Raw genomic sequence first — 126,449 nt, forward strand, 5'->3', positions numbered from 1 at the left:
TTCTTCCTGCATTCCGATTTTCTTCTTAAGTTCTTCTTTAGCATTTTCAATCTCTTTATTAATAACAACTTTAGACTTGAAGCTCTCCTCCATCGCTAAGTTAAATCTACTTCCAGCAGAAGATAAATTTTTTTTTAAAGAACTGGTTGGGATAGTGCTGTCAGTTTTTTGCAAGGGCTCAAGAACTTGAGTGATTAGTGTTGCTAAGCTTAGCAGAGCTTCTTGATGTATTACAGCAAACAGCATAGCAATTTTAACATCAATAATCTGTTGTGTGGACTGGAATTCATCTCTATATTGAAGTGCCCGAAGCTGTGCTTCCTGAGAATAAAAATAACTTGGTCCAAGTGTTAAAGATTGGTCAAATTCACATCTGCGGTAAGATAATTTTAACATATTTGCATCTTTTGGTGTATAAAATAGTTCTAAAGGTTGCCCTTGTTTACCCCATGTCATCTCACGTAGAGTAAACTGACCAACAGTTGCATTAACAAACATATCCCAACGTCTTAACAGTACTTCTGCTGAAATGTTATGGATATACATCTCAACACATTCTTTTTCTTTTTGGGTTATTTTGTCAGTGAGCGAAACTGAAAGCTTTATCTTCTGAACCACAAAATTTACTTCTATCATGACTTGATTGGCTATGCCAGATGAGAACTGTGGAACAGCACCACTAAAAACAGTTAAAGTGAAAAAAAATAAGCACTAACATTTGTTAATTGTAAAACATTTTCTTTTCATAACCTTTATTAAATGTATACTGACAGCATGCATTAACAACAGCACAAAAGAGAAAAATCAAATTGAAAAAATAGTCCAAAAACGTTCTTAGAAACCTAGGACTATTAAATGGTGTTCATCAAAAAATGTCAAATGTTACAACAAAAAAAAGTAACTTTACAGCCAGTTCATCAAAAAGATATTCCACAATTATTTTTACTCCTTTAGCAAAATAATACTTTGGAAAACACATTAAAATGTTAAAAAAGCATTTGAAAAAACTTTAAACTAAAAGATTAAAAAAATTTTTTGCATACGGTTCATTTAAAGATAAAATTGAAGAATCAGGTGGTGTGTGATACAGTGTGTCACTCTCATCATCTTCGGTCAATTTACTTGGGGAAATAGGAATTCCAATGATGTTATCAGTAGATACAGAAAGTTTGGTGTATGATGAGGTCTCAAAAGAAAAAGGTGGTTACAAAAATTTATAATATTTTAGATAGCAGAAAGGTTGCCACAGATTTAAACAACATTGTTGGTTAAAAAGTAATATCTTACAACATTTTGAATATTTAAATAAACAAACATTTTGCCAATTGCAATAATAAGAAAATGTACTTACAGTCTTCAACTCAACAGGACTATTAGTTTCTGTTGTTATCTCTTTTGGTTTTGGGAGGCTATCAATTAACTAAAACAAAAAGTATTATGATAATAGACAACAAAAACGAAAAATAATCCCTCGAAAGACATTTAACAACTCTCACCTTAACAGCACGACTGATTTTATTGTCTGAGACAGAAAGTTCAATACTTGACAACTCACCACAAATAGTTATTCTAAGATAAAAATTAACTTCATAGCTGTGACAATATTAAAATAGAATAATAGCCTTAATTTAACTAAAACACATCGGTTGAAAAGGTTTATAGTATACCCTAACAAAATTAATTATGGGTTGGATTAAGTAATTTGTTACTACAAACTAGTTATTTAGCTTACTGTTTAAGCCGTGGATCATTTGGAATTATAGATTTAGCAATATTTCCTTCGAAAGAAAGTGGGTACAGAACATGGTGTATGGAAGATGAGTCCTGTCTTGCACTGTGAAAGTCCTCTCCTATGATGTAAGAAAAGAAACATAAGAAAAATATTAAATTAATTATATTTTTTAACAATATATTAAAATATTAATAAAAACAAACAAACAAAAAAAAGCAATCCTAAATAACTTACCTTCTCTACATAATAACAGCTGAAGGTCATTAAGTTTTAAATGAAAACGGTCATATGCCTTTTCTTGAACTTCACTTATATTATCAATGTCCTTAAGTAAAAGTCCGATAACATTTGGATATAAATTTAACTTTGCATATAAACTTGCATTTTATTATCTTACACTCACATGTGATGCTTTACAACTTTTTAGTAGATTAAAAAAAACAGCTTTATTATAAGTTAAAAAAGATATCAAATTCTATAGCTTAATATTAATGGAAAATTCCAGAAATGCTCTTAAAACTCTATTTTTATATTTCTGATTAAAAAAAAAATTAAAATTTAAACCTAGATCAGGTAGGTACCATTACCTTTGGATTTATGTTTCTAATTTGACTAGGGTCACTTTTAAGATGAAAACTTCCAAAGTCAATAACTGCCATATCCTTACACCTATAATAAAAACAAATTTTAATTAAATTTAGACCCTAGCAATCTAGCAAATATTTTAATCAAAAATTGCAATCCTAATTATATAAAATAGTTAAAGAAAATTCAAAAATAGATATACCCAGCCTTCACTCCATTCTCAGGAATAATTAAATATGAAGCATCAATATTTATGTTAACATCCAAGATCTATTGTGAAAGAAAACAAAAGATCTATTGTGAAAGAAAACAAAAGATTTATTCTTGATGACAATAAAACAACAGTATTACAGGGATGAAATAAAATTTTAAAGTTTTGTTAGAAAAAATGATTTGAATGTGAAAATCTGAACTTTTAAAGAAACTTCTCTGTGAACTTACTTTCTAATACTTCACCAAGTGATAAAAATCACAAATAAACTTAGGTAACTTGCTAATAAATCTAATAATTTAAAAAAAGTAACAGATACCTTTTAAAGAAGTCATCTATTATGAAACAAAATTCTAAACTTAGCAACAACATAGTTCAACACTTAAAATGTCAAAAAATACTTTCTCAAATAATTTACAAAATAATTCCACCATTTCTTAGATGACACCTCTAAACCTAGTTGTATCTTCGTTTTTAAAACACATTTATATATATGCACGCACACACACGTATATGTATATGTATATATATATATATTTGACATGTTTAAAAAGTCTTAGGAATATACTCATACTTTTTATTACATAATGATAACATAAAAAAACATTTTATTTTCATATAATAAAGTCTCCACCACACCTTTACAAAGGTTTTAGCTCATTTTAATTGACCAACTTAGCATCATACAAAGGTTTTAGCTCATTTTAAATTGACCAACTGGTAGTGACTTTGTTTTAAACTGGTTACTTTGCTGATTTCTCACATTAAATAGTGTTTTTTAAAGCAGTTAACTAACAACATGTAACCATGTAACTAAAGCATTTAGCCATGTAAAATCATAAAAAATCTTAAAATAGTGGTTATCATACTGATCAGTCAATCGGCTAACAGGTCTAAGCTAAACCAATGTGACAGGTAGGTGTTTAAATATTTGAAGAAGTCCCTCTAATAATATGATTTTATGCATGCAGAGGTAATTGAGGAGGCAGCGCTGCAGTGGTTAAGGTCACTACAGGCTGATCAATTTGAAATGGAACTAAGACATTTGTATGACTTTTGTAAAGATGCCATCAGGTGTGGAGACAACAGTAAATGGAGATAACACCCTTGCTTATTTTATTATTATGTAATACAAAATATTGGTAAATTCCAAAGACTTTTTAAACATGCCAAATATAAAATGTGTTTTCACCTATAATTAAAATGACACCTATAAACTTTTGAAATGTTATTTACCTTTCTTTTTTCAATTGCATGTAATATACCAGCTGTGCTTGATACCTTGAATTCTTCAAATGTAGAATATGCTTTATTTTGAAGGCTGACCAAAAAAAATTACAGGATAAGAATTACAAAATTATTTTTTTAATTTTTTTTAATTTTTTTTAATTTTTTTTAATTTTTTTTAATTTTTTTTATTTTTTTTTATTTTTTTTATTTAGCAAAAAGTATAATAAAAATTTATATATAGAAATTTTACATTCAAAATAGATGAAAAACATGAAAATAGTTCAAAAAAAAAAAAGAAAAACTAATGTCATTGAATCGTACTCTTGCAATATAACATCCTGTGGAGGCTCGAAGAAAGAAATTGCTTTGTTAATTGAATTCTAAAGAGATTTTTAATGAAAAAAATTGTATCTTTTCATTTTGTACATTATAAAAAGCTAACAGTTGCTTTAAGACTCAATTGTATTAAATTCACAGCATTAAATTAGTAATTAACGCACTGCATCATAAATAATTTCAAGTGGCTGGCAGTCTAACGTTAGCATTTGATCAATATTTTCTTTTTCCAATGGATTAGTTTCAAACAACATATCAACCATGTTAGATTCATCATCAAATTCTATTATACAAACATAAAGAACTAGAATTAATAGTAAAATAAAAAAGATTTTGGCACAAGAATTTAAATCACTGTCATAATAACCATAAATGTAATTTTTGAAAAATTACCACCCTTATACATTAAATAAAGCCATACTTTTTGAAATATTTCTGATCATGAGTGGAACCTCTTGTGTAGTGGGGGTACCATACAACTTCATTGATTGCATTTGAGCACAAACTCTATGCAAATACAGTAGTCACTTTCTTTCATTCGACAACACAAATTTGCATAATGCTATACCATTAAATTTACATATAATAAAACAAAACTCAAAATTTAAACCTCAAGGCATTAGCAGATGGTCTTTGCTGGATGTTGGAATGAATTCCGTTAAGAGAGAAACGAACAACTTCAATGTCCCTGTAGTTAAATTAAAATTTATATTAATAAAAAATTTTAAATAGATATTAACAGCTATATTACTATATTTCTATTTGGAGCCTGACACAAATAAACAAATTACTTATCAAATATCACCAATACTAACATTATAATGTTCACCAATGTTTATATATAATAATTATGAAGGAAAAACCAATATTTATATGTAATAACTACCAAGTATTGATAGTATTAAGTAATATGAAAAAAAAAAAACCTTTTTTCTGTGTCATCTTTTAAAGTAATTGAAATACTTTTTAATTGAAACTTGAAAACCATCGCAATGTACTAAAGTAATGTAGGAACTTTTTAAAATTACTACTTCAAGAGAACATTAAGTTTACAAACAAGACCAAAAAACACTTTAAAAATCATTTTTTTAAAAATAGCTACATTAGGAGGAAATGCTGTGATGACTTCATTTTCACTATAGCCAATAGCTTCATATAACTTTGCCATCTCTTTCTCTTTGTCTAGTCCCATCAATTCTACAAAAAGTGATGGGTAAGAATTTCATACATTAAAAAAAACAACACTTAAATTATTAGTCTTCAAAATTAGCTGCTTGCATTTTACTTAAAAACTTGATGTTTTCTATGATGAAAGTACACCTTCGAGCTTGCTTGAAGTTTTCTGTTCAATTGTTTCTTTTTTTTTTGGTCCAAAGAAACTAAAAAACGATTTCTCTTGTTTTGTTTTTTTATCTCGAACAAACTAAAACAGAAGAAATTGGATTTTAAAAGTGAAAAAAAAAATTAACCCCATTTCAAGACTACAGTTAAAGAGATAAAATTTGAATAAAAATTTTTTAAAAATTACAGTAATTAACTTTCTTTGCTCAAAATTTAACGCTTCCTTTAGAGGTGTTAAAATTTTGATGAAAGATAATTATCCAAATATAAACAAAGTTTTCAGAGTAATAAATAACAATTTTAAGCAGTAATTCAAGGTATTTTTTTATCAAATACAGTGAATGATGTGACGGCTAATTATCAACTGATACTTTTTAAAGCTACTTGACTTTCATTGACTTAAAACCAAGGAATGGTTACAAGCTTAGTGCTACTTAGATATTGAGTTGTTCAAGCAAAGTAAAACATTCAGATTGATACTAGAAATGACTGGAATGGTATTAGGAACCACCAGCAACTTGATTAAAAACTACAAAACTCTTGGATATGTGGAAAATCATTAAAAATCAGGAGCAAAACAATATATTTAGAATTGATCAACAAAATTGTCAAGATGGTGCAGGAAAACCGATTTCTATCACCATCAAAATTGCACCAGACACAACAATGAAGTTAGTTGAATCAATGCTAAATAAACTTTCAGAAGTCAATAAAGCCAATGGTGGAACAACTTGATACCAAAAAGTCACAAAAATTAATTACTTGCAGAAAATTTTGATTTAAAAAATCTTGTTTGGACACTTATTTAACATTGAAAACTTGTTTGAAAGTTTGAATGTTTTGTTAACATTAGAACAAAAAAAGTTAATGTAATTTTTTTTTCTTATCTGAAATTTTAAGATTTTTTTTAGAATAATCATAAAAGTTTACATTAAAAACTTATTTTTTTCTGAAATAACAAAATAAAAATAGAAATTTTATTTTTCACAATAAAATTTTTTGTTCAGATACTTATCTCAATAACTATATATCCGGTATACTACATATAATGCAAATTGTTACCTCACTCTCAGCAAGCTGTTGGAATGCATTATATTACATATAAATTGTTACCTCACTCTCCGCAAGCTGTCGGAATATTGTAATGCTCACAATATTTAAATCATTTTCCATTTTCTAATAACAAACCATGCTTTTTTAAATATGTAAAAAACTAATTTTACATTTCTGCACAAAAATATGGCTCCACTTAAGTAAAGAAATAGTAAAAGTTTAAGCAACAGTTTTCAAAAATACTCAAAACTTTTTAAAATAAAACATCTTTTTAAACTAGTTAAAAATGTAAATGAGTATTAGCAAATGAATAAAAGCATAAAGATGAAAATAAAGATTTTCAAATGTATTGGAAATAAAATCTGAAACCTCCTTACTTCTAGGTCTCCAAGAAGACTTTTTGATGGATTTTTCTGATCTAGTTTTTGTAAGTACTTTTTCTTGTATGCTTTGCAGAGTGTCCTTAAAAAAAAGATACGCTTTTTATGTGACAATTATAAAGTTGGTTTTAATATAGTATTAAAGAGAACCCTTAAGACAAAAGACAGTGCACTATTAATGAAAACATTTTGGCACCATTATTTTATTGACTGCACTTTATCACTACTGACATTATTTTTCCATTTCACCACTTGCTATTGTTCTTATTTGTTCTTAATGTTATTTACCACTTAACAAGATTTTTTGACTTAATAAAATATTACTTTAAACCATATTTAATTAATATACATAACTTAATAATTTCATGCTTTCCCACAGAAATATAATTGAGTGCCTTAAAGAACATTTTGTTAACAAAAAAAAAAAACTGTATATTTTTTCATCAACTTTTTTTACTTATAAGAAGATCTTTTTTAATTTAACTAGGTCTTTTTTAATTTAATTATTTCATTTTTTTGTTTTAACAATGGCATTTTTAAAACCTTTAAGAATTCTTCACTAATTCTGCACATTAAGTAATTTCTATCTTGTTTGCTTTAAGTCTGCAGATTCATGATCATATCCTTCAGTTTCTGCAAGTGCTAAATGGTTTTGTAACAAAAGGTCAAACTTTCCAAGCAATTGTATTAGGCCTAAAAATTTAGTGTTTTAAGGTGTAAACAGCTTACATGAGTTCCCTCTGAATCTAGCTGCAAACAATATGGATATATTGTTTGCAGCTAGGTACAGTGACTTTTATCAGTCAAAGAAGAACAATTTATCACCATGAACTCTCTTTTTCTATAATTATTTATAGTTTCTTGTTCATACTACTGCTGATAACATTTCATATGGGAGCCACTATCCTCATGAACTCCCAATTTTTCAGACAAACATATCCACTTATCGGATATCTTTGATTGAAAGTCCACTGATGGATATCAGAGGCTAGTTTTGACTTTGATTGAAAATATGAAGTCTTTAGTATTGGTATAAACCATCCATCTATTGCAAAAGGTTTTTTTGTTTGCAAGTTTTCTATTTAATAAACACTAGAAAAATGCTGACAATTGCTATTTTCAAGGTATTTATCTTATAATTGATAATTTAAATGGAATCAACTTCAACTAAATGATCTGCAATGTTCTTATTAATTATTATCTTATTGATTGTTCATTATTATCGTACATTATTATCTTATTATTTTATTCATTGTTCTACCTTCAAGCTATTTTGATAACTGAACTAACTTTAACTAAATAATCTACAATGTTGTTACCTCAAGTGATTAAAGAGTTACATTACATCTACAATGCTTTTTAATTTTTTTAACTTTTTCATATTTTGATCTTCTTTCAATCTATTGCTTTTTTTCACTACTAGAAAATCTTTCTCTTGAATTTGAAGTTTTATCAGACAGTGATTGTTTATTATTCTTAAGATAGTTTTAAACATTAGATTTAAATTATACATTGGCAGTAAATGTTAACAAATGCACAAAGAGTCACTGCTACTAAAGTTAAGTTGAAGATTATTATTTTTTATTTAGTAGTTGTAAAAATTTTCCAGATTTAAACTCATACTTGTATTTGTACAAAAAATTATAATTTATGGCATTATTACATTTACAATAAAAAAAAAAAAAAATCATGCTGGTTTTTTTATTTTCTATAAAAGGTTGTATAAAATGTGAATGATAACAATTTTAGTCACAGTTAACCAGTAATAGTTAACTTATTAGACTACTTTAAGTTTAATGAGAAATTTTACAATTTTAACAAGTTACAAAGTGATTGGGTTTTAGATAGCAAGAATGCTATCTTCATCCTATTGGAAACATAAAACAGAATTTATATATCATTTTGAGAAAAAAAATTCTTCAATTACAACGCACTACCTTTAATTTGAACAACGTAAAATCCAAAGGAAAAATTTATTTTCATTAATTCATTAAATTTTAATGATTGATTTGTCAAATGTGCAATGTTCAGAGAGAACTACACAATTCTATCAGCAGATTTTGCAAGAATAATGTAGGAGCATTGGTATTTGAGGCTGCCTTAATTTTAAAAAAATTCAGATTTTGTAATTGTCAAAACTCCTTACTAATACAAAAACTGAATTTGTAATTTTGATAATAGAGCCTCTCCCCTGCATAATGGATTCTATTTCCCTTTACTTATGCCACTAAACACAATTTAAATGTGATTAGAAACTGCTGTGATATAAAACTTTCTTATCCAATCAAAACTTTAATATAAACTGTGATATAAAACTTTCTTATCCAATCAAAACTGCTGTGATATAAAACTTTCTTATCCAATCAAAACTGCTGTGATATAAAACTTTCTTATTAATCCAATCAAATCTTTGTTTTTGCATACATTTGAAAAAAACAATTTGAAAGAAAAGCTAGAAAACATTTAGAACTTTAGATGTTAACTTTTTTAAAAACACTTTTTGAGCAAATAACTCAAGAAAAACGATATCAGTGGTGCATATTTAAATATTTATTCTACCATAGTTACCAAATATAGTTGTTATAGAACAAATGTTGGTAAGCAGTATTTACCAATGATAGTGAAGCAGTATTTACCAGTGATAGTGAAGTGAAAGTGAAGTGGTGAAAGGTAAAAGTTAGAAAAAAGTCTGTTCCATAACTTTTTTACTTGATTTAAAGGAATAAATTGAAAAACCTGTGTGCTTTAATGTGTTCCCAGCTCCACATTTTGAACCTTCTTTTAACATTTTCTTCTAAAACACTTGTTATACAATAATTCCACCTATAAAAATCTTAATGAACTATAATTAATAAAAAACTTGCCTAAAATTCAAAAACAGTCATTACATACACTAATCATATTTTCCACAGGTAGTGTATACTGCTAAATTTGCATAAAATGTTTTCACAAAATGTATAAATACAGTAATGGCTATATAGTTATTAGCCTTATTACTACCATCAATCATCATCAATCATCATCAATCATCATCAATCATCATCAATCATCATCAATCATCATCATCAATCATTATCAATCATCATCAATCATCATTCATCATTATCAATCATCATCATTATCATCATCAATCATCAATCATCAATCATCAATCATCAATCATCATCATCAATCATTATCAATCATCATCAATCATCATCATTATCATCATCATCATCATCATCAAAATCATCATCATCATCATCATCATCATCATCATCATCATCATCATCATCATCATCATCATCATCATCATCATCATCATCATCATCATCATCATCATCATCATCATCATCATCATCATCATTATCACCATCATCATCATCATCATCAATTACTATTATCATTAAAAATATTTTTTGTGTCAAACTAACCATGCTTGGACATTTTGTTTTGGAGAAATAAATGGTCGATACTTTCGAAACGGTGCATTTCTACTCATGCGCTCAAAGGATTCTAGCAACTTCATAAGGCCATGATATTGAGAGCGAAATAAAATTAATCCAAGATCTTCCATTATTAAACTGAAGAATATCTAACAGATACAAAAAAAAATGTAGAAAATTGTTTAAATCACTTAATAGGTGCATCATATAGAAATAACCAGTTTTTTTTTACCAAATTTTAAAAGTTGCAATCTTGAATCACATTAGTTCTACTTTTAGTCTATTTGATTTTGGGATATTTATTTATTTTTTGCAAAATACATGATTATCAATTTTTTATTTAGCATATCTTTAGTAATTATACCCTTAATCTTAATGTATTTATCTTTCATCCAATTTTTAAGTGCAATAATTAAATCCAAAAACCATTTTAGAATATTTAACTTGTTTAAGAAAAGAAAAAAAAAAGATCTTTTTTGTTGAAATTTAACTCGTGTTTATTATTTCACTTATGCACTGTAAAAAAAAAATTAACAACAAAAATTACCTTAGGAATATTCATGTCAAGGCCAGGCTTTGTATTGATCTTTAACTTTTTTGAAGCAACAATGGGTTTTAATACTGAAATGAAAAACATTTTCTGAGCTTGTAAACAGAATTATAAGAAAGACAGAGCAGCACTTTTCATAAATGCTACACCACCAGTAGTATCTTTCTGTTTTTATTTATTGTTAAACATTCTTACGCCATATTCATGATGCAAAGTTTGTTTTGTTTGTTTTTTTTATAGTGAATTTTTGTATAGTAAACGTTAGCTTCTGGGCAGTTTAATCACATACAACAGAGCATTTTTCAACAACAAGCTTTCTGAAAATTGCTGGACAACTAGAATCACTAAAAACCTTAAATTATTTTTGACTGCATTTAACTTATAATTTGAAAACCAGTAAAATGATAAAGCTTTACTTTAATATAGCAAGATGAAGGTTAAACAAAAAAACTTAAATCCCTTATATTATCAATTATTGTTAATCACATAGGATAAACATGCATAATAGCAGAGAAAAATATCAACAATTTAGATTTAAAAAAAAACAAAACAGAAAAGTTAAATGGGATGAAATTTCTAGATGGCTAATTTTTTATGGTTTCGTAAATAAATTGATAATGCTGGTAAAACTTCATTATTGATATAGATTAGTGTTTAATAGTAATGATGGTTCATCGGTGACAATGATAATAGCAGAAAATAATACCAATGGTGGTGAAATAATACCATTGTGGTGAATTAATACAAATGGTGGTGAAATAAAGCACACCGAGTAACACATTTTAAAATGATAAAAATTTAACAAAAGTTTGAAGAAATTTAAGTTTAGATATTTTTAAAAAATTAGATGGTTTCATAGGTTTCTGATTTTAAACATCCAATTACCTACATTAATAATCATGCTTGAGGCTTCAAATATAATAATGATAATTAAATTTAAATCTTCATAAGAAGCGAATTTAACTTTTTATGCTATAGATAATCTGTTTATAGGAGGCAATAAACACTAACGTTTTTGAAATTTAAAATGACTATTTTAGCACAAGAGTTAGTTACATAATTTACTTACAAACCTTTTTGTTACTTACTATATTTTATAGCTTTAGGCTGGTGTAAACTGGTTGCTATTTGTGATCTAGAAAATTCCTATAAAAAAATAGTTTTTTTCCCCCTTAAACACACACAAAAAAAAAAAAGAAAGAAAGGAAAAATCTTAGCAACAACAACATATATCCTACATACCAACCATTCCTCCTTTTTATCATGGTCAAAAATTCTTTCAGAATTCCAATATAACGCTAAATGCTCAAGCTTTAATAACTGGAACAAAATAATTCATGATTTAAAAATAGGTGCAATAAAAATATTACCTCTAATACATTTAATCTTAAATAGAGTAACTATCAAAATTTCAATGATCCAAAAACATTTTTTCCTAAGAATAAGTAAGCAGTCACCTTGTTAATAATGGTCACAGACTCTTTAATCACTTGAGGTACAAAATCTCCATCAGTGGTCTAAATATTTTAAACACTTATTGTTATTAGCAAAGAATATTAAAAAAAAAGGGGGGGGGAAGCATGTTAAAAAAAGAAAAACATGGAACTCACATTGAACAAAATTTGGTAAATAAACAGCTGGGATTTTATGAAAAGTATGAAGTTTTTAAATTTGAATAAAATATTCATTGATTCAACTTATAAAAGTAAAAATTTATGAAATTATTCTAAAAATAATTGTAATAAAAGCAATTAAAAAATCAAGAATTTTTACAAAATAAAAACTTTGCTTTACAGATTTTTAAGTCTTTTTAAACTAACAATAATATCAAAATATACGAAATAACTTTAGTGCTAAAATAGGTTATATATATATATATATATATATATATATATATATATATATATATATATATATATATATATATATATATATATATGAATGAAATAACAAAAACCATTCTTTTCTCATAATGATTTTTTTTATTTCATTCACGGCTTTTAAATTTGGCAACATACTGGTAGTTTTTTAAAATCTATAATCCGAGCTGTAAAATTACCTGAGCTGTAAGACTTCCGAGAGTGACACCAACTGCAAAAGGAGCTGTAGGTTCACTTATCTATTTTAAATAAATAAATTTAAAAAATATACACAAAGGTGGTGTCATTAGTGAATTTTGCAGAAAAATGTTCACTTACTGAGTCTTCATATCTGACATGAATATTTTTGATAGTTACCTATAAATATATTTTTTTACATAAGCATACCAATGTTTTCACATTTTTAGTGCAAATTAATACAAAATCCAGTGACTATTTCAAATATATTTCCTAACAACATTAATTAATACCATCTTATATATAAAAACTCAGATTTTGAAAAAACTTACTTGCAAGTTTTTAATGATATTTGTGGCAAGTTTTTCAACAAAAGTATCCTGATCTTCTTTATCTTCGCTCTTTTCTGAGAGGAATTAGAATTTTAACAATTTAACTTTCATGTGTACATTAGGATGGCTTGTTTTTAATTTTAGGAATTGAAAAGAAATTTTTTTTTCTCTTATGTTGAAGGATGGAACATTAACATTTTTTTCTTTTTAAATTTGTGTAAAAGGACCTTCAAAAGAAGGAAATTTTAAACAAAAATCACTTATCATTTTTATATTTTTACTTATTGAGTTATGAAAAATAAAAGAGAAAAGAAATATTAGATATAATGTAGACATTAAATCAAAATACTATAAAATACACTTAACTGCAAAACTAACACACCAGTTACAAATTCCAAATTAATTTGAAAAATATTGTGTATTTCCCAACTTATCAATTACAAAGATGATAATGTTTATTGTTATAACTTTTGTAGGTTTTAGTCTATTTTATTTAATTTTGAAATTATAGCACCTTTTCATAAGTAGCATGTTTTTGCTGTAATTAAACCTTACTTCTAAAAGAAAAGTATGTATTATTTTTGAATTGTTTTAAAAGTAGAAAAGACAACTGTCATCTGAGTAACACATCTGTTCACAATGCAACATGCTAAACGAACTTTTAATTGTGATGTGTTGCAATTGTTGCTTTGTCCAATGAAGGATTTACAAATTGCAAACTTGATAGAAGAGTTGGAGTATCTCTTACAACAGTTGGTAGGGTTCTACAAAGGTTTGTAGAGACCAATGATCATGCTAGACAACTTTGTCAAGGCAGACCACAAGTTACCAATGCCGTGGAGCACTGATTTTTAATGCTTCAAACACTGAAAGAATGGCTTACTACTGCATGAAATCTCCAAATGCAACTTGCTAAGGTTCATTGAACTGCAGTTAGTCAAGATACGATAAGAAGAAGACTTTGTGGTTTAAATTTACAACCTCTGTAGACCACCGAAGAAACAGACTGTCTTTTGCAAGGAGGCATATGAATTGGGAAATACATGATTGAGATAGGTCTTATTTACAGATGAGTCAAGGTGTTGCCTTGTAAGTTCTGATCGCTGCCAAATAGTGTACAGAAGACTGAATGAAAGATATTTTGATTGTAACATTTGAGAAACCACTTTATATGGAGACAGCTCAGTGATGACATGGGGTGAAAGATTTTTAACAATTCGCACAGAGTTTTTTATTGTTGATGGTGGACGTCTGACTTCTCAATAAACCTTTGTGGTACTTTTTGTACCATATATTGGAGATAGATTTTTCTTTATACAGGATAATGCTAGACCACATACGCCACATTGTTACTGAATAATTAAATAATGTTAATATTCAAGTTTTGGAATGGCCAGCTTGCAGTCTAGATATCTACTCATAGAGCATGTTTGGGACATAATGAGATGCCGTGTTAGAAACCAAAATCCACCCCCTAACAGTTTAGATGAACTGCAATAAAGTCTTATCCACATGTGGGAAGATATTCCTTAAGAAATAATTAAAAATGCCACAGCATTGTCAGGCTGTAATAACATCAAAAGGTGGTAACTCTAGTTATTGATAAGTCAAAAATATTTTAAATGAAGCTGTATTTATGTGTATAACAATAATAATCATTTTAATTTATTTTGCTAAATAGACCATATTTTTAGTTTTAGTCTTTTTTCACCATCATCAAAGTCAATTTTATTATTATCATCAAAATAATTCTGTTTATGTGTTCTATTCTTACTATGTTTTTCAAAATGTATGATAATATTGACAACAGTTAAAATAAATCAGAATATATAAGTGGTACGTTAGTTTTGCTGTTGCACTGTACTTGCATTTAAGTAGGGCTTTCAACTGACATTAAAAATTGGTAAATAAATACAGATTTCACAAAATTTCTTGAAACAAATTGAAAACAATCCAATTTTGTCAATCATTTGAAACTGTAGTCTTATTAGAATGTAATTACTGGATCTTCTTTTATTGTTCATTAAATGTAATATGTTGTTAATGCTATTAACAATACATTACAGTTACTGAAAAAAAGGTATAGTTTAAGTTTTAGAAAATTATTCAGATACTACCAAGGTTTCTGTTTTAGGTATGAGGGATAGAGTATCTAACATAGCAGCAGCCATCACTACTGCCATGTTAGCTTCTGCAAGAGGTGCTAGCCTTTTAAAAAATTGGGGGACTTCAAATTTTAACACTGGTTGAAAAGGAAGCAATATAGGAACACAAATCAGGAAAGCAGCTCATTCAGGGGAAAAGAAATTAGTCTCATTCACATGCAATATGGGACAACTTGTGCAGATTATGTTTACTTTGGTGTTCAGATTACCAATTGAAAGAAATAAATATTTAACTTTTGGAGAAGTTCATCGTTGGAATTTATGAACCATTTAGGTTTGATATCAAAGTAAAACTGAAGTGGAGTGAAGGCTCAAATCACATTCAAAAGCAGCTATAAGTTGTTTGACATTGGAGACATGAAGTAAAAAACAATGTAATCTCATATATCCACTAATTAGCATGGAATGCTAACAGTGAGACTGTTCTTCAAGTGTTATTTTATAGTTCAGAAAGCATAGACAGACATTTCGTAGTTCAAACTATTTTAAAGAATAAATTGAAAACACTAAAATAAGATTTAGAAGGAAGCTGATACCCTTTTAGATTTGATTAACTAGACTTTCAATGTATACAAGCCAACATTTTACAAAATTATATGTTTATTGTCAAGGTAGAACCTGTGCAAATTTAAGATTACTCTAAGATTGCACCTTGCTCATGTTGATTCAAAGATCAATTCATGAAGTAACAAAAGCTTCTCAAATGATATTTGGTGATTGGGTTGGGCTGTATTTATTAGAGCAAGAGTTGCACATAGAGACATCATGCCAATGAACCAGTCAAATCTTTCTTTGATTGGTTTTTTAATTTTTTTATTCAGAGGTTATTCATACTAATAATCATAATTCTGTATTCATAGACCATTTTTCTATTGCCTATTTAAAGCCTTAAGAAGAAATTTACTCTTTAAGACCGTTAATTTTTGTAAGCTGTATAACAATAATGTCTGATAAAGCATTCTACTAAGACATAGATTTTTTTTGAAATTTACATTCCATCAATAATACAAAATAATACAATAACACAAAAAAAATACCTAAGACACTTTAAATTTTTAAAAAGAATGTGCATTACCAACACATAGTTTTGGTAATGCACATGACTTTAGACATCAGTTTAACACATTTTGAACAATGTGCTAAACTGATGTCTAAAGTCATGCTTTTTAAAAAAAATTATAAGGAACCTTTCTTTTTTTGCTCTTCAAGACGCCGGACTTCTTCTATTTTTTCAATTTGTCTTTTTTTCTTTTCAAACTCTTCTTTTTCTTCCTTTTCTTTATTGTATTTGATATCTTAATAATAGATTGTAAAAATTACTAGGTTTATTTTATACCCTCCACCAGTACCTTTGGCACTATTTTTTCTTGGTGATAAGTAAAACAATATATTTCTGAGGTTTAATGCTAAAAGTACCTGTCTTATTTTGATCATAAGTTAGGCATCAGAAAGCACTTCTAAATAATCACTCTTTTATTGCTATAAGTGCCCAAGTCAGCCACTTTAATAAACTTTTCTTTAAGTAGATGGTCATGATATATAAGAAAGTTATTTAAACTTCTTTTTTTTTTTAAAAAAAAAAAAAAAATCTTGTCACCTAAAAAATTCACTTTCTTGAATCAAGGCACTTTTAGCAGTAACCTCCGGATTTAAATTAGAATTACCAAAATTTGGTTTACTGACAATATGAAGGTCATCAATTTCAATTATTGTCGCCTCATGATAAAGATTTTTCCAAGGAATTGCTAACACCAACTTTCCTAAATAACAACTAATCATCTCAATTATTTGCTGACACTTTAGCAATTATATATTTTGTAGACTTAAAAACAAAAGAATCAGATTTTTTTTTAGAAAAATTACTATCAACATTATAAATTGCAAAACTATTATAACTTAATAAGTAGGAAACACATCAGGATTCATTTTCAGTCCTAAAAATGTGCTTCATGCTTATTTCACACTTTTAGTGTTTTATAAAGATTTTTTGTTATTTGTACAAGAATGAAAAAAAAATCAAAATAATAAATGATAAAAAAACATTAAAAAATAAGTATACACAGATCTGTTTCATTTATATATCTAATCTGCTTACCTATTTTATATCTTAACTGAATCTTTAAATCAAAAACATATTATTATACCTAAGTATAAATTCATACCTAAGTATCCACGGACCACTTTTATAGGCAAGTCCAAATCATCCTAATAAGAAAATTTAAAACGCTCTTATAATGAATAAATAAATGAATAAAAATATTTTATATGTATATATATATATATATATATATATATATATATATATATATATATATATATATATATATATATATATATATATATATATATATATATATATATATATAATACAATATATATGATACAGAATTATAACATGTATCAAATTACTAAGCAATATAGACCTTTTTTTTTTATAAAACCTGACAATATCTTAATTATAATCCCTTCAAAGATACATACCAAAGCTGTGTCTTTTAATTCAAGATTCTCTAAGACAACATTTCCTGTAAAAAATGTTTTTGAAATGCATGTTTAAGAGAGAAAAAAAATTATCTTTAGAAATTAAAATTTTTACGCAATAAAATTTTTCTTAAAAAATAGTGAGTGATTAGATATAAATAAATCTAGAAACCTGGATTTTGGTTGTTAAACTGCTTTTTTTAAAGCAGTTTAGCAATTACTTATAAATATCTTGTGCTTATTCATTATCCCTATCATTTAAATTTCACTTAGATGATAGGGATAAAAAATAAGCACAAGATATTTTATATAACTGATGTAACTAATAAGAAAAAAAATATTAACATACCTCCCCAAATGCCTATCTTTAGCTGAGAGGCATCTAGATTTTTTACATATTGACCAAGATATTTGTTTAGTAAATCTGCAACAATTGATTCAAATACCATTGCAGAAGCCTTGGACTTTACTTGGCATTTGGATTATGCTTTTCCTTATACTTTTAGTTGTGAAAAAATATATATGTTTATACATACATACATACATACATACATACATACATACATACATACATACATACATACATACATACATACATACATACATACATACATACATACATACATACATACATACATACATACATACATACATACATACATACATACATACATACATACATACATACATACATACATACATACATATACATACATACATACCTACGTGTGTGTGTGTGTGTGTGTGTGTGTGTGTGTGTGTGTGTGTGTGTGTGTGTGTGTGTGTGTGTGTGTGTGTGTGTGTGTGTGTGTGTGTGTGTGTGTGTGTGTGTGTGTGTGTGTGTGTGTGTATTATAGCTATATTGTATCGTATGTATAACACATGCTATACGATATAGCTATAGTACACAAACTATGCATTATTTTTATTACAGTATCATAATCATATAGAAAAATTGCTATACTGCATGTTAAAAACAAAATAAAAAATAATCGTTTTTCACTAGTAAAAACAAGGTATAATAAGCTTATTACTAAACAAAACACTGAGGAAATACTGATTAACGAAAAGCAAATAATAAATAAAACTATTCTGATACTAATTATAAAAAAGAAAATAAAATAGTAAATAAAATAAATTCAAAATATATTCACAAAATTTAAGCTTATTTTTTGTTCAATTATATTGGAATTTTTTAAAAACAATCGTTTGTTCCGAGCTGCCACGAGTTTAAATGAACATTCCACGTGATCACGTCAACAGAGCAAAATAAGTATCTACAAATTTTTCTTGGAAATTGACAAATCTCCTGATTAAATGTTGATAGACAGTAACACGCTGTAAACTCAAAAACCGTCTGTGCCAAGATTTGTCATTGTGTAACTATCAACAGATGATACCTCATTAACTTTGAAAATATGATTTTTGACGCTGATTTTTCTTTTTTTATGGACTCCAAAATTTAATTGTTTATTGGTGATATCAATACAATAGTAACACGTGTACCTCTTTTAAATAGCTATTTAGTGGAAGCAATAAAAATCTTTTTTTAAGTGTCTAGTTTTCTAACAATAGTTTTAGAGGTATTTTGTTGTGTTTTTTTTTGTTTTTTTTTTAATTTTTTTAGCTTTAATTCTTATTATTATACAGTGAACCAGGTTGTTTAAAATGAAAACAATTAATGAGAACGTATATGTACTTTAACACGAGGATTTCAAAAAGCATAAAAGACGGTCAATTACGAGAAACGAGCGCTTAATTTTTTTTTTTTTTCCAGCATATTTAAATTCCATGACACCAAAGATTTTCATGCTCAACGTATAGAATATTGTTGGAAACGTTTCATGGTTAGGTAAATGTAGCTGCTCTGTAAGGGTCAGAAAATATCTCACTGAAAGACGTTCTCCACAACACGAACATTAGTTATATAGCAGCTTTTCATAATTGGAATATACTAGAATATTTTTTTAATAATTTTAGCTAGTTATCTATTTGATAGTGATGCTCTCTGAAAATCCCTCATCAGGGAATCGGGAACCAAAGGTATTTTTCTGAGAATGAAGACTAACTTTTTTTTTTTTTTTATTTATCAAGGTTTTATTTTACTTTTTCCTTGGTTAACAAACTTCAAAAAACAAATAAAAAAATTTGCATGACTCGATGTTCCTAAGCCTCGATGTTCCTAAGTCCATTCAACCTAAAAAACTTTAGTATAACATTTTTTCTATTCTTTTCGATCCTTTATGAGATTTTCAGGCGTTTTTTTGACGAGTGCATGTACTCGAACCAGATGTAAGACGCACGTTAAAATTAACGAAAAAATTTTTAAATTTAACGAAAAAATTTTATCAGTCGATTGTATGCTGATGATAGCAACCGTTGAATTTTTTGAATTTAATTTTTTTGTTTTTAATTTCTTATGTTTTAACAGTCAGAGAATTTAAAAAAACCATCCTTGGTTATGAAAGGAATTTCTCCTAAGTTTATTATCTGTAGTTTTTCCATTCGACATTCGTTTTCTCGTTCGATTGTCATTTCTTTCTTTTTTTCCGAATTCGTAACTCAAGCGAGCATAAGAGTTGAAGCGGCAGTTTTGCTAACTAAAATAACGTCGATTTTCTCCGACGCATTTAAACAGCTTTTTTTCTGTAAAAAGATTCTTACAGCCATTTTTTTTACTTTTAGTTTAAATTTAGTCCTAATTATATTTTTACAAGTTAAAAATCAGATTTTGGTCGTTTAGCTATTGACAAGAAACTACCCAGTAAACATCGAACAGTTGGTAAGTAGTTGGCCCGATCCTAATAACCAACTATTAGCTACAGTTGGGCCAACAGTCGGCTATTTAGTTGGTACCGTGAAAAAAACGTAACGCTTTTACCAACACTTAGCCAACTGTTTTTAAACAATTGTTTGCCATTAACGGCCCAACAGTAATAAAACAGTTGGCTAACAGTTGGTACCATTACCGGCCCAACTATATGATTTTTTTTCGCGATTTCTTAAATTCACTTTTGCGTTTAAATTGAAAGTGCAAAAGTTATAAATCATGTTTTGAATATTGCTTAATAACAAAGTATAACTTTGCTTTTTCATATTTAATTTTCTATCTAATAGTGATTGTTTGTATATCAGACTTTACCAAACAGTACTACTGTCGACACAAAATATTGTATTATTTATAGATAACTTAGTTGAATACAAAAAAAAGAACAAATTTTTTATCATTACACTTTTATTTCCAGACCATTAAAGAAAAATATTTACAAATAAAGAACTAAAAATATTCTATTATTGTAGTTAATATTATTAAAGGTTTGAAACTAATATTGGCAACTTTAATTAAAAACAATATTGTAAAACGCTAATATTTAAAAACGTGGCGATTTATTAGATAATTATTAATAATAATTAAGAAAAATTAGATTTATAAATAAAATCAAGAAAAATAAGCTTTTATAAATTTTCAAAAGAAAATAATAACTAAATATTCTTTTCATTGATTAACTGCAACTGATTTTTTATAACCTTGCTTTTCGTCTGTCTATTTATTCGCCCATCTCCTTGATCATTTGCGCCCTGAAACCATCTTGAAACCATCGGGTAAATATCTTTATCCTTGGAATTAAGATACTGAATTCTTACTGCTGCTAAAAGAATAAAATGAAAATAAATTTAAAAACTCAATTTATTTTTTGTTTAAATACAAATTATTTTTAAGTTATTTTTAAGCTCTTATACGTATACTTTGCAAATCAAGAATTACATTAACTGGTTAGCAGTTTTAAAAATATGTGCATATGATAATAAGTTCAAGTCACCAAGGGAGAATATAATATCTTACAAATTTACAACTAATGACAACACTGGTAATTGTCATAAGTACTAACATATTATATTCTTTCTTAGTGTTGTAAACATATTTTTGTAAATATAAAAATACAGTTGACTTTAATAGACTAAAAATTTACATAACTAGTAATACTTACATAGTAAGCACTTTAACACAAAATGATAACATCGCAACTTAACCTTGCCCATTCCAGTAGCTATCATCTTACTTGAAGATCCGTTTAAATTACATAAAACGCTAAAATTTTTGGAAAACATGGCTCCCAACACACATCATATGTATTTTGGACGTTCAACTTTACCGCCAATAGAACGCAGATTTTTGACCTAAAAACAAATAATGCTACATATTACAACTTTTTTATTTAAACTATTTTTTCAAAGGTAAATGAAAATGTAATGCGGTATAATATAACTAAGGTATTATTAAATTACCTTTGATAAATTACAATTATAAGACTTATAAAAAAACTTATCTTTGATCTTATAAAATAATAGTTACTAGTTTAAACGCAACCTGAAGACTGCTAGAAACATTATAATACAAAAAATAATTTCAAACTTTATAGAGAGCCATCTCAGATTTCATCTGTATCATAAGGTTAAACCTCTCCAAATCTTCCTTACTTTCCATTGGAAGGCCAGGGGGAACAACAATATCTTCATTATCCAAAAAACTTTGAACTTCTAAAAACTTATTTTTTTGCTCCAGTTCTGTTAATCTTAACTCCAAAGCTGCTAACTTCTCTATAAACATACATAAATAATTAAATAATATTTGATTGCATTTGAATCTTATTGGAAAACTGGTTTCAAAAACACAATCTAGTTTTTAAATTGAAGACATACATGGATAAAGGTGTTATGGAACTCAAATATTTGGAGTTAAAATTTTAAACATTCATGTTATTTATCCCTGTAGGTGAATTGATTGCTGTAAAAATGGTATTCTAGCACATTTTTGTGCTGTGTTATTAAGGCCATGGAAAAGAGCGTTATTTAAAACCTTTATCTGCATAAAAAAGTAGAAATGTGTATTTTTGTAACATGAAATATGTATTTTTTTAAAGCCTTCATCCATTTATGACTTTAATTAAAACACAAGTTAATTTTTTTTACAAAAAATATAAATAGTTTTCCTTTGTCAATATGTCAGCATCTTAATCAATGTATGTATGCGTAACACATATACAATGTATAACAAGTAGTAAAACAAAAACAAAAACAAAAACAAAAAAACAAATAGTTTATCCAAAACCTTACTTTCCTGATCCCCAAAATTTTGAACAGTTTTCTCATAGTTTTCAGAAGTCGAAGTCCCTTTTAATAAAATGCTATAATTATATGCATTATATGAATATATATATATACATATATATATATATATATATATATATATATATATATATATATAATATAATATAATATAAATGTTATATATGCTTAATATGAAATGTATATGTCATATTGCATATGCAATTGCATATACCATTTATTTATATACTGCATATATTATGTCAATATTGTATATGGCATATATTATATGCAATATATACAAAATACATAGGGATGTCTGCCAATATTTTTAGGTGGATTTCTCTGACTTTTCCCTGATACTTTCCTGATCTTCTACCTGTTTTCCTTGATTTAATTTAAAGTTACCCAAATTCAACTTCACAAAAATTGACCTAGATTCGTTTAGAAAAATGCTCTTCAACTGCAAAAATGTAAACAATAATACAACCCACACTAAATGTATCAAGTATTGATACATTTAATATGGGTTGTATAATTGTTTACATTTTTGCAAGTGAAGATTCAAGATTCGCTTGATGCAAGTGAAGTTCATAAAACTATCTGCCAAATAAACTTTTATATTACATGTACTATGTACAACTTATTTAAGTTATGTAAGTTTGATGAAGAGCCATTTTCCCTGATTTCTCCCTGATTTTTTTAAAATTCAACCTAATTTCCTTGATTATCCTAGATTTTTTGCAGATATCTGATTTCCCTGACTTTTCCCTGAATTCCCCTGATCTGGCAGACACTCTGTATATATATACATATATATATATATATATATATATATATATATATATATATATATATATATATATATATATATATATATATATATATATATATATATATATATATATATATATAGATACATACCTGTTAGATTATCTAATGCTTATGTTATTATTTCAAAGCTGCAAAATAGGTACATTATAATACTTATCATGCTATATATTATATAAGCAAATGTAACTACATAAAACCATTTAAAAAAACACATTTTTGCCCTCTTACTATTTTAAATGAGGGTGGTGGTGTAATAAAAGTATGGAAAATTTTTGCCATTACATTTTTTGCAGATATCTGATTTCCCTGACTTTTCCCTGAATTCCCCTGATCTGGCAGACACTCTGTGTATATATATATATATATATATATATATATATATATATATATATATATATATATATATATATATATATATATATATATATATATATATATATATATATATATATATAGATACATACAAACATACATACATATACATACAGAAATACACACATAAACATACACGCACATATACATTTTAGCTGTATTTAAACTTTTGATAATAGTTAAAATAGAGCTAAAATGTCTTATACAAATACAACAATGGTGTCATCATAAAAATAAATTAAAAACTCAACCAATGTCAAAAATTATATCTGAATGTGTCACTAATGGATAAATGTAAAATATTTCTACTTACCAGCGTAACGGTTATATTAAGAGGTGTACGAGAGTTTGAGTTTAAAAGTTTAATTAAAGGGTAGAAAAAGCGTTTGAAAGAAAAAAAAATGATAAAAAGCTTCAAACTAAACTAACTCTATTGAATAGTTTTAATCATTGAATGAATCTATTTGAATAATTTTAATAATTAGTCGCATGGTCTAAGTGAATATATTTATAATATACATTTACAAACTTACGGGAAACTTTTACGATTCAAAAACACGCGGTATACAGTCGGTTAATGGTTGGCAAGAAATGCCAACAGTTAGCCAACTGTAGCCAATACTGGCCCGTCAGTTGGACCAACTAAAGCGTGTTTACTGGGTAGGGTTTTTCATACCCATCTTTCAACTATGAAGCATGATATCGTATACGCGTTTTAATTTTTTTTTTTTATTAATAAGAAACTTGTTCAAAAGAAACTAGTACTAGAAGCCCCAAAATCTTAAGAAGCTAGTAGTACTAAGTTACTTTTCGATAAGAAACTTATTTTATTAAAAGTTCGAGGAGTATTTCCAAATTTGTGTTCTTTTCAGGGAAAAACCTGAGGATTATATTACACTGAATGATATTGATGGAATTCAAAATTCAAAAAATTTTAGCTGACTAACTGTAAAACATTTTATCTTACTTGTGAACATGTTTTCAAATTGCATTTTATTTTTTTCTTTTCTCTTTTGATAGTAAAACTTAAGAAACTCTAGAAACTAGAAATGTTTAGTACTAAGTTTGTAAAAAAGTAGCCTTAAAATAAGAAACTATCTAGGAACTAGACCATTTGCTAGATTTCTTATATAAAAAAAAAATGTACTTTCACTTGAGGATTATAACTACGCTTCCATTGCGTAATCATGTTATATGGGGGGAAAAAAAACTTCACTTTTTGAATTTGTTTTACGTAAAACTACAAATATTTTTGGAAAAACTTCTTTTAAGCGTTGTTATATCAATTAGGTCAAAAGTTTCGACATGAGGTTAACCAAGCTAAGAAACGTAAAAGCAATTTGAAGTTCTAATAAAAGCTTATTGACAACATAATTGAGAAAATGTTTTTTAAAAAAGAGTTGGAAATTGTGGATTCAGCAACGATTTGCAGTTTTTTTCTGCAACTTGAAAGAACTTTACTGCAAAATAATTACTTATTTCTACACTTTACGTCATGATACGAGTTCATTAGCACACAAAAAAAAAGAGTTTGAAAAGCTGTATTTAAAAAATGTGGTTTTTAGGGTTTTTAACCTGGGCTGTGGAGTCGGTAAGCCGCTGTTCCGACTCCGATTCCGACTCCGATTCCGACTCCGATTCCGACTCCGATTCCGACCCACGCCTAGCTTTTTACTAAGAATATGCAGCACAGTGTCAGAAAGTTTAAGTCAGGGATTGGGGCATCGTGAAGTTATCAAGTTTAAGGGATGGTAGAGAAGAGCACAGAGGAGGTGATTTATGATTCCCATTGATGAGCAACAAAATACCATATTGTTTATCACTGTTTTAAAGGGCTTAAACTAACGTCAAACTCCTTGCCCTCCAGTTGTAGCAAACTACAATTCCCATTATGTCTGGATATCCTACAGCTATCAGGGCATCCTGGGACTTGTAGTTTTGTAACAACTGGAGGGCTTGAGTTTGACACTTGTACTTTAGACTGACAGAACATAAAATATTTTAATGAGTAACATCTATAAAATCCATCTAAAAATTATGAAACTTTAAAGATTTTTGCTGCATAGCTGGAGTCGGAGTCGGTGCAATTTTTCCGACTCCAACTCCGACTCCAGGCAAAATGAGCTCCGACTCCGACTTAGCCTTGTTTTTAACAAGAAAAAAGATGAACATTTAAAATTAAATTCAATGACTTATTTGAGGAAGTACTTGCGGTACCTAACAATTATTTATTGAAATCAGCAGCATCAAACAAATTGCGAGTCCTTCAAGCCAACCTTTAACGCAAACGTTAAGCATAAACATGAGTTAAGAGTTGGCAAACCGAACGATCTTCAATTTCAAGTGCAGTTTCGTTTTTAACTTCTAAACGCACGTTGTTGATTAGTTATGGCTGCGATGCAACAATTTCTTTTATTTTCCGTGAAATTTGAAATAACTGGGCAAAAAATTTAAAATTTTCGTGTTTTGAAAATTTTCACGAAGTATCCACCAAAAAATAATTTCATTTTCTTCATAATACAAGAAGTATGTTGGTGTTTTTTTGTTTGTTTGCTTGTTTGTTTTTGTTTTTTATGAATTTCAAAGTTGTAAATTTTAAGTTAAAAAACCACTCTAGCTACTTCTCAGAAATGTGGATTAACACTGGACAACCCACTGGTCACTCCATGCGTTTGTTAAAGAAACCAAAAAAACCTAGAAAAGAGTTGTTTTTCTCAATTTACACTAAAGGTGAGTTTCCACTCATTCGTTTTAACTACGAGAAAGGGAAAGGGATGGGAAAATTAAACTCGTGAGCATGCGCAGTGATAAGTTTTCAAATTTAAATTACAAACTGCGCATGCTCACGTGATTAATTTCCCCATCCCTTTCCCTTTCCCGTAGTTAAAACAGATGAGAAGAAACTCACCTTAATGCTGTAGTAAAGTAAATTTCACCCTTTTCTTCTTCTTCATAAGAAGAGTGGTAAATACCGATTACCAAAATATATGCAATCCGGTTCCGTAAATTTTTTTCTTTTCGTGAACTAAAATTTCTTACAGGGAAAAAAAATCCTGTGAAAAATCGAAAGATTACCAATCTAAATAAGGCCACCTAGATCATACAAATTGACATTAGTAATAGTAAGTAAACAAATTAATATTTCGTTACCTTCATGAAAATGAATTTATATATTTGTTATTTAAAATTTCATTAAAACTTACTGATATCTTGACCTTCCTCCGTCGAATTGAAATTTTTAGTTTACGCATTTATTATCTAATTGAGCAATATTGATATTCAATAATTTCTATATTTTGATTGAGTAGTAAAAAATGCAGAATAAAAAGTTGTGCGGTATATTTAAAAAACACTTCAAAATGTTAGTTGTAAATATAATCTACGAAAAAATGTATGAGTGTTTTGGTAAAAAAAATCCTTCTTCAATTCCTGTTTCGGATATTTTGCTCATTTCTCCACGTCACTTTGTACCTACTGTCTTCTGGGTTGCCTTTGTAACCTTTTTTACAGATTGTTCTGTCATTTGTGTGACGTTTATCATTTAGTACGGTGAAAGGTTCTGGCGTTACAGTCAACAGTTCGCTTGTGACATGTTCCAAGTAAAAGAAGTGCTTGTTCCACTTCACTTAATCATTATTTACCACTTATTTGCTTTAAAATCCAGTTCAGGTGCTCTGAAAAGATGTACAGAACCTTCATCTTTGTGATTAGCTCTTGCCTCAATGACCGCTTGAAGAGCATTTCTGCGATCTGCTATTTAGAATGAGTCTAATTCAACTAACAAAATATTCTCTGGATGGCTATAAAAAGCGTTCCGTTGAATACACTGCTGTAAAATTCTTTTAGGCGATGCAGTAATCAGCAAAATGAAATGTTGAAAATAAGAAAATTTTGTACTTTTTCATTTATTTTAGTCCAAATGTTACTGAAAAGTAAAAGTAAGGGGAAAAAAAGGATTCTTGTAAAGATTTTGTTTAAATAGTGGGTATTGATAATAATCTTCAACTTTCCTTCAGTAACAATCTATCTTTGTGTATTTTTTACACGAAGTTATTTACTGCTAATATAAAATATATCACTGATGTCAAAATAAAAACTAAATTTCGTTTTCTGTTGCTTTAAGTACAAAAAAGCTTGAAGCCAAAAAATTTAATCTCGGGCCACCAAGAACTTTGGGGTCAGTAACCATCTAAAACGTCTGGGGCCAGTAGAAAAAATTTTGGACAAAAAGTGTTAAAGTGAGATAAAAATGGACATTAAAATATCAATAAATTAACAGCCATTGCAAGACATTTGCATGGAATTTTATCTAATAATAAATTTAGGTACTCTTTACATATCCACCAATTTTCATGTGGATGCTTCCAGTAGGTTAGGTCTATCAAGATTTTTCTAAGCCACAAAAACAGAAGCTTCTACAACTTTAAGGTCAATTTATTTTCGCGGACGTCGTAGTTGGATTTCAAAACATGCATAGCTGGAAAATGGAATGTGTCTGCTTTCACTTTAGGTGACATTTTCAAATCAGCTCCAAAGGCACGCATGTTTATTTTGATAGTAGTGTAAACATAGCAATATTGGTTGGAGTGAGCAAAATTATTGGCGTAGAGAAACGACAAATATTAGCGTTTTGACAGGCATTTCTTCTTTTCTTCAAGATTACGTTAATCAAAAAAAAAAAAAAAAAAAGAATAATTTTTCTTTAAATTTTAAACAACGATTTTTTCATAATTTTTCATAAACTTTAATAAGTAAAAAAAGAAGGGGGCAAGCGAAGATACACTTACAATTTAAATGAATAATAGTCATAAGTTAGGCAACGTACCAAATTAGACAATTACAACAGCGAATAATATTCACTGAGCAATATTCTTTTAAGTCTATTAGATAGTGTTAGATAGTACTAACATTGAATATGTAAAAGTTCTAAATTTTACAATTAAATTATTGTGGGGATCTAAATGTGGCTCCGATTTGGGGTTCTTTTCCCCCATATTAAAAAAAAAACAGGTTGCAAAAACTAAAGACGCTTCTCTGACCTGCGACTGGAATACTTTTATCTATCGAATCCCGCTATTTGAGCACAGACCTTCAAAGCTCAGCATTGAATTAGACCGAAATTAAAACATCGAAGTCAGCTCCAGTGAAGTGTTTTTATCTTTAGTTCCTATAAGAAATTCTTTTATTTTCCAAAAACGTTCTTTTAAAAAATGAATTTGAAATAGCAAACAGTTAAATCGATTTAATACAATGCTCGACAGTTCCTTATTGCAAAATTTCTTTTGCAATAAGGAACTATCGACCATAATATTTCACCAATAATTGCAAAATTACTTTGAAATACCAAACTAAATTGGTTTTTGACGTAAAAACTGAAAAACAACTTTGCTTAATCGATGTTTATAAGCGTCATCATCCCTCTCCAGCCAGTGTCTGCAGAATTTATTGCGGTTCGTGGTACTAATCAGTCCGCCATAAAAAGCGTGAAAACTGAAAAATACCAATCCAGTTTTTTGGTACGACAAGAAGCGTCACAATTCGGTAAATTCTTTTGTTTGTTAGATTCGTTGTTTCACAAACATTTGTTGTTATTGCTATTTTGTGACATCTTTATTAAAATTATTTCCTTGGTTAAACTCATAATGATATGATTTCACCGATTCACTTTTTTCATTTTACAAATGATCGAAAAATTAAACGTTTGAAAGCCTGAGCTTAGCCTTGTATTATTAAACAACTAAAATGACTATAAAAAGTAAATGTGACGCAATTAAATGCAAAAATTATATTTGGTCGTACAGAAATAAGATTACAATTTTTTCGCTCTTGCCAATAATGTTAAACTTTCATTTCTTCCTCACGTAATTTACTTTTAGTATTGAAAATGAAGTCGTTTTTTCTGTTGAGTTTATTTTCTCTTGCTTCGTGGTCGTTGGCAAGAGAAAACGAAGAGGACGCTTTATTTGAATGTAAGCAATATTTTTCAAGGATAATTTACATCATTTGTATCGATATATCGTTTGCATTAAGGTTAAACTTCTCATTCTTACCGTTTGTACCAAGATAAGAGCTTTTCTTTGGGAATTAATTTTTAAACTAAAAATTTATAAAGTACGAATCTACATATGTTTCCAAGGTAAAGTTTTGGTAACTTTCTAGGTCCTTACGGTAAATACGTGTGTGGATACAAGAAATGCTGTTCAAAAAGCAACGACGTTTCACCTGCTGCGTTTGAATGTGAGTAGTTGAAGCATTGACACAATCTCTGGCTCAACTTAATGAGCTTTATGTAGCCTAAACTTAGAGATAGCTCGTTTTTTAACATTGGTAATTCTTTAGGTCCTTACGATAAATACGTGTGTGGATACAAGAAATGCTGTTCAAAAAGCAACGACGTTTCACCTGCTGCGTTTGAATGTGAGTAGTTGAAGTATTGATACAATCTCTGGCTCAACTTAATGAGCTTTATGTAGCCTAAACTTAGAGATAGCTTGTTTTTTAACATTGGTAACTTTCTAGGTCCTTACGGTAAATACGTGTGTGGATACAAGAAATGCTGTTCAAAATACAACGACGCTTTACCTGTTGTATTTGAATGTAAGTAGTTGAAGCATTGACACAATTTCTGGCTCAACTCAATGAGCTTTACGTACACTAAACATAGAGTTGACTCACTTTTTAAGATTGGTAACTTTCTAGGTCCTTACGGTAAATACGTGTGTGGATACAAGAAATGCTGTTCAAAATACAACGACGCTTCACCTGTTGTATTTGAATGTGAGTTGTTGAAGTATTGACACAATTTCTGGCTCAACTCAATGAGCTTTATGTAGACTAAACATAGAGTTGACTTACTTTTTAACATTGGTAACTTTCTAGGTCCTTACGGTAAATACGTGTGTGGATACAAGATGTGCTGTTCAAAAAGCAACGACGCTTCATCTGTTGTATTTGAATGTGAGTAGTTGAAGTATTGACACAATCTCTGGCTCAACTCAATGAGCTTTATGTAGACTAAAAATAGAGTTGACTTACTTTTTAAAATTGGTAACTTTCTAGGTCCTTATGGTAAATACGTGTGCGGTTATAAAAAGTGTTGTTCTGGTTGATGACCTTGAGACGATGCAAACCTTGTTCTACTCCCTTTGCAAGCTTTTGAATACTTTATCGACTAGAAACATATTTATTGTTGCTCTCTTGATTTTTTTAGCTTCTTTCAAATTATTCTTAATTTAATGTTTAAATTCTTTTAAATACAAAGTTATTTTTATTAATATTTGTATAGTTATAGCTAATAATGCGGTTTTAAATGCTTTTGTCACCTGAGAGTTGAAGTAGACTTTTAAAAAAATCTTTTTCTGGGTTTTCAACAGCTGTAAATTTATTTTGAACGATGAAATGATTCAATTTTCTTTGTATGTTTTAATATTCCAGTACGATGTAGCACAAGGTGTATTAGGATGCCATTTAACCATGGTGCATCTAGTTTTAACCTCCTCCCTCCCCAGTCATTTGGTTTTTACGTTTAATACGAAAAAAAAATTAAAATCGTTTTTATTCGATAGTTTTTTTACCACATTTGCCATTATTGTTTTCACGTCCTCGCAGTGTGACTGCACTCTCGCATTTCTCCCAGTGTGCATTGTTTGAGAGTATTAACAATGATGAACTAAGAAATCTGTATTTGAGAAAATTTACCCAGAAATATTTATTTGGAATAAGAAAAGATCACAATTTTATCCTTATGGTATTAACTGGAAAAAAATGTTTGAACTTTTATGCAAAAGTCGCTTCGTTATTTCAATATGAAACTAGTCTCTTTCTTTACTGCCATAGATTATATAATTTTATAATTTTAGATAAAATACAGACTTTAGTATCTGTTTTTCGAGGAAAACCATAAAATTAGTATCATTTTTCAAAATACTTCGCATGCTTTTTTTTGAAGGAAGATCACTTGAAACCGCAGTCGTGACGAAAATGATTGTTAAGTAATACTACAACTGTTAATGTGAAGTTAAAGTTCTAGCAACATTTTAATAAATAGGAAAATCTAAATTGAAGCAGATGCCATAAGGAGCATCAGCAACAACTTGAAAAATGAATATCTACGTGCATCAAAAAGAGCAAACAATTTTAAGTCTAAAAGAGCATTTAAACCAGGTGTTTGCCTAGTTAAAACGTATGTGTAAACGCGTGTGTATGTATGTATGTATGTATGTATGTATGTATGTATGTATGTATGTATGTATGTATGTATGTATGTATGTATGTATGTATGTATGTATGTATGTATGTATGTATGTATGTATGTATGTATGTATGTATAGACACACACATACAGCTTAAAGTTTGTAAACCTGTAAAAATGTTAACGCTTGCTCGTTTTTAATGTGATGAACTACCAGTATATGCTAGTTCATGACAAATAATGAGTAAGGACAAATGAAAACCAAACATAAACCAATACTTAAATCCCGGCTGCATGGCGTTTTGGGGTCCGTTAGAATTGTTGAATACTTTATTTTTGATAGAACTGTTTGTTAATCAATTGAAATGAGTTATATTTCACACTCAAAATTTAGCTGCTCAGTTGAATTTTGTGTGAGAAGAGAAAATAAACCGCCATCTTGAATTTGGTGTAGCAGTGCTCACCAATTCATTTTGTATCTTTAGAAGTAAAAAGTCCAGATTTTTTCTTTTTTGTTAAATTATAACTATATCTGTAGTTGAGCCAATGATAATTATCAATTCATAAACCACTATCTACTCAGCTAACCTAAAAGAGAGCACTCCACTTACACCGCCATAACAATATCGGTGTTTAATATTTCTGTTCCTATTGAGTTCTAAAAATTTAAAATGGTAGCATTTCCAAAAAGCTTGCGACGGATAGTCATTAAAATTAAGCATGGGAATTTCGGCCTTCGAAATCGACGAAATTAAACGAAACGAAATTCGTGTTTCAATTTCGGATCGAAATTGAGAACGAAATTTCGATTTTTTGGATTGTTTAATTTCGCGAAATAATTTCGTATAATTTCGGGTCATTGAAAGTAACGAAATTGACACGAAATTAAACATAAGTTTTAATTTCGTAATTTCGAAATTCGTGAATTTGTAATGTTTAAAAATTTCGGTTTTTCGAAATTCGCGAAATTGTACTTTACCCACATTTTCGGATTGACGGTATTCGAAATCGAAATCACCGAAATTAGAAAGAACTCAGCATATTGAAGTAAAATTCGACAATTTTGATCTAATTTCGTTGATTTCGATATAATTTTGGAAGGTCGAAATTATTTCGTTAGTTCAGTTAATTTTGTTAATTTCGCGAAATCCCCTTAAAACCCCAAATTTTCCCCTACAAGATACAAAATTATTAAAAGAAGTAATAGTTTCGTTTATTTTGTTTTAATTTCGTTTATTTCGTTCTAATTTCGTATATTTCGATTTAATTTTGTTATTTTCCCCATTTTCACCTTAATTTATTATAAAATGAAATGAAATGAAATTAAATAAATTGTAATTTATTATTTCTTTTGCAGTAGAAACATTTAAATCAAATCAAATTTAAATCCAAAAAGTAGCACTGTAGCAGTAGTAGCACAGAGAAACTAGTAGTAGTAGTTTTGGTTAACAAAATGATAATGAGTTTTAAGTTAAAATTGTCAATATTTATATTCAAATCGAATTTAATACAAAACCAGCGAAATTAAATCAAAATTATCGAAATTAATAAGAAACCAGCAAGATTAAAACGAACCTATCGAAATTTAAAAAAAGAGGCGAAATTAATACTCATGAGGCGAAATTAATACTCCCACTGGTTGAAATTTAATGAAAAATTTAATCTACCAAAAGTAATAAAATTAATTTCGACGTTTTATTAATTATTGCACGAAATCAACAAAATTATTTCGAAAGTATCAAAATAAAATCAAAATTGACGAGATAAGACGAAATAGGCGAATTAGTTCCAAATTTGACGAAATTTAGGCGAAAATTCGGTATGTTTCAAATTTCGATTTTTGTTTTTTTCTAAATTCACGAAATTGCGAAATTCGATTTACCTGCCAGTCTCGTTCTTTCGAAATTCGCGAAATTTATTTTTCTGATAAATTCGAAATTTCGTCTTTCGAAATTCAATATAAATTTCGATACGAAATTTATTTCGACCCAAAACTTGTGGAAAAATTTCGACTCGAAATTAGTTTCGATCCAATTTTGAATACATTTCGGACCGAAATTTAGATCGAAACATCCGAAATTACGAAATCATCGAATTTCGAACTTCGAAATTCCCATGCTTAATTAAAATTGAAAAATATACAAAAGCAAACTACATAATGTTGAAATATTTTAAATGCAAAAATACAAGGATATAATAAATAAACATTATAAAAGCCTTTCAGATATACAAAACTATAATCTTTTTTTTTTTTTTTTAGTAATAAAATGAAATTGAATAATAAAACTTTATAAAGACGGACAAAATATACGAAAGATACGACAGACAAAAAAAAAAAAATAAATAAATAAAAACACCCAAGGGTGTCGCTAGATAAACTCTATTGAAAAATTACTTTATTTTAATTTAAGGAAAACAAGCAGATGACGTCTAAACTGATCTTTTATCAAAAGATGATAAAACATCGATAAAATTAAATTAAAAAATTTAATGCATAAAAATAGCCATTGTTACTTCATTTCCACACATCACGATAAATTAACTTTTCAGTGAACTCCATTATAATGAATGTGAACGTGTTATGAACAGCGAATCAAAAGCATCGCAATGTAGTATCTGCTGCAATTATTTCGTATTCTTCACTCTAAATCAGTTTGTAAAGCGAATCAAATCTAATTAACAGATCAAAACACCAAAATTTATTGAATGAAAAAGAACTTTACACACGTGTTCAAAATTTATTTTACCAGCCTCTCATACCTCTTCTTCCTTACCACACCTTGCCGCATTCAACCAGCAACCATCGCACACTCTTTCTGGCAAGTTATAGCCGAGAAATGGCAGTCTTGTGCGATGGCGCGTGCAACTACCACAAAATACTTGACCACAAGCTCTAAATGCAACGAATAAAAAGTTTAAACTTCTCCAAAGGTTAGTTCAGGGTTTGATATCGGCAAGTGACCGTTGACCGATTTATTTGTTGCAATGCAAAAATTAATTCTCGTAAGATCTCATGTTAAAAGAAATGCAAACAAACGAAACATACCTGAAATGATGCTATACATATATGTATTTATGAAAAACCTACCTGCAGTGATGCTAAAAATCAAAAAATATTTATTAGATGAATAAAATATTATTTAGTTTTAAATTGTTTGATTTATCAATTTGTGTTATCGACATTTAAAATGGCTTACTCTTCTTCTTATTCCAGTGAACTTTTGTTTACAATCATGGCATTCGCGCACTCGTTCATCTGGGACCCAAACGACTGTGTTTGTGGGACTCAAAGCATCCTAAAAAAACGCTCGTTAAAGGTTGGTGTTCATTGGATGTTATATAAGGATAGACATAAGATAAATTTGTTCTCTTCAAACCAACACCCTTCCTCACTGTTTATTTTCACCATCGTACTGTGCTCTTTGCTGTTGACAAAATTGTTGGACACAAAAACTAATTAATAACAAATTAATTAAGCGATTTTTTCCTATAGAAAAAACGGAAAACTAAAAACGCATTTTTTCAAACTTTGAGTAATTATTTGGTTATTTATATTTATAATTTATTTTGAATGATGAAAACTACAATTCATTAAATATATTATCAGTTTTATAAACTGTATTAAAATAAATTGGGATTCAACGGAACAACGCAAGTAAACTGTATCAACATTTCATAACTAAGCATACTTCAAAATCTTTAGTGCCTTCAAGATCATCCCATGTACCAAAACCAGATGAAAATGCCACATCATCAAACCGAAGATAGTATTCCCGCCAAAAATGAAGCCTCCGCAGGCTGCAGATAGGGAACAGCACCTGAATAAAACAAAACTAAAAGAATCCCTGAATTTTTTGCTTATTCTGCGTGTACATAATTTTTTCTATTTGGTTGTAATTTAAATTTTAACAACTTTAGAAAAATAATTCATATAAAGCTCATCAAAGGACAGCTTATAATAAAAGGGTTACTTCTTCAGTTTGTTGGTATGTTTTATTTCTAAATTCTTCTTGTGCCGCTTCTAAGTGTGCCCAAACCGATGTGGTGGTTCTCATAATGTTATCATGTTCACGGTCACGAATCGAATTGCATAAAAAATCACCAAACCTGTGTGATATTATATAGCATTAAAACTCTGAAAAAATTAATTTAAAAAATGTTGATTTCTTGCAAAAGGAAAGAAGGTTCAGTAGATTTTATAATAATATATATTATAATATATAATATTTATAATAATATACCATCCTGAGTTTATATGCTCAGCAATTCGAACTAAGTACTTAATAGTAAATTGGAATGCTTCAGGGAACTGGCACAACACCTTAAATACAACAACCAAATATTTAACCAAATATTGAGATATAAAATTTGTTTAACAATTATCTAATTGACAAATAAAAATATTTAAGAGGTAAAAATATCAAATTTGAGAAAATGTAACTGTAAAGCAAGGTAACTGCCAAAAAAAAGCATGTAACTGCCAAAAAAAAGCATAAGAGTTACATAGGAATTAGATATTTAAGATATGCAGTTAGCTTACTTTTTTGGTATAAAAAATTACATAAAATTACATGTGTAATTACTACATATTAGTTGACTACAAAAGAGGTAATAAAATACAGGTGATTACATGAGAGGTATTTATAAAAGATTAAATTAATAAGTACAAGGGGTGATGTTAATGAAGAGAGATAATAAACTAGTGATGTGATATCTAACTTTCAATCCACTAGAATAATTATAAGATATATATATATAAAGATATGAAAAACCACCTGACAAACACAATCAAGAAACTGCAAAAAAACAGGTGATCTTTGAGATGGTGCTAAAGGATCTCCAAGTCGATCACTAAATCGATGACCAAAAGATACCCAATCTTTCATAACAAGAATCTAAAAGTGTTTTTTTGCAAGTGTTAAAAAACATTGATTCCCATCTTTTAAAAAACTAAATGAAAACAAAAGATTTGAAAACTTTACTTTAAATCCATTAAATGTCCGATAATAAGGATCCAAAAGAATTTGTGCTAAAGCTGATAATTGAGGAGTTCTGTCCCATCCATCGGAACAATGCAACAATACTGAAACGTTCTTCTCTGTCAAGTAATGAGCAATTAATGTAGCTCCCTAAATGAGAACCAGTAAATAAAGAAATTATACTTATTTATTATTCTTTCATAAATTCATTTGTTAAGCATTTTACCTTGAGTACAGAACGTATATGCAGCATCCATTGTGTAGATTCTAGTTGTGACATCCATTTATTGTCTTGAACTGACTCACATACTGCTTGCAGTTTATCAATGCTGTCTCTCATGGCATGTATGTTGGCAATATCAAGAAATAAAAGTTTCAAACCATGATAACGATTCACAATATCCTCAGTACCTTTGCCCTAAATGTAAAAATTACTGAAGAAACAAATAAAGAAAAGTTATTCTTGATTTTATTTTTTTTTAAACAGGGCATAGAATAATTTTTGTATCCTTCAGTTAAATAAAAAAATTTTAAAATGCATCCCTATACTTTCAATCTGTTTCCACCAGCTGCAAGCATCGATCGTGCATCAAAAATGACCAAACGCTTTGAAGGGCTTGAATTACGGGCAGCCTGGACAATATTTTCATCAGCTACACTAAACTAAATAACAAGATACAGATTCCTTTTTATCTTGAGAAGAGAAAAAAAAAAAAAAAATAGATTTTCATGACATAGAGAATACCTTCCCCATAGCACCAAACTTTGGTTGAGAACACCTCATGATAAAAGTTTTACGTTGCTGATTATACCATGTAAGAGTTGGAATTCTACCCTGCATGAAACAGAAAAGCCAGGTAAAAATATAAGGAGATTTTTTTCTAAAGTGATTAAAGAGTGAACAACTTGCTCTTTAAATACTTTAGATAAAAACTGGAGGAAACAATGGGCAATATAAAAAAAATGCAACAGACTATAATACCACTCCAAATTATAAAAATAAACTTCTATTGGCTAATTTGGATTGATACTTGCATATCATCCCATATCAAAGAACAAAAACATTTACACTTTATTCATTTTCTATAACTTATTAGTATTTTCATATTTTATATAAATATTATACTCAAACCAAATTCCCTCAAAACTCCCCTTACTTTTTACTACTCTGTTCTAAGTTAAAATCAATTAATCTTACATTTTACAGAAAATATTCCAGCAGTGTTGAGTATAAAAATAACATAATACCTTTGATCTAAATGTTGCTGCCTCAAGTATATCTTCATCCTAATAAATGCACTTAGTTAAAACCGACTTTTAAAACCAACTTCAAATTTCACAAGCATGGAATAGCTATTTACTCTGGATTAATCAATGATACAAACATTAAATTGAAAATATTAATTACACAAAAACATTACAAAATGATAAAACAGAATATTCAAGATAACCTTAACAGCAGCAGGAACATATAGATGACGAGGATATGAAGACGAAACACTGTAATCTCCATTTAACTTAGATAATTTCCACAGTTCTGATATCTAAAACATTTTATGATATTATAACAGACAAATATTACAATAAACTTTTTTTTAGTATTGGTGTGTGATATTTATATATTTCTTTTCATGTTTCATTTATTCCTACTCAAAAAAATGATAAAGAAAAAAACTTAATCTGAGATTTAAAGATTTTTTGAAAGACTAACCCCTTGTCGCTGAAATTCCACCTCGGGTTTATAAAAACTCCACCCATTCAAAATAAACTCAGGTTGATTACTAAGATTGATCAAGAAGTTATAGATACAAAAATAAAAATACTAATATTTTTGTAAATTATCTGTAAAGAAATAACTTGTTCCACCTGACAAATGTTTTACAGGGAATCAACTTGTTAGAGTTCCAAACTATGAACTTGAGTCTCTTGTGAAATATGTGAAACATTCGTGAGACACAACCACTGCAAAAAAAACAAAAAAAAAATATAATTACAAATGTAAATATAATTACTAATGTTTAAATGCAAAAAATAAAAAAAAAAAGATTGTCAGTTGTCAAGTTGACTTGAACAGTAGACGATCAAATACAGTCAAATTTTTTTCAAACTCTTTTTTCTAACAGTCTTTTTTACCATAATTTTGAACTTTATATCAATTCAAACTTTTAAATGTCTTTATTTTTAAGATTTTTTTTGTTTTTAAACTAAATTCTTTAACCTAATTAACAAACAATTTTTCTGTTGAAGAAAATTCTAATTGTAGAAGTTGTCATGCTTATGAGAGATATTTCTAATAATTTATTTCTTCATCTTAAGATTTATCTTTTTTAAATATATTGTTTTGATTATTTATTTAAAATCATATTAATTAACTTTAGTGTAAGATTTTGAAATAGAATCACAGAATTTATGGCTTAAAATAAGTCCTAGGAATAAATTTGTGTGAAAAAATTCATCAAGCAAAATTTGTTTAGTATTTAAAGTTAATGTATATTTTGCTATTAACTTCCCTACATCATTTGTAACATGAAATTTTTTTAGATAACAAATGAAAAAATCAGAAACACCTGCCTTATCTGATTTGTGATTTAATCATCCAAGACTGGAAAGGTAATATAAATGGGAAATCATCTCCAGGAAAAGTAGCAACAAAATACAAACTTCCTGAGGCCACAGTCTAGAGCATCATAAAAAGTATAAGAAAATTGGAGCATCCCTTAAAACAAGGTTGCAAAATGATTTTCAACAACTGTGAAGAAAGGCAAATATTAAAGAAAGAAAACATAGATCCATCATTAAATGCACCAAAAATTCAAACAGAAATTGAAAATGAAATTTTAATAGCAGCCAGTACATCTACAATTGTAAGAGTACTAAAAAAGGCCAGAAAACAAGAATAATCAGAAATGTTTGCACAGGAGCATTTTGACAAGACAAAGTCCTTTAGGAAAAGTGTTCTATGGTCAGATGAGTAAAAACTCAATATCTTTGGATCTGCCTACTGTTGGTGTTATGGAGAAGGAAGAGAGAAACTACAAATTAAATTTAAACCATATGGTCAAACACAGTGGTGGAGGAGTTGGTCTGGGGTTTTATGTTTCAATCACTTTATCGATAAGATCATGTTGTCCCAGGCTTCTAAAAGGAGATTTTAGAAGACTGGGATAACATAGTCTTAATCATCTAGAATTTAGTAAATTCTATGAATAATCAAATGCTGTTAGTAATTGTTGCTAAGGGTGACCCAACAAAATATTAATGATAGATTTATATGTGAATAATTTCTTCTCTTTTGTTTCAATTAAATGTATAACATAAAAATTTGTCAACTTCAAGAGTTACTAAGACTCTAGTGAATGCATGTAAACAGGGTAAATGAAACAGGACCTCATAAATGAAAAATAAATCTTTTAAAACATTAACAAGAGTTATTGATGAGTAGTTTATCTTTTTAAGCCTGCCATAATGTTAATCAAATAAAAAACAAACAGAAAGAAAGCTCAATAATACCCTTTGAGTTTGCCATCAGCTGAAGTTGGTTCTTCTTTTTTAGATGATAAGAGATCTGACTTACATGTCAAACTGGCAGTTCGATCAATGAAATTCATAATCTCAATATCTTCTTCAAGTTGCTTTACCTTTGAAATGTCCGAAAAAAATTATTTTCTTCTTAACAAGAGTCTTTTTAATTTTAGTATATTTAGTAATATAATATATAACTTATATACTATTATTTACTCTTATATATCATTTCATCGTAAGATTATCAAAAAAAAATCTCTTAAAAAAAATTTTTATGAAAGCATCTTGTTGCTGTAATACAACTTTAAATAAAGATCTTCAATTTTTTATTTCTTATACAAAAAAAGTTGACAAAAAGATAATATTTGGCTATTTTTTATAACAGTGTTTATTTAATTATATTAATGATACAGAAACGATACTATGTGTAAGCATAAAACTTCATTTATGTCGAATTCGGCACGCAAGCATTTCAAAAGAAAAAAATGCTTTTATTCTGTTTGGACAAAAAGCTGAAGAGGTTTATTCAAAATTGTATTAAAGCAACAATATTTTCAGGACTTATTTAACAAACCAACATAATCCTAACTTTTAAAAATTAAAACTGAAACACAAAACATTTTTATTTACCTCATCCATTGTGTGTAGTTTTGTTTCCAAGTACGCATGAATGTTTGGTTTTGACTTTAAGAATGTAAAACGAACAGTTCGAAAATCTTCACACTTAATTATCAAAGTTTTGACATCAGTTATTCCAGCATTGCCTGTTTCTGTTTTACGAATAACCTGGAAAATTTTTGGTTCAACTCAAATTCAAAAGTAAAAAACTAAATAAGCTATAATTAAGTAAGCACTGTAAAGATATCTTTAAAATAATTTTTTAAGAAAAATAACCAAATATTATTGAACCAGACATTGCACTAACCTTTAATTCATCACCCCTTTCGACACTGAGAATGAGATTTAAAGGAATCCATAAAGACAAATCCTAGATGATAGTAACAATGGTAACAAATCCTAGATGATAGCAGCATTGGTAACAATAGTAACAAAAACTACTATTATTACTGCTATCATTATTTCTAGTATTAACATTTATTATTATTTTCATCATTTTTCAAATAATAAAGATAACAACAACAATAATAACAATGACGATATAATGACAATAAAAAAATAAAAGATAAATATCAAAAGAAAAAAAATTTTACAGAAGTTTTTGCAAGACTAGTTGAACTTGAACTTGTACAAAGAACAACCAAACGGAAATCTGTTAAATAAACTCGTCCAAGACCTCTATGACCACTAACTTCTACCAAAACATCATCAATAACTAACTCAACATGCTCATAGTCACCTAAATATAAGTTTAACAAATTTTTGTAATTAAAGCAACTTAGTAAGTTTTTCAATTTACAAGATTATTCCAAAACCATGATTTTATTAAGACCATATTTGAATTAGAATCATATTTATATATTTAGAGCTTATGTAAGTTAGATTAAGTTAGACACTTAATTTCTTTTAGTTTTTGAGATATGCTTGATTATATTTTGTTCCTAAAAGTTCCTTTCCTTTTTTTTTTTCGGAATCTTAAAATTTAAATTTAAAATACTTTGCAGAAAGATCCCTTGTTAATAAAACTAGTTTCTAGTACATAAACCACAAGATCTGTGAAATACTTTATGCTTACATGTACATGGATAACCAATTCTAGAATTGGCAGCATTCAAGATCATTAAGCTTCCAAAAGAAATAATAGTCTAAATAGAAAAATTCTTGCAATGATAATTTTTTTATATACCGGGATATAAAACAACTTTGTCTCCTGATAACAAAGGTAGTTGAAAATTTGGTAACTTTTCTCCATCTCGCATTAAGAGCTCATCAATACACCAACGAGAAGGTGTCTAAACAAAAAAATTGACCATAAATAATGCAATATAAATAAATTATTTTGATACATTGTAATATCAAAGGCGAATAATTATTATATCTAAAATGCTATAATAGTAGTAACTGTAATAAATATAGTAGTTAATGAAGTAGCAGAATAGACATAACATAACAGCTGTGGCAAAAGAGATATTACAAAAAATTGCATTTTCTTTAAAGGTTACTTTAAAACTCTTTGTACTTCAACTAATGTATTTTCCAGTCTCTTAGTTTTGATATAAAACTGCATTTTGAACCAAGCTTTACAAATATTTTTAAGGCATTATAAAACCCATAGTTAAAAAAATACTTCTGTATCATCCAGTGTTTTCAAAGTTAAAGATAACTCAATTTTTCCAGATGCAGTAGGAGCTGTTGGTGTTCTACCAATAGGATACCATCTTTTAATGGTTCCATAAGGAATGGTTGATATTGGTAGTATAACACGACCCATATAATCATCCCTGTAAATATATTAGCTATAAATAACAAATAAATGTAATCAATATGTTAAAACCAAAAAAAAATTCTCTTTAGCTGTTTAATATTAAACACAAACTCTCATGTAGCATTACAGTCAAATTTTATGCTGTAATCTTTATACATAGCCACCAAGAGAAATTTTGGGCCCTGGGGAAGTTTTCTTAAGGGGCCCTCATTATGATCAGTTATATACCCAGGACCAACAGAAGTGTGCTCTGGTCATTGAAAATTAAAAATGAAAGTTAATTAAATCTTTTAAAAGTCAAAACTATTTAAATCTTTTAAAAACTGTTTTTTTTTGGAATCTTCACCGTCCACCCCCCCCCCCCCCCTCTTGGTGGCCATGTCTTTATACAATTGTAGACTCTTGCAAAAGCATTGAGAATGCATTTTAACTAAGAGCATCTTATAAAAGTATTGAGAATGTATTTTAACTAACAGCATCAATGACATTCAAAAGTAAGAATTTTCCATCCAACATGGGAAACAATAAGAATTAGCATGTTAAAAACATGAACAAATTTTAAAGGTTTTTTTTTAACAGAAAACAATTCAAAAGAATGGCAAAAAAAATTTTTTTTTAGTGTCAGGCAAATGGCAGAAAAAAGGTGAATCTCATACTTTTCTGGTTTTAATATTTTTCTCAAAACAAACTAAAACAAATTTAAAAGAATTTACCATTTACACTATACCATAAAAATTATACCATTTTCATTTTCTAATATTTTTCAAAATACTCTGTTGTTAAAAGGGTAATAAGGCAAAATATCTAACTGCTGAATATATAACAAATGGATTTTAAAAACAAGTTAAGTTGTTCAAAAAGAATCTAACCAAACAAAGACTTTTTTTTTTTAAATAGGAAGAATAAATTAACCTGTTCAAAGTGTCTTTATCCCATAAATCAATAAATATATAGTATAACAGCTCACAAAGAGGTATTTGTGACAGCTGCAGAACTCCATTTGAGTTGACAGTTGATAATGGAAAAGCAAATACAGCCTGTGGGATACTATCAACTTCAAATGAAAATGTCTGGTTCCAAACAGGATTTAATGTTCGATATTGGATTTCTGTTGTGTATTCTAGTGTCCCAAATTTGATAACACAGTAAGGATCAGCTTTTCCTGAAGCATCCATAGGTGGAAGATCTTGTGCCTTTAAAACTAAAAGGGTTTTTTAAAAGTCAAATATTAACAAAAAAATAATGATCAATTTGTATATCAGAAAAATAGTTTGATTAATACAATACAAAGAACAATAAAAAAAAAAAAAATGAATAAAATAGTATAAAAAAAAAGAAAGAAAAATCTTAAATTTATTTCTGTTTTGCTTTAACTGAAACTCAAAAACAGAGATGGTGTAATAATTACAACTTTGAAAAAAGTGATCAAAACTTTAAAAATTAAAAACATTTCCCCTTAGATTTTAAGCTTTGTAAACAAACATTTTCACCTAGAAATATCCTATGTACTTTTTTAATTAGTATCCTATTTACTTTTTTAATATAAAAATAAACAAATGAACAATTCAAGACGAAAAAAAAAACTTCATTTGTCCAAAAACAGCTTTTAATCTGAACATAAACATTAAAGTAACGAATTGGAACTTTGTATTTTTTGTAAAAATACAAAACTTTTATTCTATGCAACCATCATGTTCTATGTTGTGCCTGATAGATTAAAAAATTTCAAACAAATATCAAAAGTAATAGATATATGAACATATATTTAAGCCCGGTAACTTCTGTAATTATACTGAGTTAACCCATAAAATTTAGGTACAGGAAGAATTCTCCAATGACATACCTATCAATTCTAAAAAAAATTCTCCCTAATTATCATACTACTGAAGGAAATCTCTCAATGCTGTTGATAGGAAGAAGTTATATAAAATGTTACATCCAAAAATACTATTGAAATGTAACCCTTAAGACATGGGCTTATTGGAAAAAAAGATCAGAACAAAAGTTTCTCTTTCTCAACTTTCTTTCAGTTAACTTTACATAAAATGCTAATTTTCAGGTTGTTTATGTAAAAAAAATATATCAAGGAAGTTATAGCATTCGAACATCAATTTAAGTTTTAAATATTGTCAAAGTAACTTTGTTAGATGAGGGGAAATATTTTTTTAAAAATATAATTAACAAAGATATGCACTTTTAGGTATTTATGACTGATAAGTTTCATTTGATTGGTAATACATAATTATTGTTATGGTTTTGGTAATGCTTGGTGCTTGCTGACACAAGATAACTTTAGTATGCAAATTAAACATTGCAAAGTCTACATATGCAACAACTTACTAGTTAACTCGAGGGATGATTTTACTGGCTTAAAAGGATATTCAACTGCTTTAAGATCCATGTTTGCAGAATCATCCATGAGGACACTAGAGCGATTAGAAGCTAAAGAGTAATTAACTCTTAATTCAGGTTCCAGCTCCAATAGAGACTCAGAAACAGGAGCCTTGTTCGCAACATACCAAAATGTGCTCATGAGTAAAACTTGCCATTTATTTTAAATGTAAAAAATTAACTTCAATAAATACATTAATAAAAAAAAAAGCGCACTTCAAAAAAAGCATTTCTTACATATATTTCTATACCATAATGGTAGAAAGCTAATAGAGGACTTTCTTTATTGATTTAATTGTAATGGAAGAATAACACAGAAAAAAAAAAACTTATTTTATTTAACGTATTACAAATTAACTTTGGTTACTTAACTAATTTTTTTAGAAATAAAATAAATTTTAAAATATTTTTAACGAAATGTTTATCGAGTGTAATACACGCGATAAATGTGTTTTCGATTAAATAGCATTTCATAATCTCTAAAATGTTTTAGGTGCCGTATAAAGCAACGCAAATATTTTGGGAAATTGGAACTGTATTAAAAAAGAAAATACAAGATAAAACAACTATATCAAGAAAAAAAAAAACAACACTTTTTCACCACTTGACCATTTGCATTAGACTGGTCGGAGATGTAACAATAGTCAGCTTCTGCTTCCGGAAATGTTCTGCATACTTACTCATTTCCACCTCCGCATCGCACCTCCAAAAGCTATAGCAGAAGTTTAAAGGATTAATGATTTAGAAAATAATTTTTTCCGTTAAAGCGTCATTTGAAAATGTTAAACTGTAAACAAAAACGTATTTTTAACATTAACTTTCATAAAAATCGAAACTGCGAGTGTTAAATATTGATAAAATATTCGAAGCATCAAAGTTTGAGTTAATTTCGGTGTTTAGTATTAAATTCATAGCATATCAGTGTTTTGGGTTATAAGCTAATAATTAGAGGTCAGCGAACCAGTATTTAGTCATTAAAAAGATTGATAGGCCCACTGTCCGTTGAATTTAGCATTGAACTGAAAAATATTTCGACGAAGTTCGAACTTTGAATTTTTTAATTTTAATAAACCGTTCGTACAGGATAAGCTGAAATTAAAAAAAAAAAAAAAAGAAGCAAAATTACTTTTTTATTAATTATAATTTACCATGATATTAAACTTTGAATATTAACAAAAAATATTAAAATGCATATACTTCATAGATATACTTCATCTAAAGAAAATTTTTAAACTGCGCGCGCCATATTGATTAAGAAAACCTTCAAGATATTGGAAAAACGAGAAAATAAGAAATTTGATCCTTGTAATATGGTGCAAAAAAAATGGGAACGAATTTATGCACACTTTATCTGCTATGCTCATTTCTTTTGTGGATCAGTTTGGTTTGAACCAGTAACTATTTCGTGTAATGGTGCTTGTGTATGATTCGGTAATGATTTGTGAAAGGGGGTTGCAAAAATTGTTCTTCAAATGGTTGCCTAATAAACTTTTAGCAATCCAGATTATCGTAGAGCTTTCGTCAGCTAAATTTGCTTCACGAATTTCACATTCTGTTTCACCGAGTAACACAATCTGATATAATATAAAAAGAAATAAGTTTGGATACTTGGACCAACCATAGTTGGGTTTCTGTGGAGTTTCAATACCATTTCAAAAGATGTGTTGGCCTATGAAGCAACCGGAAAGACAACTGCAAATCTTGAACTTTTTTTTCAACGCACTGGAGAAAATCTTTTCTACTACAGAATTATTTGTGACATAAATTTTACACAAAAAATGAGATATGACTATCTTGATATACTATGTTTCCTTAAAAATTTTTTATCCAAAAATAAATTACAAAGGTATAAATAATGAATTATAAAAACTTTTTGTGGTGTTAATTTATTTGATACCCCGTTTCAGGTCTTTTACTTATTTTGTCCAGGAACACAGGTCAAAAATGCGGGGAAAAAAATATTTTAAAACATTTAAGTGCTGTTTGGTTGGCATTAAATTCTATAAGAAAATTTGGAATGAAATCAATTCTTATTAGGTCGGTAGATCAGATAAATGACACAGCTGGTTTTTTTTCTTACAGTCACATTGCAGTTTTAAATTTACATTCACGCTCTAAATATGGCTAATTGTGGCTGTAAAAATTCTAAAAACATTTTTTGTTTTACATGTGGTGACTGTGCTTGAAAAGCATCAAAGGAACATTACAGGCTTTGTGAAAAAAATATACTTTGCATATTTTGGTGCAGAATTTGGTAACCAAGGCAAATGTTGGGTTTTTCACTAAGTAAGTTTGCTTCGAGAATTACCTTCGCCTACAAATTCAGGAACCACTGAGCGTCTAAAACAAGTAATGAAGCTCCCCGTTGATTTCAAGACATGTGACGAAAAAAAATCATATTTTCACAAGTGGGTGTTAAGTTTACAGACGCTAAGAAACATAAACATTTGACTATTCCTTCGTATTACATTTCAAAAGGTTAACTTATGGTTAAGTTTTGCCAGAATAAATTTTGATAATAATTGTAGTTTTGTTATTCTTATTAAATTTGATATTTTAAAATAAAAGTTAGCAAGAAAACGCGAACTATCAGTATAAACGCAATAGGCAATAATTACAAAAAAAATAAAACTTCTACTTCAACGGTATGGAATATTATAAAAAAGAAGGAAGAGACGAAAAGGGTGGTCAATCGGAAACGATCAAGATGTCAGTGAACTACCTCTGCTATTGATTCAAAATCTATGACAACAGTGAAGAGACGGTTGATGGAAACAGGACTTGCAAGGAAACCACTTCTTTGTCCCCAAAATAAGAAGAGAGGGCAAAACAACATGAAAAACTGGCTGTTGATGGCTGAAAATGTGCTTTTTCGCCCGACAAGTCAAATTTTCAAATTCTTGGTTCAAAGAGAAGAGTACTTGTTAGAAGAAAAGTTGACGAACAAACGATGAAACAGTATGTGGTGCCAACTGTAAAACATGGTGGAGGAAGTATCATGATGTGGGGTTACTTTTGTGCTAATAATAATGGTTATATGTTATTTAAAAAAACCATGCCATTCCTTCAGGAAGTTGGATAATATGGTCTCCCCAATCACTCGATCTTTCCCCTATTGAACTTTTATTGGATGAATTAAACAGAAATCCCAAAAAATTAATGACCAAGAGTGAAGAAGATATGTGGGTAAAAACTAAGTGAGAGGCAGAAAATAGAATTTCAAAAGTAGAAAAACATTGTTATGAAGAATGCCACGATTATCTAAAGCTGTTATTGCTGCTAAAGGTGGCTACTTAGATGAGAGCAAGTTATAAATAAATTAAATTTGTTCTTTTTTATATGTTTTTCATGTAACTTTAATTAATAGTAATAGAGCATAAATTTCAAGCGATTTTATTCATCGTAAGTAAAATATTGTAAACGTTAAAAAATAGTTATACGAATAATTATAGACGGTAATGTATGTTTCCATACATTGTTCCAAAATAAGAGAGCAATTAACTATTCCAATCTTACTTCAACAGATCAGCCGGAAAAATTTTATGTTTATTCACTTATTTTTTCATAAAAATATTCCTCTCTTCAAACGTACTATCATACTAAACGGACTATCATACTAATCATTGCTAAAATACTGGTTTGCGAACAAAGTTTATTACAAATTGGATGACTTGGTGGCCACTATCAAAGATTGGGTTGCCTTTAAGAATAGCAAATTTTTGCCCGTCCAATTGACCAGCTGAAAAGCAATTTGGAAGTTACAAATAGATTTGACGGTAAATATGTTTTGAAATAATCATTTAAAGATGCTTTTGTAAAATGTTGTTTATGTTTTTGTTGAATAAAATGTGTAGAAAAAAACCGAGTTATTATGCACCGAACGAAGGTTTTAAGACATTCATTGAACATTAACCAACAAAAACAAATTTCAGAAATTTTTTATTTACATCACGAAACCTAGCTGAAAATTAGCCCGCGATTCGCTGCCGCACCCTAAACATGTAAATACTAAATGTAACTTCTAAAGTTGTCAGTTACATAAAATAAAAGCATATGAATAAAATCATTAAATTAATCTCAAACTCAATTAAAATTTTTTGCAATCGAAGATCAAACTCGATCGAAGATAAAAAACCTCGCACAGCTCTAACATAAGGTTGGTTCATAATAACATAAAGAGGGACGATCAGATTCCGTCGGAAGTTAAACATAAAAAACGTTAAATTAGAAGTTTTATTTCGTTTAATGATTATCAACTTTAGGTAGCGCTTCGTGTTTCACATCTTCCTGAAAGAAATAAATGATTAAAAATTTATATATGTATGTATGTATGTATGTATGTATGTATGTATGTATGTATGTATGTATGTATGTATGTATGTATGTATGTATGTATGTATGTATGTATGTATGTATGTATGTATGTATGTATGTATGTCTCTGTGTGTGTATGTATGTATGTATGTATGTATGTATGTATGTATGTATGTATGTATGTATGTATGTATGTATGTATGTATGTATGTATGTATGTATGTATGTATGTATGTATGTATGTATGTATGTATGTATGTATGTATGTATGTATGTATGTATGTATGTATGAATGCATGCATGCATACAAATTCAAAGATTTGAGTTTTGGTGCAGCTTTATTTTGCGAGGAAACTAAATTTAATTGAAAATATTAACAAGATAGCATCTTTTAATTATCGCTTTTTATTGCGTAAAATATTTATAGTTAATTTTGGGTGGTTAAATAGTTAGAAATGGTATCTTGTTTATATTCACAATATTCACGATCAGAAAATTTTGGATGTTTAACTTGAATCCCGTGTAAAAAGTGTTCAAAAGCTTTGTGTTTTGATATGACATTTTTTGTTCAGCAATTAAGTTTTAATTAACAAAGAAATTGGTTTTAATTTTGGAAAAGTGGCTCTAGAGTAAGTACTGGCTAAAAGTATTTTTCGGTCACTGAAGTTGAACGAATATTCATTTTCGACTTAAATTTGTTCTCAATTGAATAACGAATAGTACTATTTGTTAAATTTTGGTCACCGAAGTTGAACGAATATAATCATAACTCATAATTCGCACCAAACCAAATACTGAAGTTTATTGAACAAGGGTTTATGAAATTTAATGAATAATACTAAACATTACTAAAATGGTTGGAAAGATATAGACCAAGTATAAGCAATAAGGACTTTTTTTGCAATATACATTTTAAAGTTAAAATTACAATTACTACGAAAATGGTAATTATATTTTTTGTATTTTTCAAGTCTTTTTAAAATTATTTTTTGAAGTATTTTGGTATTTTTAAATCTTTAATCAGAATCCCAATTTATGTTCCAATTGTGGATAACTTTTTCAGTCAAGATTATCAGAGTCTTGATTTCAAGGTGGTGAGTTAAGAAGGGAATGTCAAACTTGAAATTTCCTCAACTTGGTCGTCCATATGATTGATACACTTGATGCAGTCTGTGACGAAAACAAATTTTCCTTTCAGATTGAGAAATCTCACTTTGTAGCATGGGTCAAGCTTGTGGGTAATGGCATAGGTAATGTTGTCAAAGTCATTAAGTCCTTAAGAGCTGTTCCAAACTACCTGATGAAATCATCATTTTTGTAGTCATAAAGTTGGACAATTGCATAACTGTGAAGATTGAAGATTCCTGGGACAATCATGTAAACTGTTGGAATTTTTTCAGCTGAGATTTTGATTTACAAGTCGTGGAATTTAAAGCTCTGTTAAAATGTTTTTAAACTGCGCTTTGTTAAAAACTTTGTTCTCAAATGTATCCTTCTTTAACTAAGGTTTAAAGTACTTCTTTGACTGTTTGTTAACAACTTGATATTTTTCTATAAGATGTGTATGCAGAGTAGTTGAGTGCTATGGTGTATTCAGTACATTCTTACAATTCTTGCAAGCAGTTTATCCCTGTTCAGGTGTTTTTGTCAAAGTGGTTCTAAATTGGATATATTTTATGCACTTTGTCACAAAAAAGGAAACTCTATATCTTTCTATATTTACACACAAATATTTCAATAAAGTCACATAACTAATACTGATATAAATTAATATTGATACTGATATAAAAAAATGTTCAAAGGAGGAAAATCATATAGGATGTTGTGCATTGAATATGAAAACATACTTTTTTAAACTTTCATTCTGTTTCGGCTTCTTTATTACATGTAATTTGAAACACAATAAAAGCTAAAATCTAGTGTTTTATTTTTGATTGCAGAAAGCCAATTCAAACAACATGTGTTAAAAGAAGTTTTTAAAATTTATAAACACTTTTTTAGGTTTAATGTTAATATATTGATTATTAAAACTTAATGCCTAAACATTTAATGTCATATCTAACACAAAATATTTGATTGCTTTTTGATCCAACATTAAATTTAAAGGTCCAAATTATTCAAAAACTCTATGTTTTAAGTTTGAATGCTGTGAAATGCTACACTAAAATACAAATAAAAATAAACAGAAAATTATCAATAAAAGTTGGACCATATCAAAAACCAGCTACTAAATAAAAAACAATAGTCAAAATGAAAGAATAAACAAACATCTGAAACTTACAACACGGGGATCTTCTGCAAGCATCTTTTCATATTCCCTAAGTTCTTCTTCAGTAAATTGATCTTGTTCAGTTAAAGGTTTCCAATCTTCATCTTTATCAAAATCACTTGTTTTTGTCTCATCCATAAATTCCAAAAATGATATTAATCCATCTTTATCTTTATCCATCTGTAATAAAAAAATCTTGTTGTAATTAATTTTTACTCATCAGTATTTAACAAGATCTTATCTAATCCAACTGCATAACTTAAATTACAAGAACAATTTTAACTGTAAGAATCGTAACTACTCGATTACAGTAACTATAAGTAAAAGATGCAGTTAAACAATAACAGTCAACTTACAGACTTCATAACATGCTCTCTCATTCTCTCTATTTCTTCAGATCTCTCTCGAAGATCAACATCAGGATCACTTTCGTTGTATATTTTATCAATCTAAAGTATGCAAAGAAAATTACTTAAAACCCATAACCATTGTCTTCTTCTTTTTAAATAAACCTCTCAGTTCAAATGTTGTTTATAAATAAGGGAAAATGAATTAGCTTATGTAAGAAACGATCACTTCTGTGAAAGTTTGATTTTCAGTTATAGAATTAGTACTCTTTTCAATATTCATACACTGCATTCTCTAAAATGTTTCCACAATACACTGTTTGTGCAAAAACAGCTTAAAATGAATTCTCATTCATTTCATTTACATTTCAATAACTTTCTGCATCTTACCTATCAATTGTATTTCATAACTTTATCACATTTATTTTTTAATAATATTAAATTTTTGTTTACTATTTTGGATTTTTTTTTACTATAAATAACTGATTGTTGCAACATTATAGCTAGAATGTTTCTCTGGGGTTTTTATGGTTTTACATATTGAGTATACATTTAAACTGCTAAAACTAATTATTTCAAGCTATTTACTTCATGTCATGTTCATGCATAATAGTTTTAATTTTTAAAAGTATTTATTACTATGAAAACTATAATGAAAAAATTGATTTTTAAAAACTTTTTAATGATACTGCTTTGGACTGATCGTTTTAAATTCCTGACAATGTTTTTAAAAGAAAAAAAATTCTGTGACCAAAAATTGATTTGTGACCAAAAATTATTTGAACAAGATATTATTGGAAGTTTCATGATTAGAAACCTTCCGTTTTTGATATCATCATCTAATCATGGGCAAAAAAAACAACCTTCTACTAAAATTATTTTAAATTTTAACACAACAAATGCAATGATGTTTTGGCACATGCTTTAAAATAATGTTCGCTTATCTGCACTCACATCAGCCAAGAACATGGTTTCTATTTCATATACATCCAAGTAGCTATCTCCATTTTTATCTAGAAATACAAGGTTAGTAGTGGTTAGTAAAAATCCATGTTTATATGCACCACTAATTGTTGTGCTTTAACTTATACGATGTTTTGTGAAGCTTTTGTTTTTATGTTTAATTTCTTAAATCATGAGAAAATAATTTAGCACATTTAATGCTTAGCAGTAATAAACACACAAAAGAGAGCTTTAAGTTTTTTGGTATTTAATTGGAATGTCAATATATTAATTTGCAATATAAAAGAGAATGGAATTAAAAAAATATTTTTGGCATGAAAAAATTAATATTTGGTATAAATTTGTGTTATTAAAAAAATTAAAAATTTTGTTAAACTAACTTCTTTAGAAAACCTTTTATTTTGAAAAAAAGTGAAAAACTTTAAGAAAATTTTGTTAATATTACAATTATATATATTTCCCCCATTTTCTTCATTACTCATTTGATTTGTATTAAATCACAACTAGTAAAAGTCTTATGACTTATTTCTCGATACACTAATACAGTTAACTGGATATCCAACTTTTGCTTTTATGATATTTTTAACAGACTTCAGTAACATTGTTTCATATGAAAAAAGCACCTTAAGCAAAATCACTAAAAGCGATGTTCAAGGAATTGTGGTAAATTTGCTCAACATTTAAGTTAAAAACAAAAGTAGTTTTAAACTTAAAATTAAAGTTGAGGTTAAACTTAGAAATCATTTTTTAAATATTTGTCAACAGCCAAAGTAAAACTTAAATTTGTAAAAATAATCTATTTTGTCATCTCTTTAAAAAACTTACATCAGCCAAAAATATGGTCTCCAACTCGTAAATATCCAAGTAACGATCAGAGTTCTTATCTGTAAATGATGGATGAAAAATATTTCATTGAAAAGTTCCTATCAGTCTCTTAAACAAATTAATATTGACATTCCACAGATTTTTTTTCAAGTCAATAAATGTATTGTAAACTAATTAAAATATTTTAGTTATACCATGTAAATTGAAAAAGGTTCTTGCGTCAAAATTTTCAGGATCTAATCCATCTTCTTTTTCCCATGTTTCTTCTAACTGAGCTTTATGACCCTAAGTAACAATGCAAAAACAAAAAAATAAATAATATTAGCTCACAATGACATACATCATTTATTACAAAGTTTAAATAACTACTAAAAATATCAAACTATTTCATACTGGTTCATGGATTTTTTCATGCTTGCTTTGTTTGTTACGATGCTCCCTGTATAATGCCTCCTCTTTTGCACGCTCTTCAGCAGTCATGTTGTTTAACTTTTGTCTCCGCTCATGTTCTTTTTCCATTTCATATGTTTTAAACTCCTCATGGCGTTTTGCATCTTGAGCAGTCATCAAGTCATTGTGCTGAAAATAATAACACTCAAGAAAACCTTATGAAATGACAGTCAGTATATGTTAAATTTTAAAGTCTGTCCCATAGCATATTGAGCTTCAAATAATGTAAAAAATGCCAGGTAAGGCAATACAAAACAACTAGCAAGATACCTTAGATAAAAGTTTTTTTAAATCTTCCATTTCAAAAGATTCTTTATTATCATGGTGTATTGGGTTCCAATAGTTTCTATCTATGCCAGACATAAAATCTTGTCTTTGCCGCAATAAATTTCTCTGATATTCTACTTCTGTTCTTTTAATCTCGTCAAGCTTTAGTCTAGGAGGTCAAGAAAACCTAATACTAATTAAAACTCAAATATTGAAATGATTTTATAACAAATTGCAACTCAAACATTTAGGTTATACATTTTGGAAATGAGTTATATTTTCTGACTCAATAATAATACAAATGTCTCAATGTGACGGTTCAGGAGTATTCACTGAGTAGGTGGGATTAGAACAAGTAAACCTCCAAAAAGTAGAGAACTTGCAAGTTTTACAACTACTCTTTTTAATGTCTCGAGGGGCACTTAAAGGTTTAAATTTAAAAAAGTTTATAGGTTTAAGTGAAAGTTTAAAGGTTTAAGTTAAATTGTAAGAAGAGAGGCAAAAGGTTCATGCAAAATTGTATTTGTAAAAAATTGTAAGTCACTGCACCAGAAACAATGAATCTATTGTCTAGGTGATGGTCATGTTCTTGGTTGGCTTGTCTACATAACTAAAAATAAAACATTTTGGAAATATGACAACTCAATGAACCCTCAAAATAACCTTGTTCATGGAGTTTAGAAGGTTATAAATAGTTCTGTTGCAATCATTTGATGTGATGCAAGCAGCCTTACAACTGGCTCAGATTTATAAGTATCAGGCAAGATGTTAAATGACTGTTCCTGGTTAAGAAAGAAAAACAATTCTTCTCACATCAACTCGGCTGAGAGTTGTTATCAAGGGATTAAGCTTAGCAACCAAATTAGGATTCACAGATTTAGAAATTAATTGAGTGTGTTTGGCTGGCTTCAATCCATGGTTCCTTGGGTAGAAATCATAATAACACAGCAATTATTTGTCATTCTACCTTGCTCTGAGCCTCTAAGTAAGTCATATTACTTATCACTATATGAAGCTATAAAAGTTAATATACATTAAATAAATATGTTAACATTAACAAAATACAGAGAATTAGCAATATGGAATATTTTTGAGTGAACTATGGTCCATCATCACATCAATTTTTAGCCACTTGTTAAACCCAGCTTAAGTTTTTTTCTTTCTTAAAGAATGATTATTGTATTCAGAATTATTATATAATGGATAAAGTCAAAACTTTTTAGCAACATATTTAAAAAAAAAAAAAACACATTAAATTCATGTGCACAAAAAAATGCTTCATCTAGAAAAATATCCAATATGTAATTAAGCATTTTATAATAAGCATTTTTTTACTAACCTCACTCCATGGCCAACTAAATCTAAATAATGTGCAATTTTTCCACTACGAATGTCTTCCTCTGAAGCATTATGTAATTTTGATTTAAATTCAGGATCTTTCTCCAGCTCTTCAACCACTTGTGATAAATATCTAAAATACTCAGCATCTTGTCTCTCTTCATCAGTTCTTGTTTCATTTTGTGGTACAAGTGGTTTTTCTGGTTCTTTTTTACCAACAGGTGGTGCTACATGCAAACCAATTAAAACACAAGAAATGGAAAAAAATAGTAATATTTTCATTGCAAATACTTAGATTTTCTAGATGCTATTGTCCTAAAAAATAAATTAAATTTGTATATATATATATATATATATATATATATATATATATATATATATATATATATATATATATATATATATATATGTATGTATGTATGTATGTATGTATGTATGTATGTATGTATGTATGTATGTATGTATGTATGTATGTATGTATGTATGTATGTATGTATGTATGTATGTATGTATGTATGTATGTATGTATGTATGTATGTATGTTTGTATGTATGTATGTATGTATGTATGTATGTATGTATGTATGTATGTATGTATGTATGTATGTATGTATGTATGTATGTATGTATGTATATATATATATATATATATATATATATATACTTTCATTAATATCTTTTTATGAACAAAATTATATACAAAAAAGAAAGCAACTTGGCAGTAGTAAATCAGTAAGTAACTATTTAAATCCCTCATTTACACCACCATAATTGGTAGCTTATTAATAATCAGATACTGATCTTAAACATACATAATTTTTGTTAGATGAACATTATGTACAAGCCAATTACGTATGTTTTTCTCGTTTTTATATATTTACTACAACATTTTATATTTTTATAGAGGTTTAGCATTTGCAATAAAAGTATATATAGTATTAATACTTTCTTTTTGCTATGCTTATAATCTAACGCAATAACTATAAAAACTAAAACAACTATAAAAAGTTATAAACCCGATTCTTATAAAAGATACCAGCTGCCCAAGGCTCAATTTAAAACCGTAACTTAAATTTTTGCCAAGACGCTTACGGAGTGCCAAATAATTACTTCCGTTTGTGTTGTTTACATTCAGTTTGCTTACTCAGCAGTTTTTTTTTTTCAATAAGGAAAAGACGTGGCAATATATATAAAAAATTGTCATGGAAAAGACGTGGCAATATCAAATCTGTTCATAGCATTTTTATTTAATGAAACAATTTTTTAACATGAAATTAACAACTAGCAAACTTTAAAAATACTATTTTCTGGAAATGATTATTTATGGGTATAAAAAACCTTTGTTTCCAAGTAATCATTTTTAGGAAAAAATGATTTTTTTATACCCCAAAGATAATAATTTTAATCTCTTGATTTGTGAAATAAACAGGAAATACCATTAACTGCTCTAGTATTTGTTATTTTGAATTGCGTTATAAATGTATCTTTAAATTGTTAAAAAATCTGGTTTTAAGTGGGATTAAAAACAATTGCAATAAAAGATTCAAATATATTTCTTGTTTCTTATTTTCAAAACAATTGTAGACAGGTTATAATTATCAGTTACAATTCTAATGGGAACTCTATAAACCTAAATATAAAAGTTTGCAGAGATTTAAAAAATTCAAATTTAGACTCGAGTAAAAGACACCAATCAGGTTGTCCGATTGGCTCAAGTTGTGTAGTTCAAACTAAATCTTATCTAATAAAGGCGTTTAATCAACTTTTAATGGTGTGTAAACGCTAAAATTTTTTAAGTTCACCTTGAACGGAGCGGTTAAGCATGAGTGCCCTTAAATTAATTCACGGAACACGTGATGCATGTTTTTATGGATAAAAGAAAAGTAAACTTGTTTTTTCTGCGTAAATAATATATTTATATTACTAGCACATGCACATAGTTGTTATATTTATATAACTAAGATATTCACATAACTAATATATTACAGAAATAATGTATTTACCAAATAAGTATTTTATAAAACTAGTATATTTGTATGATAAATATGGCATGTGACAACCTTATTGTCAAAAAAAAATGCTGGAAAAACAAGTAGAGAAATCAATGCTGGAAAAACAAGTAGAGAAATCTTTATGGATATAAAGTCATTATGAATAAGCCTCGTTGAATGTGGTCTTTATGTAGCTCTAAAGGTGTTTGTCATAGCTATCTTTTAAGTCACATCAATATATGTTAGAATTCTTCATTAGATCAGGTCGATTAAAACTTCTAAAATTTTCAGTTAATTTAAACAAAAAATATGGTTGGTCGGAGAGTTTCTTTATAATAATTTAATTTACGGCTGCATAAACACCGATGTTTTTTTTATAAAACGTTTTATAAACGTTCGCAGCTTTCATAGAAGGTTTTGATAAATTCACGATAAAAGTTCCATGAAAATATAGGACCGTTCTTGCGTTCAGTAGATTTTTTTGACTTTCCGGGTTCTGGATGACGTAAGATCCCTCCTGTCGTTTTTAAATGTTTTCAGAGAATTCCTGACGCAATTCTCGGAAATTTAAAATCTACTCGGTATTTCTCTATTGCTAATTTTAAAGCATGGTTTAAAAACTAAAAAAATAAAAAAAGAGATCAACTTGAGTTTAGGAAAATCTCATTTAAAAGAATACTCCAAAAATTAAAACAGAAGTTGTTATTTGCGAATTTTGTCAATCACCTCTCACTACCAATATCTTAAGAAAAACAATTTTTAACACTAGATAAAAGAATTCAAGTTGAATCAGAATTACTTTCAGGCGCGCTAATACTTTCAAGTGATGCTAATACTTTCCAATTAAACTGTTTTTGGTATCCTATAAACCCCAACAAAGTTATAGAAAAGTTTTTAAAATTGCGATGATTCAATGCTTCACTACCTTCTGGTTAACATTTATTGGGAAGATGAGATTCACCTAAGAATGCGAATGGAAACTAAAACTCAACGTCCATTCTTTACTATTTTAAAGCTCTAATTTTTGTATTTTTTAGAGGTTTTGTAGAGCAACTAAGTTGCTTCTAAATTGTTTTTATAATTGCATGGGGGTTTTAAATCATAACCTTAATAACAATGACATTACGAAGATAATTAAATTTTGTTAAAACCCTATAGAAAAATTACAAATATAGTAACAAAATATGAACAAATTTAATATGCTGTTGTATCCTATCATTTCTGTTTTCATTAGAAAAGTAACGTTTTAAACACCTTGAAAAATTTTTATAAAAAAAAAAAAAGTTAATAATAAGTTAACAACTAAAAATACACATGAAAAAAAAACCAACACGTTATCTTTGACTTAATTCAGAATCGTCATTGGAGTCCATATATCTACTAATAAACATGTCACGACTAACAGAAGATCTCCTATCCCATCTCAATTTACTTTGCAGCTTAATTTCCATTTCACTCAGGTCGGGACGCGATCTGTTTAAAGGACACAAAGATTGATTCCTTTTAAATTCAACATCTGATTGCACAAACGAAACCACTGACTGTTCTTCGCTAACATTCATATCTTTCTCTATTTCTTGAACAAGTATTGTAGCACCGACTCGCACAGCTTTACTTGCAAACTCGAACTTATCAAAACAATCTTGCAAAAGTACGATAATCTCTTCGTCAAGATGTTTCGTCAAGGACGCAAAGGTAGTCATTTGCTCGGCCGCTCTACAAAGGCACTTGGTAGTGTCAGCTAACTCAATAGGCAACTCGATAAATTCTTCTAAATTGTCAACATTTTTAGCTATGCTTGCTGAATGCTGGACTATATTTTGTATATTTTCGTTTAAATCCACAAGAGATGCAAGTATCTTTCGAAGAATAAAACACTCTTTTGCGTAATATAAGGCGCTGTTCAAAACACAAACATCTGCGTAAACCATCTAAAATCAAGTAACAAATGTTGCAACAGTGAAAGTTTAAAAAGCAAAATTGGTTGCTTAAAGAATTTAATTTTATAAACTATGTGTTTAACTTACCATGAAATCCTTGCCTCGATTCAATAGAGTAGTGCAAGAAGTAAGAATATTCATCACATCATCAACAAGATCATCAGACATCTGTAAAAAGAAAAAGAGGACGAGAAAATGCTTCAAAAGTTTTTAAAACTAAAAAGCATCACATTGTCTGATTATTAATAACAAGCACACCTCGTGTGACGCATTTATTTGTAAATATCGTATATCTTTGATGCCGTTTTGAACTGTACTTTCTGCTTCGTTGAACATGGATACAAGAAATTTATTTTGGTGTTCAAGAAAATGTTTACTTAGATTTTTCGAGGATTCCTAAAAATACAATTTTCGAAATTAAGCTACAGAACTAAACTGAACTACATACAAAAAGATATTCTTTAAAGCCTTACATCTGAAAAGTAAGAATGATTATCTTCTTCGGACACGTGATCAACAGCTCCTAATGACAAAGCGCCTAATACTTCAACTAGCTGCATAATAATCTTATTAAAATTCTGTTTTTTACGTTGGTTTGTCCCAAATGTTATTTCTGAGGCCTGGAAGATAAAAATGAGAAATTTGTAGTTTATGAATTTCAAATAAATATTGATTACACTTATTGGATTTAAAAAAATATTTAAAAGAAATAGCTTTAAAAACATAAATATGTAAAGTAACTTTTTAAAAGGGGTAAAAAATAAATGTTAAAAGGGACCCTGATGTAATACAAATTTATTCAATAAATACAAAAAATAAATAAATAAATAAATATATATATATATATATATATATGTATACATATACATATATATATACATATACATATACATATATATATATATATATATATATATATATATATATATATATATATATATATATATATATATATATTTATATATATACATATATATATATATTGCTATTAGTTTTTATTAAATATATACAAAATATTAGAATATAATACCTGAGATTTAAAACATGCTGCTGCATCTGTTACCAGTTTTCTGAATAAACGACACATTTTCTTCAACTCATCAAGTCCAACAGCCTCGTGTACTGAACATAACATAGATGCTGATATTTTCAAACTTTTGATACTACATGCCATGTTCACTAAACTAGCGTTATCAATAGCTTGAGTATTGTAATCAACATATATTTGAAAGATGCGTTGAATAAGGCTTGACATGATTGAAACTTCTATAATTCAAATTAAATATGATAATAAAGTATCAAAAACAAAAACAAAAAAAAAAAAAAAACAATCCACAACAAACACAAAAGATATTTAAATCAGTTTTTATACTAGCATAGAAAGAAAGTCAGTTTAGAAAATTTAAAAGATTTTGTAGTCATTATTTTATGTATCTTTTTTTCAAAGCCTAATGAAAATTCTTTGATATTTTAAATTCACACTTAAAGATTATTAATTTTTGAGGACAATCATTACAAGATAAATTTTTACAGTTTTTTATTCTATTTTAACTAACTTATAAATATTTTATTCATGCATGTTAACATCAACTATAGAACAGTTATGCTTATCAACTAAACAGCAATATTGATTAAAGAATTATAAAATCCTTAACATATACAACATATATCATACACAACATATAGCATATACAACACAACATATAATATATACAACATATACCATTTTTGTCCTCACATTCATCCAGCATTGAATCAATAAAGCTTGCTCTCAGTGTGTTATCACAGATTGTCTCTAAAAATAAGCTTTCTTGCTTTTTATTGAAACAATTTTAACTTTTAACTCAACAAATTTTAACTCAGAATTCCATTACTATTCAATGTCAATGCACAGGTGACTGACTTTTTGTTTTTAATACTTTAGGGGTGATTCTCTAATTTTGTTAACAAGCATAAAAAATTTAAAGCTAAACCTTCTGACTTTGTAGCATAATGATGTACATGAACTGAAGATAATCGACTTGACTCCAAATAAGTATGCGATGTGTTCATCTTACATATCTCATTATCTGTTGTATCTTGCAGATTACCTCCTAGCAAGAACATTTAACAAAGCTTTAACTTAAAATTTTTCAAGTATAATCATTATCCTAGTTTTTTTGTCTACTCAATGCTATGATTTTATTATAAAGGATGAGTTTAAAAATCACTTGTAGACATTTTTGAATAAAAAAATAAAACTGAAGCATATAAAAGTAAAAAAAATTAAAAACTCACCACTGAGGGTTTTATTTGTTTGAAATGAAAACAATTCGTCATATCTTTTGGCTGACTTAAAAAAAAAAAAGTGAGAAACTAAAAATTTGAAGTTTAGATTTAAGTCCTGGATATGAACAGAAATTGAACTTTCGTATGATCTTAAGAGCAATCAGATTTTAAAACCTGCAAAAGAAGCTTTTTTAACTTTAAATTTAATATTTAACATTATTTCATAACATTGATTATAAAACAAAAAATATACTGAAGGATTATTATTCATTACAACTTTGAACTAAACAAAAAATACCATTTCCATAGATTTGTTTAATGATTCGATAAGATTATCAGAAACATCATTTGAAACTGACAGCCTTGATGATCTAAAAATTTAATGTTGTTCCTTTCACCAAAATCTTTTCCAATAACAAATAAAAACCTTTAAAAAACACATACTTTTTTACAAGAGGGGCATCTCTCTCCCAAATTAAATTCCTTTTGTAAAGATTTGAAACACCTTCAGTAAAACAACCCTAAAGAAAATCATAGAAAACAAATTATTTTACACAAATGTAAATGAAACTGATAATATATAAATGAATTTAAAATATTCTTTACATAAAGAGGGTTATAAATAATAATTTTTCAATTTTACAATTACAAAAGCTACTAATGTAAATATGACACATTTAAAAAAACCGAAAAATCATTTAAAAATTGACTATGAATTTCCTAATGATCTTATCATACAATTGTAATAATGGCTGTAAAAGGCTTGTAAAAGGTTTTAAAAAATGGTTGTAAACCCCTTGAAATCACACATGTATATTGTTTCACAATCTCTAATCCATAGATTAGTTATGAGATATATATAAAGTTCTCTACCCACTTCCACAGTCTGAGGCTAAATCAATTAACGAAATGCTACTAATACAATAACAAGTATAAAAATTATAATCCTATAAATGCATTAGTGAAAAACAAATTACAAAATAATTAAATTAACAAATAAATAAGCAATATTGAAATACTGAAAAAAATTAGCCACTGATGCATTTGATATTACTTTTCAAATTGTAGAGTTTGGTCAAAGTTCTTTAAAGAAATTTAAAAATTTTTTTCACACAAAACCCAAATTTACTTTTTAGTTTTTGCTTAGTAAATTTAAATGGTTTGAATTTATTAAAATAAGAATTCAGTAAAAAAAGACAACTTCACCTCTTTATTATACTAACTTTCAATTTCACAGGTAGAAATTCCTCTGAATCCAAAAGTTACATTAACATACAAAAAAAAAAAAAAATTTGTACAAACTAACCTGTTCTCTCATTAAAATAAGCTCTTCATTAAAATCTTCTAGTGTCATCAAAGCTGTTTGGCACTTTTGGGTATCTTTAACACGTATTTGAAGCTGAACCTGAAAGTAAGTGCACCATCTTAAAAAGAAGGAGGATTGTTCCTGTGCAAATTTTGTTTTTATAGCAAGACATTTCAACTTTTTTTCATTTAAGCACTTCTCTAAGGTGTAATTTAAGGGTGTAAGTTTCTTTTGAGAAAATTGCAGTCTGCTGTCTGCTTTAAAAATATGGTTAAAAGTTTATTTATTTTTTGAAACTTCAAAATGTTGCTCTATAAAAAAAATTACCTCTCCATCCAAACAAAAGTCGTCACGAGAAAAAATCTAAGTAAAGAACATAAATCTTGATAAAAATATCTTCAGTAGATTATTGTTAACTAAAGAGGAATTTGATGTTAAATGCCACTTACAAAATGTTGCTTTAATCGCTTACTAATCTCATTAGCTTCTCTTATCAGCATAGAAATTTTTAACAAGTCAAAGTCTCCTGAATAAAAACCAAAATATTAGACAAACCAACAAACAAAAGAAATTCTTTATCAAACTTCTTTACACAGTTGAATTTCAATATAGTTTACAGCAGATATAACAAATATCTCTATGTTACAAAACTCAAATTTTCCTCATTATTTACAAACATATTTTTCTATATACAAAAACTTTCAATTTAAATGATTCACAATAAAGGGATACATTTTCATTTCAAGAAGCTACTGCATTGAAAAATTATCTTAAACTTTATCTTTAGTGATATGCTTTAGAGCTATGTATATTTTTAATAATTTTTGAGCTTTAGTAATAATGGGTTTCAATAATAATAATAAACTCTAACAATAATAAATGGGTTTAAATAATAAATGGGTTTTAAAAATAAAAAAATTGGTTTTAAAAAACTTTTTTATACCTTTCTCATTAACAGGAACTAAAATTGATGAACGAACTTTTACTTTTTCCTAAATTCATCAAGAGATATTACAGAAACAATTTTTATTAAAATTAACACACAATTTTTTTTTTTAAACAAAAAAAAAAAAACAACAAAAAAAAAAAAAGCAAATAACAAGACAAAACAAAAAAGAAATACAGAACACACTTTAGATGATTTCAGCTTGTTTATGTCATCTTCAATTTTTTTTCTTTGCAATTCTAGCTCTTCAATGATTTTTTTTTGGTTAGATTTTGTTTCTTCAAACACCTAAAAAATAAAAAAGAATATATTTTTCTTTTAGCTCAAGCACACTTCAAAATAAAACTGTGAAAAACCACTACACCTTTCACGTAACTCAAGAACACTTAAAAAAAAAAATTATAAAACAAATTAAAAATTTATTTAAAACCTAACCTGTCTTGCTCGATCCGCTTCTATCTGTAAACGCTCTCTATTGGAAGCAATTTGCTCTTCTAAATGCTTTTAGAAAAATATAAAAAATTTTCTATTGAATTCTATTTATATCAGCTATATTGAAGTTAAATACATTTTTTAAATATATTATATTACTATATACATACATACATACATACATACATACATACATACATACATACATACAAACATACATACATACATACATACATACATACAAACATACATACATACATACATACATACATACATACATACATACATACATACATACATACATACATACATACGTAGATACATACATACATACATACATACATACATACATACATACATACATACATACATACATACATACATACATACATACATACATACATACATACATACATACATACATACATACATACACATATATTACATTTATTTTATATATGTTAAATGTAATATTCACTTTTATGTATTTTTATGTAATTTTTTAAAATGTATATACATAAGAAAAAAACAAATAAAGTTTAAATTAACATGATGTAAATACAGGGGTGTACCTAAGTCACTTTACCATTTTAAAATACAATATCGTATTTCTATTATTATTTTTTTCTTTTCAGGATTACATAGTAAAATCTTTGGCAATTTAACCATTAATTAATTTACAAAGAAATGTTGAAAATAATTGAATTTTATGTTGAAAATAAACACTCAATTATTTTAATACAGGGTACTGAAAAATCCACATAACAATCATGCAAGTCAATTGCATCCACATAAGGTTACAGTGTAGCGTAGAGTAACCTCAGAAAAGATTATTGGGTCTCACTATTTTGAGAATCCTGATATAAATGTAGTTACTGTAACTGGTGACAAATATAGAGAAATGCTGGTAAACTTTGTTCAGCCAGAGATACCAAATGTATCATGTGGTAGCAGAAAGATGTTTTAAGATCAAATAATTTCTCAAAATTCTGATTTTCTAAGGCCTCTGCAATCACCTGATTTAACAGCACCAGACTTTTTTCTTTGGGTATTCTTAAAGAAAGAATGTACATATATAAGCCTCAAACTACCCAACAACTTAAAGCAAACAGGAGGAAATTTGTTCCACACAGCCTTAAATGCAAAGAACTGTCGTGGAAAGTGTTTTCAAAGAGCTTGTATTTGCAAATCATTTTTCATACATAATCAAAATAAAATTGTGATTTTTAAGCTTTGTAAACAAAAAGAATTAATAAAGTATATTAACATAAAAAAAGATATTTTAAAATGGTAGAGTGACTTATGCAAAATCAGTAGAAATGTATAGAAATATATTTAATGTTATACATTTAAACAAACATGTTATGTATTTAAAAATATATATAAAATTGTATATATTTAAAACATATAAAATGTTTAATGATTCGATAAGATTACATTTAGCACATATGTAAAACACAATAAGATTTAAATTTGTAACATAAAATACATTAAAAAACATAACAAATAAAAGGTAAAGTGTAAATTTCTTTTTTATATACAGTAGTAAAATTTTACAATAGTATTTCCTAAACTTCTTAAAACATTCTATTGAAAGTCTCAAGAAATATTGAGTTTTTGTAAACATGTCATAAGAAGACAAATTATACAACTTTTTTCTTAAGAGTTTTTTAGCTTGCATAAAAATATATTTACATATATGCATTTAAGGATTATTTAATTGTTGTGAAAATATTGGGTATTGAAGAGCTTTTAAGGTTTCCTATAAATATATGTATTTTCCCACTCTCCTGTAACCTTATATGTATTATACATTATTTTTTTAACTGATATTCAGAGTAATTAAAACCTTTTTTAAAATCTCCAAAACCCTTCTAAAATTATCAAACTTTCTCAAAAAAACTTAGCTAGTAGATGGTGTCAATTTAGAATTAAGCAATATAAAAAAGTTATTTATTATTTGTTGATTTATTACTTTTCTAATGCGTGCTAACATGAAAACACAGTTTTTAAACCATTATATAAAAAGATTATATATGACATTACAGAAATAGGGTATAGGAGTAATCTCTTTAGAGATTTTTAACATTTTAATAGTTGAAAAACGTTAACAAAAAGGGTTCAACAAGGAAAATGATGAAATCTCTTAAAAACCTTTTGTTGTGACTTTAGCTGGGTAATAATTTCTTTTGAATTTTGTTCTTCTTGGACTGCTTGATGTTTTTCTTCATTGCTGGCATCCTAAAGAAAAAAAGAATGACTTTGATACTTTTGATTGGTGTCTGAGCAAAGGTCAATTAAGCTAAACTAAATGATCTTATTTAACAGCAGTAACTTCAATTATTTTTTTTACGCAAGTTTCAATTTAATTTTGATTTCATATATCAAAATATTAAGCATTTAAAGCTTTTTTTTTTTGTTTAAATTGCAACTTTAATTATGTTACTAAAAACACATTAATGCTGTTCTTATTTAACATTATCAAGCTTCAATACAATTCTTGAAAATTTCACCAACTATTTGTTATGCTATTAGTAAGAGATTAAACCACCTAAATATGAGATGCTAAATTAAAAAATTTTTTACTGCATAATGGAAAAGTTCAAAAGTATGCTGATAACCTCGACAAAGAATTTAGCTTGATTCAATTGCAAATTTATTCAAGAAGATGAGGTTGTTAAATATAAAAGTTACAAAAAAATGCAATGCCCACCAATCTTTTTTGTAGCATAAGGAGCTGTTCTTCAAAATGACGTTTTTGTAGCAAGATGCTTTCCTCAGCTTTAATCTAAACCCACACATATCATGACATAAAAGTATTCTCAAAATAAATAGTCAAATTAAATTTAGACTTAAATAAGGAAGTTCACAATAAAGGAAATATGATACCTGTGCTTCCCTTATTTTGTTCATAGCAAGTTCTTCTGCATCAAGTCTAGCCTGTTCAATTTCATCTTCAAGCCTGAATAATAAAGAGTTTAAAAACATCAAAAAATATTAATCTTTTTTTATTCCAAAACACAAAAGAAATAATATTAATCTTTTTTTATTCCAAAACACAATAAAATTTTGTTTCAAAAATTGAAATTATTAGTAATGATGACACTTAATCACATTTTTTATTGATAACCTTTGATTTTGCTTCTCTTGAAGCTCAGTCTTTGCAAAATTGAAATCTTTCAAAACTCCATCAGAAACTGAGCGTTGCATGCTTTTTGCTTCTTTAGGATGATTAAACCTGAGGAAAGATAAAGTCTGTTTTACACTTTCTCATATTTAAAAATGATGTAAATTGGCTCTAAGTTTGCTGATGTTTGATAATGTAAATTATTCTGAAATGCACTGAATTATTACACAATGGAGTTATTTACAAAACCAATTATTTCACAACAATTTAAAAAGAACCAACCTAAAGAAGTGATCACCGCCAATCACAATTCTGTCACCCTAAAAATGATTTAAGTTAAAACATCAATCAATAGTTTTTATATTTTATGCATGTGATGCACAGTTATGCAACTAATGCACAATTGATCAATAAGAAAATCTGCATAATGATAACATTAACAACTTTATAATTGTTCCAAATAAATAGTGAAATATATTGAGATTTTAGTGATATTTTATTATAAATGACTTGATAACATAAATCGTTTGAGATAATAAGTTTTAGGTTAGTGCATATTTCTGCTTAAATACCAAACCAAGCTAATCACTAAAAATCAATGCGAGTTACAAAAAGTATAACTTCAAAATGTTGTTTGATAAGTATTCAATCTGTGATAAGCATGCAGTATGATGTAAGATAAGCATGAAATATGCATGATAAGAAAATAGAATGTTGCATCTTAAGCATGCAATATTTTAAGAGATAAGGATCTTATTTGTTATGCGATAAGCATGCAATACATTGTGTGATAAGCATGTAACATTTAAAAAATGCTGGTTGTTCTTTTTACAGCTTTTAGTAAAATTTGATAATGAAAGATTCTCTTGATCTTTTTATAACAAATGGATCAACTGCTAATGGGATTTTTTAAAGGTTGCTAACTTTTAGTAAAACAACTAAAATAATTATTTATTTCACAATGAAGCGAAAGAAGAATGAAAAAAACCTACGTGATGCAAAATGACTTCGTCAGTTACTTGCTCTCCATTAACATATGATGCACAATCATCTATAAAAAAAAGTTTCAATCTTCATTAAATTTTTATTCATTTATTTCATGCAGGATGCTAAGTTACTGGTCATAGTTTATATAACTAGGTTAAGTGATAGATACCTTAATTTCCAAAATTATTTTATTTTTTTGTGGTTACTCCAACTGATCTCTACAACATGCAAACATTTTTTTTTCCCTTGAAAATTACTATTTAAAAATGCAAAAGGAAAATTATAAGCAAGAAATGAAAGTTCTTCATGTGGGTATGGTGACATTTTAAAGACATTTAATTTATTCAGAAATTTTATGTTAAAAGAAGACAATGTCAAATTTCTAGTTATTACAAAGGCTTTCATGGTCAAGGTTAAAACCCACATCAAGAGGAATCCACTCAAGATCATGAGGGAAATGGCCAGGGTCATGAATGAGTCATAGAAGACTGTCCGAAAGATTATAAAAGATCCTGTCGGAGCAAAAATATTAGGCTGGAAAAAAGTTTTTTTTCTTTATGTTTGTCTAAAGGAACAGACAGTTCAAAAATGTAAGAAGACTCTTTAGAAACTGAAGAAAAAACTCCAGTCATTATCTTAAATGAGAAGTATTACACTGTTGACCCAGTCAACAACAGCAGAACAAACAGGTACATTTCTACCTTAAGAGTTGAGGAAGTACATTGTGACATTAAAACAATCAGTCAGACAAATAAACTAGCTGCTTTATGGTCTTTGGCTTTGTTGCTTTGAACAACCTCAAAATGTACCCTATACTTCTACTATCAGGCTTCAGGATGGCTGTCTAAAAATACTTAGAGAAAGATACTTATCAATCTCATGTTTATTCCCTGGAAACAAGCTAACTTTAGTGATTATGAAAACTTTGTCTTAATGCAGGATGGGACATCCTGCTGCATAGCAAACTTGGTCAAGACTGGCTCAGAGACAACACTAAACTCTGCCCTAAAAATATGTGGTTGTCTTTCTCCTCTGGATTGCATAAATTGGGCTCCATCAAGAAGTCTTGGCAATTATCTGCTGACAACATAGAGCACATCAGCAAGAAATTTAGGCTTTGCCTGGAGGCAATTGAAGCTCAAGAGAGATACTACTATTACTTGATACTACTGTTAACATTGTATACCTGATAGCATTATTGCTAAATAAATTTGTGTCCATTTTAATGTGCAATCTTTAATTTCATTTAAAATTTGTTAACTTATCAATGGGTAAATAAGCATGCCACATGCAGTAAAACAATTTTATCTCTAACAAAAAAACATCCAAACATGAAGTATTGTATAAACTACTTTTTACAAAGAAATAGTACTCACCAAATGGTACAAAAGTAACAACACCATCAGCATAATTAAGTGCACTAAATCAAAAAATTGTTTTTACAACATTTTTTCTTTAACAATTCAAAACTAAAATAAGAGTTAAAAAGTTACGAATAATATTTAAATCAAAAAATAACTAAAATTACAATTTTTTTACAAATCTGATTAAAAGCAAAATGTTTAAAATAGAAAAAATTTCATTTCAAAGATCAAGTCCTATTTTCAAATAGTTTTACTTTCCGTCTCATGTTTTTATTGTGATTTATTCTTATAAATTATTTCATACCATTATAAAATATTTTTATTTTACATTAATAAAATATTATTAACATTTTATCATTATAAAAAAATACATTAAAATGAAGAAAAGATAATCAATATAAAGTTTCCCTCAGATACTAGCAAATTGGAGTCACTGTTATATATTATAACAATTATGCTGATATATTATGTTAAATTTGTAGCAGATGGTATAAACAACAAATATTATCAGAAAAATGTGTTGCTGAGAACAAAACATGTTTGGAATTGTTAATTGCTAAATTGCTTTCTGGAGTTTTAGAACCTGAAAAGCAAATAGGAGATAATTACTATAGACTTCAAGAAATCTATAGTAATTATCTCCTAGTTGCTTTTCAGGTTATAAAAATTCATTGATTTTGACCATCAGATATTCTTAGATTTTTGGCATCAATGCTATCAAAAGTCTTAAGGTTCCAGTCTTCTAAATGAGATACTGCTGAATGAACCATTGCAATCGTTCTGTTGTTAATATCTGAATACCCAATAGTTTCTTTCTATACTTTATTTAGTGACTAAGATTGTAACTAAATCTAATTTTAAAATATGAAAGACTTGCCATTGCTGTGAACAAATAATAAAATGTTACAAAAGACACTTGTAAAATTTACTTTTTTTGTCAGATTAAGCAAGCTGTGTGTTTCTTGACTCAGTGAGTTTTACTTGAATAATTTTTTTTAATCAACAAAATGTTGAACCTGTTAGGACATTTCCTAATACTTTAGGTGTTTAAAAAGACTTAAAGTGTTAAGAAATTTCACACCTTTTTTTTTTTTGTGAAAGTAAAAAACCAAACACTGTTAGAATTGTGTTAGCTAAGAATTGAATATCATTTACCAGTGAACATCAGCAACTAAATTTCCATTCAGTATAATGTTTCCTTCTTCCATTGATTTACTTCCGCCAACTAAAGTTTCTCCTAAAAGTAAAAAATATTTTTTCCTTAAAGACCTCTCACTAACAATAATACTCAAAACCCAAATGTCCTTATAGTCAGTATGTCACTAACATGAGTAAAAACGATGTCAGTAATGTAGACATACCATCATTTAACAAATATAGAAGAATTTCAGCCAGTTGTGGATCTTCATTCAAATTAACTAGACTAGGTCTTTGATTTTCAACTTTACCAAAAGCAACACCTGATTGCTTTAGAAAACAAACAAAAAGAAATCCATGATAGAAATAGAAGAAAAGAATTTTCATTAAATTTTAATTTTAATAAGCAAGTGCTTATAAAAACAAGAATATTTTGTAACTTTTTTAGAACAAATACTTACTCGTAAATTTCTTGCAGCAGTCTTTTGTAAGACATTGGATTTAGCAATATCTTCTTGCCAATTTCTAAGGCAGTATCAAAAAACAAAGCAAATGTCATAAATTATGTACAAATAGTATAATTGATAGAAAATAAAATGACAAAAATAAAAGTCATAACCATTCCTTAAATCAAATACAAATTCCTATAAATCAAATAAAAAACTTAAAAAATACTTTGTCAACTGCAGTTTAAAAAAAAAAAGCTTAAATATTTTGTGTTTTTACGTTTTGAATTTGAATGATTAAATTACTTTGTTGTTAAAGCTAGTTCTCCTTGAGCATCTTTAAGTTTTTGACGCAACTCAGCAACTTCTTTTTCTAGGCTGTTACAACCTGATCTCCTTTGATAAGCCTTCAAATGTTTTATTTCAGCTAACATCTCTAAAAAAAATCAACAGAAAATTAATTACAGCTGCTTCTTAAAGCAGGAATAAACTCAATCATTGCTTTTTTTTGCAGCAAACCTCGTATTAGTTGAGATGTTCGGTCCTCATTTATTTTTGCTTTATTTACAATACTTCGAGCTTGGTGTGCATATGTTTAAAAGAATTAAAGAAATAAATATTTTAAATTGTTTTGCTCTTCAAAGATTATACTATTTGAAAAGGTTATTTCAAAATATTATTTCAAAATGTTATTTTAAAATTATATTTCTCACTACTTGATAGTATTTCCAAACTATTATTAAAATAATTTAGCAATAAATGGTTATTAAAGCCTGTAATTGTAATTTAAAAATTGACGGTTGTAATACAATGTTTTACAACACAATACTTTTATTTAAGGCAGCGTTTGTCATCTTCATCATAACACTTTATACTGGCCATAAATGTTTTTTATACGCAATTGTTTGCTATATTATAAAAATTTATGTTTCAAACCATAATCTTTATAATTCTTATGTTAAACTCAGAAAAGAAATTATGAAAAGATATCTTAATGTGCTTAAGGTTTCTGAAGCATAAACCTGAGATGGTGCAATAGTTGCCAGCATAGTAGTTTTTGCATTGCCTCCAAGACTTTCTTTAAGTAGCCTCAAAAATATAGCATAAAGTTTAATGCAACATACAAAAATAAATGCTTTTAAAATATATAAATTTAAGACTCAATAAGAAAATAATTTACCATGTAAGAACAGAATCACGATAGGGAATAAATGTTGCTTTTTTTTTTGAACTGATTTCAGAAAGAAGTGATATTACTTTCCCCAGGGTGTGCAAAGATTTGTTTATACAGCTGCCTTCCTAAATGTGATGAAGTTTTTTTTTTTAATCCCTTAGAATTATCCTATATTAATAGTAAAAAAACCAAATAAAATCAAACGATATAATTGTTTCTTTCGAATAGATGTTTAGTATTAATAAATGATACAAATATTTAGTATTAACATACATACATACATACATACATACATACATACATACACACACACACACACACTCACACACACACACACACACACACACACACACACACACACACACACACACACACACACACACACACACACACACACACACACACACACACACACACACACACACACACACACACACATATATATATATATATAAAAAATCAGTTATGGCATCTTGTTTTTGTGTTAATAATGAATAATAACAAATCATGTGCAAAGTTTTATATCAGTGATTTGAAATTGAATTTCAAATAATTTACATATTAGACAAACAAAGTTATGAGATTCCAGGAAAAAAATTGCAATACCTTATACACCTTATATTATTCTATACTTTACATGTTTTAACCCTTCAAAGTAATATGGAGAATAGTTATTTAATTCGATCCATTTAGTTTTTCAGAAATAAAAATGTATGAATATAAACTTTTCACAAAAAGAACTTTTGCTGCTTTAAATGCATAAAGAGTTCTTTTTTAACTTCAATTTACTTAAAAGACTGATATAGAAGTTTTGCTTATAGTATTATTGTTTGTTAATAACAAAAAAACAAAATGGTGATGCTTAATAACACATACAATCTAAACTCAACCTTCATTCTGGCAGAAGCAAGCTCTAAACTGTTTTTAACAGCATCACTGTCTAAAACCTTTGTTACACGTTCACTTCCAGCTAAGTCAATTAGATTTATTTTACTTGATCTTTGAAGTTGTGTTTCTGTACCTTCAAATTTTTCAACCTGTAAAAATGTAAATGTAAAAATAAATAAAGAAAAAGATAAAAAACATTTATACATTTATATATTATACATACATAATAATGTATAAATGTTTTTTATCATGCATGCATGCATACATACATACATACATACATACATACATACATACATACATACATACATACATACATACATACATACATACATAAATACATACATACATACATACATACATACATACATACATACATACATACATACATACATACATACATACATACATACATACATACATACATACATACATACATACATACATACATACATACATATATATACATGTAAAAGAAATAAATTAAAAACAATATAGAAAGCAAATTATCAAAGTTCCACTAATAAAAAAATTAGAGGAAAAAAGAGCATAAAGCTTCACTTGATAAATCTAGTAAGAGTTAAGTAAAAGTCAGATCCATAAGAATGTAAATTTTCAAAAAACAGAATATTGCAATATTTCAAGACATTAAAATTATGAAAATTTTAGATGACATTAAAAGGATGATAATCATAACAAAGATTCTTTAATGATTACTAAATTTTTTTAATAGAAAGAAAAACCCTACTTTAACTTGTGATAAAAGAATTGTAAAAACAGAATGAGAACGACTGCTTTTATCATTCATTCCTGTTGAAGCAGTGGCTCGATTTTTGTTTCCAACCTCTAACCAGTCAACTGTATCTTTATGTGACCCAACATTATGTCTACAAGTGTTAATTGAAAAAAAAATTTCTGATTTTTTTTTCATAACTGAATTATTATTAATAAAAAAAAATCAAAAACATGAAAATTACAGAGAATTTAAACCATTTTTAATTTCTATTCTCTAAAAATTCTATCATCTAAAAATGATTTTAGACTTAAAACTTTTTAGGGAGATCAGAAATCAGATCATTGAAAAAAATGAGGTAAATTCCCATAAATGTTTTAATACTTAAAAAGAATATTTAAAAAAAGAAAAAATACTATTAAATGTTCAAGTTACATTTTCAAGTTAACATTTTGCATTTTGAAAAGTTTTTTTGTACTTTATTGCTATACGCATGTCAAAATTTGGCACTTTTCTGAGCAAAAAATCTTGGAACCCTAAGATACTAAGTTGACAAAAAATAAGGGAAAAAACTTTTATTTCATCAAATAAATATACCCGTGAGGTTTAGTTTACACAAATGTAACTGCCTTAAGCTATAATCACTGCTTCAATCCAAGATCAGAACTTTGAGCAGGTCTTCTTGATGTATTTGTCTGTTAGCTCAGTCCAGGCATGAGATACTGAGCTGATGACTTGGTCAGTGATAGGGTTCAGTTGCTTACAAGCTTATGCTTGAACTTTAGCCCAGATATTGAAATTTTCAGCCCAGAAGGTAGAAATTCTGGTGGCATTTTCTTATCATCAGAAATGACTAATCCAAAAATCAAAATTTATGAGAGATACTTTGAAAAAATCATGATTTGAGAGAGTGCAAACTTGACCTTGTCTGGGATAACTGAGAACTTCAAAGATGAGATAAATCAATCATGACAGGAATTTCAGACCAGATTAACTGTGAAATACTTCTCATCTAAGAAGAAAATAATCAATGTATTCTTCTTAAGGATAGATCTAATCTTATTGGATTTTTTAAATCTGAAGAGCTTTAGTTTTTCAGTGAGTATTAATCTTTTTTTCCCTAGCTAAATAGTGCCCCAGCTTCCTTCCCAGTCTTTCTGACAGAGAAATCACTTACCCCAAGACCTAAGACCAAGTATTTAATTGTCTTAGCTGGGATGGTCTGGATCCTCCTCTTGATCTGGTTGACAAAATCCTGTTTAACAATTAAAATAGGTCTGCCACTTCCACGCTTCCTCTCTGTGGTCCCACAAATCTCTAGCCTAAAGTTGTCAAAGCTCTTCATATGAAAATGTCAAAATCCAACATTCCTGCATGAAGAGCTTTGAAAACTTCTGCAGTTTATATTCACCATTCTTTCAGCAAAATTATTTTTTTTGGAAAATTGCTTGGTACAATCACAAAGCCTATTCAAAGTTGAGGGCCAAATTTTATTTTCATTAAGTTGAGGTTTTTCATTAAGTTTCATTTTCATTAAGTTGAGGGCAAAATTCCTCATTTTTAAAAACTTTAAAAAAGCGTTTTAAAACTTCATCACATAAATCCATTTATTTACAGGTTTTATTAAATATAATACTTTCTTTTAAGACACAAAAAATTTTATTTATTTTTCTTTATTTAATGAAGTTAAAATTCAATTTCCCTTATTTTTATTGATACAAACTACAACTTTTATGATATTCAAAGAAAACCTAATCTAAAATTAGCTTCATTTAAAAAGCAACTAATATCTAAAAAGCAACTAAAATCTAAAAAGCAACTAAAATCTAAAAAGCAAAACATCAGCTCAATTTAAATGTGCTGATGCAAAAGTTTGTTAAACTTGTTGTTTTAATTCCCCAAACATTTTAGGATTTAAATTTTTGTTTTAGACTCATACAAAAAAACACTTACAATGCCAAACCTTGAACATATGGCCCATAATCTGGATGCTCTCGTACACACAGACGCTGTTTCCCCATATCATTCACTGATAGCAAGTCAAATATTTTCTCATTGTATATCTCAAAGAAACTGATTTGAGCTGAGTATACTTTCTATTTAAAAAAAAAAAGAAAACATAGTAAAACAATAAATAAAACAGTTAACAGTATAATAACCATGTACTATAACTGAAATTTAAAAAAATCAACATACTATTATCTGTAATTCTATATATTTTATATTTTTATGCTTTTAAAGTAGCCTGTAAATCTAACTTTACACTCACGAAAAAAAAAACACCTTTACATTATAAAATATAACTAATGCACAATAATCCATATGCCAAACACAGAAAAATCAATTTAGTTTGATCTTAAAAATGTCTTAATCTAACATATATGAAGTGTTTGAAATACAAATACAAATTCATAGAGTGCTAAAATAATTTTGAAAATAGCTTTGAGGCTGTTGGAAGTAAAAAAATTTTAGTAAAAAATTTTTTTAGTAAAAAATTTATAGACTGCCAAATGTTCAGCTTAATAAATACAAAAAATAAACATATTTTTTGATTTTATGGCTTATTTACTAGATAAAGCATTACAAGTTAGATTGAGATTTCTAAACTAGTTTTGACAAAAACTTTACTTAATGACCAATGATATGATAATTTTGAATCTAACATCAAGAATCAGATTTTAGTCTCCATGCTTCTTAAATGATCCTTAACCTGTTTATAATCTGAGCCTCACATATTTCTTGTGTTTCTTAGATTTGGAAAATCTGTATTATGCAAACATCCGATTGATGTGAACAAGCTGGGGAAGTACAGAAGAGAAAAATTTCAGCTATATGTTTGCCTGTATCATACCCTTGCTGGAGTGCGTAAATTAATGTTCACTTCCATCTGGGATGGCCAGACTTTTTGGCACGAGAACTGCATTCAAACACTTACGTGAGATGAAGAGCCGCATTAAATATTTTGTTAAGAAAATTTTTATGCAATCTTTTTTTAAAGATATTTTGCCTGACAAAAAACTTAGCAACTGGTGGCAAAATAAGTGTTTTAAAATACTTCATAAAATTAAAATTTTTATGAAAATAAATAAACTTTTTTAAAAGCATATGATGTGCATATACTTCTTTAAACAATTAAAATATCTGAAGAACTTTTTCTAAAAAACTTTTTGTGTACAAGTTTTATGCTTACTACTAGTTTTAATGTCTAATGAAAAATTTGAAAAAAAAAAAATTTTTCAAAGGAAAAAACTTTTTTTTAAATGTAAGCTTGTTTACAATTTCAAATTACCTAGAGTGTTTCAAAAAATTCATTTCAATCAAACTAAATAAAAATCTGATCCCCTTTTAGTCACACTAGAAAACCAGTTAAAGAATTGTTTAAAGAAATATATGCACATCATAAGCTTTTAAAGTAACAAAATTAAAACAATTATGAATGCTCCAATCAGCCACTAAGATTCCAAACTTTACTGGTAAGTCTCTTAAAACCTGGCTTCATGTTTGTAGTTGCTGTTCTAAGTAACTCTGACAAATGCTCACTGGTTAGATTTGCACGATACTTTGATTTGACAAATTTCATAGTGGAAAATAAAAATTCACATGTTGAAAAATTTTATACTAGCCTTTTTCAGTTGAGGATACTTAATTTCAGGCACTATCTTCCAAAATTCCAATAAAGTTAGTATTTTATGCAGCATCAGAAGATTTTGATCTTCTTGGAGACTTAATAGCTCCATTTCAAATTGAGATGCTTCAACCATATTTGTTGGAATTGGACAAACATCACTAATAATATTAAAAAAGAATTTACAATAAATCCTAAAGATGATTTAAGTGCATGGCAATCTTTAAACATGTTTTGAAAGTCTTCTAGTAAATTCTGTAATTTTTCCCTGTATGATCAATCTTATGATCATCATACTGAATTGAAGGATCAAAAATAATTATCTTCTTCATTTGAGGAAAATGTTCAAGGATTTTTAAAGTAAGATCTCTCTGAAAAAAGGTAATTTTTTTTTGAAAACTAAAAATAGTCTGAGCAAGGTCAGATATATTTTTTTCTTTACCCTGAAGAGACAAATTCATACTTTGTAAATATTGCATTATATCAGACAAAAACAAAAGATTTTGCAAAAAATTCATATCATCAAGAGTTTCAAAAGTCTTTTTTTTTCAATCAAAAAAGATTTAATTGGTTCTAATAATTTTACAAACCTATAAAAAACATCACTACTTAAAAGCCACTGTGCAGCACAGTAAAAAGATAGGTCATTTGGTTTGTCACCAAGATCCAATTCATTAACAAAGCTTTTAAACTGTCTATGATTTTTAGCATTTAATATAATTTACAATTTCCAACACTGATTTTAGAATGATTGAAAAATTAATCAATGAAAAAGGAAAAAAATGTTTCGCTACTAAATATTCTCAATGTATCAAACAATGAATTGATGAACAAACAATGAAACCAATAGAAAAAAAAAAAGCTGCATGGCTTGCAAGCTGCATTGATATTCCAAGAGCTGCATGCGGTTCGCAAGCCAGATTTTGGCCATCCCTGATCTAGATCAATCTGCGGTCCTGTAAATCATTTTAAATGAATAAATCTTTGAAATTTAGAAATGAAATATGTTACATAAATATTTTAGTAATATAAAAACTTGATGGACACAATCTAATTATGGTTGGTGGCACCAACCAGGGAACAATATAATTTTGTTGGTCATTTTAAAAATGCTAAACATGATAAGCCAAGGATTGAGGAGTACTCAGAACAAATTTTACATTCATAGTGATAAAACCAGAATAGCAGTGATTTTTTTCTTAAAAGTGTCGTTAATGGGTTTATACACCTGATATAGTATACATCTTATTCTTTTAACCAAAAAATTATCACCTCTGAGCAGCGCTGTTGCCCAGCTGATATTGATTGAAACAAACTATTAGAAAAGCGTGGTATGATTCCTTCATCTCCTTCATAACCCATCATCCTGTAAATATTAAGATTAAAAACTAATGAATAATTTGGTTTCATGGTAAAGTCAACTTGTTGCACTCCAGACTTTATATTCTCTAAAATAGCATTAAAAAGATTCCAAGTGAAAAAGCGAAAAAATAGAATTTAATTTATTGAATAAAGTTAATTTTAAAGAAAAAATAATTAATTTAGAACAAATCTTGTATAACAGGAAATAATAACAAGAAACAAACTTTAATAATAAGAAACAAACTTTAATAATAAGAAACAAACTTTTATGAATAATGTTTTACATAAACAGTCAAGTGTTAAACATACATAATAGTATGAAGAAAGTTAAAGAATGTATTTGATTTAGGTTTGATCTAAACAACCTTGATGTCCGAAATTATTTTAGAACATAATATTTTGGAGAACAAAAAAAATTATGCTTATCAAAAGAAATAATTCATTTTTTTTTTTTTTTTTTCATTTATCACAGACTTATTCCTCTCTACTTATAGCACTGCGACCAGTGCAATATTGACAATAAACTAAATTTGTTAATTATTTTAAATTTATGAACATAAAAAACCTTAGCTTACTTATATTTAAACAAACTGCTTTGGTTATTTTAAAAAAATTATCAAAAAACTGTAAATAACTTATTCTTACGTATAAGATTTTCCAGAACCAGTCTAAAAGAAGAAAAAAAAAATTCAAAGCTTAAAAAGCATATAAATATTTGAATATTGCACATTTGAACAAGTAGGTGAATAAAAAAAAAATTGTGCAAAATTAGAGCTTGAAGTTTTGAGAAATTTTGTCCACCAAAAAAAACAGCTGCTCAATTTTTAAAAAAGGATATAACTTTTTAATTTTGAACACTGAGTAATTTATCGGAATACAAATGAACATTTAATTTCTAAAAGTACTTAGGTCACAGGCAATATTGTGTCAAAATGTCTTGAATCATTTGATAGTCATAATCATAATTCGCGGAAAAACATAAATTAAGAAATTTCTTAAACCATGTTTTTTTTTAAAAAAAAATCCAATTTAAGACCAATCCAATCAATAAACCTTTTTCATTGAGTTTCATTCAAATTGATAGAAAAGTTATTTCTTCTAAAATAATAAAAAAATCAACTAGAAAAGTGAAAGATTCTTTTTTGGAAGTCTGCATATATTTGATCTGTGGTTCATATTTTTGTGTCTGCTGTAAAATTCTTAAAGAATAATACCAGCATTGTGAAAAGGTGTTGACCCATCTGTGCTGTAATTTTCAAGACGAACAAGTTGAAAATTTTTAACCTTGGTAAGGTTATATGGGAAAAAAGACATTCTTTATTGAACTTTTATATTAACCCTCCCATGTTTAAAATAAACAAAAGTTTTCATCAGCTTTGAATTCTAAATACAGTAATGAAACATCTTAACATGTATGAAGCATGACCAGAAATTGCTTTTTGCTACCTTAGATAAAATTTAAGTAATACAATTTATTATTAGCAGTATTTTTCACTTGTGAATTGCTTTTATGTAAAATGTGTAATACAGGTAGAATAGAATTTGCTATATTTGCTATAAGACAATCAATTAAAATTTTTTTTTTTTTTTTTTTTTTTTTGGGTATTGTGTAAAATACTTTATATAGGTTATCAGTTTTAACTAGTAGTTTACAATTACCTATGTAGTTGGATTTATTTGTAAACAGTTCATAACTATTGGCAACTAATGCAAATAAGAAGTTGACTGTAAGTACCAAGCAGATTCTATTTAGAATTTTGTGCATAGGTGGAATAGATTAAAAAATAAATTGAAATTAAATCTGAAAAAAATTTAACTTAAAATAAATTCTTTTAGTGCTTAACAGAAACAACAGACAGATTTTGAATGAAGCACTAAAGTATTCAAAGCATGCTTATGCTAACTCAAAAAGCTTTAATTCTGTAAAGAATCTAAAGCATTAAAACAATATTATACCTTTTTTTTAAAACTCTTATGATAGATATATATATGCTTAAGCTATGAGATGTTTCAGGGATAAAATATTTAAAAATTCAGTCTTTCTAAGGGTTTAGTTATTTTAAAAGTGCTTGTAAGCTTTTTTTTAATATCATAGCAAATGAATTTTAGTCCAAGATAAAATCTAATTGCTACCAGGGACTGGTGCAGAGTTGTCATATCTAATCAATTTCTTTCTTTAGTAAAAGATGGAACAAAAGAAAGACTATGATCAGTCATACTAAAGAGTTTCAAAGCCTTTTAAAATGTATAGTTATTAAGCATTTACATTCTACAATTTTGATTAGATATGTTATACATAAAATAATTAGTAAGTCATTTAACTGTTATAACTAAAATTGCTATTGCAGTAAACATGCAATCACTCATGTAAGAATATTTACTATATTTTCTTGAGTTACTTAAATAGTCAGGTTCAGATAAAATAGCAACTGCCAAAAGGAGTATATAAAAAAATCTAACCTGCCCATATGCAAAAAGACATGTATTGTAACCATCTAATGACCAATTAAGTAATGGTTTTGCAATTCGCTGAAATATCTCCTCTTGACTTACATAAGGTGCAGATTGGTTTAGTCTATCAAAAGACCAAAGTGAATGATCAAAGTTAAAGTCATAAACATAACCATTTTCACTATGTAATGTTGTAACGTTCCCATTCATTGACACAGCATTTTTATGACCAGAAAGAATTTCACTAAAATAAATAAAAATGGTTTAGTATAGATAGCTTAAAGAGAGTTCCAATAAAGCTTGATAAGAGAAATAAAGAAAAAGTTTTTTTTTCTCATTCAGTTTTGCTTTAAATTAAACTTAACATTTGTTTACCCTTTTCAGAATCCAAATAATTTTTTTAACTTTAAAACAAAGTAAAGAGTTGATCATAACTCATAACTTAATGTACCTGGAACTAAATGGGCGCAATCTTACAGCAACTGATATTGAGGAATCATCTTTATGCTCATTATCTAATGTATATTTATTCTTTTGAGGAACTTCAGTAACAAATGATTCCCTTAACTTTGACTGATTTGCTGATAAAGAACCTGGCACTGCTTTATTATTTTCTGTGACTAAAGTGGTAGTACGACCATAATCTTTGATAGATGCCTTATATTTCTCTTTGGGAATTATATCATACTTAATATCTTTTTTGACAACTCTTGTAGAACTTTTGTCTTTTTTTGTTATATCTCCTGTACTTGCACTAAAACCTTTTTCTAACAATCTTTTATCACCTTTAAATAGAGCACGTGCAGGAGTGTTACTTTTTTCAGAAAGAGGTGTTCGATTCCAATTCGTGCTGTTCTGTAAAAGCTCTGCTTCATTTAACCTGGTGTCTTTTCTTAATGATGTCATTATTTATATGAAAAACTGGTATCTCTAACATATAAAGTTCAAAAATTTCCAACAGGGGTAACTAAAATTACAATCCCAAAACAAGAGATATTTTTTATACTTTTTTATATTAGAGTAGTATATATAGTTACTACTGCTACTATAAATACACAAAAATATCTAATTATTTTCAGCTATTAGCATTTATAAAATTTAGCGTTTTTAGTGTTTTTGTTTTGAGATTTTACGCCAGAATTTAGGAAATAATTTTGATTGGACTTAGCCTTTTTATCGATCTTTTGATTGGCAAAATTAATTGACGAAAGTTGTAAAGCGTAATTTGTCAATATTATGCAAATAAATGTCGAAATTTTAGCAAAAAAAAAGGAAGACTGTCAAGAAAATGATTGCTAACAATATAGTCAAATCAATAAACCCTAACCCTTTTTTTATCAAAATTTAATAAAAATGGGAGTAATCCAATATATGACGGAGATTTTCCTTATTTAAATGGAAATAATTATTTTTTAAATATATTACACAAAATATTTTAGCTAACAATTTATGTAATAGTTAACTTACCATTACTTTACGTTATTTTACAATAATTTTTTTATAATATAATGCTTTTCTTAACAGTAATTGCTTTTTTTTTTAAATTATGCGTAGTTACCGTCATTTACAGGGGTCATTACATATTGGGTATCATATATTAGGGGCCATTCAAAAAGCGCGTAAAGACTAGTAGGTAGGGAGTATTTGTTTTTTGTGTGACAAGCTATTGCGGAAACTTTAGAAGCTGGTCTATGGAAAATTTATTTAAATAACCCACAACCCTATATTTCCAATAAAATGTTAGAATTTAAAAAGAAACTTCTTTTTAAGTGTGTAGGGTATCTTTACATCAATTTTGAAATCTGGAATTAAAATTATCTCAAAAAAGATTTTTCGGCAGAATATAGGGGACACTTGGGGTCTTCCAAACAATTTTTATCGACAAAAATTTGATAGCAAAATTGATCAAATTTGACAAAAATTTAAAAAAGTGGCTCCCTCTGGGGGATCTCATAAAATTTTTCCAATTTAATTTTCAAAAGGTACGTGTTAATACTTTTCCAAAAAGGGGTTGATTGTCAAAATCGGTCAAGCCCTTCTCGAGTCATCGATTCTAGGGTTTTTAAAGGCCGATTTCTGAGCAATTTCAAAACTTGGTGTTAACTTTCTGAGGAACTAAAAGAGTTAAAAAGTCCTATTTTTTGCTGAGGAAAATGTCAACATATCGCGAGGTTAGAATTATTTTGTTCTATCTCCAAGTTTAAACGTTGGGAGAAAGTTTTTGATTTTTTCTTAAAGTAAAAATTGTTTAAAGTTTTAGCTTTTATTTTTAAAGGAATAACAACTTATGCTTTAAATAATTTATGTTTAAGCAAATTATTTTTAAAAAATTTATAAAATAATGCGTATTATAAAAGTTATTATTACTAACTAAAAATAATAACTCATATTCTCCCAACTTTTAAAATTGGAAATAGAACAAAATAATTCTAACCTCGCGATATATACTTTCAAAAAATATCAAAAACTCACTGATTTAACAAGCTTTTGACTTTAGTCCGCGTAGTTGTATGCGACTTTCCCACTGTGCATTGATGAGTGTTACTATATTATAAAATTCTATGGAGCTGAAAAAAGCGGATAAAGGCGGATAAGATCGTTTAAGATTTTGATTAGAGACACATAAAAATAATAACTGCAAAAAATGAGTGATAAAATATTCAATGATTTTTTTTTTAAACTCATTTAAAGTTAAAATTTTGTGACTTTAGACTAAATTTTTGGAAAAATTGTCAAATTTTGAACATTCAGTGAAATTACTCAAAACTTTAGTAATGATTTTTGAAAAGTAGATTTAAAGTTCTTTCCAACGATGTGTGTGTGTGTGTATATATATATATATATATATATATATATATATATATATATATATATATATATATATATATATATATATATATATATATATATATATATATATATATATATATATATAATATATATATATGTCTGGGAAAAATAATTACATTATGTTAAAACGCTACCTTTAAAACTGATCTTTTAAACCCCGACATACGAATTTGACCAAATGTTTTGACATTGACGCTTCATATCTTTGTAACGGTCTAAGAAACTTTACATTTTGGATATTTTTGTTTTAAAGTGTTCTTAATGAAATAAAAATTTCAAATTCAAATTTAGAAGACATTGTTTTTCTGATTTTTGTCTACACAATTTACCGTCGTGAGGTGACAGGAGATTAAAATAGTTTTTTTACATTTTTGAATGATCCCTGAAGGTGGTACATTCCAATTTGGCTTTTATCTTTTTGAAAAAAGTCATTTTTTAAAAAATTGATTTTTTTTAATGTAATATTTATCATAGAACACGGTTTTGAAGTTCTGTTTAACAAAATTAATAAAGAAGTGAAAGAAAAATATGTGTTTTTTGATCAACCCATTTTTCATCATCAAAGCACTTGTTCAAGCTCAGAGGCATTAAAAAAAGACATTTGATCTGAAAAAAGAACTAGAAAAGGAACCAAAATGTAAAAGTGGAGGATTTTAATTTACTAAATTTGAATTAAAGATTGGGGAAAAATTTTTTGCGTTTTTCCCCAATGGTCGTTTTTTATGAACTCGAAAATTTCAAAGCTTAGTTTTAGTTCGGAACAAAAACGGTGACTTGAAATTTTCAGGATGTTTTCAATATTAATTCACTTATACCCTATTCACACCAAAAATAAAACTTGTTTTAATCGTGGTTACTTAAACTTGTGACGCATTTTTCCGTTCACACTGCTTTTTAAACCCTGGGCCAATGCTATAAACATAAAAAACGAAGTTTTTTCCGTAAAACACGAAGTTTTTACCGTAAAAAGCGAAGAAAAAAAAAGTCCATTGCTATAAACATTCAAAAAACTCCGTTTTTAAGATAAAAACTTCGCTATTAAATCCAATGCTATAAACGAACAAGGGAATCGCCTTTTCAGATAAAAAATGCGTTTTTTCGAAAAAAAACTTCAGATAGATTTTTGGGGCCAATGCTATAAACAATTCGAAGTTTTTTTCGAGAAAAAAAATCTTTCGTAAAAACGAAATTTTTCACGTACGAAAAAAAGTTCGTAATCTCGAAGAATTTATCGCTGTTTGTATTTTTTTCGGCCATTGCTATAAAGCATAAAACGCATACGTCACTAAAATTCACGAACTTTTTTTATCCGTAATATATAGTAGTAATATAATAGTAATTTTTATTGTAAATTTTATTTAGTAGGCCTACTTAATAAATTTTATTAGTCATTAAGTATGCTGTGCTGTCTATTCTATTTAAATGAATATTTTTACATTCTAGTATTTGGTGTTTAAAAAAATTGTGTAAAATTAAAATAGGAACATGGATTTAATTTTTTCGGATGAAGACTTTGATTTCGAAGTTGAAGAAAATGAGCTTCGCCACCGATTGCCTCGAGAGGTTGGTGTTTAAAACATTACTTAAAATTACTATATATATATATTTTTTAATGATTTTTTATCGAACAAAATCAGAAATCATACTAAATAGGCGCAGAAATTATATTTTTGTTTTGTTTTTCAATATCATTTTAGTTAAATGGTCGCTTTTTTAACGAAGATGTTTCTGACAACGTTTTTCGAGAGCAGTATCGAGTCCCAAAAGCTGTATTAGATTTTTTAGAAACTAGGCTTAAATATGATTTGCAACATTACACTAAGCGAAATAAAAGCATTTCAGTACTTTTCCAAATAATGGTATTTCTTCATTTTATTGGCACAAATGTTTTTTTTCATGTTCTCAGAGACTGTCATGGAATCTTTACCAACACAATTTATCGTATTATACAGTGTTGGAGAAGCTATTTTCAATGTTAGTGTATTAAGTTAATAAAACTATTGTAAGTATATATATATTTACATATATATATATATATATATATATATATATATATATATATATATATATAAAATTGATATATACTATACATTACATCATGTTATCATTGTTAATTTTATATACTGTAATATATCTCTGCTGTTTTTGAATAGAATGATTAAATTGCCATTATTATTACCCTTGTTATATATCATTAGCACTGTTAGTAGTTTACTTTACATTAGTTTATAACTATTTGTATATAAACTTGAATGTAAAATCTTTATTTAGAAATATGATTGATTGATTACATACTTATATTATGTTAATATATACTATATATTATATATTACATACTTATACAATAACATTTGTAATATATATATATATATATATATATATATATATATATATATATATATATATATATATATATATATATATGTATAGGTATGTATATATACATATATATACATATATATACATATATATATATATATATATATATATATATATATATATATATCATATATACATATATACATATATACATATATATAAAATATAATGTAGCAATACATATTTTTATTTAAATAGTTTGCTGATTAAAACATACTAAGCTTCCCAAGAAGAACCTCTTTGTTTTCTCTGATCTTTATTGCTAGTAACATTTTAAGTTCTTTAAACAGCATTTTATTTTGTTGTGTATTTGTGTATTATTTTGTTGTGTATTTGTGTATTATATGGCATATTTATCGACTATTTATACTTTTCTTTAGTCAAACACTATGAAAAATTTGTTTAACCAAAATTACTATCGAAAACCTTCATAAATAAGTATGGAATTATAAATTCATGCATGCATTGTTAACGAAGCACAACAAGGAACTGAATAATCGATTAAATGCAGATTTTAAGTAATTAGTTTATTATGAAGTTACCAAAATCCTTTTAAGTTTTATCTATAAAATATCTTCATAAAAACACAAACAAAGAATGTTCAATGATTTTGAAGCGCTAACGTTGTTCCAACAATGGCCGCCAAAAATCACGAAGAAAATATCTAAAATTGAGATCAAAAATCTATCTGAAGTTTTTTTTCGAAAAAACGCATTTTTTATCTGAAAAGGCGATTCCCTTGTTCGTTTATAGCATTGGATTTAATAGCGAAGTTTTTATCTTAAAAACGGAGTTTTTTGAATGTTTATAGCAATGGACTTTTTTTTTCTTCGCTTTTTACGGTAAAAACTTCGTGTTTTACGGAAAAAACTTCGTTTTTTATGTTTATAGCATTGGCCCCAGATCTCAATTTTAGATATTTTCTTCGTGATTTTTGGCGGCCATTGTTGGAACAACGTTAGCGCTTCAAAATCATTGAACATTCTTTGTTTGTGTTTTTATGTTGATATTTTATCGACGAAACTGAAAAGGATTTTGGTAACTCCATAATAAAGCAATTACTTAAAATGTGCATTTAATCGATTATTCAGTTCCTTGTTGTGTTTCGTTAACAATGCATGCATGAATTTAACATTCCATGCTTATTTATGTAGGTTTTCGATAGTTATTTTGGTTAAACAAATTTTTCATAGTGGTTGACTAAAGAAAAGTGTAAACAGTCGACAAATATGCCATATAATACACAAATACACAACAAAATAAAATATGCCATAATACACAAATACACAACAAAATAAAATGCTGTCTAAAGAACTTAAAATGTTACTAGCAATAAAGATCAGAGAAAACAAAGAGGTTCTTCTGGGGAAGCTTGGTATGTTTTAATTAGCAAACTATTTAAATAAAAATATGTATAATTACATGTATGCAATGCCGGATTAACCCGGGTTCCTGGGAGCCTAGGCGCCCGGCCCCCAAAAATTAGGGTATCAGTGGGGTCCCCGATTTTCAACGTTTATATTATTTTTTTTATTATATATGACTTGACATTCTAAATTAGTTTTATTAATTTCTAAGGAAATAATTTTGATAATTTCTAATCAAATTAATTCCATTAATTTCTCATGTAATTAAAAATAAAAACTCTAAACTTTTAAAAAAAAAGTTCGAACTTGAACACGTTCGAACTGTATTGGAAAAAAGTTCGAACAATTTTTATCTTTTTTTACTTACTTGAAAAAGTAAAATAAACGGATACAAGTTAAATGCTAAACTGCTTAATTATTTATCAAGAAATGCGAATTGACATTTTGATTTGAATTTTTTTATTTCATTTGAGATTTTTTTATTTTTTTATATTCATTGTTAAATATGTATTAAATATTTTATATATTTTTTGAAATGTTAGTTTTTTACTTCTTTTTTTTTTTTTACCACTAAAGAGTTATAAATTAAGATTACAATTATTTTTGCAATAATTGGACAATAATGTACAGAAAATATCTAAGCGGAAATTTAAAACGCAAACTGAAAAAAAAAATAAATGTGACAGACAGCAAACAACATTTTAAAAAATCCCAAAATTGACTAATTTTTTCCGATCTCCTGATAAAACATTAGAGGAGAATCAATGTTTTTCATTTGAATCAAATCCAACTGCAGAACGTAACAGATAATTCTTCAATGAACAATTCAACAGCGCAGCAAGAAAATGTGTCATATGGCAATGTAAGAATACCTTGGAATTTAGAGGAAAGAATAAATAGTTAAACTTATTGTTATTATTGTTATTACCATTATTATTATTTCTTTTGTTATTGCTGCTTTTATTATCATTATTGTTATTATTTTTGTTATGAGTAATATTATTAAACGCATTATTATCTTTAATCGTTAACTTAAACTGCAACGTTTTTTGTTTTAGTCCAGTTTGTTAATATGTCAATCTGACCCAGCATTGTGGAGGGATTTGAAAGAAGCACAGCGTTACTGCATTTCTATGAAAGAAATTCCTGATCAAAATGTTGAAGACAAAAGTTTTGAAAAATCTAAAAAAGTAACAAATACCAAAATAAGGTGCTGCTCTCATCTGTTTTTCTTTTAAGTTGAAAAATGGTGAAATTCGAAAGAGAGACTGGCTTATCTATTCACCATCCACAGGAAAAATATTTTGTTTCTTCTGCTTGCTTTTTCAAGATTCAGACGACAATTTTGGATCTGGATTCAACGACTGGGCACATGGACTGAGTTCTATACATAGACACGAACAAAGCAAGCAGCATTCTGATGTAGTCCAGTGCTATTTTGGAAAAGTTACATTAAAAGGAAAAATTGATATTCATTTAAAACAGCAGTTGGAGCAAAAGCGTTACTATAGGGAAGTTCTGAGAAGAGTTGTTAAATGGTTGAAAATTTTGTGCAGTCGAGGTCTAGCTCTTAGAGGTGATTCAGAAGAAATAGATGACTTCAGTAATGGAAATTTTCTCGGGGCCTTAGAGTTCTTAGCAAAATTTGATCCATTCTTGCTAAACACTTAGAAAACCGAGGAAACCAGGGCAGAGGAAATGTTTCATACATTTCATCAACAAGTTATGAAGAAATTGTCTAATGAGAAGAATATATCAGCACTTGAATGTTTACAAGCAATTCGTAGGAAAAAGTTAGAATCAGTTTTTCCCAATGTTGACATCGCATATCGGATTTTTCTTACTCTTCCCATTACTAATTGTAGTGCAGAGAGAGCATTTTCAAAAATGGCAATAGCTAAGAATGATCTCCGTTCCTCAATGTTAAACGATCGTTTAAATGCTCTTTGTTTAATGACAATTGAAAGAACACTGTTAAAAAATACAAATTTTCAAGATGTTGTAATTGATTTTGCAAACGTGAAAGCAAGAAAAGTTTCTATTTAAATAAAAAAGTAATCTTATGTTTTTGCATTCATTTTAAAATACACGTTTTTAGGAAATGGGTCCCAAATATTTTTCGGCTCCCGGCCCCCAAGACCCTTAATCCGGCCTTGCATGTATATATATATATATATATATATATATATATATATACACACACACACACACACACACACACACACACACACACACACACACACACACACACACACACACACACACACACACACATATATATATATATATATATATACAAATGTTATAGTATAAGTATGTAATATATAGTATATATTAACATAATATAAGTATGTAATCAATCAATCATATTTTTCTAAATAAAGATTTTACATTCAAGTTTACACACAAATAGTTATAAACTAATGTGAAGTAAACTACTAATAGTGCTAATGATATATAACAAGGGTAATAATAATGGCAATTTAATCATTATATTCAAAAACAGTTGCAACAGCAGAGATATATTACAATATATAAAATTAACAATGATAAAATGATGTAATGTATAGTATATATCAATTTTATATATATGTAATATATATATATATATTAGGGATATGACTTTTTAATTTTTTTTCAAATAAAATGTTTCCTGTATCATAAATCGATGAACTTTTACCTAAAATCATGAAAAACGGCCCAAATAGCTTTCTGCAACAAAAAAAGGTCACCCCCAAAATAAAAATTTGATTTACCATTTTTATACATTCATTTTTGACCGATGTTTTAATCTTAAGCTTAATTCTCAGCTTAATTCTCAGTGTTGCTAATGTGAGCTCAGTGTTGATAATGTGAATAGTTCTATGAAGTACTCTGCGTGTAACTGAGCTAATAAGGAACTACTGTAGCGAACTAAAGACGCTGTAAGTGTTCGAAGTATAAGTAGTTGTAGCATTATCGTTAGGATACGGACTGGATTATCGAACTGTTATCAACATTGACTGGATTATCGAACTATAATTGGATTGCTATACAGTTAAAGTATTTTATTAATTAAACGACTTTATTAAACGGATATTTACGCTCAGCTATCCGTAAAGTCGTAACAATATTATATGATGTCTCACAAGAAAAGTCATACCACAGTAACAAAGAACAAGAAGACTTGGACTAAAAATTTGGTGAGATTTCAAGAGTCACACAGAAGAAGAGGAAGCGTGGCTGTAGAAGAACATTCACTCGATGAAAAATCCAGAATACCACTTCAATTGCAGATCGTAGGAAGATACCAGTTTCTCGGAGCATATGTTAAAGGAAGAAAAGAACGAATAGACCAAATTTCTAAGGAAATTACAAAATTGTGGGACAATAAACTGAATTTTCCACATGTGTCTGATCAAGTGATAAGAGCAAAGCTTATGAAGGTGCTGAAGGTCTATGATGAATGTGTCAAGCGTGGAAAATATGATGTTCTCAATGCATTATTTGACATCACGAAAGTGAATGGCCAGTGGTTATCCTCGGAAGATAAACGTCTATACCACCTACAAAAAGAAAGTAAAGGACAGGTGGGGTACTCAACAGGACAAGTGGCAAGTAAAGAAACCATTCACCCTTCCAAGAGAAGGAAAGTCCAGTCTGGAACAGCAATACCTTCCACATCACAAGTCCTGTCTACCACAGACAGTGGTACTGAATCTGAAAACTGCAAAAGTAAGAGTGAAGATGATGAAGACGACGACGGTGATAAAGACGATGATGAGGACACTCAGAAAAAAACTAGAAAGCACTACAAAAGTAAATTTGCTGTAAGTACGGTTACATCAAGTGGAGTTTCCACAAAGAAAGCTGCTAAAATATGCAATGTATTATCATAACAAGGTATTGATATTCCAACTCCAAGTCAATCAGCAATTTACAAGTCCACATTCAAAGAGGCAGGTAAATTAAAAAAAGAAATGATACAACAACTTAAAATGGAACAGTGGTCCTTACACTTTGACGGCAAACGAATAGATGATAAGGAATATCAGGTAGTTGTACTTCAGAATGAAAGAACTGACGTGAAACTTGATGCACTGCGTTTAAAAGATGGCAAAGCTGAAACTGTTGCTGAAAAAATTGCCAAACTTATTGATGAATACAATTATTAAAAAAAATTATTAAAAAAAAAATGAAAGTATATATATATATATATATATATATATATATATATATATATATATATATATATATATATATATATATATATATATATATATATATATATATATATATATATATATATATATATATACTTTCAATAGTTTTATTAACTTAATACACTAACATTGAAAATAGCCTCTCCTACACTGTGTGTAATACGATAAATTGTGTTGGTAGAGATTCCATGACAGTCTCTGAGAACATGAAAAAAAACATTTGTGCCAATAAAATGAAGAAATACCATTATCTGGAAACGTACTGAAATGCTTTTATTTCGCTTAGTATAATGTTGCAAATCATCTTTAAGCCTAGTTTCTAAAAATCTAATAAAGCTCTTGGGACTCGATACTGCTCTCGAAAAACGTTGTCAGAAACATCTTCGTTAAAAAAGCGGTCATTAAACTAAAATGTAATTGAAAAACAAAACAAAAATATAATTTCTTCGCCTATTTAGTATGATTTCTGATTTTATTCAATAAAAAATCATTAAAAAAACATCAAAATTTAGTAATTTTAAGTAATGTTTGAAACACCAACCTCTCGAGGCAATCGGTGGCGAAGCTCATTTTCTGCAACTTCGAAATCTAAGTCTTCATCCGAAAAAATTAAATCCATGTTCCTATTTTAATTTTACACAGTTTTTTCAAACACAAAATACTAGAATGTAAAAATATTTATAAAAATAGAATAGACAGCACAGCCTACTTAATAACTAATAAAGTTTATTAAGTAGGCCTACTAAATAAAAATTAAAATAAAAATTGCTATCAATGTCGTATTACGGATAAAAAAAGTCCGTGAATTTTAGTGACGTATACGTTTTATGCTTTATAGCAATGGCCGAAAAAAATACAAACAGCGATAAATTCTTTGAGATTACGAACTTTTTTTCGTATGTGAAAAATTGCGTTTTTACGAAAGATTTTTTTTCTCGAAAAAAACTTCGAATTGTTTATAGCATTGGCCCCCTGTTTCAAATAAATGAGTTTAAAAATGCGGTATCTAAATAAAACACCGTTTTAAAAGGGAGTGTTATTAAAACTCGGTTTTGTTAGTGTGAACAAGAAATTACAAGTAACTAAAGTGTCAATTTATGTTTACTGCGTTAAATTTGATTGAAAACTTTCAAAAAATCTAAAAAGCTTCAATTAAATTCACAATGAATAATTTTGGTTCATAACGTTTACTAATCTTTTACAAATCTGAAATTTTCAGCATCATAAAGTTACATTGATCTGGAGATAACTTGTATTCAATTTTCCCCACTTTTAGATAAATGGTATTGATAAGCAAGGTCAAAGTTGGGCAAGCAAGGTTTCTTGTGAAAAAAAATGAATAAACAATAATTTTAACGTATTTCAGGTGTTTTTGATTTTGTATTGATTATTTTAAAGAAAAATTTAATAATGGGGATTTACCACTTTCAGACTTTTTAAGTAAAGTATCTTGCAATAAATTTATTATTGTTAACCAACCAATAAATACTACCTCAATTTATTTATAAAAATAGTATATTTAAAATAGTAAAAATATTGAAAAAATTAATATTTCATCAATTTGATGGACCAAACTATGTATTAGATGCCTATTTTGCAGTTGTACACAGAGTTTTTCATGTATAACTGTAAAATTAGCTAATATTTACACTATGTTTTGCTATGATGATTAGAATTGACAAATTCTTTACATAAATGATCTTGATTTTTTTAAATGAGAATAAACTGATATAAATTGATAAAATTCTATATATATTTTATATTTTCCTAATAATATACAGGGGGTGTAGCTCAGTGGTAGAGCGCTCGCTTTGCATGCGAGAGGCCCGGGGTTCGAAACCCCGCTCCTCCATTTTTCTATTTTTTTTAAAAAATATGAGTTTTGTTAACAGACCCGTACGATGTATTTAAAACAAGTTGGGAAAATTTTAAAGTAAAAGAGTAAACCAATCAAGAGATATTTCGTTTTATTTTTGTGCAGTTTGCTAAAAATTTAATATGGAGATAATCAGAAACCAAAAATAAAATGTTATTTTAAATGCTCCAGATTCATTAAAAGTTTTTCTGTTCGTTCTTTATCCAAGAATTTTAATTTCACTCAGCCTTGTTGATTTACTTTCGTTGGTGGATTTCTGACTTACGTAATTCATTAATGTGTAGCAGGTCTGAATCATTTTAAACCCAAATTTGGCCAATAAATTTACTTTTATCATGTTCTAAATGCTTGAAATATAATAATTAAACTTTTTCACAAATCTAAAATTTAAAGAAATGTTTTTTATTGGGGTTGACCGCCTTAAAACAAAATGTTAAACATTGAATCCATGAGAAACATGGGTTCAATGTTTAACATTTTGTTTTAAAAAAAAGCTAATGATAAAATATCTAGGAGACTTTCTTGGCTTTTCTTACAAAATTCTTCTGAAGAGTATGGTTAGTTTTTCTATCAATATTGTCATTAGCCATCTTACATACTGCACTTTGGTGTACTAGAAAAATTCATTCAAAGGTGCATAAAATACACGGATTTAATTAACATTCAAAAGAGCTTCGTTCGACTATCTCGCGCGGGCTGCCGGTTACCACCTATTCACAAGCGCTATCCCACTACTGCTCAATGCGAGAACTTTTGCCTGCTACGTTTCCGTCCTGGGCCGGTACGTTCTTCATTATCGAACCTGGTACATCGAGGACTTCTCCCCGATGACCATGTTGACACTGAGCTTAGCGCGGACGCCTGATCGACATAGACAACTAACCGACAGTGGTCCCGAACTCAAGCCGTTCGAAAGTTTAGCCTCGAAGTAGCTCGATTACAGGTGCACGCCGCTACACCCAGCTTATAGCTTCCACGTGAAATTTAACATTTAAAATACTTAAAATTATTAAGCTCTAGTTTTCGCTAAAGGAAAATACATTAAAGTTTAGTCGAGTAAAAAGATATTCAAGATGAATTATAAAAAATCTAAATAGAGGAAGAGGTTCAGAACATTTCTCTAGTAATGCCGTTCAATGATGCAGACTTTGAGCTTGCAAAAATACGTTTCTCAAAGCTAAATTATAAAGCAAAAGTATTACAAATACAAGACAATGACATTAAAAGTATCAGTTTTATGAAAAGACACGAAGAATCTAGTTTCAATGTTTTAACATTTATAATTGAGCTATGGATACGTTTTGCGATAATAATAATAGTAACTGCTTTAGTTTTACTTGCTGCTGTCAAGGGTTCTATAATTGAAGCTAAAACTGTGGCTCTTTGGTCAACATATATAACTGGCAATAATTTAGATACAGATCCTTGTATAATCGAGTTATCAGAAACTATGCTGGACCCATTCCGTCCCCCAGTAGAATGTAGTTTTTGTAAAGGACTTTCTGACATTGAAAAAGTATCCAATTTAAGTCAAAAAAAATTTGAAGAGAAATACGCTTATTCTGGTATACCAATTATAGTAACTGATGGTGCTAAAAACTGGTCTGCATTGGATACATTTAGTTTTGATTATATAGAATCTGTCTACACAATAAGCACTAAAAGTGCTTCTCGTCAAGTTTGTCAATTTTTTCCCTACAAAACCAAGTTTAAAAGTCTTGATGATGTTTTTCAAATGCCTTTTGAAATGAAACAAATGAAAAGTGAACCTTGGTATATTGGATGGTAAGCTTTTGAAATTACACCTGATATGTGATTCACTGATTTATATATATCTGAAGTAAATTTTATGCGTCCATGACTTGCATGATAAAAAATATACATTAGATATTATAATATAATTTAGTTTTTGACTTTAATTCACATCCAGGAGTAATTGTGATCCAGATGTTGCAAATATTCTTCGAAAACATTACAATCGCCCATATTTTTTATCTATTGAAATGGAATCAAGTCATACTGATTGGTTGTTTATGGGTACCCCTGGATATGGTGCACACATGCATGTATGTTGCTAAAAAAATTATGTATTTTAATTTTATATATATATATATATATATATATATATATATATATATATATATATATATATATATATATATATATCTTTGCTATAAAGTCTGTTCTTCGAAATTTTATTGTTTCAAAATTTTTAAGAATATTAACGTAATTCTTTAGATTGATGCAGTTCAGTATCCTTCATGGCAAGCACAAATTAAAGGAGAAAAAGAATGGATCTTAAAACCTCCTCCTGAATGCTACTATAAATGTGTTTATGAGCTGAGGGCTATTGTTAAACCAGGAGAGATAAGTATAAGAATTATAAATACTATTTCACATTTCTTTTAGTACATTATTTGTGTAAAATATTACAGTCTATAATTATAATCACTAAAGAAACCATATTTCAATATTAACATAGTTTGACATTCTTCTGATTAATTTCTTAAAGGTAATTTCATGTTAGCTAAATATTTGAAATTTTCGGAGTTAATCTTTTGTAGGTTAAACTTTAAAATATTGCTTTTGAATAAGGGATTTGCTGATTGTGGTGACTATGAATTTCTGTATTTGATTATGAGTAAAAAAAATTTAAATATTCAGTGCCTAACAGATTGTATTTTTCCTATAATGTAAGACTTAAAATATGAGAAAAAATGTGAGATTTAAAACTAATCTTTAAACTTCTAAATTTTACTAACAAACTCAATATAAAAATACATTTTTTCATTTTTTCAAATCCATAGTAATTTTTTAACTACTGTACTGCTATCTAAAAAATGTGGTAAATGCAATTTGTTAGACCCTTTTAAAAGTTTAGGAATTCTTTTTAACAATATTAGATAAATTACATAATTTTAGATAATTACATAATTAGATAAATTTGGTTGGTTCCTTAACTTGACTTTAACATTATTAAATGTAATCAAGTTCAAGTAACCAAATCATGCTTATTGTTTAAGCTTTGTTGGACTATTAGAATTAAGGTTCCCAGGGGATACTCTGTGTAATAAAAGATTTTTATAAGATTAATTTGTTTTAGTTTAGTAAGATAAATTTTAATTCTCTGTGTTACTTTCTTAGTTGTATTAGACACAAACAGATGGTTCCACAGTACAAGTGTTGTTGGAAGCCAATTGAGTATTGTTATTGGCTCAGAATATGATTAAAACATTAGATACTCATGACAAGTATGTATATATGTGTGTGTAGACACACACACACACACACACACACACACACACACAAACACATAAAAATACTTATCATGAGTGTATATATATATACATATATGTATATTGTATTTATTGTATATTATATAGTTTTTGAAAAATTGTATTTTTCTACTTTCTTATACTTTTTATGATTTATTTGTAGTTAAATAAATAGTTATAGTTAGCAAATATTTTTTATGCTTAAATTGCAATTTTTTTAAAACTTCTTTTTTTCTATACTTAGATTTAATATTTTTTAATGTCGTGTTATTATTACTATGTTATCAATTTGAATATATATAGGAGTTATCTTTCGACGTTTTTAAAAAAAACTACACCTGTGTATAAAAAATGTTTTTTTTTTTTTAGTTTGATGTTGCAAAATTTATAAGTTGAATTAAAACTTGAATTTAAGCAGGGCGCATTTTGTAATTTATTGAAACTTCACTATATGTTTATAAGGGCCAAGTTATTCTTTGCGCTACTTCATATTTATTTACAGGCACCATTTTTCGTCGCCAATAACTTTTTTTTTTTCGGTAAAGAAATTATGGCTGGTGACAAGCAAACAATTAAATGGAGATTGTGGCTTCTTAATTTTTATTGTTTTCACTTAAAGCATATTCTAACACTTACGAACCTTTCCCATCGAGTAAAGTTGCTTCTCTATAACAGTGGAAGCATTCCATTTTCTCTTCCAGTTTCCTTGTCGTTTGACGCAAAATTTCGTGGAAAAGTTGGTCTAATTGCTCTCATCGAACTAAACTGGACAATCAAACGAGGTACGTTTTGAGGTCAAAATTTCCATTTTTGAAGTTTGCATACCAATTACGAGCGGTTCTTTCAGCTATGGCATCCTTTTTATACACAGCTCAAATGTCGTGATCAGCTTTTTGAGGTCGTTAACCCTTGATTTAAGGCAAAAAGAGGGAAAAAGTTAAAAATGCTCATTTTTCTAAACTTTATATTCATTTTAATGACCTGAAAATTAACATAAACTTACTCAAACAAAAACAAGAAAAAAAAAAAATTTTTCGGTAGAACTAAGAATCCTCTTTCAAATGATTTAATACATGCCAAATACATTTTGTGACATGCGGAATATTAAAATTTTTTAAAAAGGCGGGAATTTGGTTGCTAAGCCAACCTTTTCGTTTTACCGTAAAACTAAAATAACATGCCTAATGATATGTTTACTAGATGTCTAATTTCACAAAAATTCCGTTAGAAAAAGTGAAGCAAGTTTTTAATGCCGATAGCCGTTTTACTTAAACTGGCAATAATAAATTTTTGCTTTGCTTTGTATTATCATTGGTCCTTTCAGGCTGGTAAAACGTATAATTTTTTTTTATTTTATTATTTATTTATCTTATTATATTACTTTTATTACTTTATTATGCTAATTTATGTAACTTATGTATGACGAATTTAATGACGATTGTAAATAAGGATCGGTATTTGGTTTTTCCGTATAAAAAACCAGTTTAAACGAATCAAGTACAAATTTCTTTATTAGTCTTTTAAGATAAACCGAATTTTTCGAAATTTATTAAATTGAACTCTTAATGTGTTTAAAACAGCAAAAGTTTTTGGTGCGAGATGTTTATAATCATACATAATTTGTTAATTTTGCAAAATAAATTTAACAGTTTTAATCTAATATCAGATTTATGCGATATTTTAAGGGTTGAAGCAAGATAATGTAAGGTAGAGTAAGTCTGTTGTTTTTGCGGAACTTTAAAACTTTTTACGTGTTTATATATATATGAATCATTTTAAAGTCAATTTATTTTAAATATCTAATATGGAAGTTTCTTTCTTCGTTACTATTCGTTAGTAACGAAAAAAATAAAACTCCGATGCAAAATTTCTAGTCTTGATAATTCAGGTTTTAAATTTTAGGTGGGACATTTAAAGTAGCTGTCACAGTCGTTGCTCTGAGCTGTTACTCTTGTGTTTACTGACTCCATCTATACAAAACCAATTACTTTAATTCGTATGCTAGTAAATAATGTTGACGTAAATTACACGGGTCTGCGCCAAAAATCCCCTTTATATAGATAGGTGATTTTTTCAAATTGATTTTGAGGATGCTAAATCCAAATGTAAATGTTAAATTACTTCCTCACATATTAATTTCGACCTCACATATTAATTTTATTTATTTGTGGCTCTGTAAGTTCAAAGCTTTTGGCCTTTCTAATCAAATTTGAATCTAATTTATATCTATCTCTTTGCATCTAGTAACTATAGTGTTTTAGGTTCGTTTCATAATTTTTATTTAATTCTTTGTTTTAATTTTTTCTTGTTTTTGTGCAGAATTTTTATCAATTTTAGCAACAACAAAAAAAAGTATTTTATATTCATTTTTATGTGTCATTTATGGTTTTAGCAAAAAGAAAAGTTCATAAGAGTCAACTATAATTTACTAAAATCACCTATCAAAAGGGAGGGTAAAAAATGCAATTTTGATTAACTAGTTTTTTTTGTTTGTTTTTTTTTTTTTTTACGACTGGATCTGTAAAAAATTGTTTAAAGGAAAAATTTCATATTTTAGTTTAATTAGTCTTTTAATTCAAATATTAAATATTTTTTATTGTTTTTTTCTGCAAAATAAAATATTAATCATCGCTTTTTGAAATTGTTTGTTAAGTACTCCGTAAATCAGGGGGTTTAGTGAACTGTTCAAAAAGCCTAGCCAAGTTGTAATAGTGTTGATACGCTTGATGTTCCCTGACAACTTTAGTGCTCTTATTAAGTTAAAAATAGCATAAGGCACCCAGCAAAGCACAAATGTAACCACAACAATGCTTATTATTTTCAAGAGCTGAAGTTCTTTCTTGTTAATTTTGAAGTTCTTTTTCTCCAGAATTTTTTTTTCGTTTTGCAAAGAATCCTCGTTCCAAACTGTGCTTGGACTTGAAGCGTTCTCTAACTGATGGGCAACTTTGGAATTACGTAGCTCACTATATATGCGGTAATAGCACTTGATGATAACAACAATATTGATTATGATAGCTGTCAACGCTATAATCAAACTGTGAGAGATGTTTTTATCAAAAAGAATTGTGCAAACTTCTCTTCCGAGCTCAAGCCCGTATTTACCAAATCCATAATAAGGAGTTGTTGATAAAATCAAAGAAAAACCCCAAACAATAGCCATTCCAAATATTAAAAAATTCTTTGATTTCAATTGGGTTGTATTTCTCACTACGAAAAAGTACCTCTGAAGACCTATTCCAGCCAAAGAGTAGATAGATACCAAAGAAATAGTTGCCTTTATTGCTGCGAAAGCCTTGCATGCATTGCTGCTAAAAATCCATTTCGAGTAATAAATGGTGAAGAAAGCCGTTGGCATTATTAATACTGCTTGCATGAAGTCAGCTAACGCCATGTTGAAAATAAAAGCATTTTGAAACTTGCGAAGTTTCTTCGAATTAAAACATACTGCAAGCATCAGTAGATTTCCAAAAAAAGCAATTAAATTGATTATGACGAGAGATAAAATTTTAAGCCAAGTTTCAACGTCCATTATTTATTGTTGCATTTCAATAAAATTATAAGATATTTTCAAACATATAAAACGAAATACTCTATAAAAAAAATAACTTATTTGTCTTGTACAAAAACGGACGCAAATCATGAAAAGCAAAATAAATGAAAAAACAAAATATACTGAAAGAAGTGTTTACAACCTTGAACATACAACAGTAATTATAAAGTTTTTGCCTACATCTTTTCGCCGGCTTACAGGTAAATAGGTTTTTTCTTATCTCAAATAGAACCATTAAACTCACAATTATCAACCTCGATTCTGAGTTACTCATTTGAGAAATCTCTATTCAAAATCATTTTCTCCTAAAATCGAAGTTATCACCGCGAAAAACGAGATTTTCTCCTTACATTTTTCCATTTCTACCAACTAAGCCACAAAAACTTAATTGCAGTTAATAGTTCCAGACTCCTTTGACTGCAGTGCCTTATTATATAAAGAACACAGTTCACGAAATGATACAAAATATTTATCAAATTATTTTTAATTTTAACATAGAATTCTTACAAGTTTCTCTTTTATAAATATATACTTTTCAAATGGCACACCTAGAAAAATATTGAACATAGACGGCCTGTTTTAATTGTGTTAAGTGGTCCATAGAAACAAACAGATGGATATAGCCTAACACCTGTCTCTGAGCTCTAAAACAAAACAATATTGTGCGAATTTATTTTAGGCAATCTTAAGATGTATCGACCTACGATGAGAAAAAAAAAGTAAAACATTACATTATTTTGGCAAAATGTACTTCATTGTAAACGCAATAAAAAGTTGCCCAATAAAAAAAGTAAACCAGATCTGGTCCGTTGTTTGCCTTCCAGTTTGTTGGAAAGGTTTTTGTTTTGAAAGCTGGAATAAAAAAAATGAATTTGCATCAAAGTAATACTTTGGTAATAATATTTTGGTAGAAAAACATTACAATAAAAAAAGATCTGGTCCGTTGTTTTAAAATTCATTTTGGTAATAATATTAACTTTGGTAATAATATTTTGGTAGAAAAACATTACAATAAAAAAAGATCTGGTCCGTTGTTTTAAAATTCATTTTGGTAATAATATTAACTTTGGTAATAATATTTTGGTAGAAAAACATTACAATAAAAAAAGATCTGGTCCGTTGTTTTAAAATTCATTTTGGTAATAATATTAACTTTGGTAATAATATTTTGGTAGAAAAACATTACAATAAAAAAAGATCTGGTCCGTTGTTTTAAAATTCATTTTGGTAATAATATTAACTTTGGTAATAATATTTTGGTAGAAAAACATTACAATAAAAAAAGATTTTTTTCTCTAAACTCTTTTTTTATAAGGAAAACTTTTCTTAGTTCATATTTCGAAACAACAAAAGATTAACACCGTTTTATTACACCATTTTTTCAAAAATAACTTTTGACAACCTTTGAAAAATTGATGAATGAAAAAGGCCAGCTAGCTGCAGCCAACATAACAAAATTGTAGGGGCTTTAGAAAAGTACTAATTTCCTTTTTTCAAAACCCCTTCCCTCTTCCTAACAGACGAAGGTTAATTGCCCTACTTACCAACGAAAAAAAAGCTGAATAAATGGTCAATTTATCAAACCAACATTTTTAATATGAGACATCACCCAACTCTCAGGCTGCGGCGATGTCGCTTTTTGTCATTACTTTTTTTAAACTTGAAAAATTTATTTCTCGCTTGACTATTAAACCAAAGTTTCAAACAACTTATCAGAAAGAAAGATTGTATGAGATCGCTAATTGGGCAATTTCCCACGTTTTCAGACGGCACTGCCACTGGACGAAAATATTTAGAGTTGCATAAATTGATCCTTGTAAAAAATCAAGTGAGAAAAGATATATTTGTAGCATTGTCAGAAAAAGCTATGGGGATAAAATTTAAATCTGCAAACCAAATCGAAACTCATGCGTGCATTTATGCTGTCGTTGAACAAAATTATCTAATGCTCATTAAGCTGGATGGATAATTTTTAACAATGATATTCAATTAGTTTTTAAAGAAATAATTGCGATGAAAAGTCAGAAACGAAAAATTTCAAAGATTCATGTACAAAGATATTTTTTAAATTTTACGTTTTCACAAACACGAAATAATGTTAAGAAAATTTAAGCTTGTTTTGAGCCCAGGCTCCAGGCTGCTTCTATGCTTCTCTATTGAGTGGAAAATTATTGCAATACGTGTTTTTCAGTATATTTTTGCGGATGTTTAAAAAAAGTCCTATGTGTGCGTTTTTTATAATTAATCTTGTTTGCATTTTTTCATTAACATCCTTCTTCATTAACATTAATATTAATTAGGATATATTTGTTTGTTAAGAAATATTTGTTTATTTTTATTATTAACATTTTTAAAACTAACACTTTTTTAAGTTCACCTTAAAATCGTACCAACTTTAAACTTAAAATGAACTGAAAAGTTGTAAGAAATAAATATGGTAATGGGTCAAAGAATCATTCATAATAAGCATAGTTCCTTCAAAGCAGATCAAAGCACATTATTGCAGGCAAAAAAATATTCATTTACTTAACTCATAATTGCCCGAATGATTTCAAAATACAACTCAAGTGGAATTATAAGTATTTGTAGCGCAATGTAAATGTCATATAAAGTTCAATACCAAATGCTCAGACTGTAAAACAACCGTAAGATTAAACTAGAAGTATATACATGGTACGGTATGGAGTTACAAAAAAAGTTAAGGCTCAGCGATATTTCAGTTGTACTGCCATCTTTTCATTGTATGACAAGCGTTATGGATCAACAGAACGGCTGCCATACAATAACAAGAAAATGTTCTTGCGTGCCATTCGATTTGTCATATCAAAAGAATAATATTTCCAAAAAGAATGTTACTTGAAGTGGATTTGCCAAACATTGTGAATGATTCAATTGTAAGCAGAGAGAAAATCATTTTCCCATTAATCCATCTTTCTTCTTTTAAAACTTTTATGAAACAGTTTGCTTAGCCACTGAGAGCTGAGTGTAATTGTTTTCAGCACATAATTTAAACATTTATGCTTTGAGAAAATTGAAGCATAAATTACATACCAGACCATAGTTAGTAAGATAAATGGATAACAAGGAGAAGGCTTTCATGTAGAAAATCATCCGGATTTGGTTGTTAGTATACAGGAGTTTTGTGTTCTTGGATTCAACATGACTGTAAACTTCATTTTTTGAAAAGACATTTTTACCATTTATTTCATTATCTGAGAACGTTGCTGCCTTTCTGATATATATATATATATATATATATATCCAACCATATTAGACAAGTTCAATGCAAATTATTTTTTATTTCTACATGTTATTCATTTCGTTATCTAATTGTTAACTAATTAAATTATTACTTTTAAACAAGCGATAAACTGTAAAGTTTAAACGTTTGATGATTATAAAAATCGCTGCATGGAAGAAAACATCCTGCAGCTGCCTGAGTTTATAAAAACACTGCAGATGCTTTAAGTTAACTAACAGGCAGATTAATCAGTAGATACTATAATAAATCACTGAAGGTACTTCCCCTTGAAACATTCCTCTAAAAAAAGCAAGAGACCAATAAAAAAAAAAAAAAAATTCAAAATTCGTGAAATCGTGTTTCTTTTCTTTTTTTTTTTTTTTTGAGAAATTAAAAAAACCAAAAACATTAAAAATTTTAAATTTTAATAAATTAAAATTTTATAGTGTTTTCCGACTTTTGACAAAATTCAACAAAAAAATAAAGTCAACTTCTTCGGAAGTTTTTCCTTTGGTTCTCTAAAAAAATGCATTTGCACCTGTTTTTCTATTATGTTTCAAAAAAATTGTTTTAAAGCATTTTTTTATTTATCTAAAACTATTCTCTCCTTGCATTAACTTTCAATCAATCAAACAATGCGAGAAAATCACTGTGTTGTTTTGCATTCGTTAAACGAACAAAAAACGGATGAGAAAATTAGGTGGTTACTTGTATGGTCCTTGGTATATCAATCTGTAAATTGTATATTCCCTCAAACAGCTGGAGTTGGAGTTAACTAGAAAGCTCAAAGTTTGTTTTTTCATTAAAGAGGAAGGAACGTGAAAAAAGTAGCTATGCAAACCTTTAAAAAACGAAGAAATGAAACCGCATTAACCGAATAAGTTGATAAACATAACAAGATAATAAACAGAACAACATAGTAAACAGAAAAAGATAATAAACAGAACAAGATAATAAACAGAACAAGATGATAAACATAGTAAGATAAATTTGACCAAAGATAAAAGTTCCCAACAGAAAAGGATGCATGAATAAGAAACTAGTTTTATATTAAGTAAAAATTTAAAGAATGCAAATATAATATATTTAACAATGACTATAAATAAGGAATATTATCGGATAAAGTTTAATAAAAACCACTTTCCGGCATAATTATATATGATCTAAAGGTGGTTTTTATCATGGTAATACAAATAATAATATTTTTTGTAAAAGGAAAAAAAGGATATCTTAAATTTGAAAAAAAAAAAAAAAAAAAAAAACTCTTGTATTATTTCCTATTTGATTTTATGAAATATGATATTTCGTTTTCAATGAAAAGTTAAAAAGGTTTGACTATTTAACTTTTAAAGGTTTCTTAAACGGATCTTGTGTAATTCTAAATCATTAGGTTAGCATTTCTTTTCACTAGATTTCTAAGTTTCTATTGAAGATAAATGTTAACTTAATGTATTTGAAGTCTACATTACACAAGATTCGTTTACGAAAAACATCATATCAAGTTTCATTATTTCACTAAAGTAACACATAAGGTTAAGCAAACAATCGTTTAGGAATCATTGATTGGTAGTGAATTATCTATGATGAAATTTTTGTAGTGAAATATTTTTATATAAGAACAAATTAAAAGATCGATAAAAAGAAAACTGACAAAGTTTGGAATACAATGACTTTTATTATTGATTCAGAATATTTGGTTGCGACCATCTTCAATCATCTTCAATCATCTTAATATAGCATCAAGTTTAGATTTTTCGGCAAAGCAATATATCTAGCATTGCGCGTTGAAACTGCTTATTTAACACACCATAGATCAAGGGGTTTAACGCACTATTTAGAAAACCCAGCCACATTGTAATTGTGTCTAAATAATCAAGATCAATTAATGTAAAAACCCGAGTAAGATTAAAAATAGTGTATGGTGCCCAGCAAACCAAAAAAGCTATCACCACAATTCCAATTGTCTTTAAAAGCTGAAATTCCTTTGGGCTCAACTTTGTAGCTTTATTTATATGAAACTTAATTCTTCTTCGATCCTTTTTAGTTGTTCTATGCGATCCTTTTAGCTCAATCAAAGAAATCTCATTCTGCTTTAAGACTTTTAAGATTTGACCTTTTTTTGAGCGATTGTAATGAGTTTTATAGTAACGAAGTTTTTTATATATGAGACAATAAAATGTAACCATGGTAGTAATATTAAATAGCATTCCAACTGTCGCCATCATCAAGGCTTGTCCAATATTTTTCTCAAAACGAATCGTACACACTTCTTTTCCCACCACGAAATCAAACTCACCCCAACCGTAAAAAGGTGTGGTGGATAGAATTACAGAAGCAATCCACACAAAAGTAATACCAAACTTCACTGCATTTTTAGTTTTTGTGCGTCTCATCTTTCTTACAACAAAGCAATACCTTTGAAGACTAATTCCAGATAAGGAGGATACAGAGGCTATAGAAAGGGTTATTTTTATTGATCCGAATATGTTGCATGCTTGCTTAGTGAAGATCCATTTTGAGAAGTAAATGCTGATAAGAGCGGTTGGCATTATTAAAAAGGCTTGCATAAAATCAGCGAACGCCATATTGAATATAAAAGCATTCTGAAAGTTGCGAAGTTTCTTCTTCTTAAAAAAAACCAAAATCATCAACAGGTTTCCAAGTAATGCAACGGCATCAATTGTGCTGAGTGACAAAATTTTGAACCAAGCATCCCCATTCATTCGTTTAAAATTTAGGTTTAAAACATTAGTTTATAAATAATTTGAAGAAATTTATCTAAAAAGAACGCCTTCAACATTATCATTTGCCAAACAGTTTATGACAATATTTATAAAAATATTAATATTTCTTTCATCAGATTTAAGAAAACCTCAATACTGTGAGGAGGGAGAATTAAATTAAAAACAGCGATTAACAAAAGACAAACACACAAAAACTTATTCAACCTGTCCTTTTAATAAATGATAAAGCGTAAAATGAAGAAAAAATTAAAAGCAGCAATTAAGAAAAGACGTAACGAGGAGACCTTTTTACAAGTCGATAAATGAACAGTAGGTGTAGCAACAAATACAAACAATAATAGAGAAGTATAAAAGCTCAAAAAATAAATTTAGAGCAGTTTTGGATGAGCAAAAACTTTTTGGATAAACAAGAAGTTTTTGTGGGTGAACAAAAAAAAAAAAAAGAGAGAAAAAGTAGAAATTTCTGATGAATATAAAAAAAAAGCGAAAAGTTAAACAGAAATGAGAGAAAATTTTGGTTCAAGAAAAGTAAGCGGAAGTTTTGCCGTTCCTAACAAAAGAAAAAGAAGAAAGAGATATAAAGAAGAAGAGTAAAGGAGGAATAATTGATAAAAACGATTGCACATTTGCGATGTTAGGCACTACAAGGAGAGTAAAAAAACATTTGTAACTTTATGAACGAAATGAATAAAAGAGTGCTAACCACCATTACACATTAATAGAAGATTATATTAAGAATTATTGCATAATATTGCATAATATTAAGAACTATTGCGTAATAGAATTTACTGAAGACGAACAACACAACTTTATGCCTTTAACAATTAATCTTTGCTTTTTTCTAACCAAACGGTTCCTAGACCCTTAACCTCTACCCCAGCCTCCACATTCCTTAACCCTCGAACTCATACCTTCTTAACCCATCAACCATCCTTCATACAACAAGTAATAAAACACTTGTAAAACCAAACACCTCACACTACTTATTAAACATTTAAATAAATATGAAATAAATAAGCATAAAATATTTAAAAAAGGAGGAGTCATGCCAATATGGGTGCATCATCAGCATGAAATTTTTCAAAAATTAACACCAATGTGGTTTTTCTACAAGCAACGCAGTTGAGACAATTATGAAAACAAAAAACTCTTTAAAGGTTCTTTATGCTTGCAACATTTGCAGATTAAACTGTTTTCCATTATTTTTACCATTTTCTTATTGTAAGCGATTTAAACAAATGTCCCATTACCGTACCGCAATACAACTATTTATAACACAAATCGTTTAACCATAACTGTATGAACCGTGGTTTTGAGGTCACCATGGTTTTCAGGTAACCATAGCTTTCCCGCTAACTTCTTTTGTTTGGCAAATTTTCTGAAGCTTTTAACTGCAGCCCTGATTGTTTCTTTTCTCAAACCAGTTCGCATATTCAGCTTCTAACAATTTTTTTCGTTTTAAAATCTAATTTAACAAGTTTTTTAAATTACTTGGCAGGCATTAAGTCTCACTTTTACGCAATAGATTTTAATTACTTAAAAATTGAATGCCCAAAAGAGAGACCTAATGCCTGCCATGTATTACAAAAGCTCAAATCCGTTAAACTTTAAAAAACTAGAGATATTTTCAACATATCAAATACCAAAAGGAATTAGCATCAGGAGGAGTTTTATAAATCTCCGAGAAAATTTTAAAGCTTTTTTTAACAACTCCCACGGAATCAAAATTAAAAAGCTCTTTTTATATCGTTCATGCATTTTTTATAATAGATTGATAAATTGACTTCAGAGATAAGTTAATGCACTAAAATATATTCACGGAAACACGTGATCTACTATCTGATTGCCAAATCAGATTACTGCATTTATTGTTGTACAAAGAGATTAATCGCAACGTGACTAATGCTCTCATAACGAAACTGAAACATTGAGAAAATGACGAAAAACATGAAGCCATAAATTTATTCTCAATGATCAGGGTGGCGTGATAGAAACGAATGGATTTGAGCTATATATAATTTCTTAGTTTAACGTTATTAAATCTAATTTTTTCTAGATTAGTAAAAGTAAAATTTGAAAAGTTTAATCAAATCTAATTATTTTTAGATTTGTTTAATAAAACATCTGAAATTGAAATAAACTAATAGACTGTGGAGCAACGAACAAAAATCATCAAACTTTTTTTTTGAAAATTATTGGCCTTTTGTAATGCCTCAACGCGCTCAACACAGATTTTTAATATAACAACTGGACCATCAGAGTTAAGAATAAATCTATAAATAGCACGTTTCCGAAAACAAGATTCAGTACATGATTTCTCTCGAACTGGAAGACCAAAAGCTGCTCTGAATGAAAAAAAAAAAAACGTGCAACGCGAGCAGGAGATTCAAGTGCAGGAAAGTATCCAACATGATCCAGCAACATCAACACATAGACGTTCAACGCGACATCATGGAGGTCAATTCAACAAATTTTAGCTTCATTGCAATTTTTTCCATAGAAATTACAGCTTCTTCAAGGTTTAAAACAAAAAAATTACCGACAGCGGTTTCATTTAGCAATCGCGTTTCAGCAAAAAGCCGAAGAAAATCCTAATTTTTCAACACAACCTCATGAGTGACGATATTCTTTCCTTTGTGGTTTCAACAAGAAGCCATAACTCTAACATCAAAATAAACAATAGTGTTGTTACGGAACTTTTTTGGTAAACGCATAATTTCAAGAATGAGTAACTTTAACTGGCATTACCTCCTCAGATTTCAATAGCACCAGACTTTTTCTTTGGGGATCTTTAAAAGAACTAGTTTACAAGAAGAAACCGGAGGCTATACTTCAAAAGAACGTGAAAGAAACTTACAGTTAAGAAGAGATTCAATGAAAAACTCCATAAAATTTTGGACAGTTATGAAAAGTGCCTTTAAAAAAGCACGACTATGTGAAGCTCAAAATAGACACCACTTAAAAAGTCTTATTTTTTGCGATAACTGAGATAAATTTTTCATACTTATACACTAATTTTAAAAAAATTAAATTAACTTTGAAAGTAAAAAATTACAGATACGTAGAATTTCAAAGCTTTCTATTGAAAATTTGAACGAACTTAATTAGCTACCCAATATAATTTTAAATGAATTAATGTTGATTGTTAAAAGGGCTGGTGCTTCTACTTTATCATTTTATTTTAGAAAATATATACAACTTTTTAATACGAAGATTTAGTTCTGGTTACATTTCTATTGTAATTCTATTACCGTTGCAATAATCTTGCAAATGTTGTTGCATTATTTGTGTATGAGTGAAAAGAAAATGTTTCTTTATTTGAAATATGAATATTGAAACGTGTTGAGATTTTAACAGAAATCAGAATGGTGTAAACATGTCCTAAAAAGGTTAGGGACCAGATGTCTTTATTCATATTTAAAAGGAATTTAACGATGTTAACGATGTAACAAATTTTAATGATGTTAAAAAGTAAACAGTACTAAACATCTTACTGAGAGAAATTCCGTAAATGTAATAAAAATGGCAGAAAATATGAGAGAAATTCCGTAAATGTAATAAAAATGGCAGAAAATATGAGAGAAATTCCGTAAATGTGACAAAAATAGCAGAAAATATGATTAAGGACCTGTCATCGTGGAAGGGAATTCAGTATTATATTAAAAACATTAAAAGAAGCGAGTGTAAACTGAATTTCATATTTTAGGTTTAAAAAAAAAATCTGCTTACATCGGAGGGGTCTGCACCATTTATGTGAAAATGAGTTAGCACTGACTTGACTTTGAAGCTTTACAGATTTTGATGAAGTTCTTATAAACCTTTGAGCAATAATTTGAAAACAAAAATTTTGCAGAAAAAACTTTTTTCTGGCTTAATTTTGATCTGAGGAGTTGGCTTAATGGGTTACTTAAACTGCCCAATTGTTCACCACTCCTCCAACGAGAGTTGAAAAGTTGATTACTTCCAAAATTGCATGTTATTAAGAATTAGTTAAGAGACTGACCAGTAAGATAGTAAGCTATTTAGTGTACATTGAGAAAATGAATTTTTTAGGGGATAAGTGCTAATTTATCTCTTTCCCCTGAAAAAAGTTTATCTACATAATTTTTTGTAAAGTTTTTTCTACTTTCTTAAACGAGAATTTTCTAAAACTCATTAATAGATATCAGATTTTTCAAGCTCTCATAGTGGCACCTTCTTTTTGAGTATAATTGCGATACAGCTAAACTCAATTCTGCTCAAGCCGCCATATCTGTTCCGTTCTTGAAGAAGGCTCGCAAATGATTTGATTGATTAAAAAGTAATCAATTTGAGCTAAGCAATTTTCCTCAATCTGGGGGCCCAATGGAATTTAATGAGGTGACATTTGAAGCCCTTATCCAAGAAGAAAATTGCCAAACATCTTTAGAATTGGCTGAACTGCTGAGCTGTTCTTCAAAGACAATGCTCAATCATCTTGATTCTATGAGAAAAATTCAAAAGAATGGTGCTTGAGCCTCTCAACAACAGAATTAAAACAACAAGTCATAGGATTGCTGTTGCTGCTTCTCTGCTTGCCAGATATCACATGGCTGCCGAATAACATCAACCATTTTTATCCTTAGTTGTCACCGGAAATGGAAAATGGTGCCTTTAGATTAGTAAGAAGCCACGAAAAGAAAACAAAAACGAGTAAGCGACACCATGTGCTGAGCAAAATCCACATTAATGCAAAATTATACTCTATGTATGCTGAGGAATGGAGGGGGTTCTTTATTGGGAATCGCTAGATAGAAACCAAAAAGTTAATGAGAAAGTCTAAAGCCAACAGCTCAGACGATTAATTGCATCTTTCCAGCAAATCCCCTTTATGAACTAATCCTGCAACATGAAAACGCCAGACCTAATGCTGCAAATCTCAAAAAAACTGCCACCCATGAGCTCCGATGGGAGATTCTTCTGCATTTGGCCTACTCATCAAATATCACGCCTTCTGATTTCTTTTTGTTGCATTCACTTGAGAAAACATTACGTGGTGTTACCTCTGAAAATGGTGAACTTTGAAAACTGCTTTTAATCGCTGTGGAATTAAGAAACTACTGGAACATTGGGAAGAAAAAAGTAAATAATGAAGGGGAATATATGATAGATTAGCTGAATTAAAAAATGTTTTGTGTTAAGTTAATAACATGACAATTTCGTAATTTTCTAGAATTTTATTTTTTCAACACGAACTTATTGGATAACCCAATTTTAACCCATTAAATTGCGGAAGCAATTCTCTCAAATATGAACAACCACTTCTCTAAAGTAACAATAGATAAAGACTCTCCTTTGGCTGAGTACAGATAAACCTTGCTGCTTGAACATAAACCTGTAGGGATAGAAAGTAATTCTGGATTAAAGTTCTGGATTAAATTTACTGTTGGCATACATTTTAACCAGATTTAGCAAAGGAGTTCCGGATTCCAGGTTCCAAGTTCCAGCAGTGCATATCTTGAATTTTTCTTCCCATAACAAATAAAAATAATCGAGAAGAGAAATAATCTCATGTTTATTAGCCATGATTCAAATATGTCATGCTAGAGTGAATATAAATACAAAATAAATTTTGAAGATATGTAAAAAAATAACTCATACTTCAAGTTTTAAAACAAAATATTGTTAATCATTGAAACTTTATTAAAAACTTCTTGAACACCAATATATTTTTTTGCAAAATTTAAAATCTGGTAATTATAAAATATTACAATATATAAAATAGTTAGCTTTTCAACCTAAGCGTACAACATTTGACTTGTTCAGTCCTAGAAAGAAGCAAAAATAAAACTTAAGTCCTAATCTATTATTCTATGTTCACAGTGAGAGAGAGAGGACTAGCATTCGACTCGACCAGAACAAGAAGATTCCATTTCGAAAAGAGGGGACTAAGGAAACAAACCAAGGGAAATGAACTCTTTCTTTCGTAGACTCGTGTATCCTAGATGATGAGTCGTATTTTACTTTGGCAAGAACCATACTCATTACCAACTGAACCTTCTACTTCAAAGATATCAGAGAAAATCCAGCTTATGTAAATTTTTACCAACTGGAAAGTTTAAAGCCAAGTTGCTCGACTGACAACTTATTATGTAAATGGCTTGATTTCGTACATTTACGAAAACCAAATTAGTTTTGTCGCAAACTGATAACCCAATAAATGCACCATGGCATGTTCCCCGATTAATCTTTTTTGGTTATTCTGAAATGCATAATGTATGCGATAGGCTATTATATAAAAATCAGATAATATTGCAACTCAAGAAAATCTATTTTGACCTCGTTTTTCTAGAAAGTAATTGGAAAAAGATGCAGATAATAAAAAAGAAAAAGAAATAAATATTATCTTTTTATAAATGGTATATCTTATATTTTTTGTTTTTTTACTTTTGGTAAAAAGATATTCGAAGTTAAGTCTTTTGAACTCTGCACAAAGTTTTAGTAATCATTTGTTAGATAATGCAGGTCTAGGTAATGCAGGTCTAGGTAATGCAGGCCAAATCCTAATATGTTAATGATCTATAAATGATTAATAAAATCTTAAGAGGTCTCCTAATGAACCTATTAACCTGATCGCGATCTTTGAGTGTTGATATTGAACAAAGTAATCACAAATGAGCTTTGATTCTCAAAAGCACCACAAAATCATGGTTAGGTAAACAGTGTATTCATAATTATGTGTTTCATTTTGATTTCGTAAAAGAGCTTTAAAATATTCAAAGTTACCAATTTTCATTTTTAAAATTTTGTTTGCTTGTCAAGGAATACTTTAGTAATTTCTTTGGTTGTTTTGGTTACCGAATTTTGCATTTTAGAATACTTTTTTTTTTTTCAAACTTTCATATCCAAATTTAAAATTATAAATAATAATAATAAATAAAATATTATAAATTAGTTTTCCTTGAACTATTTTTGGAAACGGATGTCGAAGGTTGGTTAAAGATTGTTTTCATTTTTGTTATTTTAATTCTCGCTTTGTTCGGAAACTTTTCAATTCTTTTAGTTGGTTTAAAAAAAAAAAAAAAGAAACTTCGTAGCTTTCAAAATGTTTTTATCTTCAACATGGCATTAGCTGATTTTCTTCAGGCTTCACTAATAATGGCGACTGCAGTTATCAGTATCTATCTCAAGAAATGGTACTTTTCCGTGCAAACTTGTCACGTGTTTGGTAAAATGAAACTGTTGCTTTCTTTAGCTTCTGTTTATTCGTTGGTGGGAATAAGTCTTAAACGATATTTTTTGTAGTTAAACATATTGTCTTTTTAAAATTAAAAAATGCCACAATCATTGGTGTTGCGTTTGCATGGATCGTGTCCACGTGTTTATCTACCACACCTTACTATGGATGGGGGAATATGGATTCGAATTAGGGAAAGAAGTTTGTACAATCATTTAAGAAAAAAATATTGGGCAAACCTTAACAATTGCAGCTATTAGCATTTTAATTAATTTTTCAATAACGGCTTCTTGTTATTACATTATCTTTAAAAAAACTTCGCCATTACAAAGTTTCTTGCCCAGAATTACATGCTGATCCTAGCGTAATATGGAGAGAAAATGCACGTTACAAAAAATTAAAAAAAAAAAAAAAAAAAAAATACAAAATCATTGTGTTAAGTTTAAGAATATATTTAAGATATAAATCAAAGTACGACACGTCAAAGCAAAGGATACTTCCAATCGAATAAGTCCAAAAGAATTTCAACTTTTGAAGACTATTGGAATTGTTGTGATAACGTTCTTGATTTGCTGGGTGCCGTATGCTGTTTATAACGTAAGCAGATCTTTCAAGTTGGTTAAGAATATAGTACCTATTGACACGGTAACAATGTGGTTAGGATTTCTGAACAGCGCGTTGAATCCCCTAATTTACAGAGCCTTGAGCAAGCAGTTACATAGAGCAATGCGTGTTATTCTCTTTTGTCGGTGACAATCTCAATCTGATATCTATTTGAATTATTTTTTTATAATTAAATCTAAAGACTTATACGCCTAAATATCATAGTTTTTTTTTAACTATAGTTTTAGAATGTAGCTCTATAAAATGTAGCAAATCGAAGAGAGAAAGAAACAAAAGCAGATGTCTATTTTTTAAAGTTTATAAAAAAAAAGTTAAAATAAAAATTCACTATATTTACGGCTTTAAAGTTTGCTAACATAATGGAATTTCTGTTGAAACTCAAGCAGAAGATCTGAGCTTAACAAATTTCCTACCTAATCTCAAATAGAAAACCCGAAGTAACATTTTAAATTTATTGGACGGTGTAGAGAATACAACCGCGAAACAATTTTCTTCAAAAAAGCGATTTGAAAAAACATTAGTGAGTTGGTCGAGCATAAGTTACAACGTGTAGAAAATAGTATAGCAGCAATCGTCCCGTCAAATCTCGTTCAGTCCGTTTGTGTAAACTTTTTCGGCACTTCGAAAAAGTATTGCACAGATTTTTAAACAGATTTAGACTAGATCCGCGTAATTATTTAGTTTAAAGCTCCTGAATAAGTTAATGATTCTGATAAAAAGTTAATCATCAAAACATTAAAACCTGCAGGTGAATCGATCTTATATTGAGTCATACGAAACTAAACCAATTATCTACGAAAGAGGTTCGGGTTCTGAAAAAAAAGTTGCCCTTTAATTGCGGAGGAGAGTTAAAATATTTCATGGCTGAATAATTTCCATTTTCATTGCTATATATAACAAGTTTGTTTATCAAAAGAAGAATTAACTAATAACTCGGTTACTTAGTCTTGGATTTTTAACTATTCTAAACTGAACTATACCCAGATTAAAAATGCAATAACAACCCTGAAAATGGTTAATTAAAAATTCAGTATTTAAAATATACAATATAACGTGAATAAGAAAACTTGAACATTTCAGTTGTTATTTACATAAAAAGCTTTTAAATTATCTTTTGGATTTAATACTTATGTTAACAATATTTAATTTTCTGTAATAAATAGTTGTAATATGCACACACACAAACACGCGCGTATATACACACCAGCAGAATTCTATAAGCAGAAATAGTGTTCTATAATCTATATCTTTTAATGCACTTTTGCAAATAGGAATAGTTAAAGTCTAGACTTTGAAAAAAAAAAAATGAAAATAATTATGAAACAAACTTATAATCAGTTCTATTGCATATTCAGTTATGTATAATTTCAGATATTTAGTTATGCAATTTGTGTTTGAGTTGTAATGCATGAGATTTTATACATGTTTTTGATATAGTGTATGTTTACATAGAAATGTCTTTATACTATTATATCCAAATTGTAACTTTGTTAGTAATACATTATATAATATATATCAATAACATGTTACCTGCACTTTTTTAGTTTAAAGTACTCATAAATAACATTTAATGTATATAAAAAAATATGTATGTAGGTTGTATAGTGGTAGGGCAAATTAAGATAATGTTTTAGATATTTATTGTGTCATATTAAATTTGTAATGATGATGATGATGATGATGATGATGATGATGATGATGATGATGATGATGATGATGATGATGATGATGATGATGATGATGATGATGATGATGATGATGATGATGATGATGATGATAATGATGATGATAATGACGATGACGACGATGATGATGATGATGATGATGATGATGATGATGATGATGATGATGATGATGATGATGATGATGATGATGATGATGATGATGATGATAATAATAATAATAATAATAGTAATAATAATAATGATATATTAATAATTCTATCTTATAAATTGTAGAAGTGAAAGTATGAGAAATTTATCAGACACAGGTCTTCGCTATTTTCTAAGTGCATACTATGAAAGTTATCAGGTTCTACCACCGAAAGGTCCAGTCACAATTCATCAGAAGGCACTCTTTGTTCTGTGGCTTTGTTTTTCTTGCTTGTGGCTATTTACAAGGTTGAATAAGAAAAAGAGAATACCATGTAAGAATTTTCTGTAACAAAACAATGAATCTTTTCATTAATGTTTTAATTGCATATTTGTATAATAGTTACAAAAGCTTAAGGATTATTTAGAGATATTTTAGAAAAATTTATACCAGTTTTATCATCATTAAAAATTGATTTAGGTTCAGCAGTTACTGAAAACAATGACATCAATTGTAAAAATGCAGACATAGAAATAGGTGTTAAAGAAAATGAAGATTTAAAAAAAGTACCAAATGTTTTATCTGCTAATAGTTTACCAGATGCACTTTTTGCTGTGTTTACACTGGGATGGATTATGGTTTTTTACTTCTTATGTGATTATCTTCACTACTTTCCTAAAGCAGATCGGGTTTACAACAGAGATTTATTTATGTTTCTAAGTGTCATCCTGTTTCTTGTGGCAGTATCTTTTACATGGGTTGTTGGCCCAGCAGGTAAATTATTAAATCGAGACCAAACTGAGGAGTGGAAAGGTTGGATGCAAGTGATGTTTGTATGGTATCATTACTTCAAGGCAGCAGAAACATACAATGCAGTGAGGGTGTACATTGCTGCATATGTGTTTATGACTGGATTTGGTAAATCTTTAGGAATTGTTTATTGCTGTTTGATGAAATTATTTGTTTAAATTTAAATCATTTAATTAATGTAATTGTATTTAACCTTTTTTTTCCAGGAAATTTCTCTTTCTTTTGGGTCCGCAAAGATTACTCATTACGTCGTGTCCTGAAATTATTATTTCGTTTAAACTTTTTAGTAGGAATTGTTGTTCTTGTTACAGACAACCAATATATGCTATATTACATTTGTGCAATGCATACATTTTGGTTTGCTTCAGTTTACATTATGATGCGACCTTTTCAAGAGTTAAATCAAAACAACAAAGTAATGACTTTGAAGTTTGTTTTGTATTTTGTAGTGATATACATCATATTTGATGTAGCAAATGTTGCTCAATATGTTTTCATGCCTTTTGCCTTTATTTTTGGTTATGGAGATCCTCCAACCTTACATGAATGGATCTTTCGAAGTGGTTTGGATCACTATGTAACATTAGCCGGAATGATCTTTGCATACTTTCATCCAAACTTAGAAAAGCTTTTAAATTGGATAAACAATCACCGTTATAATTTTTTGATAAATCTGTTAATTGGCATAGTTTTCCTTCCTGTTTTGGTGATATGGTATAAATATGTATATTCCCTTCCAAAGTATCCCTACAATGCTATGCACCCTTATACATCAATAATACCAATAATTGCATATGTGTTTTTTCGAAATTCAACAATATGGCTTCGGCGTAGCCACTGTGCCTTGTTTACTTACTTGGGAAAAATCACATTGGAAACATATATATCACAACTGCATGTTTATTTGCAAAGCGATGCTAAATACATCTTAGTATACATACCAGAGTTTCCATTGGTAAACTTCGTTTTTAACACCTTTATTTATCTGTCTTTATCTAATCTCTTGTTTCATGCTACCGTGACTCTAAATGAGTATATATTCCCTAGTGACTACAAAGATATGTGGAAAAGAATTGGTGTTATAATGTGTTCAGTTGCAGGGTCATACTTTGTAGCTCTTCTTGCTCATTCAGTGTAGCAAAGTGCAGTTTGTGAACGTTTCACACACTATTGATATTTGATAAGGAACATTTGCTTTGTGTTTTATAGTTTTTTAGAAATGTTTTTATATTTAAAAAATGCCATAGTATTTATATATCAATGTTTTTTTCTTTTTAATTTTTGTTGCACTATTTTTTCACGGAAAATATTTGTAAAAAAAGCAATCTATAAAAATGAAAGTTTAAAAAACAAATACATTATTTTAATTGTTATAAATAAAGTTTACCCTTTACTAGACCTGTCAGAATGTTAGACCTGTTTCTGAGTATAATTGATCCGTTAATTGCAAAAAGCCAAGATTCTCTGAAAAATTAACATATGTAAACGTGCGAAAAATGGATTTTAACACTAGATCTACAGCCAAGCCTAAAAATGATAAGCATCATTAGGAATATTTAGTTTAATTACGTGGGAAATACTCCGTGTCAAAAAGCCTGTTTTCCTGAGCATAAATTTAAGTTAATGGAAAACATTTCTCTCCGATATAGAAAAATTCTCTGTTGAATTAAGCTCTGCTACTCGTGGCTTTGATCACAGCAGGAGTTTTACATTGGAAAAAAAAAACAACGAAAAAAAAAACAGCAAACTTTTAAATCGTTTACCGTAAGTGTTAAGAGACTGTCTTCAAAATCGCCTAGTTTAAAATGTTTCAAAATCAGACATGACAAAACTAGATTTTTCTGGCGACAGCGACAATTCAAGTGACAAAGATTTAAATTTCCAAAAAAATTTATTAACTTCAAAATGGATATGGTGAAAATGTTCACGTTTGTGAAATATATTTGACTAATGAAATTTCGGTTAATATCAATGCATGAAGACTTTATCGATGAACATAAATTTGTTTTTGTAATTTTGTTTGTAAATTTGTTCAATCTATTGAGTATCTGAAGGTCATGCTAAAAATGTCTTAAACTTAAGTCTCGTCAAAACGCATGCAACAGTTTGCAGACCAGCGTTACAAGAGGTTGTATGAAATGGCATACAATAGTCTTTCTATCCCAATATATTGTGGGTGGAATTTCAGGCATGAATTTTCTAAACAAGGTTTTCTCAAACTTACCCATTACTCAAAAAACTTTAAACCAGGAAAATCAAACTGATTGTGGTTTGTGCTTAAATCATTTAAATGCTCAGATCAGCTCAAGAAAAGTAAACTAGAGACAAAAAGTCTGGAAACTTTCCGTTGATTTGCAAAATATTTTGCTACTATCCTAAATGATACAACACAAAATTACAATTTTCGCTTCCAACAGGTCTAGTTACAAGGAGGCATCGCTAAAATAAATTATTTTCCGCTCTGATTTCTATAAAATTTATTCACAAAAAATTTTTTTAAAAGAGATCAGAGCGGCAAAGAGAAATGCACAAGTAAAACAATTAATATTTACAACAAATATTTGTGTTTGGGTAAATATTACTTATAAGAACGCTTTGAAAATACTTATAGATCACTGGGAGCAGTAGACACTTTTCTGTTTCATTGTTTTTGAAATTATGAAAAAACTCTGAAGGAAGTCTTTGTATACTAATTTGTACTACTATCTCATATTTATAAAAGAATTTGGGCGTTTTGAAAGGTCGTAGTGTATATGCAAGAAATTGTTTAGTTCTAAATTGTTGCGCATTTCTAAGGGCCTGTTTATATGGAAAGCGGGCTGGCTCGGCAAACGGGCTGGCTCGGCAAACGTAGCTGGCTTTCCATATAAACAGGCCCTTAGTCGTTGCTGAGACATGAATGACAACAATGCAATTATCTTTAAATTACATGAGGAAAATGACAATTATTTAATATTGTATTTAATTACTTAATATTAGGTGATTATACAATTGATTAGCTTATCTGTGAGAACAATACAAGAGTTGAAACTCAAGTTTAAGACAATTTTCTAAACCATGCAAATGAGCAATAACTTTTCTTGCGTTCTTTAATATTCACTCAATGAAAATGTTATGATAGCTGCATCATGATAGCTGCATCATGATAGCTGCATCATGATAGCTGCATCATGATAGCTGCATCATGATAGCTGCATCATGATAGCTGCATCATGATAGCTGCATCATGATAGCTGCATCATGATAGCTGCATCATGATAGCTGCATCATGATAGCTGCATCATGATAGCTGCATCATGATAGCTGCATCATGATAGCTGCATCATGATAGCTGCATCATGATAGCTGCATCATGATAGCTGCATCATGATAGCTGCATCATGATAGCTGCATCATGATAGCTGCATCATGATAGCTGCATCATGATAGCTGCATCATGATAGCTGCATCATGATAGCTGCATCATGATAGCTGCATCATGATAGCTGCATCATGATAGCTGCATCATGATAGCTGCATCATGATAGCTGCATCATGATAGCTGCATCATGATAGCTGCATCATGATAGCTGCATCATGATAGCTGCATCATGATAGCTGCATCATGATAGCTGCATCATGATAGCTGCATCATGATAGCTGCATCATGATAGCTGCATCATGATATGCCAAAGATGAATGAAAATTGATCGCGTTAAAGAAAACGCAGATACAAATCATCATACCAATTTTTAAAAGATTTATAAAAACCTGGTGAGGTTCTCCAGCAGGCACCAAATACATAGAGAATATTTTCTACACTTGTATGAACCATAGGAAAAACAGTCTAAAAGCTGATAAAGCTAAAGAGGTGATTGAAATAATTTTTACGATTTATTGTAAATAAGGTAAAAAACAATGAATAAAATAATAAATAAGGTAAAACAACAAAAAAAAAAGTCTCACATTTAAAGAAAAAACTTCTTAGGTTTTTGCTGTTGAATCATTAGGCTCATTTACTTATAAAAACTAACAGAAACCAGTTATAAAAACTAACAGAAACCAGTAATTGAATTTTTTCAATTACTGGTTTCTGTTAGTTTTTATAAGTAAATGAGCCTAATGACAGTAGTAGGGGAGACCGGGGCTAGTTGGCTGCAGGGGTAAGTTGACACACTGGGTTTAACTTTGGAATTTTCCACCAGAAATTTCCAAAATTCACATGGAATCTTCCCGCTTAACTATTTCACCTTTCAGTGTAGTATCAGGGCTATATGCGCATGCGCATAGAAGTTTTAGCGATTTTTGTGCTTTTTTATTAATTTTGTAATTTTTGTAACTATATTACTTTTTCAATTTTAAAAAGCAATAGCATTAGCTACAAATAAACTCGAATAGATTTAGGTATTGTATGGTTCACTCTAACCAGTCACATTTTGTGTTTCTCAATATTTCGCGTTTTGGGGGATTTATAAGCCAGTTTGTGAGCAAAAAGCTTTTGGGGTTAGTTGGCATAATGATCGCGGGCTAGTTGGCAACATGTACCAACTTACAACTTTTCGCATTAGCCGTAAATTCACTAAGTTGTATAACACTAAAGATCTACAGACATGCGAAATTATAAAAAAAAAAGTAGACAGACAGGCCTGTAAATTCTAAAAATGTTACAAAAAATGCTGTTGATGGCATTTTTATAGAAGGAAAGTCTATTCGTTCGACTTAAGGGCAACAAAAGTTAATGTCAAAAAATATTATTGGATAAAAATAATCAAGACTTTTCATTCAAAAGATGCGCTTGAAATATATGCTTAATGTTACTAAACTTGTCTCTTTTTATATGGTGTACCAACTTACCCTGAGAGTATAGGCAACTTACCCCGGACTGGGGTAAGTTGGCACATATTTTTTTCTTTTTTGGAGGCCCTTTTTGGGCCACCAATTTTTTTTTTTTTTTTTAATGTTTGACACTTGAACATGCTTGCCAAATTCATATTCTTTTGAAATGCAATTTGATATCCTCAAAAAGGTTTATACCAGAAATGCACAGAGCTCAAAAACTAAAACTGTAGCCGACTAGCCCCGGTCTCCCTTAGCTAGCAGTACGTGCAACATTCGTTCGTAAAAAAAACGACAAAACTGAAAAAATAACAATCCCGTAGTGATTGTTGAATTGCTCCATTAATCGTAATAAATTCTAATTATTTTAAAAACAGAAATAAAACTCACCGAGTTTTTGCTCATTGATTCATCAAATTTTGTTTTTATATAAAAACTAAAAATATCACAAATCACCTAATTATAAATACATTAAATTTAAAAGATTTGTGTATATGATTCGTTGTTTACTTTTAATAAAAAAAAGTTGAAGAGTGTTTTTTTTTAGATGCCGTTAATTAAAAAACTACGATGTATAGAGACTTGCAGCAAAAACGACATCTCGCCGAATCAAGCTCATTCCTTCTTCCATTTTATCACAAAGTGCTTGAACACCGATCACGTGAGCGGCCTTTCGAACATCACGGCACATTTCATCCAATCTTTGAATACATCGCACAATATTCCCTAAAGTAAAGTTTATTCATATCGAAAAAAACCATCTTTAAAAAAAAAAGTAAAAACACAACAAAAGAAACTGTTTATGATAGTTAAAACTATTTTTTTATGGTTCATGGTTTTGATAAAACGGAACCGTCATTCGTCATCTCGCTTTGTTGTACCTTCGGAAACATCCGTGAGATTCATTATATCTTTAAAGGACATCCCACGTGCCCATTCATACACGACTTCCACCAAGCCAAAGTGTAGCTCCTCTATGTATTCTTCTACCGTAATGTTAAGGCCTTGCTCTTTTTGGTACACAGCAACTGTTTCAGCTATTTGTTTGACTGTATTAACCACCTAAGTAAAACAACAACGTATATATAATTGCACCAAGTGTTTGATCTACTGAAATAATTTTTGCACGCTATTTCAAAATCAAAAATAGACGAGTAATTTTTGTAACCTTTTGCAAATTATCGGTGAGAGTTGGTGGAGACGATTTTTTCTAAATAAAAATATAAATTAATTCATCTACTACTTTTATTAAATACTTTAGCTATTATTTAACAAATCATTTCATAATTTAAAAAGAGTAATTAGTTATTACAGAAAATTAGGCATGTTTAAATACCTGTTCGAAAACAAAGCAGGACAAAATAGCCACAATTTCTGCAGGGTGAAGGTCGGTGAGCACATTGTTTATCAAAAGCTCAGTAATCATTACTTCGTGGGTGCTTATTTCAAATGCCACCCGACCTTTATGTTGTAAATTCATTTCTTTATCAATATAGTTCAATCTCTTGAGTACCTGATACAAAAACAAAGAATTTAAGATCAACATTCATGTATCTATGAACTACGCATTATTTTGTTGTTGGGAACTGCAAAAGACTTTTCTTAATTCATAATGAATATAACAGCTCTGTTATTTTCGTTTTAAATTTACATAATTAACGCTAGAAAAACAAACATTGGAACTATGAAAAAAATATCGAGCAGAAATATTTACCTCGATTCTTTTATTATATTCTTGCATAAGTTCCAAACTTTCGTCAGACAAACGCAGCTCTAAAGCGGCAATGCCTTCTCTCACTTGCATGTTGTTTCGCATTAAAGAGAACTAAAAAGCAGGTTTTGACTTTTTTATGGTAACAAAAAAGAAAATGAAGCTTAATGCTTCATTTTCTTTTTAAAACACTATTTGTATCAAATTCTAAAGCTTTTCATAAAAACGAAAAAAAAAAAATTACGAAAAAAAAAATAAATAAAAAAAGTACTTAAATTTGAATGAAAACTTACATGTTTATTAATATTAGGACACTCAAGGCAATTATAGGAATTGAGAGAGACCAAGATGCGTTCAAATTTTTTAAACGTATCAACAAAGTTAATATCATTCAAGTTTAGATCATTTATTGGATGCATAACTGGACATTCTGTTTTAGAAAACTCGTTTGCAAGATTAAAGAGCTGCTGACCAGCTATGATCGTTGACTGTGAAGGAGGATCTTGGCTAAAAATAGAGAATCCAAGTTAAAAGATACGTAGTTTTAAATTGTTTTAAGTTGAAAGGTTGCTAGATTCCCAATTGTTAGAACATAAGCATATTTTTTATATTCTGATAAACTAGAATTGTAAGCTATATTAACAAACAAAAGATAATTGCTCCTTATATTTTTCCAACATTCAATCAATTTTTTACAACCAATTTTTATCCAATTTTTTACAAACAATTTTTTTCCTCATTTCAACATCTAAAAATAAGCCGGTTTTTTTTATTAAAAAAAAGTGTTAACTCATTTGATTGCACTTCTCTTGTAAGATATTTGGTTTGTGCTTTGCAAATCAAGTAATTTACAGATTTTCTGATTTTTATATATACTGAATCTATGAGGAAACTATAGAAGGTTAAATTTTGGAGTTGCTATGTGATTGCTTAAGATGCAATAATTCTGCATAACAGTTTAGTCTACTTTAAACACTTAAAATGCAAAATGTTGTTGAAGAAAAAATTTAAAAAAAACCTGAATCTTGGGATTAGTCGCTTCTTGTGATTTTCCAACACTTTTTCAGAATCTAACTTCAGCACTTTGTTCAAAATGTCACAAATATCTGCTGCAATTATCTCCTCAACTATTTGTCCGCACTGACCTTTAGGCAAAAATAAACCATTTAAGAAAAACAATTCATTAGGATGTTGATCTTCCTTCTCCTTTGCATGCATACCAACTTGTGTCTGGTCTACAGACATTTTCTCTTCTTCATACTTTTTATCGCATAAAATGAGAACTGTGTAAAGCTTCTCTAAAGGACCTTTTAGAGTTACACCACGAAAGGTTGATTGTGGGCCTAAACCTCCAGTCTGCAAGATAACACCTAGAGCACGCTTATGGTTG

General features: G+C 28.4%; 9 protein-coding genes, 1 long non-coding RNA gene, 2 other non-coding genes and 1 pseudogene across 19 annotated transcripts in view; 5 read left to right on the plus strand and 8 right to left on the minus strand.

Annotated features, from left to right (window-relative positions):
- The window catches only part of LOC145181321 (intermembrane lipid transfer protein VPS13A-like), a 46,448-nt gene extending 27,695 nt beyond the window's left edge, over window positions 1-18,753 (minus strand). For both annotated transcript variants that reach the window (XM_090071512.1, XM_090071513.1), the window contains exons 1-32: window positions 18,228-18,753; window positions 17,879-17,922; window positions 17,560-17,602; window positions 17,062-17,157; window positions 16,585-16,692; window positions 13,233-13,306; window positions 13,042-13,080; window positions 12,903-12,962; window positions 12,301-12,360; window positions 12,086-12,163; window positions 11,932-11,989; window positions 10,841-10,914; window positions 10,282-10,442; window positions 9,605-9,691; window positions 6,866-6,950; window positions 6,549-6,611; window positions 5,415-5,517; window positions 5,197-5,291; window positions 5,021-5,091; window positions 4,705-4,782; window positions 4,516-4,601; window positions 4,259-4,377; window positions 4,080-4,138; window positions 3,765-3,849; window positions 2,520-2,587; window positions 2,320-2,401; window positions 1,967-2,057; window positions 1,733-1,850; window positions 1,497-1,569; window positions 1,352-1,420; window positions 1,044-1,186; window positions 1-679 (exon numbers count right to left, since the gene is read on the minus strand). The exon at window positions 1-679 is cut by the window's left edge and continues 2,310 nt beyond it. In XM_090071512.1, coding sequence (XP_089927638.1) covers window positions 1-679; window positions 1,044-1,186; window positions 1,352-1,420; window positions 1,497-1,569; window positions 1,733-1,850; window positions 1,967-2,057; window positions 2,320-2,401; window positions 2,520-2,587; window positions 3,765-3,849; window positions 4,080-4,138; window positions 4,259-4,377; window positions 4,516-4,601; window positions 4,705-4,782; window positions 5,021-5,091; window positions 5,197-5,291; window positions 5,415-5,517; window positions 6,549-6,611; window positions 6,866-6,950; window positions 9,605-9,691; window positions 10,282-10,442; window positions 10,841-10,914; window positions 11,932-11,989; window positions 12,086-12,163; window positions 12,301-12,360; window positions 12,903-12,962; window positions 13,042-13,080; window positions 13,233-13,306; window positions 16,585-16,692; window positions 17,062-17,157; window positions 17,560-17,602; window positions 17,879-17,922; window positions 18,228-18,327 — 3,249 coding nt within the window. In that variant the 5' untranslated portion in view covers window positions 18,328-18,753. The remainder of the gene's footprint in view (window positions 680-1,043; window positions 1,187-1,351; window positions 1,421-1,496; window positions 1,570-1,732; window positions 1,851-1,966; window positions 2,058-2,319; window positions 2,402-2,519; window positions 2,588-3,764; window positions 3,850-4,079; window positions 4,139-4,258; window positions 4,378-4,515; window positions 4,602-4,704; window positions 4,783-5,020; window positions 5,092-5,196; window positions 5,292-5,414; window positions 5,518-6,548; window positions 6,612-6,865; window positions 6,951-9,604; window positions 9,692-10,281; window positions 10,443-10,840; window positions 10,915-11,931; window positions 11,990-12,085; window positions 12,164-12,300; window positions 12,361-12,902; window positions 12,963-13,041; window positions 13,081-13,232; window positions 13,307-16,584; window positions 16,693-17,061; window positions 17,158-17,559; window positions 17,603-17,878; window positions 17,923-18,227) is intronic.
- A 15,780-nt stretch (window positions 18,754-34,533) lies between these two features.
- On the minus strand, window positions 34,534-46,275 carry LOC145181226 (uncharacterized). 5 transcript variants are annotated; one of them, XM_090071176.1, is made up of 24 exons: window positions 45,606-46,275; window positions 44,178-44,466; window positions 43,128-43,281; window positions 42,687-42,792; window positions 42,094-42,239; window positions 41,808-41,870; window positions 41,513-41,668; window positions 40,871-40,998; window positions 39,227-39,322; window positions 39,072-39,141; window positions 38,812-38,904; window positions 38,609-38,647; window positions 38,106-38,195; window positions 37,910-38,023; window positions 37,587-37,778; window positions 37,364-37,510; window positions 37,157-37,276; window positions 36,623-36,702; window positions 36,353-36,488; window positions 36,071-36,199; window positions 35,579-35,677; window positions 35,470-35,480; window positions 35,142-35,274; window positions 34,806-35,025 (listed from the first exon to the last, which is right to left on the minus strand). In XM_090071176.1, exons 1-24 carry the CDS (start codon window positions 45,796-45,798, stop codon window positions 34,975-34,977), a joined length of 2,835 nt encoding a protein of 944 aa, XP_089927302.1. In that variant the 5' UTR covers window positions 45,799-46,275; the 3' UTR covers window positions 34,806-34,974. The 5 variants fall into 5 exon arrangements, 3 of the variants coding, with proteins under 3 accessions (XP_089927302.1, XP_089927300.1, XP_089927301.1); XR_016446768.1 differs by lacking the exon at window positions 35,470-35,480 and having other exon boundaries at window positions 34,534-35,025; XR_016446769.1 differs by lacking the exon at window positions 35,470-35,480 and having other exon boundaries at window positions 34,534-35,025; window positions 35,129-35,274.
- A 3,600-nt stretch (window positions 46,276-49,875) lies between these two features.
- LOC145181588 (nucleobindin-like) lies at window positions 49,876-56,746 on the minus strand. 2 transcript variants are annotated; one of them, XM_090071179.1, is made up of 8 exons: window positions 56,431-56,746; window positions 55,095-55,260; window positions 54,768-54,953; window positions 54,569-54,659; window positions 53,541-53,599; window positions 52,596-52,688; window positions 52,252-52,419; window positions 49,876-49,943 (listed from the first exon to the last, which is right to left on the minus strand). In XM_090071179.1, the coding sequence occupies exons 1-8, from the start codon at window positions 56,709-56,711 to the stop codon at window positions 49,899-49,901; spliced, it is 1,089 nt and encodes a 362-aa protein (XP_089927305.1). In that variant the 5' UTR covers window positions 56,712-56,746; the 3' UTR covers window positions 49,876-49,898. The 2 variants fall into 2 exon arrangements, with proteins under 2 accessions (XP_089927305.1, XP_089927304.1); XM_090071178.1 differs by lacking the exon at window positions 53,541-53,599 and adding an exon at window positions 54,375-54,433.
- Window positions 56,747-59,544: 2,798 nt separating this feature from the next.
- Window positions 59,545-83,771, minus strand: LOC145181470 (kinesin-like protein KIF14). Its single transcript, XM_090071607.1, has 37 exons — window positions 83,057-83,771; window positions 82,615-82,849; window positions 80,800-80,822; window positions 80,065-80,158; window positions 77,121-77,263; window positions 75,183-75,321; window positions 74,437-74,583; window positions 73,553-73,671; window positions 73,363-73,461; window positions 72,892-72,965; window positions 72,679-72,808; window positions 72,388-72,451; window positions 72,151-72,256; window positions 71,945-72,026; window positions 70,802-70,845; window positions 69,431-69,489; window positions 68,721-68,758; window positions 68,442-68,549; window positions 68,201-68,273; window positions 68,025-68,099; window positions 67,466-67,552; window positions 65,315-65,380; window positions 65,066-65,167; window positions 64,877-64,925; window positions 64,383-64,459; window positions 64,261-64,296; window positions 63,934-64,032; window positions 63,072-63,148; window positions 62,926-62,998; window positions 62,637-62,691; window positions 62,333-62,452; window positions 62,083-62,154; window positions 61,390-61,625; window positions 60,833-60,979; window positions 60,618-60,755; window positions 60,447-60,527; window positions 59,545-60,350 (listed from the first exon to the last, which is right to left on the minus strand). Exons 1-37 carry the CDS (start codon window positions 83,509-83,511, stop codon window positions 59,754-59,756), a joined length of 4,419 nt encoding a protein of 1,472 aa, XP_089927733.1. The 5' UTR covers window positions 83,512-83,771; the 3' UTR covers window positions 59,545-59,753.
- Window positions 83,772-86,896: 3,125 nt separating this feature from the next.
- On the plus strand, window positions 86,897-87,443 carry LOC149879130 (uncharacterized). The gene is made up of 2 exons (XM_090071145.1): window positions 86,897-87,018; window positions 87,153-87,443. The coding sequence occupies exons 1-2, from the start codon at window positions 86,941-86,943 to the stop codon at window positions 87,432-87,434; spliced, it is 360 nt and encodes a 119-aa protein (XP_089927271.1). The 5' UTR covers window positions 86,897-86,940; the 3' UTR covers window positions 87,435-87,443.
- Window positions 87,444-93,546: 6,103 nt separating this feature from the next.
- Window positions 93,547-94,161, minus strand: LOC149879131 (uncharacterized). The gene is made up of 2 exons (XR_016447045.1): window positions 93,945-94,161; window positions 93,547-93,809 (listed from the first exon to the last, which is right to left on the minus strand). It is a non-coding gene; the product is annotated as an uncharacterized LOC149879131 (long non-coding RNA).
- A 1,022-nt stretch (window positions 94,162-95,183) lies between these two features.
- On the plus strand, window positions 95,184-95,255 carry Trnaa-ugc (transfer RNA alanine (anticodon UGC)). The gene has a single exon. It is a non-coding gene; the product is annotated as a tRNA-Ala (tRNA).
- A 690-nt stretch (window positions 95,256-95,945) lies between these two features.
- Window positions 95,946-96,243, minus strand: LOC149879133 (signal recognition particle RNA). Its single transcript, XR_016447196.1, has one exon.
- Window positions 96,244-96,264: 21 nt separating this feature from the next.
- LOC149879134 (uncharacterized) lies at window positions 96,265-98,896 on the plus strand. The gene is made up of 4 exons (XM_090071704.1): window positions 96,265-97,064; window positions 97,210-97,345; window positions 97,518-97,650; window positions 98,424-98,896. The coding sequence occupies exons 1-4, from the start codon at window positions 96,406-96,408 to the stop codon at window positions 98,507-98,509; spliced, it is 1,014 nt and encodes a 337-aa protein (XP_089927830.1). The 5' UTR covers window positions 96,265-96,405; the 3' UTR covers window positions 98,510-98,896.
- Window positions 98,897-100,447: 1,551 nt separating this feature from the next.
- Window positions 100,448-108,165, minus strand: LOC145180860 (uncharacterized). Its single transcript, XM_090071278.1, has 2 exons — window positions 107,106-108,165; window positions 100,448-102,089 (listed from the first exon to the last, which is right to left on the minus strand). Exons 1-2 carry the CDS (start codon window positions 108,069-108,071, stop codon window positions 101,148-101,150), a joined length of 1,908 nt encoding a protein of 635 aa, XP_089927404.1. The 5' UTR covers window positions 108,072-108,165; the 3' UTR covers window positions 100,448-101,147.
- Window positions 108,166-115,114: 6,949 nt separating this feature from the next.
- On the plus strand, window positions 115,115-117,129 carry LOC149879135 (uncharacterized; annotated as a pseudogene).
- A 719-nt stretch (window positions 117,130-117,848) lies between these two features.
- LOC145180857 (uncharacterized) lies at window positions 117,849-119,887 on the plus strand. Of its 2 annotated transcripts, XM_090072088.1 has the most exons (4): window positions 117,849-118,057; window positions 118,204-118,641; window positions 118,740-118,948; window positions 119,061-119,388. In XM_090072088.1, exons 1-4 carry the CDS (start codon window positions 117,880-117,882, stop codon window positions 119,112-119,114), a joined length of 879 nt encoding a protein of 292 aa, XP_089928214.1. In that variant the 5' UTR covers window positions 117,849-117,879; the 3' UTR covers window positions 119,115-119,388. The 2 variants fall into 2 exon arrangements, with proteins under 2 accessions (XP_089928214.1, XP_079911918.2); XM_080055792.2 differs by having other exon boundaries at window positions 118,740-119,887.
- A 3,855-nt stretch (window positions 119,888-123,742) lies between these two features.
- The window catches only part of LOC145180959 (superkiller complex protein 2-like), a 17,977-nt gene continuing 15,270 nt past the window's right edge, over window positions 123,743-126,449 (minus strand). The window contains exons 21-27 of the mRNA XM_090071332.1: window positions 126,078-126,449; window positions 125,353-125,566; window positions 125,063-125,173; window positions 124,685-124,861; window positions 124,517-124,558; window positions 124,230-124,410; window positions 123,743-124,074 (exon numbers count right to left, since the gene is read on the minus strand). The exon at window positions 126,078-126,449 is cut by the window's right edge and continues 71 nt beyond it. Coding sequence (XP_089927458.1) covers window positions 123,914-124,074; window positions 124,230-124,410; window positions 124,517-124,558; window positions 124,685-124,861; window positions 125,063-125,173; window positions 125,353-125,566; window positions 126,078-126,449 — 1,258 coding nt within the window. The 3' untranslated portion in view covers window positions 123,743-123,913. The remainder of the gene's footprint in view (window positions 124,075-124,229; window positions 124,411-124,516; window positions 124,559-124,684; window positions 124,862-125,062; window positions 125,174-125,352; window positions 125,567-126,077) is intronic.

Source organism: Hydra viridissima, unplaced genomic scaffold (genome assembly GCF_058129835.1).
Source record: "Hydra viridissima isolate aposymbiotic clone 2 unplaced genomic scaffold, HvirCarnegie_v1 scaffold_14, whole genome shotgun sequence".
NCBI lineage: Eukaryota > Metazoa > Cnidaria > Hydrozoa > Anthoathecata > Hydridae > Hydra > Hydra viridissima.

Coding starts and splice junctions, on each gene's coding strand:
- LOC145181226 (XM_090071176.1), bottom strand. CDS start 45,798: ATGAGCACATTTTGGTATGTTGCGAACAAGGCTCCTGTTTCTGAGTCT. Junction 39,142..39,226: donor CCCTGTAAAACATTTGTCAG/GTGGAACAAGTT, acceptor GATCAATCTTAG/TAATCAACCTGAGTTTATTT. Junction 35,026..35,141: donor GGTGTGGTAAGGAAGAAGAG/GTATGAGAGGCT, acceptor AAACTGATTTAG/AGTGAAGAATACGAAATAAT.
- LOC145180857 (XM_080055792.2), top strand. CDS start 117,880: ATGAGAAATTTATCAGACACAGGTCTTCGCTATTTTCTAAGTGCATAC. Junction 118,058..118,203: donor TAAGAAAAAGAGAATACCAT/GTAAGAATTTTC, acceptor AAATTGATTTAG/GTTCAGCAGTTACTGAAAAC. Junction 118,642..118,739: donor TGTGTTTATGACTGGATTTG/GTAAATCTTTAG, acceptor TTTTTTTTCCAG/GAAATTTCTCTTTCTTTTGG.
- LOC145181470 (XM_090071607.1), bottom strand. CDS start 83,511: ATGACATCATTAAGAAAAGACACCAGGTTAAATGAAGCAGAGCTTTTA. Junction 72,027..72,150: donor TCTATATTTGTTAAATGATG/GTATGTCTACAT, acceptor TTTTACTTTTAG/GAGAAACTTTAGTTGGCGGA. Junction 60,980..61,389: donor CAGCATGTTTTAAATCTCAG/GTATTATATTCT, acceptor TTTATCTTCCAG/GCCTCAGAAATAACATTTGG.
- LOC145181588 (XM_090071179.1), bottom strand. CDS start 56,711: ATGAAAATATTACTATTTTTTTCCATTTCTTGTGTTTTAATTGGTTTG. Junction 55,261..56,430: donor TTAGTTGGCCATGGAGTGAG/GTTAGTAAAAAA, acceptor TTGACCTCCTAG/ACTAAAGCTTGACGAGATTA. Junction 54,660..54,767: donor ATGAAAAAATCCATGAACCA/GTATGAAATAGT, acceptor ATTGTTACTTAG/GGTCATAAAGCTCAGTTAGA.
- LOC145180860 (XM_090071278.1), bottom strand. CDS start 108,071: ATGAATGGGGATGCTTGGTTCAAAATTTTGTCACTCAGCACAATTGAT. Junction 102,090..107,105: donor TGCTAGATATATTGCTTTGC/CGAAAAATCTAA, acceptor ATGCAACAATAA/ATAATGGACGTTGAAACTTG.
- LOC149879134 (XM_090071704.1), top strand. CDS start 96,406: ATGCCGTTCAATGATGCAGACTTTGAGCTTGCAAAAATACGTTTCTCA. Junction 97,346..97,517: donor GATATGGTGCACACATGCAT/GTATGTTGCTAA, acceptor GTAATTCTTTAG/ATTGATGCAGTTCAGTATCC. Junction 97,651..98,423: donor TGTTAAACCAGGAGAGATAA/GTATAAGAATTA, acceptor TTACTTTCTTAG/TTGTATTAGACACAAACAGA.
- LOC149879130 (XM_090071145.1), top strand. CDS start 86,941: ATGGATTTAATTTTTTCGGATGAAGACTTTGATTTCGAAGTTGAAGAA. Junction 87,019..87,152: donor GCCACCGATTGCCTCGAGAG/GTTGGTGTTTAA, acceptor ATATCATTTTAG/TTAAATGGTCGCTTTTTTAA.